The sequence below is a fragment of the Argopecten irradians genome, chromosome 11 (assembly GCF_041381155.1).
Source record: "Argopecten irradians isolate NY chromosome 11, Ai_NY, whole genome shotgun sequence".
Classification (NCBI taxonomy): domain Eukaryota; kingdom Metazoa; phylum Mollusca; class Bivalvia; order Pectinida; family Pectinidae; genus Argopecten; species Argopecten irradians.
In genome coordinates, this window is record NC_091144.1 from 19,642,101 (window position 1) to 19,756,263 (window position 114,163).

The window sequence follows — 114,163 nt, forward strand, 5'->3', positions numbered from 1 at the left end:
TTATAAGAGCGCAGCTCTCTGCGCGGCCGAAGGCCACGTAGAGCGAAGCTCTACTAACCATAACACGTGTGTGAGCATATAGATTCCAATACACTCCAGTACCCCTTGGACTTTGAAATTGTGTCCCGCGGGAAAGGTCTCGCGCCTCCATGTAGGCAGCCATGTTTTAATTCTCGTTATCAGCACGACGAGATTTGAAATTTCTGTACTAGACTAAATGTGTTATCAGTATACGCTTTAAAATTACTGTAAGTAGTTTTAATTTACACATGTACAAGAACAACGCAATAAATGTAGTTGTCCAATATGTACTGTGTATGTTCTCAAGCGCACGGCACCGTCAGCACTGACGTCACAAAACCTGACGCCAAAGATGACGGCACAGATTCGTGCGTATTTTTGATAGCATGGCATGTTGCCAAGTTTTCTCGGCATCTGATAAAAACATGATTGAAGTACGTGTATATTGAACTATTCCATTTGGATTGTTTTGAATTCTTTCTAATTATCGATAGTATTTGCATGTCAGTGAAATATTCTATTGTTAATCTCATAGAAAAATATAGACAATATAAAGTTATGATGTTATAATCTTTTACATGTAGCTGCGCTCTTCTGTGGCTTTGCCTTAAATTCATATTAGGAATATTTCTATAACTCAACATGCTTGAGCTCTAAGGTTGTATAACTATTGAACGAGAAGACATAATGGCAAATTGGCAATGTTGAGTACAATGTTAGAATGTCTATCAAACCAGTGTATTCAGTATCTCATTTGCTAAAGTTGCTAAAGGAAAATATCTAATTATTCAAATCAGAATCAAGATGATGATTAAAGTATAGAAGTTAGTAAATAATTAGTACAAGAATTACTACAGAAAGTCTTTTATTTGCTGAAGAATTCCTTGCACAATCTTAAAAGTGTTTGAAAGATACCTTTTATGTATTCAAAGTCCATAAAATTAGCATTTTCAATATCAATGCAGCAATACCAGGTGACCAATTCAAAAACTTAACAGATTACACGATGAATGCCTGGTGCGATACATTTGTGTTGTGTGTAGTTAATCAAAATCGAGTAAAAAAAAAGAAGCCTTCAACAACACCACATTTGCTTTGTGATTATAAAAGAATGACTTAGCTTTATTAAAAACATAGAAACATCAGGACACTTTGTAACTCTGCATTCAACAAAAAAATAAATTTGAAAACTTCCCATATACAAACACAACATTCATGAGAAATTGGTCAGGAATACAGATGCATGCAATACCCTCGAAATATATATATCTAGATATATATACTGAATTAAAAAACATGTAGGTGAACTGACACCAGATGATACGACTGACTAAACCACAGGCTATGGAAGGCTATATCATGATACAAATAAAGGTAAAAAAATAACAACAACCACCAGCATTTTACAGTATGCGGCAAGTTTTTTATACGATATTTGAACTAAACAAAAAATCAATTTTATGCAAATTGTTTTACCAATAATACTGAATGTCAGTTGTTATCAAGCTATAATTCACACCTTGTGTGTAAACCGAAGTATTAAAAGTAGTACAGTCATTGAAAAAGATAAAACAATTTTTGTACTGATTTAATAAATTAGTATCACTTAAATGATGTAATGATAAAAAAAATCTAAATTAAAAAATTCTGTGCTCTAAAATAACAAAAGCTGTATAAATTAAAAACAAATATATATATTTACTCTTAATAATTTCCTTTAACTACGAAACTAAGCATAAACAATGGAAAATAAGAAGGCAAGTGTACTGCTATATATAGCTCTATATAACATGGTACATATACAAAACAAATTTATAACGAAAACAAAGTGTAACTTTAGATATTGCACTTGTGGATAGCGTCCCCGCTAGTGTGAGCACTACCAGGGGACAGGAAGAGCAGATACCACACCATTCACAAGATACCCCATTCTTCTCTACGATAATGACCCCTCCCTTTCCATCACCAAACAGCATTCTAGGATACCATCCCTCCCTCAACCTTCAATCTACATCACCAGCCTTATAATGCTAGGCTCCCAACACAAAATAGACCTTCCCTACAATATTTACGCTCTATGATACCAATCTCCGACCCTCATCAACCTCCATACCAGCTCTCACTCTGATACCAATCGCCCTTACTGTTCACCTGTATAACCACCAAATGTTGACACTCTTCACACACTGTATACTGCTCTCCATGTCACAAACAATGGTGTGTCATCCGTCCTCAAACGGACATTATGTTGCTATTTTCTGATGTCGGTATAAAAAAGATAGTAGCTAGCAAAGTTCTTGAATGACAAACATGGATACAAAAATGGAAGTTTGTCCCTTTTGCAGCATGATAAAATTCTGGCAAGTAAGTCTTTGGCAAAGTTGCACATAATCCAAATTTTATAAAACATTGTACACTGTTTGGCAAATTATGATTGATTATAAAAAGATCTAAAAAAGTCTGTGATACTGAAGGACACCCGAAGTAACATACTACCCATAAAAGCTGGCATAAAGTAGTTTTAGTTTTAGATGACCAGCGTTTTGCTAATGAAGTTTATTTTTCTTTAAAATATATTCAGGTAATACTAATTGCATTGCTGGACTAAAGGCCCAAGACTAGTGAAATGCAAACATCTGTCTAGTATTGGTTTTGGTCATGTCTGGAGACAGCCCTTTAATCAATTAAGGAATTCAGTTCCATTAAATTTTGTTCTGTCCCAGACGGGTTGTGGTGTTATACATATAATTGCAAGGAGGTGATCTCTTGGAGTATAAGTTTTTTACAATATGTTTTTGTGAATTCCAAACCAATGTCCAGCTGAATTATCATTTCTAATGAACTTACTTCATCAAATTGATTAAAAAGACTTTTTTTTTTAATTTGTATTTTGTTAAAATCTATAAAAGTAGAAAGGTCTGACTGTCGGTAATCCATCCACTAATGGTCGTAGTATGTAGAAGTATCAAAACCTAACATGCAAGGCAATTGTTTTTGGGCTTTTTTTAAAAACATTTTGTGCATACATGAATATCAGTGAAAAATAACATTTGTCTAATCATTTGTTTACAAAACTTCTATCCTAGACACACCTCTAGGCTTGAATATTATTACTTACTACTGTCACATTTCACTATGCAATGCCTAAAATATTGGCAAGGTAATACACACAACACACAGGAGTCCTACAATGAGGAACTCGTCACCACTTGTAGATAACAAAAAAGAAAAAGAAAAAAAAAAAAATTGAATATGATTTCTTAAAACTTCCCACGTTGAACTTGCCCGACTGAAATGGACAGATTTTTTAATCCCTTGCTTTCATATTACACTGGAATTGTTGTAGACTATAACTACAAAGTGCGGCAAGTTTATGTTATTGTAAAATCATGTAAAAAGTATGAAAAAATAAATCTAATAAATAAACATTAATCAACTTATATCAAAACAGAAAATACACATTCATCTTACAAGTAGTGCCCTACATTTCAAGATATATATAAAACAATCTACACGTAGCAGTACCATTCTACAAATGATAATGGAAATCCTCAAAAAATTATCTTCAAATACACCTGAACAAACAAAACCCATTGATACCTTTTTTTCCCTTGATCAAAGATAAAAAAGAATAATCTAATAATAATTTTAAAATATCGGAAGACAATCAATTTAAACACCGAAAAACTAGCCTTAACTGCCCATATTACACAAACACATTTTTAAAAATGAACATGATTTTCATTTTAATTTTCTATTTTCCATTTATTTATTCTAAACTAAAACTGACTTAAACACTAAGGAAAAATACAAGCTGTATTCCTCTGTCGGAGACTTTCTTATAATAGCCTGTATTACCTATGTACCATGTTGGCTTTTAGTAGAACTCATCAGGGAAATGGGCATCACATGCTCAAATATATATAAGGTGGAAAATGTTCCCTGAAGAATCACAGATATGATTTGAGAGAACCACCCTACCAAAGGCAAAAGGTGTGAGGTATCAAAACACTTGACCAGTATTTTATTCCAACTTGAGGTAGTGTAATCCTCGTTTAAACTTTAGATATATGAAACCAAACTTTTTCTTCTGAAAATTAGATATCTAATGCGTAATTAGCTTTGTCATAGTGAATTTAAAAAAAAAATTATTATACTTGAAACATTTAATGATATTCTTTTCGTTAAGTAAAGCATTCTGATCTTGTAAGCGGGTATTGATTAGTTTATCATTTGTGTGAGATGCACAAGTGTCACAATTTTCCACACAAACTTATAATTTAACATTTAATATCTACTCCCATCTACACGATACCACGCTTCAGATACTGAAGTTCATAACAGAGTTCTATTTCTAGCAAAGATTAGCATTAATTAATTGTCATAAAATATTGGACACCATGTACTGAAAAACAACCCAAAAACATGATATAAATAAGGCAAATAAGGCTAAGAAACAAAAGTAGTATAAAAATAGACACACACTGTACAAAAACATAACTAGTTAAAACTTGTGATATCAGGAAATGTAACACCTCCTAGCCAGTTGACAACAGAAAGGCACAGAGTCCTAATAATGAATCATGTAAAATTAAGATTATTCATAACCTGCTTGTGTTACTCTGATTTGCTCTCACCGACAATTCTGGCCCAGGTTTTATTAAGATTCCTTCCTGTATGGAATTTTCCAGTCATTAAAAGCATAAGGAAAGTTCCTAACAGCAAGGATTTTCCTCTTACAGGTAAAGTCTCTAATATTACTTATAAGTGGATGTAATTTCGATCAAATGAGTCAGTTGATGTATTGGATGGTTCTCCTAAAAGCCAACTCTCCAGTTGTTAATGACTGTGTAGTTACTGGACAAACTGACCACTCGGGATCAGGAACTCACTGTCTACATCATTGATCACAGACACGCTAAACACTTTCCATATCAAGGTACTTAACATCAGCCACCCACGGCTCCCTTTGGACAACATGTAGAAAAGTAAAATAATTTATGAATGGTTACAAAATACTGAACTTACACAATACACAATCTTTTTCCAAACCCAGCAACTGTATGGAAAATTTTACTTAAAATTGAACACTGAATATCAAAAGAAGAAATAAATTTAACAAAAATAAGGTAGTTATTCTGGGAGTTAAATATACAATAAGTTAATTGTTAGTATCCTTAAATTTAACATTACGATTTTGTTTGGTATAATCAATCTGGAATGCAAGGTGGGGGAATTCTACATATCAACAATAGTTACTATATAATTTACATCTAAATATTGTTTTTATATATCTGTATATGCAACAAAATCCCATGAACAATTTACAAAAAATGTAGAATATGACTTTCTCTTTTTGTCCTTTTCATAGGTTTTAGTAGAAAAGAAACTTTCTGTTTCAACTCCCTATTATATATATTAACATGATTTTACAGAACTGAAGTAACATCTGACCAGAGTTTTCAGTTTTTTGTGTTATGAAGAGTTACTCGCTCTTGCGAACAGGAAATAATTGTTGAATCAATTATTATGAGGCTACCAGGTAAGATCACAATTTTGTCAGAAAAGTTCTCACGAAAGCTTATGAAGCAACAATAGGTACCTGCTGATAAGAACAAATAGCCCTATCAAACAAAAAGTTGAAATAATGGCAGTTGTAGAGTGATCTGTATACGAGTTTCTCTACAATGGAGAATCACAGAAATACAACAGGGCTTGTATCAACATAGATAACAGATAAGATGGTTAATTAAAGTACAAAATACAATAATATATCAACAAAGAAATTAAAAAATATAAATTAAGCTTTCCTTTTTTCATACAAAACAATAGCACCTTAAACAAAAATAAGTCTACCATGTACATTTTTTTTTAATTATTTTGCATCCACTATTTACATATTTTTATGAAGTGTTATACAAAAACTGGAATATTACAAAGTGGAAATAGAAAGATACATGCTTCATAACACATGTAACAATGAAATATGTGTACAATTTTGCTATTTCCGCTAATATACAATATTGGACAACATCAAGTTTGATTTTAAAATGATTTCTGTTATGCAATAGTAACAAAAATATGATCCACTCTTTCTTTACTGAAATCATATTTGGCAGATTGCAGATGAAATAATTATTTTGTTTACGTATAAAAAATGTTGAGAATAAAAATAAAAAGGCTTTCTTCTTTTTTATCATAATTGTTAACATCATAATTACAGACGGCTATAGTATTTCAAACTGGAAGTGTTACACCACATTATCCATACAGATAATAATTACAGGAACCCCATTCCATCAATTGGACACAATATATGAAGACACCACATCAAACTTAAGTATTGGTATTATTCTACTACAGCTGATACGGATAAGCTCTATACACAAAACTATGTATGATCACTGAAGGATAAATCTGTATGAAAGCATGCGGAAAATGTATGATATGTGAAAATATCTGGAATACACCATAATAAAACTCTGAATCTTTATAAATAGGTCTTTAATACACATGCATGTGGATCTGTCTAAGGGGGCATAACTTATAAAATGTGTAACAAACTAATCTATCTTTTTTGAGCAAATGAAAACTATGACTTGTTTTTCTCTACAAATGAAGTTGTCTCCTATTTCCACAACACTTTACATGGGACATCAACTACTCCTTTCACACATTACATATAGAGAAGAAAAAAATATTCACCTGCTGATGACGGTACAACTGTATTTAAAAATTCAATAAATTACACACTCACATTTTAATAATATATAGATCAAAATATACAAACAATCTAGCACTACATTTTAACCATAAAAAGGTCAAATGCTGGATTTTCTATTTCCTCTGTTGTTAAATATGAAACTATTTTTTTTCTTTTGTTTTAGTATAATTAGAAAACCTTTGAGCTTTTTCCCTTTCAGCAACAGTTACAAGATATTCACATGAAAAAACTTGTTTGATAAAAATCGACAAGTAAATTCAGGTTAATTGTATATGCTTGATTGAATAAATAAGATTCGGTATGTACAATGGATCAAATTCAAAACATGTTTCTAATTTAAGTTATTAACAAATTCAAAACTAAACAAAATTGTTGAATAATCAAAATCAAATTATGATATTGCATAAATTGAAGTTTCGAGGACTGCACTTGTAAATGAGAGCTTTTGGAAATCATTTTCATAAGTTATCAGCAATTTGAATATGATAAATTGTAATTTTATAAAAGTTTTTATTTGTGTAAAGTATTTAACTACATAAGTGACAGAATGAGGTATTAGTTAGGACATAATGAAAAGTCTTGATCTATCACAAATATAAAACAATTTATGAATCTAAAGATAATTTGGCAGCTCTCTCACTTTATTAAGTGTATTCACGTTTAAAACCTTCCTTCACGCATTTTTTTTATAAAAAGAACATTGAAAATGAAGTGGAGAAGAAAAATTCACTTTTAAGAAATTTCACACTCACGCACTGGCCTACTTAATTATGAACATGAACCATACAAACTGGACAAAATCACAGTAGAAATCTGTTGAACATGAAAAAAGATGTGTAAAACAGTAATTAGGAAACTAATTAACATATAACTTTGCATGCAATAACTTTTAAAATCTTAAATTTGCACAAAAGTATAAAAATGCCTATATAAACCTTCGAATACAAAATTTAAAATGCTGAAATCTATCAAGAACAATTTCTATCATAAGAAAATTCCCTGCACAACATTTCTACATAGTCACAATTTCTATGTAGGACAATCCAGTAAAAAAAACCATCAAAATGACCAGAAAATATTTGCCCACTGTCGGAAGTGACTTCATTATGACTAGATAGTACTCATTAACATTCCAATGGAAATTTCCCTATATGATAACATACAGAAACACCCTCAATCAGATGGGTTATTTCCCCTTACATCCATTTGCATACCACTTTTGTTAAGCTATTTATTTTCGCTCCAAGTTGAGGTGGATCTACACAATTTATCACTAAAATACAGCCTCTTGTAGATTGATAGAAGCATATTTCTCTTCTCACTGATGTATTAAAACTTTTCCTTGAAGAAAAAGTAAGCCTACTCTTTTGGGTATTAATTTCTATTTCGTACAAAATTCTTGAACAATCTTGAAACATTTAAGTTTTAAACTCGCATTTAGAATTTAGCAGAATCGAGTAATAAAATGTATAGATCCTGTCTACAATGGTACCAACTGGATGCCGGCTTGTTTACCCGGAGCTTCTGGCTGGTTCAGCCCTAGAACATGCTCCTCCCTTCTATGTGCAGACAGCCAAGTCCACATGTGCTGGACTGGCCGTGTGAGACAAATTGTCATCTAGTAAACTTGTATAGTGCTAGGAACACCTGTGTGGACGTCCACAAAATATTCAAAATTGTCACCACAGCATACATTTGTAATAGCATATCTGCTGAACTGACAGATATGATGGCAAAACTACCTGCAAAAGTATGTTTATAGACGTGTGTACTTAACTTCTACTGACAAATATGTGATAAAAGTGTAATTCTTAAATAAAAAATATACTATATATTATTAAGCATTAGTTGAATAAATATGAGGCAAACAAAACAGTTTGAAAATCCCATAAACCATGGTAAAAGATTGACCTTAAACCCGATGAAAAGAGCAAATTCACAACATTGTTGTGTAAGTTGTGATATTGTCATGAACACAAGCTGAACAGCTTTTGGCAATAATGCTATTCTGTACAAGAACCAGACAACACACAACATATAATAAGAGCACTAGACATCTATAACCATACCTCTGCTAGGAGTTCAGGGCAAAGTTTCTTGCCCTTCAACTACAAGTAAACACTTGTGTTTCTGTCAATTTGCCAGACACAATCACAGTTTTGCAAGGAGACTGCATAAATATCAAATAACTATATCCACATAATGTTGTGGCAGTGCAGCACTGACAAAATCACAATACAATATTTGTAATAAATATATTAACTCTAAATTCTGACTAAAATAAAAAATATGGATAACAGAATATCTACAGATAAATATATAAATGTTGTTTGTATCAAATGATCTCATAAATACTTCATATTTCAAAATCTAATAGTCGCCTTTCCTTTAAATAATATAAATTAGCTTAACCACATTTTACAACGAGGCAGTTCCTTCATCCACTATCTCCTACTGACCATACCCTAACACCATCGAAAGGGTACAGCCCTGGGCCGGTCAGCGCCTTCCTTTACCAGTGGCTTATGGAATTCTCTTCCTGGCCGAGAGTGGATCTGGGCCCAACAGTGCTCGCAATAGTACTGTAGGCAGGTGACATTCGCACAGAAGAATGGTGCAAACTTTCCCCCACATCTTGCACCTTGGCATTCGTCGCACATTTGGTCATCCAGCACGTATGGTTTAACCTCCACCTGTTAGGAGACACAACAGTTAGTTAAGAAAGACACTTGCACATCTTTGATTGTTCATCAACTTCTTTGTTATCATGTAGTCTTGATTGGTATAATTTATATCAAGTTTTCATTTCTAATTACAATATTGCTTGGTGACAAAACCATGTATATATAAAAAATTTCAGTTAACATAATTGATCTATCTATCTCTAGGACTACTGATATTGAGAAAATATATGGTATCTGCGTATCACCATTTTGTATTGATATTTAAGAGAATGTTAATTTATACCCTCTTGTCTATCTCTCCGTGCTGAAGCTGGACAAATCTTGCACTTATAGCAGCAATGTAACTTTGTTGATTGGAGAATGCCACCCGCCCTGCCCCTTTTGGATACTTCAGTTCTGGGTCCGTATCGATCCCTGCGTAGCACACACCACCATATAACCTATCCATGATCATGGCCAACTCCACTGTAACAAAACAATTATGTTAGTAAAAGATTATCATTTCAGCAATAGTCTACAGCCGTATTAAAAACATTCATATGTTTTGCAAGCTTTGTCAACAATAAATGAAATAAGTCTTTTAAGACCTCAATATGATAAAAGGATGTAATCAAACTTGGATACAGTGTATGATGTTACTTCTGTGGAATTTAAAGAACTAGGAATGTCTATTTTACAGAAATACCACTGTGTCCATATACACCAAAGCAAGTATGGACGAAGCATAACAAATTAAAAATGATCATGTAAATACCACCAAGGTATATATGTATGTATATATACTTTACCTGTAGAACAATATCGACTATGGAAAGTTTGCAAAACCTACCTGCTCTTAGTGGCCGGGGTACGCCTCCCACAAAAATAGTTTTCCTCGGGTCAAGTGGCTGAGAGCCGTCCATCACAAAGTCAGAGTCACTTAAATTCCATGGCCGGATCTGTACCTGTAATACATCATAGTTACATGTTAGAAACCTCGTCATTACATATTCCATCTTTCCATATTACATAGTTACCTCCCTTACTTTGTGAACGAAATCTAGTGTCGTTTTCTCTAAAAAGTATGATATAACGATTGCAAACAGATGACATCACAATACCAATACCTACCCACAAGGGCAGATAACTCTGTAATATACAATACTACTACAGTGGGATTCAAAACTTTTTAATTTATTTTCTCACATATTTTAACTTTTATACTTCTAAGACAGGAACAGTTTGATATAATACTTAAACCATTAATGGGAAATGAACCCTAAAATATCATATTGTCAAGGAACAGTATCACAAGGCATTAAAGTGAATAGTCGGTCAAAGAAAACCAGTCTAAATGTGTTCATTGGCCTTCCAAAAGTTCTCACATATTAATACGACGGTCAAGTTCTGCTTAGTTTCCCAGTTCTGACCATTAAAGTAAAGAAAAGTTGAAAGCATTGAAAGCGAGGCTGCGTGGAAATGTAACCACGAACATAGTGAGCCGGGAGGACGTTTTAGAATTTGCATACTTTAAATTAATTTCTTCGTAAGCAGACAGATTTTGACGAGAGATTTTATTTTTCCATTTCATAAGAAATTATACTGGACACATTCACACCATTTTACCGACTTTAGCCATCCTTGCCCGACTGTTCACTTTAACCTATTTGTGTTACTGACCTACCAGACTATTTTAAAATAAAATAAGTCAGTACAAATGTTCTTTTTAACAATTTCAATTGATCATGCTAAATATCACTGTTAAACTTAAGCTTGGTTTTGCCTTTTTCTCGTTTAATTGTACATTCATTTACCGGATTCTGGAAAGAAAAACATCTTATTAATCGACAAAAAATGGTTAATTACAGTAATCAATTCTTGCAATGATAGTTGGATTTTGACTTGATTGATTTCCATCACAACTTACAGGTTTGTCCTTCATAGTAGGACTGGAAACACACCAGTACAATTTGTCATCATCTACAATACACGATTCTATCAAGGCTTGGACAGACATCTCATCTTGGAACAGTAAGAAGCAGTAACCTGAAATACACATGAGAAAGGAAAATCATTATCACTACAACAGACTCCACAACATATGCTTTAACAGTTTGAATAAATTTATCACGATGCCGGCTAAAAAACATTTGAACAACATCTTAGTTTCACCTGCCTTGCCTATTGTTGAAGGCAAGACAGAAATAGTCAAACCTTGAGTAAAAGTTAGCTATTAGCTAAGCCCACTTTTCCAACATTCTATGATTTTAAAGGGTTTTCAAAAAGAATCTGTAGGAAGAATAACTTAAATAAATGTTATATTAACAATGAATATGATGACCTTTTTACAATTTTAATTTCAATATCATTATGAAGAATATAAGCTAAGTTTTTATAACTGTTTGCCTATCACACATTATTTCATATAATTACAGTGGTGTATATAAAATATCAAAACACTACTGAGCCTGAGTCCTTCTCATGACCTTGACCCCGCACAACAGATGTAATATGAAATGACTTCCATCACAGTATATTGATCTATCAAATTGCAGTGTTTAGCTGTATATTGTGCCCTGATCCTTGGGGTCTAGAATCAATGCCTGCTTCCTCTGTCCACACTGAAGCTTTGTTCAAATTGAAGTGAATCGTCAACACAAACACTAGTTATTGATCACATCATAACAGCTGGCCATGGAACACCTCCGTCAGCGAGAAGTATTGTGGGTAATACTGGGAGGGGCCCAGCCAGAAGTATTGTGGGTAATACTGGGAGGGGCCCAGCCAGAAGTATTGTGGGTAATACTGGAAGGGGTCCAGCCATAAGTTGTGTGGGTAATACTGGGAGGGGCCCAACCATAAGTATTGTGGGTAATACTGGGAGGGGCCTAACCATAAGTATTGTGGGTAATACTGGGAGGGGCCCAGCCATAAGTATTGTGGGTAATACTGGGAGGGGCCCAGCCATAAGTATTGTGGGTAATACTGGGAGGGGCCCAGCCATAAGTATTGTGGGTAATACTGGGAGGGGCCCAGCCATAAGTATTGTGGGTAATACTGGGAGGGGCCCAGCCTTAAGTATTGTGGGTAATACTGGGAGGGGCCCAGCCATAAGTATTGCAGGTAATACTGGGAGGGGCCCAGCCATAAGCAGTGTGGGTAATATTGGGAGTGGCCCATCGGTAAGTTGTGTGGGTAATACTGGAAGTTGTGTGGGTAATACTGGAAGGGGCCCAGCAATAAGTTGTGTGGGCAATACTGGAAGGGGCCCAGCAATAAGTTGTGTGGGCAATACTGGAAGGGGCCCAGCAATAAGTTGTGTGGGTAAAACCGGGAGAGGCCCAGTGATAATTTGTTGGTAATACTGGGAGGGGCCAGCGATATGTTGTGTGGGTAATATTGGGAGGGGCCAGTGATATGTTCCGTGGGTAATAATGTCAGGGGCCCAGCAATAAGTAGTATAGATAATACTGTAAGGGGCCCAGCAATAAGGACTGTGGGTAATATTGGGAGGGGCTAGCAATAAGCACTGTAGATAATATTGGGAGAGACTCAGCAATAAGTTGTGTGGGTAATACTGGGAGGGGCCCAGCAATAAGTTGTGATGGTAATACTGGGAGGGGCCAAGCCATAAGTATTGTGGGTAATACTGGGAGGGGACCAGCTATAAGTTGTGTGGGTAATACTGGGAGGGGCCCGGTGATAATTTGTGGATAATACTGGGAGGGGCCCAGCCATAAGCAGTGTGGGTAATATTGGAAGGGGCAAGTGATATGTTGTGTGGGTAATAATGGCAGGGTCCAGCAATAAGTAGTGTGGGTTATACTGGGAGGGGCCCACTTATAAGGACTGTGGGTAATATTTGAAGGGCTAGCAATTAATAAGCAATATAGATAATATCGGGAGAGGCCCAGCGATAAGTTGTGTGGGTAATACTGGGAGGGGCCCACCAATAAGCATTGTGCATAATATTGGGAGGGGCTCAGCAATAATCACTGTGGGTAATATTGGGAGTGGCCCAGCAAAAAGCACTGTAGGTAATATTGGGAGGGGCCCAGCAATAAGCACTCTGGGTAATATTGGGAGGGGCCCAGCAATAAGCACTCTGGGTAATATTGGGAGGGGCCCAGCAATAAGCACTGTGGGTAATATTGGGAGGGGCCCAGCAATAAGCACTGTGGGTAATATTTGGAGGGGTCCAGCAATAAGCACTGTGGGTAATATTTGGAGGGGCCCAGCAATAAGCACTATGGGTAATATTTGGAAAAGCCAAGCGATAAGTTGTGTGGGTAATACTTGGAGGGGCCCAGCAATAAGCACTATGGGTAATATTTGGAGGGGCCCAGCAATAAGCAATGTGGGTAATATTGGGAGGGGTCCAGCAATAAGCAGTGTGGGTAATAATGGGAGGGGCCCAGCAACAAGTATTATGGGTAATATTGGGAGGGCCAGGATTAAACAGTGTAGGTAATAATGATAGGGGCCCAGTCATAAGTGGTTTGGGTAATATTGCAAGGGGCCCAGCAACAAGTGTTGGGAGGGGGTTAGCATTAAACAGTGTGGTTCCTACTGGAAGGAGACTGGTGTGTAATTCTTGTATCACAATGAACAAAACAAAATTAGTGTCATGTACATTGAATACACCAGTGCAGACTGAATCAAAATCATCAAATAAACACTGTCCTGATCAATTATTGATTTTCTTTACATGTTTATTTAATGGAAAACCTCCTGCAATTCATACTCAGAGCATTACTCCTATTTTAATAATTAATGCAATGGCATACATCTATTATGACTGAGTTGTGATGGTGCACTGAACTTGGTGACATCATTTCACTGTCATATGATCAAGCAAAATATATTCAGTTTATGAATGGGAGCTCAAGTGACACCACTAAAGGAAATAAAACTACAAAATACTATAAAAGATTTCATGTTCTACCAATATAGCATAAAACAGACTCTTCCACTGTTGGCAGTTCAATGAGATATGCATGATCAATCAGGCAAAATTAAGATGCCCTGACTTATAATCACAAACTCTCCACCACTGGGTTGCTAGTTTGAATCCCATGTGGGGCTGTTCCCAGGTACTGACTGCTGGTCGGTGGTTTTTCTCTGGGTACTCCACCTTTATTATATTACTCCACTTTCTAAACATGACACATCCTTAAATGACAATGGATGATAATAGGATGTTAGTCTATGAAACCAATGATTCTTATCTGTATGTTACAGACAAATAGCACTATAAAATATACTTATATTACTGCTATCACAAGGAGACACAACACACACACACACACACACACACATACAGTATATCACTTGTCTAAACCATTTGTCACAGAGACCAGAATATTTGTCCGGTATAGCCAGGTTTCCAGATTACCGATATATATACATCAAGTTTTGTCAAGTGTAATCGATAGTGTAATTTCTTTCAGTGCATGCAAACATGCAGATACCCATTTGCGACATATATACTATATAGATGTTGCAAGTCTATACAATTTATATATAAATTGCAAACAGGGAAACAATGACTTTAGCTTTTGATTGGAAGTTTAGCAAAATAATTTAGACCACTTCAAACTAGACCAAGTACATGTACATGTACTTTTGATATTGCCAAGGACCCAATACCAGGTAGTACTGACATATATGTGTGACTCAGTACATTTCTGAATGGATTTCAGCCTGATATTCATTGACATCTTGGCACCAATATCCATTAATTTTTAATCATTGTTCTTGATATGGGTCCATCTCTCACCCATATTAACACCAATATTCATTAATAAAGTAATAATTGATTTGAAATTTCATCATATGTATGTGCTATTAGGTAGCAGTGAGCCTACGGCTACACTAAACTTGTTAATTAAGACTTGATGTCTTCCAGTCAAATATGTGATATGACAATGTACATCATAAATTGTGGCTGTCATATGAAAGTGAGGGTTGATAACTGTATGAATCACATGTATGTCAGGTGTGTGTTATCAGTAGAACAGTATTTCACCCGTTAATTGTCAGCTCCATCCCTAAACATATACACCACTACATACATAATCAAGCCTAAAACACTTCTCCCCTGCCAAAATATTACCACCAATTATATGTCTGAATATGAACCGACCCTGAAGATAAACACTACTTCTCCTATTACCACTGCTAAATACCAGTGATTAGCATGTATGAATAACACATATACTTTTTGTTTTCTTTTTCTATCCTGTTTCTAGACACAGATACAGGATCCCAGCTACACATTTATTTGCCTGAAAGTTTGACAAAGCAAATATCATGACTATAAATTAAAGGATCTGTAGTGTGACCTGGTTGTTGGGAGGAAGTGCTTCATTATGATAGTGAGAGTATGGATTAGCTGGGCTAAAAATAGAACTGAAGCAAGCACAAGAATGTTGTTGGATGCTCAAAATCTATTTTTACATCAAACACAAGATAAGTTTTACATAGGGAAACAGATGTTATCCTCCAAGGAATAAAAGGAACTATGGGGGTCTGTAATCATGTCTTGTATTGTCCATCCCACTAGGGGATTAGAAGCACATAACATGGCCATCAATAGTCACCAAAGGCAATATTCTCATCTATACACGGCCTCCTCGGACACATGTAGGACAATGGTATGAATCAATGTGGTGGAGGTACTTGATAGCACATTCCTCCCTTGATTCTCACTACCTTGCAGTCCATTACTTCATCATGGTTGGATGTTATACACCAGCGCCAGGTACATTATAATTACTGGGTTTGCATCATATCCATCCATAACACTTATCCTCCACCGAATGTCTCCCTCGGGAAATTTAAATGATACCATTATACCTGTACTAGACACGTTGCCCATAATTTGTATTGACAGTATAAACAATAAATCCACTTAGTGTCTCTGCTGTTTCACAAAATTATAAAATCAATAATGATTCAGGCATAATATCAATTGTATGTGATTTATTCACTTCAAGTTAATTTGAATTGTAGATTTTTTTGGCCTAAAATTCAGAGCTCTAGACAATTTAACAAATACAATTATAGCATTATTGAAATACACTGACTGATACACTTATTTCACAAAACATCTCATTTATTGTGTGTGTGTGTGTGTGTGTGGCTGTATACGTAGGGGGGGGGCAGATTTAACTTAGAAATGCATTCAAATCTGTGGTCGTCCACTTTCATTAAGCTACCTCCAAACACATGAATATCATCAAATGAGAACATGTGTTTTATTGCCCCATCAACAGCTATATATATGATCATGCAAGGAAAACTATCCTGTAAAGATGCAACATATGGTTCTCCTAATTCCTATATTATTCAAGGCATGTTGTTTATATAGATCTTTAATTTATTGACAGATTCAGATTTCACTAAGAAACAACAATGTGGTTTACAACTTTAGAAATATTAATGCAGATTTATTCCATATTTGTGGATAAACTAACAGTTTCAATTCAACTCACTGTCTTACAGTAAGACTTTGTGATATGCATGCATATAAATGTGATGATTGCATATATCCTCATTATTTTGGGAGACTGCTGTATATCTGTGGTTGGCAGTACAAAATTATTGTCAACTTTCCACAATATTGCATATTCCTCATTACATTAGGGCAGTAGAAACAAGAGCATCAATTAACCCCAACATGCTTTTACAAGTGTATAGATCTACAAAAGTTGAACTACTTGTTATGTACAAAGCATGAATCTCATTAATTAATGAAAAGAAGAACTAAGCATGGACACAAGGCATTGTCAGTCTGTCAATCAGAGATTCTATCTCAGTTTTGTGAAACAGGCAATTCAGTGTAGCTTGTATAGTGTACAAAGTCAGTCAGCTGACAGAGCATGCTTCTTTTGCTCAGTTGCTTTGATAGACATGTTGGCTATCGCACCAGAGACCAGAGTTCGATTCCTGGATGAAAATGTTTATTTTTCTCGTTCTGTTCTTTTAAACCTGATGAAGTCATCTGCTATCCCTGAGCCCTGTCAAATGTTGATTATATATAGGGAATCTACCACATCAACTAAAATATTGAGACTTAAAATATAAAGAAAATATCTGTATGAAGACTATCTCTTCTGTTACACTAGATGTGAAAATCAAATTTGCATTTCCTATTGCTACATATATGTATGGCAAAATTCCAAATTCTATATGCAATCACATGTATACTGTGATGCAGACCTTGTGGAGCTTATATCAGAGGAATATCGAATCAACTCCAATGATATTGAACCAGTTGTTATTACCTTGGTAATTAACAAGGTTATCACATTATGATAAGGGTACACATGTTCTTGACCAGGATTATGTACTTAGGACCGAGCAAGCTGCTTGTCTTGCAGGATTTATGGGGTGCTGAAGCCACAAGATCCCCATGTACAGATGTAGTCTCTAGATCTCGCCAGTGAATAGGAAGCAATCAATAGGACCACAATCAATATCGCTAGCACACAGAGGTAACCACCACTAGTGAAGGATCCTATTTCACCAGATGCTACCAATCATATACCATTCCATAACCGGTGTCAGCAGCCAAATAGCACACACCAATTAATACAGCAGGATTCTTTAGAGCCCATAAAACATTAGGTGACAGTAATTATCCACAATTGTTAATTGAGCAATATTTATCAAGTGAAAAAGCTTGACAGAAATACTTGATTACTCTCTAATAACGAATAAATCAATTTAGAAGTTGTTCAATCATAGGACTGTATTACAGCACTTGTTTGGTATTACTAGCTGGTACACATGATGATCCCTCACAACTGTATACTGGGTATCAATAATTCATTGTAGTTCTAACGTAGCCCGCTACAGTAGTTCAGTACTAGACAATTGTACTGAGGAAGTAAAATCCACTAATTCAACACTTTTAACATTGATTTACATCAATGAGCTCTCACTACAAAATGTTTTGCTCACAACCTTCAATATTGTAGTCAATACTTTGTTACATGCAACCTGTATTTTTCTCTTGAATCAATAGCCAATTCAATCATTTCAAATTTCTATTTAACTTGCAATACTTATATATATGTATATAATATATTCTCCTTGGGATATAAAAAATGATAAGTGAATAACTGGCAAGTGCTGTACTTTGAATCCTACTGAAGTCTTTGCTTATTATCTAATTAGTGGGTACGTAGCATCAATTATCACTTCTATAAGTACTTCAGTAACAAAACATATTGGTACTGAATAATACCCTTCCAACTCACATGGTATTTATGTATACTAAACATAACAGGATTGATGTTTTGCTCGCCAGTTTTATAATTTCAAATTTGTACTCTCTGTACATTCTTTTTATATTTACTATGTTATAACTTGTATAAACCACTGGGAATAGTCAACATGTTTCTCAAAATCTGGTAGCTACGTTTCCATACTCATAGGTTTTAACATGGTAATAATTAACTTAATATCATCAAAAAGTTGAAGGATCAATAATTTGAAAGTGTATGTGTGTCATGGGTCGAGGCCAGTGATATTCTGATAACAGCATTCAGCAATGAATGAGACAGCCAATTGTTTTCAGCATATTGTTGTAATCTTTCAAAATTGTGTTTTACTATTAATAAAAAGACCTTTGTGTTGAATTTTAAGTTAGTTAGTATGTGTAGAGATTTGAAGCATCAATAGTTTTGATCAATTCTATGTGACTGAAAGTCAAAAGAGATCCTACTTGGCATGGAGATACTTACAGGGTCAAGGATGTGTTTTTTTGTTGTTGTTTTTTTTGTCAAATATGGTGACATGTATACTTTGATATCTCAAAGTTTGTCCTACTGATTTGATGTTAACAAGAGATGTTTGGCTGTGATTCATATGTTTCTAGGAGACTGAAGTTTTAGGATTGAAATAATGATGTTATAACCTACCTTTTGGAGGAAAGTAGGACTTGCTCTCTGCCTTATGGGGCCAATCAACTACAAGGGCACCAAATCTTCTAAAAGCTGCAGTTATTTCCTCTTAAAACAGAAATGAAATACCATATTTTTTGTTATGTAAACTGCTACACAATATATTCCCTAATGTATGTTAAGTATATGCTGTTGTAACACACAAAATTTAAAACTGCAAAAAATACAATATAAAATAGTACAAAATAACGTCATGAGTTGAATATCTCCATATGATATTATAATTTATGCTAAACCATGCCTGCATATTAAAGTAATGCATTTTAATCACATTCACCTATTGTTTATAGTACAGCAGCTCTCAAGAGTATTTTGTTCAAATTATTTTCATTATTGATTTAAAAATGAGCAGGCTATCAAACTTTTTCTAGCTCATCTTTAGTTTCAAATCCATATTGTATCCGAAATCGAATAGACTTTATTGATTTGTGGCGAATCATGTACAACAAACAAACTAAATAACATAACTAAACAGTTGTGCATTAAATTCATAGCTATATATACAATCATGACTGTCTTTAGCAGCAAGACTATAAACCTATCACTTCTATGCAAGTCTATGTAAAATATAACTTGTAACATTTATAAATTCTAGGTCCACAATGTAACATTTGTTGAATTAAAATTAGATGTGTACTGAAGCATATAACAAGATAACTTTTATGAAGCAATGAAAGTGAAGTAACCTTAAGAACAAAATTTTTATGTTTCAATTGAAACATTGCTCCTACAGGAAAACTCTACCTACCTGGCATGATCAATGAAGACTACTATAAGTCAAATTTACTGAATAACATAGTTTTGCTTTGTTGCAACATATATAATGGTATCTTTCAGGAACTCCAGTTACACTAATAATCTAATGACAATAAGAATGGTTTACCTTCATCTATGTCCGGTGGCAGACCTCCAACAAAGACCTTCCTCGAGAACCTTTCTATCCGCTCCCCCTGTGATCCTGGAGACCCTTGGGAGCCCCCGTGAAATGACCCACCAGACTGATCCAAGCCATCCTCATCTAGACCCTCACCAAAGCCGAATGTAGGTTTACCTGCAACGACAAACATAGTATTATCATTATTTCTCATGTAAATTACATCATTGATATCTTACATTTTTTGGCCAAAGCTGATATCAAAGTAATATAATACATTTTAATACTTAATGGCAGGAGATATCTTAAATCATTTTTCTGAATTTCAGCTACTATCAGCACATATCATAAATGTAGAATATGGAACAAAACGTACAATATTTAACTAAGCTGAAGCTTGCACCGATCACTTAGTAGGTAATGTAAACTACCCATGATAACCAATATGTTAACGTTTCAATTACAATTTTTCTTTGAAGTAGCTCAAAGGTCAAAATTTAGGTCACAGTGACCTACTAATATTCCAGCAAGAAATTGATACCTCAATATTGGCCATGGCAATCCAATTATAATTACTTGAGTATATATGTTCTATGAATATAAGGCCATACCCTATAAAATCGGTGTCTACTCAAAAACTTTTTCTCAGTTTTGCCATCCAGCAAGCAAATAACAACCTTATTTTTGGCAGTTTTGCACAAAATTAGAATATTTTTTTAACACTTTCTGATGAATCTGTCAATTTAAAACATCAATAATACCCTGGGACTCAAATCCATGGTTAATATAAGGTTGAATAAATTTTATTTTAGTTTTTTTTACTGCAAGAAACTGGGATGAAGAGGAAAAAATATTTAAAATTAAAATAAAATAAATCCTACCTACTGACCCTTCATTTTTAAAGGTTGTTACTGGAAACATGAATATTTTTTTAATTGGCCAAATGTAAATGACAAACCTTGGACATTATAGTGTGTGAAAGGAAGGATGGAAGGACAGGCAGCATACAGTGCAAAACTATATATATGTATATATATACTGGTAGTCCAAAGTACTGATAACCTTGAGATAACAAATTCACTTTTTCATTTTTATTTATTACCGAATAAGGAGGATGTGGGTGGACATGTAACAATGATTTATGTCATTATCAAGGTACAACAAACCTTTAAGAGCTTCATTGGGATCTCCAGTAGACCTCATGATATCTAAAAGTTGGGTCTCGAATGAGGAAAATCTCATGCTATCATACGAACCACTCCGATCCTGAAAAAAAAGATACAAGCCATAAATATAAGTAAAATCAATAGCAGATGAGAGGACACTAGGGATTTCTCTGATAATACAAGTAGAACCTTGGATCATGAAGCGAAAGTCATTTCAAGGAGAATTCAAGAAGATAATAGCCGTCATTCTGCAGCGCCACCAACATGTGGATCAATAATCATCAGCATCCATCTCTATATTTTGGTATTTTTTTGACAGCGCTAAACATTTTCAGCAAAAATTCAGCTGAATAAAGACAGTTTAATTCAATATCATTCCTCTAGCCAAATCCTTATCAAATCACATCCAATATGTATTTCCTTACTGGTAAATTTTTTTCTGTTAGTGTTACATTTTATGCATTATATCATGTATATTATATTATCTATAGCTGTAGTAGGAAATATGTAGTTTTATGTACACCACATATATTGGTAACACATGTAATCATTTTTCCATGCATTTTGTAAGATGCAGTGATAGAAACTTACAAAATGCATTGTATTTTTGTTTTACATACGGTCGACAACGAAAATTATTCGATTCATCCGGAATTCGACTTAAACGTATTGTCATTAGGTTTGATCAGAATGTGGTTTCTAACGGTCCTTATCGTATGACTATTACAGCCGGGTACATGTCTATTACCGTGATCACGATATTATTGTTTTTTTCCAATTGATAAGGTTTGTAGTAAATCATTTTAAAGTGAATAGTCGGGCAAAGAAAACCAGTCTAAATGCGTTCATTGGCCGTCCAAAAGTTCTCACACATTAATACGACTGTCAAGTTCTGCTTAGTTTCCCAGTTCTGACCATTAAAGTAAAGAAAATTTGAAAGCATTGAAAGCGAGGCTGTGTGGAAATGTAACCACAGACATAGTGAGCCGGGAGGACGTTTTAGAATTCCCATACTTTAAATTAATTTCTTCGTACGCAGACAGATTTTGACGAGAGATTTTATTTTTCCATTTCATAAGAAATTATACTTGATACATTCACACCATTTTTACCGACTTTAGCCATCCTTGCCCGACTGTTCACTTTAAATATGTTTTCAGATGTTTTTGGATTTTTTTTTTAAATACATAAAATAATTTCAACTACGATAATATGAGGTTTTTTTAATTTGAAATTTTAACTGAAATTAAATTTGAGATAGTAACTATTTTTTTTAGCTGAATATCCGTTCAAGGGACCAGGAATTGACTTAGACTCAACCGGAGTTTCTAGTTATCTAAAAAATTTTCATCCGATTTTAAAATACATATACAAAGAAGGAAAAAAACGGGGCTTCAAAATTAATTTGACTCAAACGGAATTTAGGCTGTACATTAATATGCACAATTCGCTTTTTAGGTTACCATATATAACATATTATTATCTGTGTATAAATCTTAATGTTATTATCTGGATACAATACTAATATAATTCATAATTGCACTGCAAAATGATATGAATTAATTTAGAATAAAGATTTAAATTTAAAATTTGATGAATGCTTTATTAAGCAATAGATTAGACAGTATGCCGTTGTACACATCTGATCATACGTACACAATTTTTATTCATGCATACAAAGTTCATAGATATGATTTTATTTATGAATTAAAACACAACATAGTTATTATTTTTGTAAATTTTATCAGCATTTCTAGCTTCATCCTTTGCTTTGGCAACTGCAATTTGCCTTTTTGACACTTATAATATGGCATTTTTTTTTGTGTTTAGAATGTTAAGAATGAGACATAACCTTAAATATTCTAGCCTCAGCAGTCATAATCAGCAGCTGAATGATATGAAATCTAATATGGTTACATCAGCAACTGTGCATGTGTAATGCAACATTTACGTTGTGTAATTATTTACATTTTCATTGATCTATCTATCAACTGAAGAATAATGTATACACATGTTTTGGAAACAATACACTATTCATAGTGTAAAAATAGAACAGGTTTATGTTTTTCATGTTTCACTTTGACTTAGCTGACATTTATCTTTTCGATAAAAACTGATTATATTACAACTATTAGTCTTGTTATTTGTGTTTATGTTTGCATTGAGTACTATAAACAAATATCTACTACTATAAAGGAAACTTTATCTCTCCTATACATGGCATATTTCACTCGGTCATTTAAACTGAATAATAATCTCTATACGTTCCATTTAATTTCAGCAGGTATGTATACAATACACAGGTAATTTATTCCAAGTCAATACAATGGATGATTATAACACACTTTCCGATAACACAAATTGATATTGGTAGTTTAATAAGCAGCAGTATAAAGACCTTGTTATGCCTTTCACTTCCAGGCCTGTGTAGATAAGAAATCCAAGTATACAAGGAATTTCTGTTTTCTACACATTTCTAGTTCACCAATCCTTCAAAATAACATACTTGTTTCTGTGCCAACACAAAATTTCATCCCACAGTGCACAAATAAAAGGAAACACTTGAATCCTGGGCTGCTTGTAATATGCATTAAATTACATCTTCACTATACTGAATACTTCGCATCTTTTATTTTACAAGCAGCATATGTTGAAACCTGTTGCCAATTTCTGAATGTGTGCTGTATTATATCAAATTATCAACTGATGTACTGATTTGTATAGCGCTATATATATATAGCCTAATTTCACTACTTTTCCCCTGAATTAACCATGTATTGTTTGCTTTTTTTTTTAAATAAATTAAAATCTTTAAAAAAATATATGAGTAGCTTACATCTGCATATTAATTAAAATGTAAGCCATTAATAATATAATACATTGTGTAAAAGATGTGTCTGAGACACTGTTTAACACTTTACTATACAGAAATTAAAATATGTATACCGGAGTAGTACTTCTATCATGCATGCATATGTGTTTTAATTGATCAAGTTCATGGAATTAAACAGAAATTTAGTCATTCTCTAGATATTAAATATCTTACATTTATTCAACAATACATAAATAAACCAAGTCCAGTATACATATACAATCCTTCAGGTAAAAACATGTTGTCTATGTCTTGTGATTAGCAATTTTGTATCAAATTTCACCGCTAGGCTCCAATTAAAAGGGCAATCTGCTGACAATTTCATGTTAATTTAAATCCCATTAAACAATTAACTGAAGTCCATGAACTATAAAAATACTCTCTTGTCCTGCTTAACAGATATATACATATATGTATATCTAAATCAAATGTTATCTATGATATCAAGATGCCATAAAAGTTAATTTTAACACTGAAAGGTTTTGATGTCATACTTTTATTGTTCAATTTCAGACATGTTGCAAGAACATATGAAACCATAATATTTCCTAACAAAGAAGTCCAGATGATAAAGACAGGTAGGACACACATTAAATTGAGATAAATTACACTCAAAGTAAACCATACACTTGTCTATTATTCAGATCTTTAGTAAAACTTAATGCGTTCTAGAGTCTAAGTGTATCAATCATATCTTTACTTAGGCACTAATGGGGTAGCATTGTATCATTATTTCTGACATCTGGATAAAATCTAGAAGCCAATAATTAATGAACACAAGCAAGTTCCAGCTTGAGGATTGGATCCAAGGCAGAAGCATGTTCAGAAGAATGTATTGGAGAAAGTGACAAATGTATGTATGTACCAGTGCTTGGCGAAAATACTGTTGAATCAGTGTTGATGATATCAATATATATGTGTCAGTATTTATAATACTCATCAAAAATATATTTATATCAAATTTAATTCTCAATTTATATCAAATTCAAAAATATTACACTAAAACTGACAGTACGTACATTTTGTTCCCATATTTTGGAATTGTTTTTGTGCTAACATAATTACTTTTGTGGGAATAAATGATATCCTTATTAAAAATCATATAATATAATATATATATATTAATAGGCCTATATAATACAGAGGATTCCGCTTATTTGAATAAGTCATTTTCCAGAAGAAGGCGGAGATGGCATTTTGCACCTCCATGTGACCCCCCACATACATGTGAACAGGTAAATAGATATCGTATCCTTTACTTAATAAATAAGTAAATTATTTACACTTCAAACGAACAACAAGTAATTATTTTCGAAGTTGTAAATCAATTTTAATTGTTTAATAACAAAAAATATTCCAATATTAGGTTCTTGTTTACGTTAGATCGACATGAATCTTTTGAGAAACAGCTAAACGATCGATATCAAATGCAAAAACTAAACAGGATTGAATTTGTGTCTGCAATTCTGAACCTAAATGATAAACAAAGGAGAAGGTACGTTAAGACTCGAATATGGCCGCAAAAATAATTCTCCAGTAAAGAACAACATATTTTGCCATATAACAGTTGAATACATTTGCTAACACATTACATCCCGAAAATATCCCGCATGTGCCAATTATGTTCACTATGATGTCATCAACATGCAGTTTCCCGCCATTTTTCACAAAAATCCTTGAAAAATCATACTTTTTGAGTGGTTTTCTCTAAAAATGAATGAGGCCGCCTTCGTGGAGCAGAAAGAGATTTTCACATGTTGTGTATCGTGTATTTACGCATATCCATGTTAAATATAAAGTTGCTCCAAGGTGGCGGCCAAATCCATTTCAAGCCTTTTCTAACCTAAAGATGATGAATTTCTAGCAAAATTTGGCGAGAAGAGGAAAATCATCAATTTGATGACGTCATAGGTGGAGCACATTGTGTACATGGTTATAAAAAGTTATGTTTCGGTGAATGGCAAGTATGAGAGTATTTATTGATGTAAAATTGAGAGTAAGATCAGAAGCTAGTAGGTTTATTATTGTGTACTATTGCCAAAAGCAGCTGCTAACAGTGATAAATCTACGTGCGCATCCCGAGTCCTGGACTCACAGAATTATAAAAGGACCAATGAAATTTCTTGGAATGGGTATCTATAACACTGTGGGACCCATTGTTTTCACAAAAACCATTGAAAAGGACCCACGAAAAATAATCGTAGATTGAACACTGGCAGCTAATGATGATGAGGACCTGATCATGATAACATTCTGAAATCATCATTCAACATTATTTAAAACATACATGTATGTATACAAAACCAGCCAACAAACAGTCGCACCATTCTGAGACTTTACATTTTATGGATTGACACTGCTTACATCTAACCTTCCTTTAATTCCTTGGATCAAATTTTGATTACGTTTGCATCTGTCACATAATCAATTTAACCTACAACAGCTTGTGTAGGTGGCAAACACAAAACTGTATTAGAAAATCCCAGTGTCAGTTGCATCTGTGGAGTATGGACCAATATGAATTATTGATTTTGTGGCGATGAAAGAGTGGTCATTGTTGTGATGCTAGCCTCTACTGGACAATGACCTTTGTTCCACATCCAAATGAATGGAGCTTAATTTAATACTGTTATTGACTAAATAATTACCCATATCATGCATAATTGTATTGTATGGAAATTGTATTTCTATTATTGAAATCAATACAATGAAAATATCCATATGTATACCGAGGCTTGTTATACAATGCATTTAACCAAAGTCTGTGTGTATGATTGCAAGCACATGTCATAACAGCTAGCTTTCTCGAGCAGTAGGAATCTGGATACAGAAATGAACCTGAATGTTAGGGCTGGATCAATATATCGATATACCAATATGTATCCGTTTTCAGAAGTGTATCGAATATTGAAACGCAAACATGCTATATCGTTTTAACAACTCACCCTACTGTTTTCGTTTTAGAAATAGGAAATTCTAAACAAAATTTATTCTAAAACATCATTCAAGTAAGAGCATTCAATAAAATAGGAAGTGTTTAAGGCATCTGTGTCACCTATATGGATTAGAAATGCCTTTTCATAAAGAATACGAATTAACAGAAATCAATTAACACAGATGATAAACTGAATCAAATGTTTGACAGACTTTTTCCTGGTTATAGAATGTTTTATCAAAATTGTCTTTTATTGTCGCAATGTTCAAAACACAATGGTCAACTGAATTTGAAAAAGAGATTCACTGTATCGTCAATATGTATCGTGTATTGTTTCAGTGTATTGTCAATATGTATGGTATCATTTTAGACCTTCCAATACCCAGCCCTAATGAATATGACGTGATTACTCAATTTGATAGCTTTATCATCTGATTTAATTCAGAATGCATTATTTTAATATGAATTGTATACAATTGCACTGTGTACAGATTGTAACCAAACATAATTCAGTGTTTGTCAGTCACTGAAGTCAGTCTTCATATACCTGTGTAGTATGCACATATAGTGCGTACTTCACAGCTGTATTGATGCTGATGAACCTAACCGGAATGAAGGCATGCTTGGAATGTTCACGAGGTTACCAATGCTACTGAATGCATCTCTGCATATGGAACAAATTTATACAGCTACTTAATGTCAAATCCACTGGTCCATAAACATAACATCAAGTTGATAATACTTTACCTGGTATGTCAGTACTGCATCTCTTTGGGAGTCATCAAGGCTATGCAGGTCAAGATTGGGCTTAAGCAGGGCAGTCTGGTGCATCTGTCCAGGGAAAGATGTACTTCGGCGAAACTTGGACGGTGATATCAATGGTGTCGACTGACCGACACGATGGTACTGGTTGTTAATACTTGGTTTCTTTAGAACTGGATTCATACTGGGCATAGATCTTCTTTGCTGGGGTACATTTGCCCATCCTGTAGAGAACGATTGTGTTTGTTGTGACCATGATGGTGGTTGGGGGGCGTTACTCCAGTTGGGATATGATTTAGAATTGTTATTCATCATCATTCCCTGTCGTTGTGGAAAGTTATGATGTGCTGTTATCGCCCTCCGTGGGGGTGGCTGTTGCTGAGGTGGAACGTTCATCCCCATATGGGATGCCAGTGCAGCATTAAACATGTTATTTGCAGTAGGAGGAAACTGTTGGAACGCAACAGTACCATTAACAGAGGGAAACCCTTGGACGAAACTGTCATCTGTTGCTGCGTTTGACCAAAATGCCGGAGCGGCAGACGACATTGAGATGACAGCTGTTGTCGTACCGTTAGTGACCTCGCCAGCATTCATGGAACTTGTACTCACATTTCCGAGTAAATCAGGTCGTCTTTCATCCAACTGCGTATTAGAGTCAATTTTCCCGTTTTTAGAAAAGTTCTCGCCATTTTGTTCGGTTCCATTTTCAGTATTTACTTGAAGTTGCTGCGACTGTTTACTGGTCGATTTTTCGAGTAAAATGTCATCTTGCATGGTACGAGTTGGCGATGAATCTGATGTAAATAAACCTTTGCTCTGTAAAATATGTTTGTTATTTAAAGACGACAAACCTCCAATATTGGCGGATACAGCTACTCCGTAATCCCCCATCAGAGAGAAATGGTTCCAGCTGAAATATTGGGGGAGTTTCACCGTGTTCTCTTGATCGCCTGCGCCACGTCTGCTATCGATGTTACTGCACTGCACAACTGCGTTTACTTTCCCAGTGCTCCATTTCCGTTATGGCGAAGAAGTCTCGAGATCACCATATGCAAATCACCTCTTTGTAAAATACCTTTCATTCCATACTTTCAATTAAGAAATTGAATGAAAAAATGCAGTATATGGCATTTTCGATAAAGATGTCCTTTTTCTACCAACATATGACTTGTAATATTTTGTTTTAATATTATATAGTGTCTTGGTGATCTCGAAACTATCTTTACTATATACAGTTGTGGGGCCTAAAAGAGGCGGAGTCATATCATCCATGCGGTGAAACGTCAAAGTCTCATTTGTTGCTGATAGATTGATTGCACGAGATCGATTAGATACTCACGTGTGATTAATAGTCGTACAACACACACACCCGTTATGTGTTGAACACGTGAATGCTAGTTAATAACAATTTTAGTTTTGTCTAATGTATTCAGAATAGACAGTTATTAAAAGCAACATGTGTACTATTAGTGTGACAGACCGCGGGAACATTGCTCAGTTAATTTCATGCATGGAACTTGAAAAAAAGGGAAAGACACAAAAGTTGTGTTTTTCAACTTGTTAACTATGCTACACATATGTTATCAAAGTTTGACAAGTAAACAATTCATTTAAACAAAACACAACGCCGTTATATATATTTAACTCTTGCCTTACAATTTATAATTTAAAATACTTCTTACGCAATACCTAGCTTGAACATTGTACATAATTAAAAGTACACGGTAGATCTAGTCATTGAGAAAAATAAAGATAATGCATGCTTATTGATGGAATCGTTTAGATAAGAAAAAAATAAAGGAAAAATTAAGTAAAAAAAGTTTTTTTTTTATCATATCATGCATTTTACATATTTCTTTTTAATCATCAAATTTTTAACAACATCTACGTGTATTTAGATGGTTATTTTTCTTGAAGTGCTGAATTACAGGAGTATCTTGTAATATAAACATCCCATGTTTAAGTCATGACGCATTAAGCGATTTTAAAAATGCAATTTTAATGATAGAAAAAGAAACATTTTTTATATTGTCCTCAATCACACTACAGTACATTATACTGCAGGATCAATCGGACATTAATTATATATGGAGATATTCCGAATGTCTTTTTTACTACATGGGGACTCTTGGGAATATGTCTAAATAGCTTTCATTCAAAATAGTGTAAACTGTAAATATAAATTTAAAATTTGAGAAGTATGACATAACATTTTATCACGAGCTTTAGCGTTAGTTCTGCATAGTATGGCGTTGAATAGCGTGGGCGATTATACTTGTTATTTGTCAAGATTTCGTTAAAAAAAATCAGTGTAAAAATTTATGATAATGAATGAATGAAAAAAAAATGAAAAAATATTTCAATAAGAATTCAGAATATGTTGAAAAAGTAAGAATAAGATTAAAGACGCTTCACTGCCGACAGAGCATAAATGATACTAATCAAATATTTGGCACGGTATTTATAATGTAAATGTATGTCCATTAAAAAAATATTATATAAAATAACTTGTTTTGCTTTTGGTGGATGCATCTTCACATGTCAAGGCAAAATAATCCATTGAGGTATGTCGGTAGGTATCGCTTGTAAGGCGAAGATGGATGGATGGGGGTGACTTTTTCTGAATTAATTAGTTAATTATTTTTAATATTCTTTTCTTGAAGCAAAACAATCCCAAACTTTCCAATGGTGGTAATAGTGTCAAGTAAGTAACTTTTGACAGCGATATAACATCTTTAAAATCTTTGATCGAATAAATTATAAAACGTACAAGCTTGACCATCAATGCTAATTAATTCTTTGGACATCATATTGTCTTTCTCGCGTTTCCATTTCATTCCGGCCATACAGGGAGAAAATACTGTCTTGATGCTTTCAAGTATATACATCTAGAACTTTAAAAAGTACATTTTTTTTTCATTATAATTTTTTTTATCTTATTTGTATGCGTTTGATTTGTTGGTTATTTCCATTCATTTTTTCTAAAACGTACCTTGTTACATTGATATGATAACATGTCGAGTAAGTATCGGTACCTGGTAATTGGTAAAGTTTTGCAGTGGTCCTTAGAGTGTGTACATGTAGTAAATAGTTAATGAATTATTGTGTGACAACCAAGAACTAATTTCCCGGCGATATACGTTCGGCTAACCACATATGTCCACACATGTGCACAAACATCCCATCAGTTGTCCAGTATGAGGCAATGCTGTTACTTAATTATTCATACCACTCGACCATTGAATTAGTCCAGATCAATTATTCTGATCAAAATCCATATATTTTACCACGTCACCAAGTGATTAACACTCATGTCTATATATGTATATACAATATATCAGTAATTTGTACTTATACATGCAAATTGCTCACACGTCACATGTGGCACAAGTTATGTCAGAAGTATTTATGGAGTCACGTGGTACGTAAAAACGTCAAAAATTTGACCGCTTTATTAAAACTTCTCGCCACCGTTATAATCTTCGTTTTTTTCTCATACATTGTAGCTTAATATTATTATTCTCCGTGATTTTATCGCAAGCAACAAATTATACATTGACTTATTTGTCAAACTTCAAAAACATGTTTCATGTTGCTAATTTCCATTATCTTTGATTAAAATCTGACTACAAATTAAATATTCTTAATGAAATATTCCAGGCATCTTACAAATAATCAAAGTTTACATGTATTATCCTCGTGTCCATATTTTCACGTTAAGGAGTCTAGATAGAAGAATCGATAAAAACGTACCTTGCATGATATACATTTATAAAAGCATACAGCATGTAGATTATTATTTTACCGATCTATTATCCAGACACATAAAATGCGTGATTTAAAGATGCTCCACCGCCGACAGAGCATAAATGATATTCATTATTTGAACAATCTTTGGTGTTTAACCGTGTATATATATATGTCTCATTAACACAAAAAATAATTTATTTTGCTTTTGGTGCATTTCGCAATCAGTACTTTATTCCATATAGGATATAGTGCCACGGAATTTTTTCGGGATGCAATTTATTATATTTCATATTTTCAACTTGAAGTAAAATTAGAAGCTCAAACTTTTCAATGGTGGTAATGGTGTAAAGTAAGTAACTTTTGTAACTGAAGAAAAATACTAAATCGTCTGCTCCTGTTTTTGGTAGTGAAAAAAAAACCATTTGTCGGCGGTGGAACATCTTTAAATTATAATGATACATGTATATTTTGTGTATTTTTTTTATTTCATGTTAATATTTGAGATATTAGGCAAGTAATTAAATTCATTATTAAGTAGATATGAAAGTCAGACTATCTTAATACAAAACATCATGGAGGATAATTTTGGATATGTCCCATTGACGGGGACGACATTATGACAGCATTACCTTTTTGGCTTAGGTGTGGAAGACAATGCGACAATGCTCCGAGCGACAAAAAAAGCAAAAAAAAAAAAAAGGTGACAAAATTACGTAACCGTGCGACATCAAAATTTTGTCGCATTGCGGCGAGATAATTTTGTCGCATTTTCGTTTACATGCAGTGTCGCTCCTCTCATTGTCGCACCGTGCATCCAGAGTGAATGTGTAACACACAGAGCGACGATGCCGTGCGGCAAAAATATCCACCAATACGAGCAGTATTCGAGCCCGGTAAGTTGTCTCTTTTCCGACTGTGTCCTCAAATCAGCTCCGCTAGACCGCTAGTTCCATCAATATACATTGAAAAATTGAAAATTGAGGTAAAGAAGCAAAGTCGCACGAAAGCAGGAACACACTGAGCGACAATGCGACAAAACTATCCTGCCCATGCGACAGAGCGACATGATTGTCGTAATTTTGTCGCAATGACGGGGTATTTTGTTGTACTGTCGCTCCGGAGTGTCCCCGCTGCCAGATCAAAGGAGTCTAATTATAGTCTGTAGACCTATTTCATAAAGCTAGTTATATCATACAAAACTTTGATAATATGTCTTCTTTGGATAAACTTACTGTGGTTCTAGATGACTTGGTTAATTAACAGCTAAAACCTGCTCTGAGGTATAAGTAGTGATGTCTACCTATGCTACTACGTTATTTGATACCTGTAAAGTGAAACTAACATGTACATTCTGAACGTAACGAAAGTTTAGCATTTTTCTGAGATTTAACTGAGATGTATTTATTAATACACTCAGGGGCGTAGGAAGCGGGGGTGGGGGTGGGAGTGGGGTTGGTGGTACATGTCTTTTTACCAGGTTGTAAGAAAAGTAATTTTTACAGCATCATATGCTGCTTCGGTGTTAGAACTTGTATCTTCATTATAGGATAAAAATTAAACCGATAATTCCAGAGTTATTGAGTTGTATCTTGTACTTATAGTTTACCAAGTTTTATATGATTAATATTGGAAAGAAGATGTACTTGCAAGATTCTTTTTTTTATTGCGCGCATTATCGCACGATTATAATTTAAGTTGCACAATACACTTGGTATGACAATGCATTGTAAGATGTACTTACTCATTTACGATACGAAGTTGATTTTAGACAGAGAGAATAGCATAAATCTTCATCCCGTTTCCACGACTGAAACATACAGGATTCTGTTCAAAGGGCCGTAATGTAATTAAAGAATTCCATGTAAAAGTACCTAGGTTTCGGTTTAGTAAAAGTACTGTAACGAAACGAAAAAGCACAGTACAGTATACATTACATGTGTTAATACGGGAGTTTCGAGATCCCAAAACGACGTGGGTAAAGTACACTGTCGATTAGTCCCACCTTCCGGTGACGTCGTAATTTGACGTGATATTTGTGACGTCATAATCACCGGAAGGTGGGACTAATCGACGGTTAACAGTACTTTACCCACGTCGTTATTGGATTACTCAAGTGTAAATTACACGTGCACTGATTGTGACACTGCAGCTTAGTGACATCGAGAAAGTCTCATGGGTGTCTTGAAGGTTACTTTTTAACTAACGTTACACGTATATCTTTTGATAGTTATTGCTAGGAAATCGTGCATCTTTTCTCGTCAAAGTTATTCAAAACGTTGTTGATGTTTTTTTTATACGTGGAATATATTTATGATCAGATTACGAAAAAAAAGACAAAAACACGATATTGCGACATGACTATATCGTTATGATGTTTAAATGATAGAAATGTACCAACTTTGTTAACATTTCACATGTCCATCTAACTCCGATTCATTTTTTTCATTACGTAATAAACTTTTTAATTTGATTTTCATATGTCATTTAAGTTTCAGTGAATAAATTGATTTTTAGAAGTCAATACGCCATGCCTAGCATTCTAATCTATCTCATATTCTTACATTTAGTATTTAGTAGAGCTGAGTTATGGAAAAATGACTGCTCCCTGTAAAACCGATAATAATGCACACCCCTTACTTAAAACGAGGCGCACTTCCGGTTTATGTAAAAGAAACATTTATTGGATGGAAATCGTAGTTTTGCTGTGTCGATATGAACTCTTTCACTAAAGAGACTGGGTTTTGTCATCGATACATTTAGTAAATACGCATCTTCGTAAATTTGTGACAGAGTCAACGTCAGACAACGCTGAGGAGTAACAATAAATCTGGATTCTGTCTCCTGTCAGATGACACGGATATTGACATTTCCAAAATGGACTTTCCAGATGTTTTAATACGGGCTAAATAGTAATGATATATGTGCTGTTTTAAAATACGTCTTTAAGATGGACTAATTATATACAAAGACTTTTTAGGGAAAAGAAATAACGCTGTAATATTTGATATTGGACTCGATCAGTTCCGCCTACTCGATCGAAGAAGCAATCGGAATACTATGGTGGACGACGATAGGTATATTGTACTCCATATCTTTCTGTAGTGTTGGTCTGACGAATGAACGGTTTATCTCTGATAATGCGTCACATGTCTGTGGTATTGAACTATACAATATCGCTTGCTGATAAAAAAGATAATTTTGATACTGTTAGATCAAGGGTATTTGTACTTTCATTTTGATTGAACTGTCCTTCTTGTCAACAGATACATGTATTACATTAGCGACCAGAGGTAATGAGTTTGAATCTCAGTCTGGCTGCTACACACTTTCTCCTTTCCTTTTGCACAGTTTACACCCAACTAAATCCCCAAAGTAGTGGTAAGGTCTTGTGTGTCTTATTGTAGTGGAATTGGAATGGGTCGATGATCGGTAATAAGGTAGCTCAGTATTTAGAGCATCGGGTTAGTGTTTGAAGGTCCTGGGTTCAAGCCCCAGTCTAGCAACTACACCCCCCACCGTTAAACACATGACATTATGTAAGGCTATACCTTTCTGTTACCAATGTAATATAGATGTGATAATCTATTATTTAATCATAGATTTTAATATATTGAGTGATATATTATATAAGCTGCCTGGGATGTCAGAGATTGAAACATACACTAACAGTCAGTTGCCTGTAGTCTGAATCATAAAACATGAAAATCATATGTCCATGTGCTCTTTTTGAGCTAATGTCACTCAAAGATACCTAATTGACAAAATATTGGATTTTACGTGAATTTTGCCGTTTTAACCATATACAGAAGATATTTAGCCATAATTTCCTAATGAGCTGTTTGATATGTATTGATGTTTGTTGAATGTGTTTACCAGTAGTCTTCTCTAAAAAATATACCAGTTATATAATTATGATTAATAAGACTAATATTTTTCTCAAAATAACAACATATGCTCCACAACCCCTTAATTTTGAGCTACAAAATGCACCATTTTCAGCCATTTTAGCCAAACCATTTAGAGTAAAATTTCTGGTATTAAACTTTTGTCAATATTTTGGAAATGAATAGAGAAAGGGTTGCTTTTTCTAAATCAGGCAGAAAAAAGGGGTGCCTGTGTGTTTACTTTTTTGTCCCATTTAAATATTTGTTATTTTTCAATATTTTAGAGTAAAAAATTATAGTGCTCAAATTACCATTAAAGGTAGGTTTCGCCCAATGAAATATAAAGACTACAAAATTGAAATTTATCCTGTACATAGATATAATCTTCAGATCATTTTCAATGCATATACAGCGAACAATATGGGTGGTCAGTTGTCTAGCTTGACCAGGAAAATACTCCTCAAAAAATAGAGTCAAGTTAAGCTTCACATAGAACATGACATATTTTTTTCCAAAACGAGGCCGTATCAACAAACAGAAGCGTGCAACAAAAAGTCAGATAGCAGTGACAGTTTGCCATGGCATGTTTTGTGAAAACAACAACAACATCAAATCGAAGTGCGATGGACTGTTTATACATATCATATAATCTAAATTAAAACACTTCATATATATTACTTACATACGCTCGCTAGCTTAGTACGCCAAACATATATGTAGTTAGTCTGCGGCTGAATGTGTGCTGGCATATATGTTGAAATTTAACTCAACATGTGCAACACGAGTCCCAACAGATCCGGGCAAGTTCCACTAGAGATGTGGCTTTTGCTTCTTCTATTGCTACATATTATCATGCCATCTCTGAATTTCATTCCATAGAGATATCATAGGGTGCTACTGATTCCATTTTAATATCCTCCCTTTTGTTGCGGATTCAGATATATTTTAATATCTCACACACTTTCCTTCAGCCATTTTGTTTCATCTCAGCTTCATTTGCATAATATTCTGTCTGCTGACATCATAATAAATCAAGGATATTCTTCAATTTTGTATTCAAGACAAATTTGTTCAATCTTTTATGCATAAAGAAATAAAATTGAGGTATTTTTAATATGTTTTTAGGTCATCTGACCCAAAGAGTCAGGATGACCTATAGTTGTCATGTTTCGTCCGTCGTCGTCCGCCGTGCGTTAACTTTTCACATTTTGAACTTCTTCTCAAGTTCTACTGGTGCGATTGGCTGAAACTTGCATGAAATGATCCTGACATGGTCCCGACAAAGTTTTGTTATTTTTCAGGTCAATCCTAAATCCAAAATTGCCGCCACAGCCGCCATCTTGAAAACACATTTTGAACTTCTACTCAAGTTCTACCAATGCGATTTGGCTGAAACTTGCATGAAATGATTCTGACTTGATCCCAACAAAGTGTTGTTATTTTTCGGGTCTATCCTAAATCCAAGATGGCCGCCACAGTCGCCATCTTGAAAACACATTTTGAACTTCTTCTCAAGTTCTACCGGTACGATTTGGCTGAAACTTGCATGAAATGATCCTGACATGGTCCCAAATTGAAGATGGCTACCATGATACTATATCTAATTAATTTCCTATATGTTAAGGCCCTTGGGCCTCTTGTTTGAAATAAAATTTGTTGAAAAAAATTGAAATGATCCTGACATGATCCTGACAAAGTGACACCATATATAATTAATTTTACTATTGTCAAGGTAGTCAGATGACTGTTAAGGCCCTTTGGGCCTCTTGTTTCATCTTTTCTCCCGTTTATCAGATTTTACAAAAAAAATACTTATTTGGTTGGGGGAAACCTACCTTTAAATGTAAAAATAAAGTGATATAAGTGTATCATTTCACACATTAATGCTCAATTTTTGAATAACATGTACCAAGAACCTAGTAAAGATTTACAGCAATGTTGGTGCAGTGATGATTTAAATAACAACAATTTAAAAACTTTGGCTCTTTTCAAAGCGAAAAAAGACACCTTTTCAAAATGGCCGCCAAATGGGCCATTTTTAGCTCACCTGGCCCGAAGGGCCGGTGAGCTTATGTCATGGCGCGGCGTCCGTCGTCCGTCCGTCTGTCCGTCGTCCGTCCGTCCGTCCGTCCGTCAACATTTCCTTTAAATCGCTACTAGTCATAGAGTTCTGCATGGATTGTAACCAAATTTGGCCACAAACATCCTTGGGGGAGGGGGAACAGAACTTGTATAAATTTTGGCTCTGACCCCCCCGGGGGCAGGAGGGGCGGGGCCCAATAGGGGAAATAGAGGAAAATCCTATAAATTGCTACTAGTCGTAGAGTTCTGCATGGATTGTAACCAAATTTGGCCAGAAACATCCTTGGGGGAAGGGGAACAGAACTTGTATAAATTTTGGCTCTGGCCCCCCCGGGGCTGGAGGGGTGGGGCCCAATAGGGGAAATAGAGGTAAATCCTTTAAATCGCTACTAGTCATAGAGTTCTACATGGATTGTAACTAAATTTTGCCACAAACATCCTTGGGGGAAGGGGAACAGAACTTGTATAAATTTTGGCTCTGACCCCCCCGGGGGCAGGAGGGGCGGGGCCCAATAGGGGAAATAGAGGAAAATCCTATAAATTGCTACTAGTCGTAGAGTTCTGCATGGATTGTAACCAAATTTGGCCAGAAACATCCTTGGGGGAAGGGGAACAGAACTTGTATAAATTTTGGCTCTGGCCCCCCCGGGGCTGGAGGGGTGGGGCCCAATAGGGGAAATAGAGGTAAATCCTTTAATTCGCTACTAGTCATAGAGTTCTGCATGGAATGTAACCAAATTTGGCCAGAAATATCCTTGGGAGAATAAGAACTGAGTTTGTATAAATTTTGGCTCTGGTCCCTCGGGGGCAGGAGGGGCGGGGCCCAATAGGGGAATTATAGGTAAATTCTATAAATTGCTACTTAATTGTCCTAGAGTTTTGTATGGATTGTAACTAAATTTGGCCACAAACATCCTTGGGGGTAGGAGAACAGAACTTGTATAAATTTTGGCTCTGACACTCAGGGGGCAGGAGGGGCGGGGCCCAATAGGGGAAATAGAGGTAAATTCTATCAATCGCTACTTGTCCTAGAGTTCTGCATGGATTGTAACCAAATTTGGCCACAAACATCCTTGGGGAAAGAGGAACAGAACTTGTATAAATTTTGGCTCTGATCCCCTGGGGGCAGGAGGGGCGGGGCCCAATAGGGGAAATAGAGGTAAATCCTTTAAATCGCTACTTCTCATAGAGTTCTGCATGGATTGTAACCAAATTTGGCCACAAACATCCTTTGTGGAAGGGGAACAGAACTTGTATAAATTTTGGCTCTGACCCCCAGGGGGCAGGAGGGGTGGGGCCCAATAGGGGATTTAGAGGTTAATATTAAAATTCCTTTAGAAAAGAAACAATGAACCTGTATTCAGAAAATTATTTGGCATTACAAACCAGGTGAGCGATACAGGCCCTCTGGGCCTCTTGTTTAAAATCCATTGATGAAAGTTTAAAACGATCTATTAAGAATAGAAAAGTAATCTTTTGACAAAATTTGCAACAGATATTGATCTTTGTTGAAACGAGACTTAAGCGGGCGGGACTGAAACCTTATAATTAGAAGAATACATCCTTAAGTTTTGCTGAGTTATTTATTTCAGTTTTACTGGTTTGTTTATTGAAGTTTAGCTTGGTTGTTTATTATAATGTTTCTGCGTTGTTTATTTTAGTTTTTCTGGGTTATTTATTTTAAGTTTTTGTTGGATTGTTTATTTCAGAAAATCCTGTTGGGTGTGCTTTGCTACAGAGGAGGATGACCGAGATGCAACCTGGGTACAGCCATGTCGCTGTCGAGGAACAACAAAATGGGTCCATCAAAATTGTCTACAGCGATGGATAGACGAAAAACAAAAAGGCAACAGCACCGCAAAGGTGGCTTGTCCACAGTGTAACACAGAATATGTCATAATATTCCCCAAATTAGGTAAGGTGACATGGGGCTGTTCTATAAATTTGTTCTCAAATGTTTAATTAAAAGATAGAACATTTCATTGCAAAATTGAAGCCGCAGAGCAAACAACTTATTATTAAATTGATGTCAAAAAAAATATCTTAGCAATTAATAATCATTATACCTCACTTTTACTGGTTGGATGAAACATTGAATAAGTTAGATATTTCACCGAAATTTTAAGGTGGGGAGAAAATCCACAAAGGGAAAAAACCCTTAAGGGAAATATCCCCTGATGGAAATAACCCCTTGGAACCTACACATATGACCAGAAGTAAAATTCCTCTGCAACTTCAACCATGAAGACAATTCTAGATATATATTCCTCCACTGAGGGCTATAATTGAATAATGTATTACTGCAATATCCAAGATAAAATCTGGTTCAAAACATGTTATATGATAATGATGTCACAATGTCTTTTTGAGGTTGATTTAAGATTCAAACACATTGATCAGGTCGTACCCGAATTCAGGGATTTTCAGAATTCCATGTCAACATGATGTATTGTGACATCATTAGTCAGCAAGATATGATGAAAGGCAGCAGGTTGTGATTCTGTAAATTTTTGTGTGTACATTTCTGTAGTAAGTAAAATATATTATATGGTGTTTGTATATATTATATGGTGTTTGTAACTAATTTGATTAATATTCTGCAGCCTCTATTTTCCTTGTCGAATTTTTCACTTCTGTAGAACTATTGAATATATTGCCTTTACATGATATAAAGAGGAAATGGTCTCTCTGAAGGGTTTATATATTATGTAAATGCCATATATTAAAATGGTTATTGATCTGTTTTCAGGTTGATACTGTGATTTATCAACCCTCCACCTTAGTTCATATCACTTCCTCGGGTTGATAAAACATTGTTTCCACTTGAAGCAGATATATATTTGTATACCTGGTATTATCCTCAAGGCATGGGTGTTATTTTCAATAATCACTTTTACTTTATTATCCCCTGCCCAACGAAGTTGGCGGGGGATATACAAATGGGTTCCGTCCGTCCGTCCGTCCATTGGTACGAATGGGTTTCCGGAGCCGTCCGTCACATTGGTCTTATGGTCTAGTAGTGCCTTTTGCTATTTTTAGGTTTTCATTTTTTGCATTTTTTCCGTAACCATGGAAACATTGCTGAAAATATTATATTTTTGTACCAGGTTCGTTTCCGGAGCATAACTCTAAAACCAGAAGAGATATTTCCACGAAACTTCATAGACACATTGGTCTTATGGTCTTTTAGTGCCTTTTGCTATTTTAAGGTTTTCACTTTTTGTACTTTTTTCTGTAACCATGGAAACATTGCTGAAAATGGCAAATTTTTGTGTAAGAATCGTTTCCGGAGCACAACTCTAAAACCAGCAGAGATATTTCCATGAAACTTCATAGACACATTCTTTTTATGGTCTAGTAGTGCCTTTTGCTATTTTTAGGTTTTCATTTTTTGCACTTTTTCCATAACCATGGAAACATTGCTGAAAATATCATTATTTTGTACCAGGTTCGTTTCCACAGCATAACTGGAAAACCGGTTGAGATATATGCACGGAACTCCATAGGCACATTAGTCTTATGGTCTAGTAGTGCCTTTTGCTATTTTAAGGTTTTCACTTTTTGTACTTTTTTCTGTAATCATGGAAACATTGCTGAAAATGGCAGATTTTTGTGTAAGAATCGTTTCCGGAGCAAAACTCTAAAACCAGCAGAGATATTTCCATGAAACTTCATAGACACATTGTTCTTATTGTCTAGTAGTGCCTTTTGCTATTTATAGGTTTTCACTTTTTGTGTTTTTTTCTGTAACCATAGAAACATTGCTGAAAATATCATATTTTTGTAGCAGGTTCATTTCCGGAGCATAACTCTATAACCAGCAGAGATATTTCCAGGAAACTTTATAGACACATTCTTTTATGGTCTAGTAGCTATATATATATATATATATATATAGTACCTTTTGCTATTTTTAGGTTTTCATTTTTTGTGCTTTTTCCGTTACCATGGAAACATTGCTGAAAATATCATGGTAAATGTTACTTTGCAAAACTCCACCCATCTTTGTGTATATAGTCTAATATAAATGTCAAGGCTGTATACCTGATTCAACAATTGCAGCCACGCTCTACTTGAATTATACTCCATCTTTCTTTAGCTCAACTTCTTTTTCCTGGGTTTTTTTTCATACACATAAGTCTCCACAATCAAACTTACTTCAGCTTTGATATCTCCATTGGCGGGGGATCTGAATGACTATGTCCTTGTTTATATGTTGCAATAGCATCTTTACATATTATTCATGTATGAAAAGCTAAACAGTAAAAATTGTTTACCGGTAATCATGATTCCAGGTCCGATGGTTTACATCATGGACGTAGCAGACAAAGTGATATACAAAATGTGCCCGTTTGTTGCTGGTGGTATATTTATCGGGTCCGTTTACTGGACAGCCGTGACGTATGGCGCTGTGACTGTGATGCAGGTAAGCATTCTGTAGTACAATTATGTTTGTTCCTCTTCCAGTACAGTGAATCTGATCACTAAAATCCTGAGTTGAAACTGTCCAAAATGTGAATTCTTCGAACACTGCCAATCCTGCTTATTTAGTCTATGATAATCTGTTTCTGATATTTGAATCCGAATTGTGAGCTTTCCGGACTATCAGCGTCCAGATTATTGTCGGTCCATTGTGTTGCCAAAAGCAATACAGGTTTAAAGTTAAGTTAGGCATTTTCAAAATCTATGGTCCTGTCAAAAATTGTGTGCTTACAGCATTCGATTTTGATGATCAGTTATATATGAGGGGAATAATGATAATTGTGCATGTGTAAATTGTATATAAACTTTCGTTGTTTTCGTGGTTGCTTTGAAGCCACATATTTAAAACCAGCAAATTTTGTTTTTATGTCAATAAAATTATATATAAGCTCCATACCATGAAAGAAAGTACACACAAATAATTCATGTCATACAGTATGGCTCTTCCTTGGCTTCCATAACATTTACACAGAGTTTCAAGTGTATTAGACAGCTTAGGAATCTTACACGGAGGTCGAGACTTACCATGTCTTCTCTCCAATTGGTGAATGAATATTTTACATGCATGGTTCCCTTGGTCCCTAGGAGTGTCATGCTGATTTTCAGTCTGATCGAAAAAACAATATGGTCGCTAGGCTGCCATCCTTGATTTTGGCAGTTTATGTTTGTTACTGCTGTATCTCAGAAAGTACTAAAGGGATCTGTCTCAAATTTCATATGTAGGTTTCCCTAGGGCCCTAGGAGTGTCATGCCGATTTCTCAGAAAGTACTGAAGGGATCATTTTCAAATTTCATATGCAAGTTCCCATAGGGCCCTAGTTGCCCATATTGCATTTTAGGACTGATTGGTTTACAAGATAGGCACCCTGCCGCCATCTTGGATTTTGATAGATAAGGTTTGTTACCTCTACTTCTCAGAAAGTACTGAAGGGATTGTTCTCAAATTTTCATGCTGGTTCTTCTTGGGCCCTAGTCCTGCCTATTGCATTTAGGGACCAATCGGTCAACAAGATGACTGACCACCATCTTTGATTTTGATAGTTTAAAGTTTGAAAAGCAGAGAAAAGAAGTTTAAAGTTTGAAAAGCAGAAAAAAGAAGTTTAAGATTGAAAAGCAAAGAAAAGATCCCTCTTTCATTTGTCGGACAGAGATCAATCTTTGGTGGGCGCCAAGATCCCTCTGGGCTCTCTTGTTGGGTCATCTGACCTGAATGGGCATGATGACCTATAATCATTATGTTATTTCCGGCATTTTGCGCTGTGCATAAACTTTTCACATTTGAACATTTTCGCAATTCTACCGATGCGATTTAGCTGAAAATTGCATGAAATGATCCTGACATGGTCCCCAGAAAGTGTTGTTATTTTTCAGGTCTATTGGAAATCCAAGATGGCCGCTATTGTTTCCATGTTGAAAACACATTTTGAACTTCTTCTCAAGTTCTATATGTGAGTGCGCTTTGGCTGAGACTTGTCTGAAATGATTCTGTCATGGTCCCAACCAAGTATTTTTCGGGTCGATGTGAAGTCCAAGATGGCTTCCACACACTGCCATCTTGAAAACACATATCAACTTCTTCTCAAGTTCTACCTGGTAAATTTAGTCGAAACTTGCAGGAAATGATCCTTACATGGTCCCGACAAATTATAGTTAATTTTCCGGTCGATCAGAAATCCAAGATGGCCGCCAGAGCCGCCATCTTGAAAACACATTTTAAACTTTTTCTACAGCTATACCCGTGTGATTTGGCTGAAACTTGCCTGAAATGATCCTGATATGATCTTGACAAAGTGTTGTTAAATCTCTGGTTGATCCCAAATCGAAGATGGCTACCATGACACCATTACTTTCCAATGGGACTATTGGCAAGGTAGTCAGATGACCGTAGTGGCCTCTTGTGTCTTCTTGTGTTTTCTGTTATTGATTCTCCATCATATATGTGTCCATGTGATCGTGTGTGCCTTGGCATGTTTTATTTTGTGTGTGCCTTGGACTGCCTTGAAATTCGACAATATCTTTTGTCTTCACAGTTAGGATTACTCCACATATTCAATATATCCTACAGACTTTTGTAATAATCCCATGTTACCTAGAATGTACCGTTGATATAACTTCATTGACTCACCCATAATACATGGAATGTTTATCCTCAATAGCAATGTACAATTTAATGAAGAGATTATGAAAATTAAGTCATGAAAGAAAAGAAAAAGGAACAAGCTGTAGCAACTAAATTTTAATGCTATTTTACTTATGAATGGATCAAGTTGACAATTTATTATTAGTACAGCAAACTGACAATGCTAAGTCTTTGACCAGCCTCCTAATGGCCTGGCTTAGTTTCAACATAAAACCCTAATTGTTGAGGTGACAGAAAGCATATATTGTCATTTCCCCCTGGAAACTCTGAACAAACCTGACAGTCGTTTAACGACCTTTTCACTCAATATTCTCTAAGTTAATTAGCTGAATTATGTAGTTATGGACTGAAGCATCAGAGGGACACATAAGCTGAAGACAGCCATGTTTTTCTTCTACTTTCACTTTGCATTCAATTAACACTGGGTGTTTGCTGTTATCTTGTTAAGGACATAAACTGCTGACCTTTATTTGTAAGCTACTTTCTCTTTCTATTTAATTTGTATGACATGTCTGCCATTATCTTATTTGAGCTATAGGTGCCCTGACCATGGAGAACTTAGTCTAGGCATTGTGGTGGAAAGCTTTGTGTAATTGTGATGGATTTTGTCTGAAGGCTATCTGAGTGCAGTGTTTTGTTTCTGTTGTCTTCATGTTATTGTTCTGGCCATTTTATTGTTCGGTTAAGTTCTATACACTCAGTGAAATGATTGTCAACAAAAATCACATGAAAGAGTGGGGGTAAGAAGAGGGGTGTCTGTCTATATTTCATCACATCGTGTTGTGTTGCATCTCATTCCTATTTCATATTTATTTCTAGTGATTTACCGTAAACCAGTTTATTTTCATGAGATTCAAATTTTCTCATAATTTCGCAAGAAAGTTCATATTCAAATTAAGATGTTTTGCAAATTAATGTATGAAATGCTACATAATTGTCACTTGTGTGACTGTCAATAAGAGCCCTTGAATTTTTTTTGACAATGTTTGAGTAACAAAGATTTGAAATATTGTGTGCACAAAAATATAGTGGTTAATATTACATAGGTATTATAGTAGCTGATGGCTACATCTATGATTAACAGTTGAGATGCCTTTCATGTGTTCTCCACACCCATTCCCATTCATGGTTAGCACTATTGATTTGTCTGCTCTCAGAGGAATAAAATTGACTGTGTCAAGATTGTAGGAATATTATTTTACACAACTGTGAGGTGTTACTTGTGGTTTCATGGTTAAATAAAGGGCTGCTGTGGCAGAGTGGTCGAGGTGATTGACTTATTACCACTAGTCCTCTTACCTCTGGGCTATGAGTTCAAAACCCATATGGAGGCAGTATAATTTCCAGCTTCTTACAGTCAATCCATGGTTTTTCTCTAGAAACTTCCGTCTTCTCCCTCCAAGGCTTGCATGACCATAAATGACCCTGGCTTTTGATTAGATGTAAAACAAAATCATACAATCTGGCAGAAGAGGAGGAAGCAACAGATTATCACACTGCGGCTTAGAAGATTATTGTGTTTCTGTAGATAAGAAAAGACGTTAAGTCCATGCTAATGACATCATCAGAAGTATGTGGCCTTGATGTTGAGTACAATTCTCTTTTGCTCTCGGCTTAGAATTATCTTTTTAAACAATTCACCACAACCGTCAAATGGCCAATATCAAACACAAAGCATCATTAGACACAATTCTTCGCATTGCCATTGATTTCTGATGGTGAATTTCTAAATCTCTGTAAAACTATAAATTATATACATCTGTTCTGAAGATATAACTGAAATGGTCAGCATCAAAATCAGGAAACAGAAATTTAAGTCATAGGGTCTTATTTAACTAGAGCTTACAGTTTTCATTGTTACTATATTAGCTACCCACGCTGCTGTTATAAGCGCAGGATAAGACTCTTGCAGGTTATTAGATTATAGAAGGTAACAGTGTACAATTTTTCAGAATCTGTAGCTTGATGTAGTGTGAGTTGCAGCACATGTTTTGTAGGATTTTCTTTAAAATATGCATTTGTATTATGGAAATGTCTGATGAAATTTGATAATACCTTTAATTTGTTAGAATTGAATTTCTGTTAAGGTTTTGCAAAAATCCATTTGATTATTTTTTATTTTTATAGACTATAAGAATACATGGTATCAAAGTGAATCTCATAAACAAAGCAATGGGTTCATTTGTGAGTTATCAAAAAGATATTAAAACGGTAAAGTGACAAACAATGAGATAATCAAGCCTGTAGTCAGTAGGTGCGACAGTGATATGACATAATCATTCATTGTTACTGACATCATTACCTCTGTCACTATACCATAATATACCACCCCAGTTATACCATTATAGCTATCACCCTCATCACCACCCACATTTTGTCTCATGTTCCATTGACAGCCAGGGTCATGTAAGGACATGCTAACTTTAAGAGGTGGGTGCAGTCTTGTACCTGGGGAATAACCACCAACCTCATCCTTTATGGTTAGTATCTGCCAACATGTCTCTTGTAGGATTCAAACTCAAAGCAGGAGGTGGAAGGCTAGTGTTATTACGTCGGTACATCAATCACTTGGGTACAGCTGCCCCTACCACTACGATTACCATCCAGGCTTTTCTTCAAACTAAACCTATACGATCACTCACAATACCACCATTACCACTACCCCTAACAACCTTCCCTCAAAAAAACCGATACCACCATAAGTACCAAAAATTCTACCACAACCACTAGTACAAACTCCACCACAAACACTATCACCATAACTACTGCCACCACTAACACTAGCACTATTTCTTATTTGCATACTACAGAGTTATCTGCCCTTTCAGATAGGTATTGATTGTGACGTCATATGTTTGTGAGCTTATCGTCAAACTTTTCAGAGAAAGCGACGTGAATTGCGCTCACAAAATAATGACGTAACAATCGATGCCTACCCACAAGGGAGGTAACTCTGTAATATGACGGAATAACAGACTACCATTACTATTACCATAAACATTACCATGCACACCACCACCAATTCTACCACCAATTTTACCACAACCACTAATACAAACCCCACCACTAACACTACTACTACTGCCACCACTAACACTAGCACTATAACAGACTACCCTAACTATTACCATAAACATTACCATGCACACCACCACCAATTCTACCACAAATTCTACCACTACCACTAATACAAACCCCACCACTAACACTATTACTACTGCCACCACTAACACTAGCACTATAACAGACTTCCATCACTATTACCATAAACATTACCACCCACACCACCAAATGCTACCACAAATTATACCACTACCACTGAAGTACAAACACCAATAACACTACCACAGTATCATCACTTACACTGATATACCCCTACTGCCAACACTATTGTAAAAGACTACCCTCACTATTACCACAAACATTACCACGCACACCACCACCAATGCTACCACGAATTATACCACTACCACTGAAGTACAAACACCAATAACACTACCACAGTATCATCACTTACACTGATATACCCCTACTGCTAACACTATTGTAAAAGACTACCCTCACTATTACCACAAACATTACCACGCACACACCACCAATTCTACCACAAATTATACCACTACCACTGAAGTACAAACACCAATAACACTACCACAGTATCATCACTTACACTAATATACCCCTACTGCCAACACTATTGTAAAAGACTACCCTAACTATTACCATAAACATTACCACGCACACCACCAAATGCTACCACGAATTCTACCACTACCACTGAAGTACAAACACCAATAACACTACCACAGTATCATCACTTACACTAATATACCCCTACTGCCAACACTATTGTAAAAGACTACCCTAACTATTACCACAAACATTACCACGCACACCACCACCAATTCTACCACAAATTCTACCACTACCACTGAAGTACAAACACCAATAACACTACCACAGTATCATCACTTACACTAATATACCCCTACTGCCAACACTATTGTAAAAGACTACCCTCACTATTACCACAAACATTACCACCCACACCACCACCAATGCTACCACAAATTCTACCACTACCACTGAAGTACAAACACCAATAACACTACCACAGTATCATCACTTACACTAATATACCCCTACTGCCAACACTATTGTAAAAGACTACCCTAACTATTACCATAAACTTTACCACCCACACCATCCCATACTACTGTGAACAGTACCTCTACTTTTGGCTAGAGTTTGTATGTGATGACATTTATCTAACACACTAATTCCTTATTGATTTGTGTTATATGACCCTGTTCTCCCCGCGTTCCTCTGGTTAATCACCAAGGTAGCCGAATCTGTATGGTGGCTAATCATAACAGAGATGTAACCACTTTAGTTCCCCTATCTCTAATATTAATTTCTCAGAACAAGGTAGCTACAGACCCAGTCATCATTATGGAGTTTTACTTTGATTATATTTAGTTAATGTTTTTTCTGTTCCTGTAGGACAATGTTATGACAAGAACATACAAACAATTGTGATATTTATTGTTTGTATAAACATGGCTAGCTGTCGTAACTGATGTTTGAGTACAGGAGCTATAGGACCTGTTGATAAAACTGAAATATCTTGTGTACAGGACAATAGAATACCTACATAGACCAAAATGTTGTGAGACTGGATTGGCTCTTATAAACTTAAGATGTATTATAAAGTATATACCAAAACACAAATTAATATTTTGGTCAAAGATGTCATTTGATAAAGAGAAATTCAGAGTTTATGATGACAGAGTTCAGTTTGTATGGGAAAAATTCATATAAATAAGTATCAAAAGTAGGGATATGATGGACGTAGAATTATCATGTCATTACATCTGAAATCAAAGACATTGTAGCTATATGAAGGACCTGATTTTTTGGGAGAGTTCACAACAATATTTTCATTTTCGGTGAATTCTCTTTTCTGGTACAGACTGCAGGTGGTTGGGATTTCTTATGGAATTCAGTCTTCAGTTTGAGTTAACATATCTGCTTCTTCATCTAACTATAACATAAAGACTGACTGTCCATCCCTAGAATGTAAAATAATCAATTTTAAACTTAAATTAATGAAGATATTGATCTCTTTAATGTCATGTAATAAAATGAGAGATAATCTAAAATATATATAAATATATACTTGTAAATAAAGGGGAGATAATCTAGAATATCTAGACTTGTAATAAAGGGGAGATAACCTAGAATATCTATAAATGTAATCAGAGGAGGAAATAACCTTGAATATCTAAACATATAATCAATGGGGAGAAAATGTTGAATATCTATACATGTAATTAAAGGGGAAATAATATAGAATATCTATACATGTAATTAAAGGGGAAATAATATAGAATATCTATACATGTAATTAAAGGGAGATCATTTAGAATTCACCTGAAATATCCCATCAAATACTTGGGACCTTGTGAGGGAGATGAAACTATATATACTTTATTTTCTTAGAGATATTCTAATTGCACTTTGTAAAACCTATATTCTTGCAAGAGAAATTACAGAATATTGAGAACTCCAATAAGATGACAAAAGCGGGTTATTTTCTACATTTGATAGGCGCTGCCTGTGAGGTTCGGCCCAGTAACAAGAGAGTGATGTGACTTGATATACAATGTATATGGATTATAACAGCACTTAATGTATAAAGAGTGTGTTGTCTTGGCCGATAGTATTATGTCCGACTACATGAATTCTTCATGTTTAATGACAAATACTTCATGTCTAATGCTGGTATTAAATGAGAAAAACTCTATTGAAAATCAATAATTTCTGATTCAGGAAAATACAGAATTGTATTGGTAGTTAAAGGTATCAGGTTTGTCTAAGTTCCAGCTACTATAGATTTTTTACTCTGTTTAAGAAAGCTTCATGGTCTTATAAGCTGTGCCAAGATAATGCAGAGTAATGGTACAAATGCATTGTGAAGTGTGCATCATCATTGTTGCCATGTAATTTCTCTGCTGCTAAAGATGAATGAGGTACTACGCAGACATTTTTTTTTCCTTCCATTATTGAATACATGTAAATCTGAAATTAAACAGATACCACACCAAGTTAATCCATTAGTATTTGTTTTGTATTTTGATTCCTTCCAAATTTGGTATAATAATAGATTTTACTTGTCGTTTATTTTTTAGGTCACCTGAGATGAAGTCTCAAGTCTAAAATTTCAAAAATCTTCTTTTTCACAGATGTGGTAGAATCGAATACTCTTTATAGATAGAAAGGTCAAAAGGCCCTCTACAAAAATTGTGAATTATATCACCCTGGGGTCTCAGGTTTTCCCCTGGGGAGGGGGTTAAGTTTACTATAGTTTATATAGTGAAAACACATTTTGGAGCATTATTTGGTCATTTATAATAGAAAATTAGTCAAATGTATTATCCTTATGAAATGGCCATTGAATTCTATTAACAGATTTTCCATGACTGACTCCCAGGGGCTTTAGGGGCAAGGCCAAAAAGGGTCAAATAGGCTAAAACTTCAAAAATCTTCTTCTGAAATTCTGGAACTGGTAGAATTAAATACTCTTCATAGATGGAAATATCTTAAGGTCCTTTACAAAAATTGTGAATTATATGACCCTGGGGTCTCATGTTTCCCCTTGGAGAGGGGGGTCAAGTTAACTAGTTTATATAGGAAAAACACATTTATGAATGTTATTTGCTTATTTTTCATAGGAAATAAGTCAAACTGGGTTAGAATTTTTAGCATGAGATAGCATTTTATCGTCATATCCATATTGGTCCTGTCTGACCACCAGGGGCCTTAGGGGCGGGACCAAAAGGGGTCAAATAGGCTAAAACTTCAAAAGTTTTCTTCTGAATTCACAGATTTGATGGAACCAAATAGTCTTCATAGATTAAAAAGTGAAATTTATAAAATCACTGACACTGACTGACTAAATTTATTGGTTTTGTTGTTTTAAGGTTGGCAAAGCAAATTGGAATATTAAGCATAAGGTTCAGTAAAATAATCATCAGATGTTGGGCTATTCAAGTCGCTTTTCGTCTGTGGTCCGTCGTCCGTCCGTCTGTCTTTCCGTCCGTTATCATTTCTTGTTACCACTATTTCTCGGAAAGGGCAGAAGGGATCTTTCTCAAATTTCATATGTAGGTTCTTCTAGGGCCCTAGTTGTGCATATTGCATATTAGAACTGATCGGTTAACAAGATGGCCGCCAGGCCGCCATCTTAGATTTTGATAGTTAAAGTTTGTTACCGCTATTCCTCAGAAAGTACTGAAGGGATCTGTCTCAAATCTTATATGTCACAAGGTTCTCCTAGGATCTGCATATTGCATTTTGGGACCGATCGGTCAACAAGATGGCCACCAGGCCGCCATCTTGGATTTTGATAGTTAAAGTTTGTTACCGCTATTTCTCAGAAAGTACTGAAGGGATCTCTCTCAAATTTCACATGTAGGTTCCCTTAGGGCCCTAGTTGTGCATATTGCATTTTGGGACTGAACGGTCACCAAGATGACCGTCAGGCCACCATCTTGGATTTTGATACTTAAAGTTTGTTACCGCTATTTCTCAGAAAGTACTGAAGGGATATGTCTCAAATTTCATGTGCAGGTTCCCTTAGGTCCCTAGTTATGCCTGTTACATTTTGGGACCGATCAGTCAACAAAATGGCCAACAGGCCTCCATTTTGAATTTTGTTATTGAAGTTTGTTACCATTATTTCTCAGAAAGTACTGAAGCTATCTGTCTCAAATCTTATATGTAGGTTCTCCTAGGACCTGCATATTGCATTTTGGGACCGATCGGTCAACAAGATGGCCAACAAGTAGCCATCTGGATTTTGATAATTGAAGTTTGTTGTGTTATCTTTCTCAAATTTCATATTTAGTAATATGTAGTAAAAGTAGTGCAGAGAAAAGATCCCTCTTTCTATTGTCAGACATAGATCATTCTTTGGTGGGCGCCAAGATCCCTCTGGGATCTCTTGTTTATTCAGTTTCATTCATAATGTGTGTTATTTCAATCTTCAGTCCAGCTTTGTAAGGGAAGTGGGTTAGTGATCTGAATGACATATACCAGAAATCGTCAGTGTTGTAATAGTGTTTAGTTAATTCTGGTCTGGTCTGTTTAGTTTTATGTCCTATTAACAGCCAGGATCGGAGTATCAAGAGAAAAAACACCAACCAGTACCTGCCCCATATTGGATTCAAACTCACAGGACTTGTGTGGTAATATGTCAGGATATCTAAACATGCACTCATGATCAGCCACCATGGCCCCTCAAATCTAGTATCAAGGTTCTAAAATTTTGAAAATAGAGTCATGTAAACATTCATTCCTTTGCATGTAACGGTACTGGTACTTGTATGGTAGTGATGGGTAGCAGATATTGTCGGTAGAAGGTGTAAAGGAATGGTGTAGCTGTACATAAGGCGCATCATCCAAATGTATACATGCGAAGAAATTTTAATGACATTTGTTTTAGAGTATTAAGGAGATCCAATTTTATATAGAAGCAGGATGGAGAATTTGCCCTAACCTTTCCTTTGGTTGTAAATTGGATTTGATCATTGTAGTGATTATTGATTTCAGACCTCAAAGAATTCTTCGTAAAAAAAGATCCGAAAGAAATATCTCTGCTTTGTGCGCAATATACACTGCAGTATAAACACATTAGAGTCACCGTAGCCTGTTGCAAGAGTTAATTAAAACCCAATGAAAATCAGCTGTCCGACATTAAGTCAGCACTGAAGTGGTATTTCATGATAATAGCATTGTAATCCCCCTATCATGGTTTGATGGATATTTCTGCTGGCCGTTTGGAAATACTCATTAATACATTGGATAGCACTGTCTTGAATACCACTTTAATTTTGAGAACAGTTAAAGCCAGTTTTTCTCCTGGAAATGATAGAATAATCTGTGGAATGTTTGAAGGACATTTCTGTGCTAGCCTGCAGAACATTGGCTCGACTTGTGTCAACATTAAATAGAGCCCTGTATCATGATGTGCCTATCTTATAATGTCCAGGTTGCCTATATCTGTTCATCTGTCCATCGGTCCTATCCATTTTATGGCTATGCCATGCAAGTATTTTTCATCATAGGACTAGCCTTGCATGAATGTTCCTGACTTTTTTTTGGTTACGTAACAAAAATAGCGAATTTGATTAGGTCGTTATTCTATGAAATGCATGTGACAGTGAAAACTTGGGATATGAAGTTGAGTAGATGTGATGGAGTAATGGAAGTGTAGGTTAGGGGATGAAGCTGTCAAGCCTCATAATCAGCTGCAGCAGTCGTAGCAGACACAAAGATAAGGCTACATTATGTAACTGACAACAATAGGGAATAAACAAACGCACACAGAGATTTCCGTGTGATAAGAATGGTAAGAGTCAATATCACGATAGATTATAGTCGGAGTATAGTTGTCACGTCATGGAGAATTAATACAATCTTACAGGTGTCTGGTTTGGACAGGTATATCTCAACCCAACTGAAGGGGTTAGGTCGGTCAGCATGTGGCTTGCCGAGTGCTTATCAGCCAAGCTTGTACAGTAGAGTTGAAAATTCTTGATCTGTCTACTCCTGTATAAACTCAAACCTTGTTAGCTAGAAGGCAGGGATTGAATCCCCGATGGCTCATAAAAACATGAAGAGTTATTAGAGTCTGACTTGTACATAGGTCTGGTACCTACCTAAGTGTTCATTTCATAAAATCACATATGAAATTAGCATAAATCTAAGATACTTTTTTATACAGAACTACAACAACCTTCATTTTGAAGAATTTCAACATTGTAATGTGTTGCAAAATTCCAGCAGGGAACGCCATTTTGTCATAATGTCCTCAAATTGTTTACTGACGTTAAGTCATGACCTCATAATGAATTCCCAGCCAACGACAAATGCTCCAGATTATATGTGTAACACACAAGTGACATGCCAAAATATGACAGACAAAACCTCTGGATATCAGGCGGTTATTATTGGAAACATAACCTCTAAGTCAAGCTATTTAGATATCATTTAGATATCCAAGTCGTTGAATACAGATAAAAAAAATTGCTGGATTCTAATATTCAGAAGTGAAAGACATTGTGATTAAGTGAAACCTGAAGTTATGCAGCTGCCTCGTAAATCATCCATTCCCGGGAAGGATGTGTCATTTCTGTCAGATTAGTGAAGTTTGGAATTTCTTAAAAATCAATTAACTGTTGCTTTGGCAATAAGCAGACAACTAATTAAACAATCCTGATATTTCATTTGTCAGATTTAATTTCATATTTTTGTGAGGACTGCCCAAGGTATTGGATTAGCTTGTGAAAGATTACAGAGATTTTTTTTTTTATTCTTTAATATTTTTTTTTTTAGAAAACTGAGATAAGCTAAAGTATTTGCAGATATTAAAACTCCAAAACGTTTTGATGACATATCATATTAAGGTAAAAGTCAGAGCTTAAATTGAATTCTTTGCTTTAGAAGATGAAAGGTTGGCTAGATTAAACAATCAAACCTGTTTTTAAAGACTTCCAAGGCACAAGAGAAAGTGGTCTATATATATATAACCAAGCAATCTTTTTGTCCAATTTTGTAATAAATGGACAATTGGTACCTTCAGAAAGTGGTCTTATTAAGTAGGTGGTCTTTATACAGAGGTGGTCACTATGGCAGGTTTAACTGTACACAGTATTTGTTTGGAGTTTGAGGACTTTTATCAGATCTTCCGAAAAATCTATTTTGAAACACTGGTATGAGAAATATTTACATTTAATTCACCAGGAATACTAGAGGTAATTAAAAATAAATGAATAAGTGAATAAATAAGTAAATAAATGAGAAACCTGTTATACCTGCATGATCATTACAATAGAAAATGGTTCTTTTGTACATTTTATAGCATTTTGTATATCTGATATTCCCATGCCTTTTATTTCTCTATTTGTCTTGTAGCTATATTATATGAAGTGGAGAAAGTGAGACTAAGGTGTTGATTTTCCAACAACATTGATGTGAAATCCTAATATTTAGTACTCACATTTATCCTTGGAATACTCAACTCAGGGAAAGATGCAATTTTCTGTTATAATAGGAAGGTCTTGAGAGACATGACAATCACTGCTTCTCAACTGTTGTCTTGGTTACGTGAATATTCATCAAAGGCTTAAGGAAAATGTTTATATTACATTTTGGCTGAATTTAAAAAAAAAATTAAGAATAACACGAAAACATTGATATAATCGATTTGTATCAGATTTGTATTGGTTAAGATGGATCAGGTTCTGTTAAAATACAACCTTCAACAGGTTGTCGTACATTGGAATCAAGAAAAATTGATTTTAAAGCCATTAATGGGATAGAAAAGATTGAATTGGAACAGTATTGAAGTTTATGTATATGAGTTGTCAGGTTTCCCAAGATTGGTGGAAGTAAATGAGACTCGAGGGTGCAATATGACCATAGAATATTCAGTCCTATACAAAATATTAGTCTTCACTGGCGAGCGGATCCGTTTGTTTTACCCTTAATTGCACGTTACCTTCAAATTTCTTTGCATGATTTTGATTAATTCTGTGATAAAATTACACCTAATTACATTCGTTGTCATTAATTTTTGTGAATTGATGATGTTGTGAAATGAAAAATCATACATATGAGAATTCATAGCTTTTACTGCATGAAAGCAATTTTTTTTTATAATACTGTTGAATTGTTGTGGATGGATCTTCAAATATAACTACAGGTATAAATATTTTCATGAATACATGTAAAATTTTTATTATACATGTACATATTCTTTCAAGTTATTGTCTATGATTTGTCCAATGAATATCTTCTGAAAATATCTAGATATTTCAACTTAGTTAATGATGTATCATCTACATCTACTGAATACAATATATCAATTTAAGGCCTGTGTAGGGGGAAAAAACTAAAAAAAAAAAAACCCATATTATTTGTGTGAACAAGTGCAGGTCTATAACAACCCTTGCTGCTACCGTATTCAACCCAATGAGCACCCAGGGCGTTTAAAAATGGAAAAAGTACTGCTTAATTGGATGAAAATATTGCAAACCTATACAGTTTCATGTAGTATTGGTCTTTATTTAAATTGAAATTGAAGACCTCAAAAAGGGGGAGGGGTGCTATTAGGGACATGGACACTTATTGGGTTGAATATGGTAGCTATATATAGAACACTAAGAAGTAAAACCAATTCCTTAGCAGAGGTGCAGTGATTCTTAGTGGTTCACCAAAAACCATGATTATTGATTTTCAGTTGGTTCTCAATTCCAAATTGGGTCCTTGTGGTTCCATATGGTCCGGTATTAATGTAACCCTCACAATGGCTTAGTAAGAAAGTGTGTAAAGCTTCATCTGATTGAATGATTCTACCAGCAACATCCAATCATTGACGCTGTATTATATTCTAGGATTTAAAGCATGTGCAACATGGGTACTCTCCTTGATAATCTTGTTTGAGTGAAATAAGATCACTCATCTTTGTAAAGTGTGGACACTGGTAAAAGTATTGAACCGAAAATAATTGAATTGAAAGGCAATCATCAAAAACCGCATCAAAACGATAAGATGTTGAACTAATATTGCAGCCCTATTCCTGAGCAGGATGTCATGATCTTATCTAATTAAATGTTCAAACAATATCAGAAAATTAAGAAATAGTAAAGAGCAAACAGGAAGTAGAATTTGAATCAAAGATTTGTGTGTTTTAATTAAAGCAAGTAAAAATTCACTGAAATTGATAATGTTAAAAAAATTCACGGATCTGAGATATATACAACCTAACAGGAACAAACTTAAAATGTGATGTGGGAACTCATCAGGTCGTAAAATGTGATACAGGAAATCTACAGGCCTCACAGCTTAACACTGGCAGGGGACATTGATTTTTGTAGGAGGACTAGTTAAACAATTAATTGTTGCTGTATTTCACAAATTAAAACATTGCAGATCGGTAAAAAGTAGTAATTTGAAGCCTGAGCCCGGCCTGATGAGATACAGATCAACTCTGCATTGAGATTGCTTGTGATGTGTCTTATTGACCTGTAGAGCGGAGGCAAGAAGCCATCATTTTCTGATGTATAGAAAGAGTTCACAATACTTGCTGATAGCTCAATTGACGTTCAAATCAATAATGGTTATCACTAAAATTTACTATATAGAAAGTACAAGATGGCCTCTGTGAGGACGAATCTGGGTTGTTCCTGGCTGAGACATACCATATTGCACATAAAGTATTAGATTCTGCGTCCAGTATCACTGGAATGGGAGGACTGGTTTGCCCGTTGTCAAAATAATGTGACAAGGTGCATGTGGGGTGTGATGTTTGGTGGCTCTCAAATATGCAGCAGTCTCCCAAAACATACAGTCTTTCACATTTAACGCATATTGTACACAGGGGAGATCACCCTGAATTGCCCCAGCTGTTAAAAGGCTGCTTAGCCTATATATGAACCAACCAAGTTATCTTTATTCTCAACCACTTGTTTGGTGCTGGGGTTGTATTGCTATGATATGATTAATAGCTACATTTGTCCTATGAAGCACCATGTAATTTAAGGATAAATTAGCTTTAAGAGATAGAAAAAAGTTGGATCACCCTGAGAAAAAACACCAAACTGCAGTCAGTAATAGCAAATACCAAACATGAGATTCAAACTCCTAACTCCAATGCAGTGTATTGGTGACTCGTGCAGCTCCTAGTGAACTCTAGCTATTAGATTAATACAAATTACCCACACATACAACATATAAACAAAACATAAAATCAGAAAAAAAATGAAGCACATAGATAATAAAAGAAAGTAGAACATCAAAAAAAGCTTTTACAATAACTGTTTAAAAAAAAAATCATAAAAATCTATCTTTGTATGTTACTAGAATCCTTAAAATAGGCAGTTAAGGTTTGCATGAGAAAACAACATGCCTGGTGTAGAATTAAATGCAGGACTAATCAGAGTAGTGAGGCCGATTATTAGTGATAATTGTTGTGTAATGTCTGCTAGGTGTCCACTTAACCTATACACTAGCTGTAATGGTACCGTAGAAATCTACACTCAAGTAGTTGCTCTCCTCTCCTAACAAATTCAACCTTTCACAAATGGCACTCTAGACAACCTTTTTGCCTTCTGAAAAGTTATAAAATGTAAAACGATTACCTATCCATGACCTTGACATGGTAGATTGTACCTTTGATGATCAATGGAATGGACTTGAAGAGAATTTTTATTATATAGATGTATGAATTAAGCTAGACTGGATGAAGATGTCGAATGACCTTTAATGAAAGATGTACATAAAAATGCAGTGACATAATTATTTTCTCATTTGTATGCCTAGCAGCTTAGATATTTCAAACAGGCCTTTGTTACACAATACAAGTTATAAACACAGTTCGGTTATGGAGATACAGCGATAAAAAATCAGTATTGTCGTACATATGTCACTGAGGTATTGTTCAAAATAACAAAATGTTTTTAGACAGCATTCCGCAGAAAAATGCTGGAAATGTCAATATTAACCATTTTGAAAATATGCTCTTTAGAATACTGTAAATATACATTATAGCTATCATATTTTAGCACCTTTTGTACTAGTCTTATTTCTTCATAACATTAAGTATATCTATTATTACAAATGTGCACATAATGATTGTTCACTGTGCTAACTTGTACAAAATCAATGTTGTATTAAAATTTGAGAGTGTCATGATTTTTTTTTACCAGTATCGCATAAAATTGTTGTTATGCCTATGTGGGTTACATTTTTCTGCACCGTGTGTCACCTGTGACAATATTAGATATGATGTGTAATTGTCATGTATAGAAGTCAGACTAACTCAAACTTTAAACAAAAACACTTTATATAGTTCTTATAGCATCCAAATATAAAGGGCCACTACAAATCAAATGAATGACATTGCTCTTCATTCAAGGTCAAAATCAAAGGGTTCAAATTACCTAAATTATTTAAGCAATTTCTTTTCAAAACATGAGACCCAGAGCAAGATGGTGTTTCAACTAGCCAAGTTTGTTCAAATAAATGACCTTTAACCTCCATTCAAGGTCACAGGTATCAATCATACTCATACCTTTGGTCAAGGTCAGATTTGACTACAGACCTGATGTTTGGTCTGCAGCATACAGGAATTATGAATAAAGATGTTCTACAATTATTGTATATATGGTTGTCATGCTCATTCTTTAGGTGGCAGATGTGAAATATGTCAGAATGAATTCTTTACAATAACCAAGAGACCCAGAGAGCTATTATCAGATGTGCAGCATGTAAACTTGTACATATCAACACCTATCAACCAGGCTGTTTCAGCAAGAAATTGAAAATCGGGACAAAAGGGATGTTCTGTCTTCAATATTTTAGAACTCAAGGGACCGTTTAGACTCACGGGACAGCATTTTATCTGGAATTTAGAAGAGATAACGAATATTCTCTATATACCAGTAGCTTTAAAACATATATTGCTGTGTGGAGGAGTGGTGATAGTGCTGATCCATTGTACCTTTAGCCAAACACAGACTAAATGAACTTGGTGCTTTCAGCCCACTCCGGCGTGGGTGTGTCGATTGAAAAACAAAAGAGCTATGCTAATTAAGTTTTTATGTGCGTTAAGTGTGTGTGTTATTGACTGGGTATAGGTAGTAACAAGGTTGGCGTGACAGTATAGTTACATTACACACCTTTGCTCTACCACTGTTACTGCCCATATTGATTGCTCTTCTCGCATTGGTCTCCGACAAGGCCCCTTGTGACATCTGCAGGGCCCCATGTGTCATTAACAATATTGTTTCAAACCACAGCCCAACACAGAGTCCCACTTAATCAATCATCAGCTGACCTAATTATGCTATCTCATTATGCAGTCAACATGTCTCTATAACATTTGCAAATTAATGATATATCTATCGACCTGTTTATGTGACTATGCTACGACTGCTTGTAACATATGCCAGGTTCGGGGCCTCAATGTTTTCCTGTGTTTAATGTAGATATGCAAATGTTATGATATGTTAAATAAACTGTTGATTTAAATAAAAAGGGGGAAATCAACCGTTTGGAAATGTTATAAAGGAATACAAAAGAATACAAAATTCTTTGTGAGAATGATCAGCTTGGGATCTCTTGTATAAAAATGATAAAATTTAGACATATTGAAACACTACTAAAAAATTGAAGTTGATGTATGATATATGGTATATAAAAACCTTTTAAATGTTTCAAAGAAAAAATGTTGATATTGAAAAAATCTTAATAACTCATGTTTGTGAAAATTCGCTACAGTCTCCTATAGGTTTTCTAAGGTTTTGGACATCTACTGTAGCTGTAATATTATTGATGAATAAAAAGTTGGGCTGGCCATTATATTCAAATGACTTGAGTGGATTATGCAAATGAGTTGTATTTTTTACCGTCAGTACTAGTGATAGAAGCGCCGTGTTTTATAGGTATCGATCTCAAACATTCCCCTTGTTTCATTGATTAGGCTTGTTTCATGTAAAATTCATACTCAACATTTCCTTGCATGCTCAGCGAAAAACAAACGAAGGAAAATGATTCTGGAATTGACGTTAAAATAACAGTCAGTGCTTTAGAGTATTACACGGTATGTCTTCTTCTTGTTAGAAGGCATTTTGATATCTGCCTGTTGTCATACTAACACGATTACGTACAAGCACACATGTCGACTACCAATATTTAAAGAGATGCATTATTCCTGCTATTGATTTAAAGCTCAGTTTTTAGCCAAAGTGGCATGTTTTGTTGTTTCTACGATGTTTAGTGGTAATCTCAAAATTCCATTATTGATTTGATCCAGTATTTTTTATCCAGCGTAATATATCTTGACTGCAAGTCATGGAGTGTTATCTGGGAGTGGAAAGGAAACGACTTTATGCATTGGAAGCAGGCTTTATGTTTTTGCTGTGTGTTAAGCTAGTATCAGCAAGAGAGAAGCTCTTTGACCAGACATGTTATAGATTTGTCACAATTCAGCTCTCTTTCTGTTGCCTTCACATTTAAACTAAAGCCTGGCAGCTGAATTGCTTTTCCTCGTAGACACTCGATGATTAAATGTGAACTTTCATCTTATGTTTTAATTTAAGTTCAACTAGTGTTTGTGTACATTTTATCTTTTCGCCACAGCAATGAGGGAGAAAAAAAAAACAATTAAAAGGATATTTGTTGTGATAATGAACCTAAACGTAAAAGTGTTGTTTGAATGAAAATCTAAAACCTTGTTTCAAAACTTTCTTTCCTTTCCATTCCCACTGAGGACCTGTTAAACAAGGTTAATACCAACACAAAAACAAGCCATTATATAAAAGTATCACTCTATAACAGATAAAGGGCAAATATAAACAAGACAAAAATCGGTACGGAGACAATTAAAACCAATGGGTGCAGAACCAGGTGTTTCAGCAGAGTTACTAACATTAATCTGATCAAATCTTTTGAAATCTAGATAAAATAAGTAAAACAGGGTTAGTCTCCAAATCAAAATGGGGCAGTGGACATGTTCTTAACCCTAGTAGTGCTGAACGGGTAAACTATATGGATGAGGGACCAAGGTTCATAAATTGCTGACCAGGACACGATTTCTCGAAACAAACTTGCGTCAGAATATACTGAAGTCAATTACTTTTACTGATATTCAGTTCATTTTCAACAAAATACTTATGTTATAAGCATTACCCAGTTGCATTTATCAACTCCATTGAACTGTAGGCTTCTTTGACTTCAAGAATATAGTCTGTTTCATAAAACAAAGACTTTATAAGGGCACCCCCTTGGTCAATTACCCATGCCCTTCACTCTTATTAGGTGAAATACGGTATATTGTTATGTTAACATCATTGATCACTTTATTGGTAATGCTCGGCAGCCGTTTATATGATATCTATCCTATCAATCTGGCGAATGTTTTTTTAGGAAGTCGTGATAAGAGTATTTACCAATTCAGATGAGGAAATGTCGTGTGAAATTCATATATCTTTATCGGAAAACAAGAGATATTTGTCAAAATACAACAAGAGATATAGTGTGTTTGAAGTTAAGGTGCCTGAATAATTGAAGTAGAATCCATATTGTTTTACAGGCATTTGTTGAAAAATGTTGTTTTGACTATAGAAATCCCTCACGGGCGATGAAACAGGCTATTAAAATATCAGGCGTTCATGGCTTTAAAGAAGAAAACAATAAAATGCTTGGCATTTTCCAAGAAAATTGTGAAAGATGGACAAGAAGTGACAACAACTTCTTTTAAGAGTACACCATGACAGGGGTGCTGAGTCAGGGCTGTGTCAGGCCTCGTGCTGTTAGGATGGGGCAACAGCTGTATATAGGCTATCACAAATAGTCAATACTTACCTTCCAGGGAAATCTGTAAGGCTGAAAACATAAGGATTACCAACAGGGTTGGGCTATGGCAGAGTGGTTAGGGTGTCTCACATTTATCAAAAGGGCATTCAAAGTAATATACCGGTATAGGATCTTACATTTATCACAGGGGCTTGGAAAGTGGTTTAGGTGTATCATATTTATCACAGGACTTGGGAAGTAGTTTAGGTGTCTAATATATTTCACAGGGGATTGGGAAGTTGTTCAGATGTTTCACAATTATCACAGGGGCATGGGAAGTGGTTTAGGTGTCCCACAGTCAGTACGGCTTTTGTCAAGAGGGCAGCTATGGCAGAGTGGTTAGGATGTCCTTACATTTATTAAAAGTGCTTATCCATTAGAACAGAAGGTATTTCACAGGATACAATAAATATATGCCCAAGACAGTGCTTGGGATGGCCTGTGATTGGCTGAAATCCTATCTAGTAATTTCCTTTGTCCTATTCATCCAGTGGAACAAAGGTTATTAGAAAGGATACAAATTTTGCCATTTACATGTAACAATATCAGCAGCCATAGCTACTACATGTCTTTGATGATAAAACTTGCAGAAATAATTTAACATATCGGCTGGAAAATGTCAATTATGTTGAAAATATTAAAGACATGCAGAGAGTTATTACAGACATGTAAAGTAAATTAACATGAGAATGTTGTTAGCAAATCTGACAAGGTAAAAATTCTCTTCATAATCTGTTGGTCATGTATCAGATAGATTGCTAGGAAAATCCCCACATTTTGCAATATAATTAAGCAAAGGCAAAAAAAAAAATAAAAAAAAAAAACATTGTTATTAAACCTACATGAAATGCTTTATTTAATGTAAAAATTCTTTTCATAATGTGTTGGTCATGTATCAGATAGATTGCTAGGAAAATCACCATGTTTTTCAATAAAATTAAGCAAAAGCAAAAAAAAAATGTTATTAAACCTACAATTAAGTCTTGAAAAAAAAATTCAATTTAAAACTTTAATTTTGAAATCAATTTAGGAAAGAAGTGGCTTGAGTTGTCACTGGTGTATTTTGAAGCAGCTGTGAAGAGAAACAATAAGTCTCTGATATAACTGTTGTACAGCTGCTGATCACCGGTGTCGTGTCGAGGACATTCGAGGATAAGACTGGATTAGATTCAGTAGTGGTATTAGTGTAAGGTCATGACTTTAAAATCACTTGTTTACAAAGGATCAGTTTTGTTCACTTGTTATATTTCATGGCCTTCAATTTTTTGTATAATTCAGAGTTATCTATCCTTGTCAGTATATGTTGGTTGTCTTCAAATTTTTTTATATTACAGAGTTATCTGCCCTTGTCAGTATATATTGGTTGTCTTCAAATTTTTATATATTACAGAGTTATCTGCCCTTGTTGGTATATATTGGTTGTCTTCAAATTTTTATATATTACAGTTATCTGCCCTTGTCAGTATATATTCGTTGTCTTCAAATTTTATCTATTACAGAGTTATCTGCTCTTGTGGGTAGAGATATTAATTTTTATATCATGTTTTTTGGGGTATAACTTCATATTTTCCAGGAAAAAAACCTTTCTCATTTTCATACAAAACATTATGATGTAGCAATCCATGGATATCCATGCTGCCTTGTTCCCATTTTAGCTAAGATCTATACAATAAAAATTCTGTAATGAAAAAAAATTTAAAATCTTACAAGACCGATAACTCGATATGCAAAGATGGAAAAAACACAATGGACATTGAAATTTATCTAAAACAATTTGGGTAAAATGTCGCAGTACAGCAAGAGACAAATGCACAACACTGGCATAAGTCTATATTAGCTTGATCTACTATAAACAAACTACCTTGGTTAGAGAGTGAATGGGATCCAAGTCTTATCCACGATCCATACCTTGGTTAGATAATGACTGGGATCCCAGTCTTATCCATGATCCATACCTTGGTTAGAGAGTGACTGGGATCCAAGTCTTATCCACGATCCATACCTTGGTTAGATAATGACTGAGATCCAAGTCTTATCCACGATCCATACCTTGGTTAGATAATGACTGGGATCCCAGTCTTATCCATGATCCATACCTTGGTTAGATAATGACTGGGATCCAAGTCTTATCCACGATCCATACCTTGGTTAGATAATGACTGGGATCCAAGTCTTATCCATGATCCATACCTTGGTTAGAGAGTGACTGGGATCCCAGTCTTATCCACGATCCATACCTTGGTTAGAGAGTGACTGGGATCCAAGTCTTATCCACTATAATCCATACCTTGGTTAGATAATGACTGGGATCCAAGTCTTATCCATGATCCATACCTTGGTTAGATAATGACTGGGATCCCAGTCTTATCCATGATCCATACCTTGGTTAGAGAGTGACTGGGATCCCAGTCTTATCCATGATCCATACCTTGGTTAGATAATGACTGGGATCCAAGTCTTATCCATGATCCATACCTTGGTTAGATAATGACTGGGATCCAAGTCTTATCCATGATCCATACCTTGGTTAGATAATGACTGGGATCCAAGTCTTATCCATGATCCATACCTTGGTTAGATAATGACTGGGATCCCAGTCTTATCCATGATCCATACCTTGGTTAGATAATGACTGGGATCCAAGTCTTATCCATGATCCATACCTTGGTTAGATAATGACTGGGATCCCAGTCTTATCCACGATCCATACCTTGGTTAGATAATGACTGGGATCCCAGTCTTATCCACGATCCATACCTTGGTTAGATAATGACTGGGATCCAAGTCTTATCCACGATCCATACCTTGGTTAGATAATGACTGGGATCCCAGTCTTATCCATGATCCATACCTTGGTTAGATAATGACTGGGATCCCAGTCTTATCCATGATCCATACCTTGGTTAGATAATGACTGGGATCCAAGTCTTATCCATGATCCATACCTTGGTTAGATAATGACTGGGATCCCAGTCTTATCCATGATCCATACCTTGGTTAGATAATGACTGGGATCCAAGTCTTATCCACGATCCATACCTTGGTTAGATAATGACTGGGATCCAAGTCTTATCCACGATCCATACCTTGGTTAGATAATGACTGGGATCCAAGTCTTATCCATGATCCATACCTTGGTTAGATAATGACTGGGATCCAAGTCTTATCCATGATCCATACCTTGGTTAGATAATGACTGGGATCCAAGTCTTATCCACGATCCATACCTTGGTTAGATAATGACTGGGATCCCAGTCTTATCCATGATCCATACCTTGGTTAGAGAGTGACTGGGATCCAAGTCTTATCCATGATCCATACCTTGGTAAGATAATGATAATGACTGGGATCCAAGTCTTATCCATGATCCATACCTTGGTTAGATAATGACTGGGATCCAAGTCTTATCCATGATCCATACCTTGGTTAGATAATGACTGGGATCCCAGTCTTATCCATGATCCATACCTTGGTTAGATAATGACTGGGATCCCAGTCTTATCCATGATCCATACCTTGGTTAGATAATGACTGGGATCCCAGTCTTATCCATGATCCATACCTTGGTTAGAGAGTGAATGGGATCCCAGTCTTATCCATGATCCATACCTTGGTTAGATAATGACTGGGATCCCAGTCTTATCCACGATCCATACCTTGGTTAGAGAGTGACTGGGATCCAAGTCTTATCCATGATCCATACCTTGGTTAGATAATGACTGGGATCCAAGTCTTATCCACGATCCATACCTTGGTTAGATAATGACTGGGATCCAAGTCTTATCCACGATCCATACCTTGGTTAGAGAGTGAATGGGATCCCAGTCTTACCCATGATCCATACCTTGGTTAGATAATGACTGGGATCCAAGTCTTATCCACGATCCATACCTTGGTTAGATAATGACTGGGATCCTAGTCTTATCCACGATCCATACCTTGGTTAGAGAGTGAATGGGATCCCAGTCTTACCCATGATCCATACCTTGGTTAGATAATGACTGGGATCCAAGTCTTATCCACGATCCATACCTTGGTTAGATAATGACTGGGATCCAAGTCTTATCCACGATCCATACCTTGGTTAGAGAGTGACTGGGATCCAAGTCTTATCCACGATCCATACCTTGGTTAGATAATGACTGGGATCCAAGTCTTATCCACGATCCATACCTTGGTTAGAGAGTGAATGGGATCCAAGTCTTATCCACAATCCATATCTTGGTTAGAGAGTGACTGGGATCCAAGTCTTATCCATGATCCATACCTTGGTTAGATAATGACCGGGATCCAAGTCTTATCCATGACCCATACCTTGGTTAGATAATGACTGGGATCCAAGTCTTATCCACAATCCATACCTTGGTTAGAGAGTGACTGGGATCCCAGTCTTATCCACGATCCATACCTTGGTTAGATAATGACTGGGATCCCAGTCTTATCCACGATCCATACCTTGGTTAGATAATGACTGGGATCCAAGTCTTATCCACGATCCATACCTTGGTTAGATAATGACTGGGATCCAAGTCTTATCCACGATCCATACCTTGGTTAGAGAGTGAATGGGATCAAAGTCTTATCCACGATCCATACCTTGGTTAGAGAGTGAATGGGATCAAAGTCTTATCCACGATCCATACCTTGGTTAGATAATGACTGAGATCCAAGTCTTACCCACGATCTATACCTTGGTTAGAGAGTGAATGGGATCCAAGTCTTATCCACGATCCATACCTTGGTTAGAGACCATAGAACCATTAACACGACAGATCTTCAATATGAGATGATCTAACAGAAGGAGCTACCATACCTCCTTGAGAAAAAGGAATTGGTTCCTTAACCTAATCTGAAGAAATCACATTGCATAGATCCAATTTGGCATTTAGGTTCTTCCTTTGAGGTCATGTGACAGTCAATTGAAAGAAAAAGCTATCATACATCCTTAAGTAGAAGACATTGTTTTATTGTATTCATAATTGTACAACACTTTAGTAATTATGTATGGATTTGCCAAGTTTTTGTGCTGTAGGATAGTCAAAGTTGCTACTGGAAATTGTGCAGCCCAGAACTAATGCATACTTAGCAAATAACCCTCACTGTGTTTCGTTTTGCAATTAACAGATGGATGGCTCATCAGTCAAACACTTTGACTGTTTTGTCATCACAAACGAAGGAATTAGTTTAGTATGAATATCAACATTGATAGTACATATTGAGAAGAAACTTCTTAAGTATATTAATATTCATGTGAAATCCCAGTATATTAAAGAAAGTGTATGTTGGTATATTCCAGGTTTTAGGACACAAAGAAGGTTTAAATGTGATGGAGCGAGCGGACCCCCTGTTCCTGCTGATTGGCCTGCCGACCATTCCTGTGATGTTGATCCTGGGTAAGATGGTTCACTGGGAGGACTATATACTGAGGCTGTGGAGGAAACACTCTGCCAAACTGCCATTCTTCAACTACCTGTTTTCTGACGGTAAGTAACATATAAACTTTGTACTGTTTCTCCTCAAATAGATAATGAAAAAGATGGCTAGGTGTTGTAGTGGTTAAGCCGCTCTTCTTTCACCTAGTGGACATGAAAAGGTTAGGGGTCACCTGCCTGATCACGTGGGTTTTCTCCGGGCTCTCTGTTTTCCTCCCAAACTAAGATACCTCACACTTACATCAAGGCCATCGAGAGTGATTTGCAATCAATATAAATTAAATAAAGTTAATTTTTATACTGCAAACTACCTTAAAGTTCCCCAAAAAATGATTGTATAGTTTCAGGTATATCACTGTCCAATCAGAGTACTACCTCAGAATTCCACGCATTTTCAAATACAGAGGATTCCGCTTATTTGCATAGGTCATTTTCCAGAAGAAAATATGCAAATAACCGGAGTATTCGAATAGGCGGAGATGACATTTTGCACCTCCGTTTGACCCCACACATATGTATGTGAATAGGCAAATAAATATCGTTTCGTTTACTTGATAAATACGTAAATTATTTACACTTAAAACGAACCACAAGTAATTATTTTCGAAGTTGTAAATCGATTTTAATTGTTTAATAACAAAAAATATTCCAATATTAGATTCTTGTTTACGTTAGATCGACACGTGAATATTTGAGAAACAGCTAAACGATCGATATCAAATGCAATTAGATTCTACTAAACAGGATTGGATTTGTGTCTACAATTCTGAACCTAAATAATAAACACATTTACGTACATTTGCCTGGCAAAATGAACTTACGATCGTGATTAAACTTCAAAGTGCCGATCAACTAGTAGTGTTGCTTTTACACATGTGCATATGAATTCGAAAATGGCGGCAGGTATGAAGCCATGCGTTCACTCGACCTAAATGTCTTTCGTGAATTCTCCCTGTATTGTTGATCTATACGGCGAATAGCTTGATAACATTTCAGAAATTAATTCATATTCAAGTAGCAATGAAACAATTAACGTAGCAAGTATCTTTTGTATCCTAAGCTTACATACTGTATGAAACTTGCGGTAGTCATTGTACGCCGACTTTGCATGCTTTTTTGTCTCGTTCAACGAGACGCTTGATACGTACATGTCTGTCGTAGTCAACAAGACTCTGGTTGAACGAGACTACTCATGAATGGCGATTGTTGTAAGGAAGCATGGTTTCTCCAACCGATCGCGAACTAAGGTACGTTACGTTAATAAATAAACATATTTGAAAGTGCAGATGCTTTAATTAGATGTTTGAGTCAGTGATTATACTAAAGTTATGATCAACCGCTGCTGATGTAAATCGTAACAGCGTCGAATACCTTTGCAGACTCATGCATAAAATAACAAGCCATACTATAACGTTAATCTGTTACCAGGATGATTTCTAGTAAAAGCGAAGTATCTTGAAACATATATCGGCGAATTTCGCTAAAAATATATTGCAAAATTGAAAAATATTCAATTTCATTTTCAGAATTTCCCAAATATTTTATTCAAATAACCGGAGGTCATGTAAAAGTCTATGCAAATACACGGAGTTGAAAAACAAAGATAAAGAAGGAAAAAATCGGGACCGCACAATTTTATGCAAATAACCGAAATATTCGAATAACCGCTATTCGATTATGTGGAGTCCTCTGTATTATTGCCTAATGACATTTCAATAACAGAAATACTTGAGTGAAGATTGAAGGAACTATATAGCTGGTTTTGATCGCTAAAATTTTATCCATGAAATATTGAAAAATGGTTGGGTCGTATATACCCTGAAAGCAAGGTCGAGAAAACTCACATCCATTAAAATTGAATTTTCTTATTTTTTAGTAAAAATCATGAAAATATTGACCAAGGTATATAACCAGCTATTTGGTAGGTTTCTTTCATATAACCAAGCTATTTGGTAGGTTTCTTTCAATGATGACGAATTGTGGTAGGTTTCTTTCATGATGACGAATGTGATTTCTAAAACATTTGTCCTTGATCTTAATCAGGTCATAGATATCAAATTTGTGTTGTAATATTACTGGATGTTGCCTGTACTGTACTTATGCTAGCTGTTTCTGTGTCACAAAGAAATGTATTTACCAATAATGTCTTTTATCCTATGTATCATATAAAAATAGAATTGGTTCATGTCACTCCTACTTCGATAAATGATTCCATTATATCCAAAATAATTGGAGAGGACGTTGGATAAGGTCGTAATCCAGAGGTCATTGAGGATCATGACCCCGATTCTGTAGCGTGGCGTTGGCTCTGTACTCCGATGTATCCTCCGAGCCACGTGGCCCCACACAGATCGGTTATCGTGATATTATTGCCAAATGTCATGTAAAATAAATGTACTGGATCAAAGGGCAAGTATAAAAACATATCAAATGGACAAAAAATGACATTATACAGTCTGATGTTATTGGGAATTAAGTGAACACAATGGCAGAAATAAAAACCAATAGTTGTACACACGACATTAGTCTTCTGACAAGCATGATCTACCATTGATAATACCACATAGCATAGTGTATAGCTCTAATTTAGTGGCCATAGAAGGGGACTTCTAGTGACCATAGTGGCCTGATGGGAATAGAAGGGGACTTATAGTGACCATAGTGGCCCAATGGGAATAGAAGGGGACTTAAAGTGACCATATAGTGACTCGATTGGAACATAAAGGTTACAGTAAGGTATGGATGGTGTCTAAAAGAGGACTGATGGTCATCAGGGTGCATCTATGTGTATTCATCTTGTAGTCTTTAACTCTGCACTCTGCAAATACTCGTAAAATGCTTATCAAGGCTCTACCTGGAATACCTGGAGAAAAAGCATCAAACCTTCAGTCAGAACGTGACATCTGCCTCAAGCTCACAACCCAGAAGTATATAGGGCTATTGGTAATATGTTGGTAATCATTTGTCCACCTGAGGCCCCCCAGACTACAAACTCACATTGTCATGTTGAGGATTTGAGTGGTTGGAGGAGTGGTGTACGTGGTTATAAAGTTTATATTTTGAATGTAGGCCGTTTTATGGGTTTGAGGATTGGTCGTTGTACTGCAGCTGAGCTTATACCCCAGTGGAAACCAATCCTGACTTTAGTCTGCGTTAAACATTCATAACCTGACTGGTAGAATAAGCTGTGAGAATTTACCCGATGCTATGTAGAACAATAATCGTTACTTCAAATTTTATGTACAAGATTCTATACTGGCCCACACAACTATAACTTTGATTTCTTTTTTTTTTTTTTCGGGGGGGGGGGGGGGGGGGGATGTAGCTTTTCCATCCAATTCATCTTGATTATTCAATAAATTGACATCCATAGTATTCCCAGCAGTAATTAGATTGATTTGATTGGTTAATGATTTGATCCCAGTGATCATAGAACATATCTGACAGGTAACCATGGTAACATATTACTTCCTAGAACCTGTTAATAAAACCTGTTCTCTGTGGATTAACTGTAAGTAAACAGCAGCAAAGTCAGTTCATCTCTGTGAACAGGTAAAATTTGTTGAATCCATCTTAATTCTGACATCTTCCAGCATTTGCTATTCTATGAATGGTGTGGTAATTAAAATCATTCAGATTTCTTTTTATAAGAATCTCTGTATATTGAAATACCATATTCAATCCATTTAGAATGCAAGGGTCTTATATAATGAGAAAATTTAAGAGCATTTAATAAAACAAAATTTAGACTAAATTTTTACGAAATTTCTGTGAAGAATATGCTATCAATCAATTTCCAGAAGATGTTAAATAAAAAGCTTACATATTTTTCAGTCAGAATTTAATTTGAGTTAAATGGAATTCGACCTTAAAAAATGGAATGGGCAGTTATAGGGATAGAGGTGTTTATTTGGTTAATACGGCACATATGATTTTATTGGAATATCAGCCATGAGGAAAGTATATTATTTACTGATTAAAGATATAATGGTATATGTTTCTAATGCTTGATTTTCCTCTCCCGATTACGGCATGCCCTTAAATGACCAAAACAGTTTATTAAATGTATACACATGTATTGGAATTACAGAGACAATTATGTTTACATATATGGGGCCAAAGCATTGGTAGAAATTAGCAAGAGTATTCTAGTTTGCCATATTAGCACTCACTTATGATTCAAATACATGTCATGTATGTGAAAAACAAATACTTTGTTATTATTAGGCAAAATGGATTTATATGTTCAATTAGTCTTTGATATTGACCAAGTATGTAAGTAAAGAATTTCTACTTAAACCAAGTAATTTCAGGTAAAATTGCAAGTATAAGCCATACAGGGTTTGTTTTAAATGGACCAATAACTATCTTTAGAACTGTTAGGTGCTTCTATTGAAAGTGGCCAACACAATTTTAACGCCAAAGAAAATGATTTACTCAAGGCTCTATGCAAGATATTATACTCGAAGTTAATGTCTTAAAATATAGAGAACTTGGCAGTTTCCAAAAATCTGAGTAGGAACCTAAAATGTCTATAGATATTGATAGTGGTGAAGTGGAGAAGAATTCAGATCTACTTCTACTTGATTAACGACAATGGTGCCATCAATATGCCGCCTGAATATCAACATGAAAAAGAATGAAAATATTTAAGGAAATTTTATATTTTATATCACAATACAGCTACTGCGCAATATCTATCATCTACACTTGTGACGATTCTTGAATATTTTGCGTACGAAGCAAAGATAATTAATTGTGTTTATGTCCCCCAAGAGACCCCATTTTTATTGGTTTTGGTACCAATGTGAGTAGAAGTATTAGTTTGCTAGGGCTGATCGAGGGTCCAGAGGGGAGCTGTTAACATGTTTTATGTAATTGTTATTGACCAGAGATGGAAGGCTGTAAGACTGATGGGATAATTATGTAACACTGAAATCCATTTTCTCAAGCCAGTGCACAGCAGTTATTGGGCTGAGTTACTGCCATGTACGGTTAGAGTCTTAGGGAATATAGTCCTTTCATAGCAAGGCAGTATATGTTTTAGGGAATAAAGTCCTTTCGTAGCAAGACAGAATATGTCTTAGTGAATACAGTCCCTCATTGAGGAAGACAGTATATGTCTTAGTGAATACATGCTCTTCATAGCAAGACAGTATATGTCTTATAGTGGATACAGTCTTTTTATAGCAAGACAGTTAATGTCTTAATGAATACTGTCTCTTCATAGTAAGACAGTATATGTCTTTGTGAATACATCTTTTCATAGCAAGGCAGTATCTGTCTTAGTGAATACTGTCCCTTTATTTAGGAAGACAGTATATGTCTTAGTGAATATGTCTTAGTGAATACAGTCTTTTCATAGCAAGACAGTATATGTCTTAGTGAATACAGTCCCTTCATAGCAAGACAGTATATGTCTTAGTGAATACAGTCTTTTCATAGCAAGGCAGTATATGTCTTAGTGAATACATCTTTTCATAGTAAGACAGTATATGCCTTAATGAGTACAGTCTTTTCATAGCAAGGTAAGACAGTATGGGTTTTAAAAATACAGGACATTTTATAACAAGGCCAGATATTCATACCAAGAACAGACATATAAGACTTTGTATTTAAAGTCTTTGTTATAGCAAGACAAGACATTGAAGTCTTATTGGTGAATACAGTCCCTACATCAATGTGAACAAAAGACATATTTTGTCTCATTGAATATTGTCAGGCGCTCATTAGAAAGCCAGCCATATTGAAAATACGGAATACCGTTCATTAATTTATAAGTTGAACTGAATTCTGTTCATTGATAGGGAGAACCTGTGATCTAGTGAATACAATTCATTCACAATTACAGGTCAAGCCAGCGAAAGGTTTCATGAATGCAATTCATTTGTATTGAGATTTGATTTTTCCAAGTGTATTGTCTATTAATATACTCTGAAAAGAATCGGTCTGTTAAAGGTATGCAGTGGTTTCCCAAGATCCCAAAACGTTACGGGTAAAATATGATTTACCATCAATTAGAACCATCTTTTGGACAGGTGAATATGATGTCACATTTAAGATCACATCAAAGGATGACGTAATCACTGGATGGTGGGACTCGTCGACAGTAAATTGTACTTTACTCAAATCATTTTGGGATCTTGAAACCCCTGTCTTGGCATATCCCAAGAAAAGTCAGTCATTCTAATGGGAAATGACTATAGCTATACGCTCTCAATTCAAGTAAAAAAGATTGATTGAATTTTGTACCTAGCTTTGTTTATAATAATGACATAGATTGAATTTAATTCCTCATAAAGTCTTAACTGAATTTTGTAACTAGCTGTATTAGTTTATATTAAAAACATAGATAGAATTTACTTCCTCAGAAAGTCTTAACTAAAATTTAACCAGATGCACTAGGTAGTGACTTCTAGGTTTATGAAATAGTTTGATTGTCTGAAACATCCCAAAACATTTTCCAGCTAGATAACTAACTGTACATTAGGTTTGAATACTTAAGAAAGCTTAAATTTCTGAACTTTTTTAATTTTTCAATGAGCCAAAGCCAGGCACATAATGAGGTGTGACTGCACTTAAATCATTGATTTTTTCTTGTTAGTTCACTACATGATGTGTAGTTGCTCTATGTGTCAACTTAATTGGTTGTGTAATTCAGACCCGACTCATCAATATCAATTATTCATTGACGAGAGTATGGTTACCTGTAACCTGGCAATGTGTTGTCATTATTCAACAAAAAGCATGACTGGTCAGCATAATCTTTTATCCTTAAGTTTCAGTTTTGAAAGATATGAAACATGGATTACTTTATCAAAATATTTCGATAGGTTCCCTTTTCCTTAATTTTAATTAAGATTTTGTGTGATTTTTTTCATGACTTTGTGTATGTACATGAAATATTTGATTGAAGAAAGATTGCCATAATTCATTTCCTAAGTACCAAAGACTTCACAGTCGTTTGTTCGAATGCTGTTTGCTATATTTTTGTTAGCTTGATTTGTTGACATTATTGGATGTGGACAGATGTCTGTGATTTGATTACTTTCTTGATTATTTTAAAGTTATCATAAATCTGACAACAGAATGACCTTCCCTTTGGTATGTTTATAACTTTGGACTATGGCATTCAGAACCAAACATGCATTAAAGTTATATGTGCCGTAATTTACATACTCACAAGTCATGAGGAGCTTTTAATACTTTATTCACCACCAAAAATTACCAGCATTTTTGAAAATTATTATACTTAAAAAGGTTTTGATGTTACAAGCACAAATAATCAATATCTGGGCTGAATATGATATTTCAAATATGAAATAATTCAGTTTGGTGGTTATTTCTAGGAAATTGAATACACCATTACAATTTCTAGGAAAAATTACATCATGGACAATGAGGTTCTGGTATTTCTTATATAAAAGGCCAATACATTGGAAATTGAAGCCAACATATCAGGCTGTCGGTAGATACCACGGGCTTCGATTGCCATGGTTATGCAGTTATGTTACCTGGGTTGTGAATGGGGCCATGGATTGGAGGGAGTATAGCAGCTTTTGTGATGAAAAATTCATTGTGCCCAAATGACTTGGTTTTTCTATTAGTTATTGATATCCTATAGGCACATTCTATTACTAGCAGGATTGTTCAGTCCACTGTTAGCCATAGTAGGGCCACCTGTTCTGATACAGTTTAACCCCCTACATACACATATACTCCCATTACATATGTCTACCCCCTACAAACATGTGTACCCCCTACACACATGTGTAACCCCTACACACATGTGTACCCCCTACACACATGTGTAAGTTGGAAACAGACAAAATGCATAATGAGGTAAAACGGTATAAAGCTAGTATATTAATAATCCAAAATAAATGGCCAAAATAAATTCAAAGTAAAATCAAAATCATCTGATACAATGCAAGTCAAATAAATGTGTTTCAAAATCTAAACAAATATTAAACTATGAAAAATGTTGTGTTATTGATTAAGGGAAATTCGAGCAAACAAAATGTTGATCATTCTTCTTCTGGTTTAAAAGTGAAGAACTACTTTGGCCAAATTGCCAAATCCTGATGAATGTAACAGATTGACATTTGAACTTTGACCTTTATGTCAATGAAGGTTGAAAATAACTTTTTACAATGAATTGCTACATGTGAACTGAACATTGGCTCAAGGTATTGGAATTGAATTTACTTTAGGTTTCATTACGATACAGGTATATTTTTTAATAGTCTGGACAAGGAATTTTAATCAGTAGCAGAAGAAGAATCATGCAGGTGCTGACATCCCAAGAACAAAAAGGATAAAAAAAATTATCTGTTGTACTTTTATTCTCAAACATTTTGAGGTTTTCAGGTGCTTCTTATGTTTTTATCAATAATCTTGTGAAAACCAATTACATGTAAGTACAATAGAACGCTTATGACTTGCTGAAGTCTTATGTCACGTTTATGCAGAGTATAATTGCCCTTTGTTTGTTTTGCTGACGTATCACATTACCCTTTTTTGTATGTTGGGGAATAGTTTTAAGGATAACGAAACTGTTAAATGAGAAAGTCTCGGCAGAAGTGGTTTGCTAGGAAACTATATGTTTCCTCTGTGTAGTATAACATTATCAAATTTGATTAACAGATTTGAAGGTGTGTTCTACCACTGAGTGAGAATGCTCCCTAATCATTCAGGATGTTCTAGGATTTTCTATATAGCATCTCCACTTAGCCAATCCTTCTATTGTAACAGTTAAGTTGCACAAAGTGTTGCGAGTAGAATTTTTTAATGGCTAATTATTCTCAGTTACATTTTAAGAAAAGATTTGTTCAATTTGTAATTTAGATTTTTCAAAATAGGACAAATAAAATAAAATTAGTAATATAAAAAATATTCTTGTTATCCTCAGTACAACAAAAAGTTGGTCACTCGAATGATATTCTAAGCAATACCTAAGGGTAGTTTATATTGGCAGTAGGACAACTTTTACTCTTGGAACACTGGCTTTCCTGCCTTCAACGAAAAGGTTCTTGGACAAAAAAATTAGATAAAAAACATTTCTTATCACAACTGATCACAACATTGGTCACCGAGTCATGAAGGGCAATGGGAGTAGGATAGTTGTTTTGTTTTTAGAACTCTGGCTTTTCTCTCTACATGAAGACAATTGATCACCATTTCTATATACACAGTACCACGGGGAATTAGAATTGTGAAAAGCTCATTGTTATTTGTATCAATATTTAGTGTTTCTGTATTGTGAATTGCCCTAGAGAAATCTCTATAGAACATGTGGGTGTTGACTGATCAACACACTGTAATCCTACGGAGCCTATCCTAACAATATAATTGATGAGATTGTTATTATTGATTTTAACATATTATCACATTTATCAATTATCTGTTTTTACCCCCTCCCTTAATCATCAGCCCCTATTTTACTCCTAACCCATCCTCATTTAGCATGACCTCTGTCCCTCATTACCTCTATCCTTAAATAGTCAAACAAATAAATTCATCAAACTTTGAGTTCTATTGACCCGTTCTTTTCCTCCTTTTCCTATCCTGCTTGTTCTCCTCAATGACATTGGCTTGTGCCAGTGTGTTTCCGTTCATCCATTTGTCCTTGGCTTACCGTATTTGACCCATTAAGGGCCCCTGTGAACTATGAAATTGGGATGTCAATCATTTTTAGTTTCCTTATCAGCCCTTTTAGTGAATTGAAACAGTATATTATCCTCATGAATCTAATTAGGTCACTGTGACCTATACTATAACATTGAACTTCCATCAAGGAAAAAAAGGACATCCAGACTCCAGAGTCAATATCCTTCACTTCACCAAGGCAGCATTTCAGTCATATTCCAATATTTTGACAAATTGGTGATAGCTAGCAATCATGGCCTTTAATATATACCTTTCCTGTTTTTCTCTCTACCTCATAGCTAAACTGGGTTTTATTTTTTGACATTTGTCTTATGTCAATTCTCCTATTTTTTCATTTTCTCTCGTAATTATTTTATTTCTGTTTTTTTACACATGTATTGTATTAATTCCCTTAGAACTTCTTCATTTCTCCCTTAAATTTTCTATTCCTCAATTTACACTAGCCTAAATATGTGATGCTGCTGCAGGTAATTGATTTCCATCGCCAGTACCAAAGTGAGTCTTGGATCCTGTGCCGTTTCTGATGTGGAACAGTACCAACAGTTTTTACTTGTAATCAATAGACAGTGTTTTAACCATTGTCCGCCACACAAGTCCTGGGAGGATTGAGAAGTGGAGAATCTTGATGTAATTACACTTTGTTCACCATAACACTTGTCATGTATCAAATTCAAACGACGCTGGATCAAAGGCGCTCGCCGGCTAATTCTCATCCAGATCTCCACACAATTGGTTCATAGACAAAAATTAGCATTAGTTTGATAAAATAGATTCTACTTTTATCTGGTGTGCCTGTTGTATCAATTTTTCATGATAAGTATGTTATACTGTCCTGGCTTGGTAGCAGGAATCAGGAGAACAGGTATCTGTGCTTGAAGAATCAGCTATTTCTTCCTCATGTGTATCGATATGTGCTACTGTTAAATAATCTATTTTCATGTATGATTAAATTTTGCATGTTTTCCTAGAAATTAGATTTCGCTATAATAAATCATTGTGAAAGTATTTTAACTACAAATACAGTTATAGAGCTTTTAAAATGTAAATCGTGAAATGAAATTGCAGTGAAAAATTTATTAAGAATAAAAGTTGAAATTTAGTCGGTGCAAGAATAACTTGATTTAAAGCAATTCATTACTAGTATTTTTCATATTCATTACAAAATATTCTTTAATTAGCTCTTCATGTAACAAAAACCCACAAAAAGTATTGAAATGATTTTAGTATATACATCATGTATATACAGAGGATTCTGCTTATTTGAATAAGTCATTTTCCGAAAGAAAATATTCAAATAACCGGAGTATTCGAATAGGCGGAGATGGCATTTTGCACCTCTGTTTGACCCCTCACATACATGTGAACAGGTAAATAGATATCGTTTTGTTTACTTGATAAATAGGTGAATTATTTACACATAAAACGAACAACAAGTAATTATTTTTGAAAGTTGTAAATTGATTTTAATTGTTTAATAACAAAAAATAGTCCAATATTAGATTCTTGTTTACGTTAGATCGACACGCGAATCTTTGAGAAACAGCTAAAAGGTCGATATCAAATGCAATAACTAAACAGGATTGAATTTGTGTCTGCAATTCTGTACCTAAATAATAAACAAATTTACGTACATTTGCCTGGCAAAATGAGCTTACGGTGCCGATTAACTAGCAGTGTTGTTTTGACCCATGTGTATGAATTCGAAAATGGCGGTGGGTGATGAAGCCATGCGTTCACTGGACCTAAATGTGGTTTGAGAATTCTTCCTGTATTGTTGATCGATACGGCAGATAGCTTGATAACATTTCAGAAATTAATGCATATTCAAGCAGCAATGAAACAACGTAGCAAGTATCTTTTGTTTCCATAATATTACATATGAAACTTGCGGTAGTCATTCCACGCTGACTTTGCATGCTTTTATGTCTCATTCAATTAGACGCTTGATACGCACACGTCTGGCGTAGTCAACAAGACTCTGGTTGAACGAGACTACTCATGAAATGCGATTGTTGTAAGGAAGCATGGTTTCTCTAACCCATTGCGAACTAAGGTACGTTACGTTAATAAGTAAACCTATTTGAAAGTGCAAATGCTCTAATTAGATGTTTGAGTCAGTGATTATACTAAAGCAATGAACTACCGCTGCTGATGTAAATCGTAACAACGTCGAATACCTTTGCAGATTCATGCATAAAATAACAAGCCATACTATAACGTTAATCTGTCACCATGATGATTTCTAGTAAAAGTGAAGTATCTTGAAACATATATTGGCGAATTTCGTTAAATATATATTGCAAAATTGAAAAATATTTGATTTTATTTTTAGAATTTCCCAAATATTTTATTCGAATAACCGGAGGTCATGTAAAAGTCTATTCAAATGCACAGAGTTGAAAAACAAAGATAAAGAAGGAAAAAATCGGGAACGCAGAATTTTATGCAAATAACCGAAATATTCAAATATTCGATTATGTGGAGTCCTCTGTATAGTACATGTATTATAAATTTTTAAAAGTTGTGCTGTGGAGAGGTGCACCTGTTTGAAGCAGAGTTAGTTTGTTGAGTAGTTCAAGTATCATTGCCCACCTTTTGAGATACAATTAAAATGTCAAAATAAGGTAGTTCACAGGCTCTGACTATAAGTTGATATTTTTTTCTCAGAGTACTTCGAGTTTGTGCTATGAGTAGTATATTATTTAAATATATATCACAATGTTAGCCCTACATCATAGCTATTTTTTATTTCCTATCACTAAACATGTTGATAATAGATATAGGTATGGTTATCAAAGAATTTTATCCTCCAAACTAGGAGTTAATACAGGCTTTAATGGCACATCTGTGATACCGCTGGCTAAGTCTGGACACAGGTGGTACTATAGAGGATTAACTCACCATGACAACCAGTGTTGATGTAACAACCACTTTCATTGGCTAAGTCTGGACACAGGTGGTACTATAGAGGATTAACTCACCATGACAACCAGTGTTGATGTAACAACCACTTTCATTGGCTAAGTCTGGACACAGATGGTACTAAGGAGGATTAACTCTCCATGACAACCAGTGTTAATGTAACAACCATTTTCATTGGCTAAGTCTGGACACAGATGGTCAGGGCTAGAATTTAAATTTTTAATCCACTATCCGTACGTTTTTGGCAAGTTGGTAAAATTTCAAATCGCCAAATCAGAAACTTGCTTGCCACTTTGAAATTTGTATTAAAATCAACAAATTCATTTATAACTATTGTATTTATTTATTGTCAATAACAATATATGTTTTACGTTTTAGAGTCACTATACAAGTGAAGCAAATAAAAAAAAAAATATAAAAAAAACTTTACATATATATATTTAAAGTGTTTTTGTCTAAACTTAACTGCAAATAACAGCAGGTTTAGTTGTCCTTTTTCATCTTGTGCATGCTTTTATAATTTTGCTAGCTGAAAGAACTTTGTTAAGTCAGCCATATTAGCAAACTACGTTAAACATTCGGAAGAAAGATTTTTTCATGGAACACCTCGAAACTTTTCCATACCAAATCATTGTCACTGTTTTTGAGACACTTGAAAGTATACATTATTTCAAAGTGTCGACAAGACGCTGCATTTGGAACGTTGTGCGTTCGATTCACGATTCATTTAGTTTGGAAACAAATTAGGACAGGTGTATTAATTTGAAAATTTAGTAACTATATATGTATTTGAAATGACGAACGATGCATCCACTCGCCAAAAAATGCAAGTACAATATTTTTCCACTCGCCATTTCAAAAACCAACTCGCATTTGGCGAGTGTACGAGTGTTAATTTCGAACCCTGAGATGGTACTAAGGAGGATTAACTCTCCATGACAACCAGTGTTGATGTAACGACCATTTTCATTGGCTAAGTCTGGACACAGATGGTACTAAGGAGGATTAACTCTCCATGACAACCAGTGTTGATGTAATGACCATTTTCATTGGCTAGGATTAACTCTCCATGACAACCAGTGTTGATGTAACGACCATTTTCATTGGCTAAGTCTGGACACAGATGGTACTAAGGAGGATTAACTCTCCATGACAACCAGTGTTGATGTAACAACCATTTTCATTGGCATTTTTACAGAATATTCTCTAAATTTGAATAGGTGTCACTTAAATACCAGAGAGTGTGAAAAGAAGTTTTATATGATGTACATTACCTAGATACAGGGTAAAGTTTTATATGATGTACAGTACCTAGATACAGGATGATGTTCAGTACCTAGATACAGGGTAAAGTTTTATATGATGTACAGTACCTAGATACAGGGTAAAGTTTTATATGATATACAGTACCTAGATACAGGGTAAAGTTTTATATGATGTACAGTACCTAGATACAGGGTAAAGTTTTATATGATGTACAGTACCTAGATACAGGGTAAAGTTTTATATGATGTACAGTACCTAGATACAGGGTAAAGTTTTATATGATGTACAGTACTTAGATACAGGGTAAAGTTTTATATGATGTACAGTACTTAGATACAGGGTAAAGTTTTATATGATGTACAGTACCTAGATACAGGGTAAAGTTTTATATGATGTACAGTACCTAGATACAGGGTAAAGTTTTATATGATGTACAGTACCTAGATACAGGGTATACTCAGAACTGTACGGTTATATAACGAACCTGTAGGGACCAACAAAGTCACTTCATTATAATCATAATTTGTTATACACATATTACAAATGAGAAATCAAATATAAAGAAAAGAACCAATGCATATCTTGTATCCAATAGCAGTACACTAGCTCCATGGATAGATACCTTGGGGTATTCAGTAGAGCTTCTTTCTATGTGGAAATCATTAAATAAAGAAATAAAGGCTTCTCAATCAACATCCAAGAAGTGTTCTTTGTCCTTTATTGTTGTCAGGATATTGATGTCGTCCACATATTTCGACCGCCAGGCAGCCGTCATCAGGATGACATCTACAAATTTTATTTTTTCCCTGAAGTACACATTTGCAATTAAAATTGTTTATTGTTATAAAGTAAAACATATTATGGTATAATAACATAGGAAATGGAATGGATATTACTATGTTGTAACCATGAATTTGTTGTAAGTGTGTTTGTTGTATACCGTATTTTCCGGACAATAAACCGCACCTGTGTATAAGCCGCAGAGGCCTTTTTTACGATTTTTTCAGGTTTTGTACACGTATAAGACGCATCGTTATATTAGCCGCACCCAAAAGTTAGGCCCATGTACCAACGTAACCATCTGTGTACATACGATTGATCTCTATTGAAGTAGGGGTAATGCTTATCGATCGTTTATAATCACGAAAATTGTCTGTAAACTTGTACTGTAAATATATAACAAATAAAACTCATTATGATGTAAATATCTTTAGCAAAATGGAGTTGGCCATGTTTCTGTTCCTTGTTTATTCTGCTATTACATAAGCCTACTTTGTGTAAACAAACATGGCGACCGTACAATTTCACGCTTACTCTCTCTCATATTTCAGCATGCCGGTTAAAACTTTTTTTCAGTATGCATATGATTTTATTTTATCTCTATTTTGATATATTTCGTGTATTTATTATATTGATGTGTAAAGGATTTACTGTATTATCAAGGCTTGCATCATTAACCTAAATCTGACTTCGATTAGAGTGTTCTCTGTCAATTTGCCATCCCATGATGCAATTCACCGAAGCCTTATTTTTGTAAACTTCCGGATATTATTTTCGCTACAGAGACCGATTAAATGATTTTAATATGACTGTGCAATGTTTTAACTCGGTATAATGTTCTAAATTACATGTGATTTACGTTTATAAAATTGATTGCTGATTATTTCATTATATCACGGCGACAGGATTTCGGGAAATTCCCCTGTTGACCGACATATGTGTAACACGCGTTACGTGTGCAAGTTTGAGTTCATGCTTACTCTCGTTCATATTTCAGTACGCCGATAAAATACTTTCTTCAGTAACGTTATGCATTGGAATGGATTATATTTCTTTTTTGATATATTTTGTGTAATAAATATATCTTGGTGTAAAGAGTTACTGTATCAATCGACTTCGTTTAGAGTGTTCTTCCACTGTTTGTTAACTAGGTATCCCATGATGCAATTCACCGAAGCCTTATTTTTGTAAACTTCCGGATTAAGACCTCGTGGTGTTTGCCGCTGCAGAGATCGATAAAATGATGTTTTATAGACTGTTCGATGCTTATAACATCGCTAGAATGTTCTAAATAACATGTAAAACACGCGAATAAACTTGATTACTGATTATTTCATTGAAATCACAGCGACAGGATTCCGAGAAATACACATGTTGACAGAGTGTAACACGTGTGCAAGTTAGCAGTCATTCATGATCAGAAGATCGTTTTCTTGCTGTTTGCGGACATTTCTTGCACACACATAATATTTAAATAATATATTTAACTTATTGTTTGATATTTGATGATTTTTGACGTTTTAGTTATTATTTTCTTGGTAACAATCCTGCAGCAAATCGATAGCGAAATCAGTCCGCCATTGTGTTGTGACTGTAAACAACCACGCTTCAGTCGGCCGATTTTCCGTGAATTAAACAATTTTACGATTGAACATGTATCTGGTACGTTATTATATTTTCATCACATATTATATCGTTTAAACACTTTTAAAGTGATTTTTTTCGGTGTATAACTTTACTAAACTGCCATTTTACGAGTGAACATGCATCTGCATTTTACGAGTGAACATGCATCTGATACGTAATTATTTTCATCTTTAATATATTTTCATTGCATATTTGATCTTTTAAACACTTTTACAGTGATTTGTTCGATGCATAACTTTACAAAATTGGCGAGTAAAACTTACGATTTTCACATGTGAATCACGACGTAATAATGCAAAAACATGGTCAGATTTTGGTTTTCGTCCACGGATAAGCCGCACTGGTGTATTAGCCGCACTCCCGATTTTCAGGGAAAAAAGTCACAGCTTATACTCCGGAAAATACGGTATGTGTTTACTGTAGTAATCTTTGTTATAGACCTATGATTAAATAGTCTCTCAGCAATCCAGTCAAAGCAGATTGATTCAATGTTTGAGATCAAATCATTTGTCTTAATTGTTTTGGGTAGAATTCATAAAAGATTGGCTCAGTGTTAAGGCTCAGTGTTAAGGTAGAATTTTTAAAAGATTAGCTCTGTATTAAGGTAGAATTCTTAAAAGATTGGCTCTGTGTTATAAGGTAGAATTCATAAAAGATTGGCTCAGTGTTAAGGTAGAATTCATAAAAAATTGCTCAGTGTTGAGGTAGAATTCATAAAAGATTGGCTCAGTATTAAGGTAGAATTCATAAAAGATGGGCTCAGTATTAAGGTAGAATTCTTAAAAAATTTGCTCTGTGTTATAAGGTAAAATTCATAAAAGATTAGCTCTGTATTAAGGTAGAATTCATAAAAGATTGGCTCTGTGTTATAAGGTAGAATTCATAAAAGATTGGCTCAGTGTTAAGGTAGAATTCTTAAAAAATGGCTCTGTGTTATAAGGTAGAATTCATAAAAGATTAGCTCAGTGTTAAGGTAGAATTCTTAAAAGATAAGCTCATGCAGTGTTAAGGTAGAATTCTTAAAAAATGGCTCTGTGTTATAAGGTAAAATTCATGAAAGATTAGCTCTGTGTTAAGGTAGAATTCATAAAAGATTAGCTCTGTGTTAAGGTAGAATTCATAAAAGATTGGCTCAGTGTTAAGGTAGAATTCTTAAAAGATAAGCTCATGCAGTGTTAAGGTAGAATTCTTAAAAAATGGCTCTGTGTTATAAGGTAAAATTCATGAAAGATTAGCTCTGTGTTAAGGTAGAATTCATAAAAGATTGGCTCAGTGTTAAGGTAGAATTCATAAAAGATTGGCTCAGCCATTAGAGCTCACTGGTTGGCAGAAATTGAACTCAGCTTTGGTTAAATTTGTGGAAAAGCACATCAAAGTTTTATGTGTACGGTAACTTAAAATTTGTGATAAGTTTTTAAAAATGTTACTCTGATTGTGAATGAAATCCACACAATAGAATCAGAAATCAAAGTTTTAAAGCTTTAGAATCTGATGTTATTTCCTCTTGTATTGATTTTACATTGAAGCATTTCGAGCTTTTCTCTTTGCAAAATGTATTCTTCATTGACTCTGACATGTTTTATTGATATTACACTTTGTTGGTCCATGGAAACCATTTACCTTAAAATCTAGCTCTCACAAACAAGCCGTGGCCAGGCCTATAAGTTTATCTCCACTGAGGATTCAGGAGGTTTGTGATCAAAATAATCTCATTTGTGTAAGATGTATAAAATATTGACTAGATTTGTATCAATATCCAGATAATCTCATTTCATAAAGTCATAGGAAACAGGGATGAAAATGTTCAGGCAATTGGCTGATTTCCGCCTTTTTGACTTTTAGAAAATAGGTTCCTGGTACCTGTAATTCCATATAATTTCCCCCCAAAACATAAATTTCAGCCTTTTTCAAAATTTTCCTTTTTTATCTCTGTTGGAAAGGGCTCGGTTGAATATAAAACAATAAATATAGAGTTTAATGCATGGAATGAAATTATATGTTTTTATTTTTTTCTCGACTTATGTGCCTCTCTTGCATCAGGATAGTAATATAAAGTAAATCATGCTAAATATGGTATCTGTGTAATTATTTTTCATCTTTATAATAAAAGATTCTATTACAAAAATGTAAACCCATAATTTACATCAGGCAACGAGAGGGATATATGATATATAATATATTCATTCCATATTGATAATGAATTGTAAACATTTTTATTTTGCAGCTACTAAATTTCAAAATTTCCATTTCAAAACAAGTTTGCAAAAAATAACATTCACTGATTAATTATTTAAATGGAAATTGCAATCAATGTATTTGGTGTAGATATTAATTTCGCGAATTTACACCGATTGTGAAATTGACGAAAGTAAATCGTACGCAAAAGAAATTTGGTTTGCAGTATTGCCACTAGTATTTTCACATTGATTAGACTGTACCGTAGATTGAATTGTTTTGAAGCTGCAACAATATTATATTATAAAGTTCACCTATACCCGGTAGTTGCATGTATTATTCTTAAAGGTGTACGATATAACCTGTCAAAATTGGTCCTTATCTAATCTGGAAACTGGAGTCCTGTCTATTCCGACTTTCATTGTATGGCATTTTCCATCTGAATTATAGTAATAAAAGCCTGTGTAATCTGGAAACCTTTTTATACTGATCTAATATGCTGGCCCTTATGCCATTCGGTTTAGACCAATTATTCTGTATTTGGCAGTTTTTTTTCTCAACCCTGAAGAATTCCTGGTATCATAAAGTTATGAAGATAATTTTAATGATCAGTTTAACTCGTTTTGTAAGCCCTGAAGACACATTTGAACTATTCTAATTCAAGGACTGAAAGTTTCGAGGGTGAATAAGTCAAATTATTAACGCACCAAAATTAAATATATCCTTTAAAAATGTTTTCAGTATTTGTTTTAAATTGATGGTTTTCCACCTACAAGCACTCCTTGGTTTAGTGATATATACATATCTTGAAGAAACAAAGAATATACATTGAAGAATGATTTGTTTTATAGTACCACAGAGACCGTCTTTAACTCTTAGGTAAAATCCGTTAGTTTTGACACTTTCTATGTGTTTAATGTCGCAACGTTGTACTCCAATTTACTGCTTCATGGTGCGTCCAATTCTGTGGAGACATTCTCAACGAAGGTTCTACAAGCTAAACTTCCATACAGACATTGATTTTGGTGATGTAAAAGTTAGCATTATCGTGGGCGGTTTGGGATATATTTTACACCGATTACTTGGAATTCAAAAGCACTTTGCATGGTGTTAATGCTGTCATTGTATCATAAAGTCCTCGTCATGCCATAATGATGTGACTCTACAGTTCCTTCCTTTTGTCGCAGCAGCGTTTACTTTCAGTGATCAAGTTTTACATGTAACATGTTATAAAAATCTATCTGTATTGTAATTGTATTTCAGGTGTAAGATCATTGAAAATATCAATAACATACAAAATAGCAATACCGTCATCCAGATTCAAAATCAATATATAAGGATATTTATTTGAGAACAACGAAGAATCCTGAGTTGGTATAAGGAAATTAGAACCAGGTGTTTCTGTAGTGTCAGTGTTCTCATATATCTATATACATTGAGAATACATGGTAAGTATCTTACAATACAATTTTGGCGCGAGACTTAGGAAAGCTGAGATGACGAGACCTTGCTGAGTCATCTCGGCTTTCCCTGTCGAGCACCAAAATAGAATTTGTATTGTAAGATACTAACTGTGTATTCTGTTTATCCTGCAACCATTATGACATTTAAAACGAAAGCAAATTGCCAGTATTATACAGTGTAACTTCCCGAAAACTGATCCTTCTCAAAACCGATCACCTCTAGAAACCGAACATGGATGTCATGTACGGAATGAATTCTTCTTTATTAATACTAAATAAAACTTCCCAAAACCGATCTCTCCCAATTCCGAATACTGGACTGATACCAAAACCAATCCCTCCCAATTCCTAATACTGGACTGATACCAAAACCAATCTCTCCCAATTCCGAATACTGGACTGATACCAAAACCAATCCCTCCCAATTCCTAATACTGGACTGATACCAAAACCAATCCCTCCCAATTCCTAATACTGGACTGATACCAAAACCAATCCCTCCCAATTCCTAATACTGGACTGATACCAAAACCAATCCCTCCCAATTCCTAATACTGGACTGATACCAAAACCAATCCCTCCCAATTCCTAATACTGGACTGATACCAAAACCAATCCCTCCCAATTCCTAATACTGGACTGATACCAAAACCAATCCCTCCCAATTCCTAATACTGGACTGATACCAAAACCAATCCCTCCCAATTCCTAATACTGGACTGATACCAAAACCAATCCCTCCCAATTCCTAATACTGGACTGATACCAAAACCAATCCCTCCCAATTCCTAATACTGGACTGATACCAAAACCAATCCCTCCCAATTCCTAATACTGGACTGATACCAAAACCAATCCCTCCCAATTCCTAATACTGGACTGATACCAAAACCAATCCTCCCAATTCCTAATACTGGACTGATACCAAACCAATCCCTCCAATTCCTAATACTGGACTGATACCAAAACCAATCCCTCCCAATTCCTAATACTGGACTGATACCAAAACCAATCCCTCCCAATTCCTAATACTGGACTGATACCAAAACCAATCCCTCCCAATTCCTAATACTGGACTGATTTTGAGATCGGAATAGTCAAATGTAACTAGAATACACTTCTGAAAACCGGCCTTACCTGAGCGAAATCGATAGTTTGCATTGAGGTCTTATCAACCGACCGTCGAATACATGTACACACGTACCTGTATCCATAGTTGTCGCATGCCATGTCCTGGGGCATATAGAAGGCTATAGGTATATGTACATGGTAATTTTACCAGAGATGATGGTGTAATTATTTAATCATGTCTATTGTTTAGATATTTAACAAAAGTCTACCATGTGCACTGGCGGTTTGTTTACTTTAAGAAAACAAGCAGAGCTAGTAATAAACAGAAAGTGTCGAATTCGATTTTGAGAGTCTCACATGGGTTATTTATTTACTTATGTAGTTGTCAGATAACGTAAATTATCTGTATTATCAAGACGAAGCCATGTATTGTTTTGTCATATAATGCCTGGCATCGACTGATCATCGTGTAACTAGTCCATATTTAATTTCATTCTTGACGCAATTGGCTGTATGTAGGTTAGTTCAGACGAGAACGTCCCCAAGAACATTCACGCAACTAACTACGTTTATAAACGATAACAAAGTCAAGGTTGTTGTTATCCATTCCTTTTAATCGTATGATTTTCTCATTTGTGATAAGATTTACATTAACAATTTATTTTGGTCGGTTATAACAAACACAGTGTAGTGTAGAAAACGACTTCGGATCAATAAAATCCGGATCGTAATGATAGATATTCGGTTCACTTCTCCAAACCAAACCCTCTCTAAACCGGCCGAAATTCTATGCACCGACCATGATCGGTTTAGGGAAGTTCCACTGTACATGATTTCGTTTGAAGCGAGAGGCTTATTTGATGCAATGGTAAAGATTTGTGCACTAAACCGAATGAGAGTGTGCTTCTTTTTACTACCATGGGAAATATGTAAGTGCATTCACAGACAGTACCAGTAATTCTATTCAATGTGTAATATTACTGAAACGATGTAAAAATACTGAAAATACTAAAAATCAAATAGTTACTCCACAATACATACCTTTCCCATGAGCCAAGAAAAAGACGGCACCGCCATACGAGATTTTCAATATCGTAAAAATGACGTCATTCCGATGAATGTGACGTCACTTTTTAGCGGGATCGATTGACGTTTCATTCACCAGAAGGTTAAAGTTCCAGGTCAAGTTAGAAAATGTTCCGTCAAATGTGAAACAAATTCACATGATCGTAATAACAGACCTGACCTGTAGATAGGGCGTTAGAATTGTATCTGCTGCCCCTATTGCATAATCGTAAAAGGCGACTAAATTTAGGATATTTTCTTTTCTCTTCTTCCTAACTATCTTTATTCTTCCTAACGTCTCCCTTGACACCGCCTCACATTTGGCCTTTTGTTGAGTGCTCGCCCTTGTGAGGTAGGCTTTGGGTTCTGTCCCCTGGCCGAGACACACCAGACTACCAAATTGGTAGTTTCTGCCCTGCTTAGCACTCAGCATACAGGGAGTAGGGTGACTGGTTCTCGCACGCTGTCAGTATAATGTCGGGTGTGTTGCTTTGTGTCTTCAGCAGCATGCTTCAGTGATATAGCACTATAAAAAGGGCAACAGTTCCACTATACAAGAAGACACAACATGAATATACCACAGTCTGCCAAAAAACACACCTCGCACTACCAGACACGCTACACACCACATACATGGGAGGCCGTCTTTACATGACTCTGGCTGTTAATAGGACGTTAATTAAATCAAACAAACAAATATTGATGGATAAAGCATTTTGCCTTGACGAATAAAACACAAGTTTATCTGGCAGTAGTTATCCATCAGTATGTGCGGCAGTCGCAGGATACAAATCTATGTCAGGTCTCAATCGCTAATGAAAATCAGTCTAGTTAAAAAAAAAAAATATTACAAGACATTAACAATTACTGATCTAATTGATATAGGAGGGGAGGGGGCTGATTTTACTAAACTGTACAATATATGTTTGAATTCTGTGTCTCCAGTTTTCTTCTTCATCATACCATTATATGTTGCAGTAGTAAACCTGGATGTGCCTTTTAGATTATATATGCCCACTCGATTTGATTTCTATACCATCAGCTTCACAAAATCGATAAAATGTTATTAAAATTTTTATAAGAGCCCAAACTGACATATGACTTTCAAGCATTTCTGCAGCTCTATTACATTGTTATGTCATTGTATTTGGTTTTAGTAGAGTATTTTTCGAGTATGGTAGTCATTCCTACAAAATTCTTGATTTAAACATTCTGGCACATGGTATGATAAAAAACTACTAAAACCTTTACATTGATAGTAATTCGCGAAAAAAAACAACTCTTGTTTCTTCTCTTTTTCTAGAAAAAAAGAAAGGTTATTTGCAGTATTATCTGAGAATAAAATGAAGTTTCTAACAAATTATATTTCTACCAAAGTCATTTAGGGAACAAAATAAAGTATAACTAAATAAACTAAATAAAAATCATAGACTATTTCAATTAGGTTTATCTATACCAAGAACTACTTTTATAAGGAATTGAACTCCCAGGTCCGATGCAATTCGTTATAAACAAGTTTTACTGTATTCAATGGAAGGATGTGAGATTTAGTATGACAACAAAATTTCCTGAATGTCATAATTGAAGTTGCCATACATTTTTACCAAAGTGTTGTCCAGCTGGGAGTGAATGGTGCAAATTGATTCAGGGGTCAGAGGTCAATTTCATCTGAAAAAATGATTAACAATAAATAGTAAATTAGGGAATGACGGTGTTTCTTTGGCCATTAGACAGACTTCACACCATGTGTGTACTACTGCTGAGGAGTCTCACATTGGAATTACTTCCCAAGTCTGTATGGCAAAGTTCAAAATCACTATTTCTGTAATAACAGGAAAATTGGTTTCCACAGGATCATTTAAATTGGCTAGTGTCATGCAAGCTCAAACTTTGTACATTGCTACCTCCATGAACGTGCTAGCTAAGGAAACCAAGGTCACGATTACTAATAACGGATTCCTCATGGTAATTATAGACTCCCCATTTGCAGCTAAAGTCAAATATATGTGAAGACTGTATAGAGGGTAAATTTTGCGCTAGGATTTATTTTCGCTTTTTCACTGTTTTCCTGAAATTTACGTATTCAAACCACCGCTAAAAATATTTTGAATTTCACCACTGTCATGCAAAAGTGCTAATATTGCATTTAAAGGAATTCTGGTGTACCGAAAAAAATTAAGACCCCACACCCACAAATATGTTCCGTTGACGAAACCGTGAAAAATGCCTTATTTCATAATTATGCAATACATGTACTAACATCAGGCTCAGAACTAAGCTTTTTTGTTCTGTGAATAAAATGTGAAAATGATGCACCTAAGTATTGTGATGGTACTGAAATACAAGATCATAGCTGTAAAAAAAAATATCAGAACAAATATAGAATACGTGGGTCAAACTCCTAGCTAAAGCTTGATTCATCAACATTTCTTCGCCCTAGGGACATTCTTTGACTTTTCAAAATGAAATACTAATAGATTTTATGAAAACTGAATAAAGTGATTGATGACCCCATGGCCATATAACATCCCACATCCCTCTAATTGACATATCACTTCTTATATAAACTTTACGATTAAAAGAACCTCAGTGTATTGAATCTGAATTTGATTTCATGATAGAACAACAGAAAAATCTAAAAATGATTTTACCCTGGAGAAAAAATTACATTTATAAAGAAAACAAGGACTAGTAATGCCTGATGGACACACCTGCTGTGAGTGATCAATGTTTGTCATAATCCTGCATAATTGACACCCGACATGTTTCTACCATTCTCATAGAAGCAATTGAATCATTGTTATTGGTTAATCAAAATTGCAAACTTTTCAAAAATTCAGAAAAGATTAAAAAGCAATATTTACATTTACTTGTCACTTCTACTGTATATGACTGTATAACTGACACCCAAAACGTGACCGTTATGATGTCATTAATGTTGACGTGGTGACGTCAACTGATCACTGTCAAAATGGCTGTTCCATCTTGTGGATTAAATCGTCGTTGATAAACGATTTTTCTGTCTAGCTTAAACAATGTTAATGCGGAGACCCTAAAATGAGTTGATAATGTAAATATAGACATTAAACTATCTTTCTATGGCATCTATACAGACCACAGATGCCATAGGTATTTGGATGTATTGGGATATGTTATTGATTATCCCTTTACCACATGAAAGCGCCTTTTGACGCCTTTACCCCTTGCCCCATGTAAGCGACTTTGGACGCCCCCGCACCATCTCAATGTAAGCGCCTCTGGACGCCCGTACATGATCTCAATGCAAGCGACTCTGGACGCCATTTTGACAATCAATGTTTTGCTAGCTTTGTATCACGTGATAAAAGCGACACCTGTGTTCAGACTTTACAATCTAATTATAGACGTGACCAAATTTCTAACCAATCAAAAATCGGCACAGTTTTACCAAAAAAAACTCTGAATAAATTAACCGAGAAAATCACACGTGTTCACTGCTTCACTCATGTTACCGGGGACGCCATCATGGCTTCTGTTGTTGATATTACGGCGGATATTTGTAATTATAGGTACAATGTCATGATATTTAAATATCACAGACCTAAAAGTATGTAATCTGACAATGATTAAGACGATGTTTTATTCAATTTGACCGATCGAAAATCTGACGGTCATGAAGATCGGCAAGGTCCCGTACTCTCGCCATTACCTGACGCTGTGTTGGAATGGACTGGTGAGTTTACAGCCGTGAGGGTTGATAATTTTGTTAGAAAATTGTTGTCAAAACTTCAATAAACCTTTAATATACTTCATTTAAAGTTGATAGATTATTTTCGAGCATTTTTCAACGGCAAATAATGTACAAACATCCCACAACAAACGCACTACTCGGAACAATAGAAAGTGAAATTAGCGGTGAACAGGTCATGAACCGGCACGGACAAAGCAGAAATAACAGTGTTTTTCAGAGCAAATATATTGACTGAGCCATGATTCAGATATATATTAGTTTGTTTACAATATTTCAAGTAATTTGTGCAAATTTTTTTCATTCAGTTATAAAAAATTGGCAATATTTTGAGTATTTCTGACAGAGAAAATCAACCATTTTCTGACCTGTAAATGTTTTTAAAATTTTTTGAAGCCCTCATATCGAATAATATTTGCAAATGATAGCATCACTGTGTAGTTTGATTCATTTTGAAGCAACTTTATTACTAAAACATTTCTCAAAAATAAACATGAAAGTAAATAAATCCAACTTTAAAAACGTATTATCAATCCAGACTGAAAACTTAAAAAGTGTCATTGAGATGGTGCATACACTTGACAGATGTTGCAACAATGTTCATGTTGAACATTGTATACTTTCCTCATGGAAGCCTGGTGATGCAGTCTACTAGTTTGCATGTGGTAAAGGGTTATTAATTGTACTGTCTAACCTGTCTATATAGACCACCCAAGGCACAAGTGGTCACTATACACAGTTCAAGTTGTGTTATAAATGGACATTTGGGACCCTAAGAAAGACATAATATAACTTTCTGCATTTCAAAAACAAAAACCCAAATAAATTAGAAATTCATCATATGAAATGCGTAGAAACTGGATTGCCAATTATTTGCGACAAAATGACTGCCATACCATGTGTGTACATTTTTCAATTTAATGTTTGGGAAAAAATATTTACAAAACCATCATTATACAAATGTTTAAATACAAACTGTACTTGGTTATCAGAAGTAAAAGGCTATTGTATTATTTCGGGATTGTCAATGCCTGAATGGTGACCTGAACAGGACCTGAATTTTTTTAACAGCAAATATATATTAAGATCAAATTAAAGATTGTAACTACACCATGTGGTTTGAGCAGTAATAACCTTATCGGTGGGTATGTAATTGGCCTTTGTATAATGTGTATGGGTTTCCAATACTGTATTGTAGGCCTATCAGTGATAGTGTGGTTATATCTCACACTTCACACTACACACTATACCCAGATAAGGTCTAATGGTGATAGATTAGTTGGCCAAACCTGCCACCTAGGTCTATACTAGTTCTCACTTTTATGGTTCAAACATTTATCTTCAATTTTATAAAAATTCTTATTTCATTTGTAGGCTTTCCTGAAATGATGAAACCATTAAATTTCATGATGTTCTGTCATATCAATATTTTAAAGCAAATAAAATTCTGAAACCTTCCACATGATTTGGTAATTGTGATAGGCTTTTGACCTTGACATTGAAACCTGACCTTAATTGGAGAAGTGTGATAAAAACTGATGGAGCCTGAATATTAAAGGACCTAATTTTCTAGTTAAATGATGTCAATATCATTGTGAAGTATCATTAAGGAGAGAATGTTCCTTTCCTGTTCTCGAGGGAATGTGTTATTGGTAAGGTTTGACTATTACAGATCAGAACAGTTCGTCCATATACAGATGCATGCTGCAGCTGTATACTGCTTTTACTCTAATTGGTAGTCATTCTACTAAAAGCTCCCTACTAGAATCACCTTCCCTAGAATTTCTCCCTTAAAGTTCCCCTCAGAAGCCTCACTTCTGCTACATTTTCCCTAGAATTTTCCCCTAAAAGTTCCCATTAGAAGCCTCACTTCTGCTACATTTTCCCTAGAATTTTCCCCTAAAAGTTCCCATTAGAAGCCTCTCTTCTCTTAAATTTTCCCTAGAATTTCCCCCTAAAAGTTCTCTTTAGAAGCCTCACTTAGTCTTCATTTCTTCTAGAAGATTCCTCTTAAAGAGTTACACCTTAAAGCTTCTCTTCCCGTAGAAGCTTCTTCTTAAACCCTGAAGCTGTCTTATATATCATCCAGCTGCTCAAAACTTAATTCCCTCCTTTCTAGGATCTTCACATCTTTTAGGTTCCTTTCCGGTTCCTTCTCCAAGAAGGTACTCTCACCTAAAATCTTCTTCCCCTAGACGCTTCCATCCTCTAACCCTCCCCTGAAAATGTACTATCCCCTTAAATATCCTTTCCTTTAGAAACTCCCCCCCCCACCCCCCCACCCCCCCCCCCCCCTGAAGGTCACCATCCCCTAAATGCTACTCACTTTGAACATCTTTTGCCTCTTTAAGCTCCCTTCTACCTTGAAGCTTCCCTCCCCTTTAAATGCTCCCCGGCACTGTCATATTCCCTCCCCATAGAAGCTTACCTTCACTTCAAGCTCCATCTGAAACCTCCTTTCTCTAGAAAGCTTCTTTTCCTTTAAAGATCTCCCTTAAAGCTCCCCTTCCTGATAGAAGCTCCTTTTCCCTAGAAGCTCCCTAGAAGCTTCCCTTCCCCTTGACTCTCCCACCCTGTAGAAGTTAATAAGCTCTCCTCCCCCTAGACCCTCCCTCCCGATAGAAGGTCCCTTTTCCTATTCGAAGCTCTCCTTCCCCCTAGACCCTCCCTCCCCATAGAAATTCCCTTTTCCTATTAGAAGCTCTCCTCCCCCTAGACCCTCCCTCCCGATAGAAATTCCCTTTTACTATTTAGAAGCTATCCTCCCCCTAGACCCTCCCTCCCGATAGAAATTCCCTTTTCCTATTAGAAGCTATCCTCCCCCTAGACCCTCCCTCCGGATAGAAGCTCCCTTTTCCTATTAGAAGCTATCCTCCCCCTAGACCCTCCCTCCCCATAGAAATTCCCTTTTCCTATTTAGAAGCTATCCTCCCCCTAGACCCTCCCTCCCGATAGAAGGTCCCTTTTCCTATTAGAAGCTCCCATCTCCATAAATGTCACTAGCAGCTCTATTGCTACAGAATTCCTAACCTTGCACTTCATTGAATTACTTGGAGCTTTCCCTCAGAAATTCGCAAAAGCATCTTAGGCATTTAAACAATAATTGTTTTTATGTGGAACATAATCAAAGTTTTGGCAAAGAAACAATCCCTCAGTTATAACCAAAGTAATAGTGAGTAAATTTTGATAAGTTAACGAAATCTACATGAAAATTACTTGCTTGAAAAAAACCCTTGATAATCTTTAAAAAAAAATAACAACAAAAAAACAAGAAAAATTAGTTTTTTGAAGACAAAAGTAAAATGTAGTGTCTTATTTGATTTTGAATACAGACTGAAATTGACCATGGGGAATACTGAAGTATTGTTTGTCAACACAAGGTGAGCTGTAGCGATGAAGAAGGTGTTGACTTGTTTGATAGACCTGGAAGCATTAGGGGAGGAAAACATTACTTTTAAATTCCACCATTTGCCCTAGAACTGGCAGACATTCAAAGTGAGAGGAATGAAATTCAGTTAGTTGATATGAATGTCAAGAATGTTCTTCCTGAAATATAGAGCTGTAGATAATGTGCACTGTGTTAGTGAAGCCATCACTAGATTATCTGTACTAATAGATGTGCTCCCCTTCCATGAAACTATGATTATAATCTCACTTTCAAACACAGGGGTAAGGGAATTAGCCAAACCATCAATCAACACCCGCACTTACAGTGTGGACTGGTCCTGATTTCAAATTTGGAACATCCTATTACATTTACAGGGGTGATATGTTATTAAATCTCAATCTTCAGGAAATATCTGTAGGGATATTGATTGAAACAGAGCTTCTACACATCATCAACCTAAAGATTTTAGAAATTCGACATGTTTTAGATGTATTTTTTTGCTTATTAGTATAAAATTATGACAATTATGATCTTTTTATACAATAACTGTTACTGGGTCATGTGCTTAATATCAAACTTTGCCCATATATTTTCAAATTATAGTCAAGGATGCAATTCAATTAGTGCAATCATATTAGCACGATATTTAATGCTTTAAAAGTGCTGAAGTAAATGTTGCCAGTAAAAATGCATGTTTATGAGTCGCTGTTCAGAGCGAAAACAATTCCTATATGAAATAGATCTAGTTAGTTCCCATTTTAACTTGAAACTGAAGTAAATATCATCAAGAGCTTTTGGGGAATTTTGAGAAAATTACATTGAAAATGAATGATTTATTGGGTTTGAAGCTAAGCGTTGGACGGAAATCAATATAACGCGACAACACAGGGTAGCCTCAACGTAATTCTCCCTCAACTCAGTGTTTACTGATTACGCTCGAGTCATTTGCACACTGGGAACGATAAATCGTAGGAAAGCTGACAATCTGCTGTGTTGACTAAATTCAACGCTTCTCGAAATGAAACGGAAGTTGATTTGTTGAGTAGCTATTCAATACGGATAACAAATAGGATTTCTAGCCATCAAGTACAAAGTAGAGGTTACATAATGCCGCATTAAGCATTTTTACATGAAGTTAATTTTCATTTCTTAAGAATGATTTATAGCTGCCAAATTAAATGCCGCAATGTTTTTAGGGAATATAATGGAAGAGGCAGAGACTTGGGAGAATCAGAATATAGAGGCTTAAAACATTGGGAGTAGATTTATACCCAATACTACAGTCACTTTATCATATAATTTCTTATTGTTTATTGGCTAACATGCAATAATACTAGTGTGAGGTAAATTGTGGGATAACATTCAGATTATTTCTTTAAATGCTCTCATTTCCTCCGATATTTGACATGTTAACAATTTGTTTAGAAAGTCCTGCTGTGATGGAATTTCTGTTGCATCCTTTTGAGGAACAATAGAAAATGAGTGTATACAGTAGGTGATAGGCAGTTGCCCTTAACCAATATGGCTACTGTATAATTGACACTTCACCAGCTGTCAATCAAACTATCCAGTAATGCACACACGACATTTGCATTTTGCCGTGCGTATATGCTCCAATATTTGTTCTGACTTCAAATACACACACATCATGTGCAAGCATGGCAGCCCTAGGGTGTTGGCTAAAACTGTCTAGTTATTGGACAATTCTGTTTGGCCAAGTTTAAGATATTTTCCAGTGGCCAATGACATCAAAAGATATTTTTGTGAGTGTTGAGGTGAAAGAATATACTCCACTTCTTTCTTAAAATTACTCTGTATAGAAATTAATGATAGAAGTTCTTGATATTTGATGATTTTGCCTGTAGATAAATAACAGTGTAGCTCTTCTACACTCCTGGTATCTAAGTTACTAATGAACACCAATGCCATGTTCACTGTAAGGTAGTCATTAGCCCTATATACATTATATACATTTGGATTCTGCTGGCTTAAATAATTTCAAATTCGTGATGTTAAACCCGATTTATTCATGGGAGCAGGTTGGTAGGAATACAATATCTGATCATTGCCACACACAAAATTTGAATGCAATAATTTAAAACTCATTTTACAAAAAAGAATAAGTCGGTAGAGATGAAATGGCTCCATTAGGGCGATTCTTCAATGGATTTAACTGCTGTTCATTAGTGTTTAAGGAACACTGTCTAATGAAGGCGAGTTACAGGTGCCAAATTTCTCTACAACATCAACTGAGTACTGCCAATACTTACCGTATTTTACCAATAATCATTTGTGTTCCTCAAAGTAGGACTGCCAATAGTTATCGTATTATACCTATACGTAATCGTCTGTGTTCCTCAAAGTAGTACTGTCAATAGTTAACATATTATACCTATAATCGTCTGTGTTCCTCAAAGTAGGACTGCCAATAGTTATCGTATTATACCTATATAATCGTCTGTGTTCCTCAAAGTAGGACTGCCAATAGTTAACATATTATACCTATAATCGTCTGTGTTCCTCAAAGTAGGTACTGCCAATAGTTATACATAATCGTCTGTGTTATACCTATAATCGTCTGTGTTCCTCAAAGTAGGACTGCCAATAGTTATCGTATTATACCTATAATCGTCTGTGTTCCTCAAAGTAGGACTGCCAATAGTTAACATATTATACCTATAATCGTCTGTGTTCCTCAAAGTAGGACTGCCAATAGTTATCGTATTATACCTATAATCGTCTGTGTTCCTCAAAGTAGGACTGCCAATAGTTAACATATTATACCTATAATCGTCTGTGTTCCTCAAAGTAGGACTGCCAATAGTTATCATATTATACCTATAATTGTCTGTGTTCCTCAAAGTAGGACTGCCAAAAGTTAATGTATTATACCAATGATTGCTTGTTGTTTATTGTTTATTCCAATATGAGTAGTTTCATTACCACCATAGGACTGTACTTATTGCGTTTAACATGGTATGTTCTATCTATTGCAAAAGTTAGCAGAAATTTCAACCAAATATTTGTAATGATAGATCTTCTACTTCGTTTTCATTACAAAAAGAAAAGGTGACAAAATACTGTATGAATATATGAAATAAATGATGGCAAAGCAACATGTTTACCTCTAAGAAGGAGACTAATATCTATCATGGAATCAATATCTAGAACTTTCAAATTTCTTTTCCTATTAGAGATGGCTATATTTCATTCTCAAGAGGATTTTGGCACATGTTGTATACTGTTCCATTGGTTTTATTTGTGGCAGGTAATTTTTCTGATTTTGATAGGTATAGCTTATTCTTGTGGTTTATGTATGTAGTTAGAACATGCAATGCTGAGTGACACAGCACATAAAACAGTTACCAGGTAGTTTTTGTAACCTACCACATAATCACATTAGTATATTCATGTAAGCACTGTAAACCAACTTTCTTTTGCGGCTATTAAATTTCGCGATTTCAATTTCAAAACAAGTTTTCAAAGATTTACTTTCGCGAATTTGAAAATTGAATGCAAATATATATCAATATAAGCGATGTTCATATGCATTCGTTGAGATAAACACTCGCGAATTTACTGTGACCTCGAAATTTGTGAGAGAAAAAAGTTTACAGTATCTATACCATCAATAATAAAATCTTTTACTGGAGTTACATATTTTGATTGTTACTCTAGATCTACATATTAATTGACATTATTTACATTTTATGTTTGAATACCTGTAATTTTGTGTATAGCACAACCAAAATGCATCTTGAATGAGAGCAGTTGTTTACATTATATGGATATCCTGTGCACTTTTATTGATAAGAGTTATTGCCCTTTTTTTCTTGTGTCTAATTAGGAGTTATTGCGTGGGATAGAAAGTAGTGCCCCATGTTGTTGGTATCTAAGTTAATATATGTGTTATACAGTACACAACCCTGACAAGGTTTATGGCGTTTCCCTGTGGTCAGTTTGGCAGCCAACCCTGTCTGGTCTCTAGTTAGGGCTACATGATGGGCACCATGTGTTGTCCAACTTCACACAGCACACAGACCCACAGAGACTAATAACACACACTACATACATGTAATGTATAGCAAACATCACAGGTTAAAATGAGTTGTGAACCAGCATCACGGGTGATGCAATCTATCATGTAATATAGATCAAAATACATTGGTAATAGAATGTACTAGGGGTAGCATATTGTCTCAGTAGCACAGTTGTCTGACGTTCTGCTACTGATTGCCCCCACCCACCTCCTCTCCTCTTATTAGTTTTACTTATCTGAGGCAAGTTGCTGGTTGCTGGATTTTTTTCCTGGAACTCTGGCTTTCCTCCAAAACTGGTATGTCTTCAATAACCAATACCTGCCAAAAAAAACCCAACTGATCTTTGACTCTAAAATTTCCCTGTATGAAAGCAATATCTGAGTTGAGACTAATGATTGGTGGTGATGGTTTGAGTGTATGGTTTAGTCCGATGATTGTTTCCATGTTTGTTGACCTGGCTCCAGACATTGATGAATGTTTCCTTTTAGTTTGTGAATTGATATTTGTGATGGGAGTGGTCAGGATGATCAATTATTGTTGGTAACTGCTCAGGTTACAAATGTCTTCTTCATGTTACACTCTGCTTCTTCCAGTGAATCAACAAAAATGATAAACAGCTCCAAACAGTGTAACAATATAAATTATAAAATTAGAAAAAAATAAAAGTAAATTTTGATAAATTGTATTGATTCTAGATTTACTTTTGAACCAAAAATTAAATATTGATGAATTACATTGATTCTTTAGATGACTGCTGATTGTTTCTTTTTTTAGTGTCGGTAAAAATCAATGGTATTGAAATCTAAAGGTTTGAGAGTTCTATATTATAGACCCATGTTACTTTAGGGTCCGTTTTATTAACCTTTCATACTGAGTACACTTTTATCGACAAGTAAATATTGATGTTTTGAACATTATGACATAGGCAGAACATGACTGATGAAATCCTATGAGAATGTTGTTTGATCAGATAATTTCAACATAATTAAATGATTAATCGATACCATGTTCAGAAGCTGAAAATATCAGCTACATAATTGCTATGTTTTGTTTCTTCTCATTCAATTATGCTTCGACGATAATCCTATATGAATTAGTATTGATAATTAAATCAATTTCTAGGACATTATGAAATAGTTATTTGATCTTTTTCTGATTATGTGAGTTTCACCTCAGGGTTGCCGTAATCCAAAAGGAACATCTAGATTAATTAGGATGAACACTTCAAATTGCTTTATCAAGAAATTACTGTTAAATTTTTTTTCCATAATTTTGTTTAATTCAGGTTTTGATGGATAACAGTACATGTGTTTCATTTATTTTTTACAATTTACCTCTTACTACTACCCTCAGGAGTACCTACCAGCTATCACACATTATTTCTTCTGAACTATGTTGATAAAATTATCAAAGTTAAACAAAATCCATGATCTTTAAGCTGTTACTAGCTAGATCACCTCAATATTGATTTCATTTCAATATTATAATGTATTACTGATCATTTAATTAAAATGTAGTGCTATTACACTGAACTGTCTGTCAGAATGTACAACATGATTGTGTAAGTTTTCACCCGTGGATAAAAGTTGTCATAGTTCCCAGTGGGCACACAACATCCGGAGGACGTTTTTATTAGGTCCGATCGCAACGTTGCATTTAGGTTGCAAAAAGGTTGCAAATGAAAGTTTGGGGAACGTTTTTTGACAACGTCTGCCGAATGTTTTCATATAATGTTTTCACAACGTTTGTATGTTACGTTGTTTATTTTCATTATTCTAGTATTTTGAAGTACAATAACAACAAAATATAGTGTTTATATAATATTTTAATGTCTTCTGCTCATCCTGCATGAAATAGGTGCAACAACTTCCACCTAGACTGTTTGTGTAGGAGCCATTTCACGTACTTCCGTGTGTACTTATATAAGCATTCTCATCTGTAAAAGAAAACAGAATAAAACATTAAACATCTATATAATGATTTAGATGATATATTTTTCATGTGCCGGTACGTTATTGCATAAATAAAAACACAAATAGGATACAGGCACATCAGGGAATTTGTATAAGTTAATGTATATGTGTATACATACTCAAAATACTGACTACACATATAGATAAAATAACTTACCCGCGATATAATATAATAAACACATTCTTTTTAAAAACAAGTTTGTATACGAATCAACAAAGACTTACCTTGAAATATCTGTCGATATCTGGAAGTTATATATCCTGTTTGGATGCTGTCAAGGCTAAGAAATGTTATCGGTGTGAAGCACGTGTGTACACAAAGTTTGAATGAACAAAGAACCGGAAGTGAAAATAACCGCGCAAACACCAAACAAATCTTTACGAGTTTCCACTCCTAGTTTCTGTAGTGTGCGGGGAAAATATGTAAAATGTCATATAAATAAAATCACAATTTATTGGTATAAAAAGACGCTTTATTCTAATGATTTTAATTTTTTGTTTTAAATAGTTAATACCGACCCCTAGCGGATAAACTTTAAAATGAAAGGGAGGTAACACAACTCTTTTATCATAACTCGGTAGTTTACATATTTGACGTAATAATCGGTATGTAAACTTGGTATTTATAATTATACTTTTTGTTTTGTTTTCATCTATTCAATTAATACCTATAGTATCTGTAATTAAAAAAATAAAACTATTTAAAAGTACAAAAAATGATTAATTATTTTTTTTATTAGTTAATAATTATTGAAAAAAATATAAGGCCTACTTGTATGTATCATTATTTGAATAGATTCATTCGCTTCCTTTAAAAGTTGTTTCCAACAATAATACTTTTTGAAATATATTAAATTATTGTCAAAGTTTTTTTCCTAACCATATTAAAACATTCTCAGGACGTCAAGTGCTAATGCCGTGAGGACGTTTGGAGAAAAACGTTCTCACAACATTGTCAGAATGTCCCCGACGTCGCAACCTAAATAAAACGTTGCCAAAATGTTGTCCGGACGTTATGTGCCCACTGGGTTTGATACTACTGAATTAATTTGTCTAAAGACTAATTATTGAATGAAATTGTAGCATTAGGGGGTTTCATTACCAGGCATTTTTTGTCCGTTAAACCTAGCTGTGGTACCGCCTGATTTGGACTAAATTACATTAGATAGCATGCAGATAATAAAGAAAAGTACCTCCTGAAATTACAACTGTACTGCCTATCTGCTAAGATAATGACACCCCTGCGGAGTACCCCAACTTTGCATTAAGTGATAATATATGTATATATTGAGACAAATCCATCTATAATGGCTATGTATATATTTAACAGAATGCTCGAAGAACACGAGGATCCCGGCTGAGACCGCCCCTCTGTCTGACCCATTGTGTGCCACCCGTGTCCTGTGTGGGGCTCTCATTCTGCCAACCATTGCCACGATCGTAGGAAAACTCATGTTTGGTTCGGTCCAATCAAACTTCCAAAGAACATTGCTGGTTTGTCTTCATTATATTGTACTATGTTAAAGAATTGTTTTGTCAATGATTCATGGAAGGATATTTCTACCAATTTTACTAGAGATCTATATATGATATCAGGTCATTATTTTACAGAAATCAGTTGTAAGGGAGGCAACTCCAAAATCTTGATAGTATACTGAGTTGATTACAATATCTTTGCTTTCTGTATGCCGATTAAAGTAATCTTCTCTGGACTCTGCAGGTTAGCAGTCATGGTAATACTAAAGCTGGTGTCCCTTCCCTTACTTTAGGTGAAGAAATCTAAATTATAGAGTTAATCAAAGCAAATTAGATAAAACTATTACAGTACCATAGATGGTTATTAAGAAGGTGTTTTTATGGTTATTCATTTGAAACTTTCTTTGTATAATGCTATGCATCAGTTTTTATATTTGAATATATAAACATATATATGTTTATTTCGAAAATGTGATTTCTAGAAAGATTAATGAAGAACTTACAGTTTACCACAGACATCTATAGTCTGATGACAGTTTACCACAGACATCTATAGTCTGATGACAGTTTACCACAGACATCTATAGTCTGATGACAGTTTACCACAGACATCTATAGTCTGATGACAGTTTACCACAGACATCTATAGTCTGATGACAGTTTACCACAGACATCTATAGTCTGATGACAGTTTACCACAAACATCTATAGTCTGATGACAGTTTACCACAGACATCTATAGTCTGATGACAGTTTACCACAAACATCTATAGTCTGATGACAGTTTACCACAGACATCTATAGTCTGATGACAGTTTACCACAGACATCTATAGTCTAATCACGACTCCTCAATACACTTTTGCAAGAATCTTTTGCCAAATAGCTCACTCTATCACCAGACACACAGAAGACATCTTTTGTGTTATTGAAAGATAGCTATCAGCTGCTACATAAATAGTCTTATTCATCATCACATGACAATAAACCCATACAATAATTTCTTTGTTTCCCTAAATAGTGATTCTAACCAGGATAGGTGATGCAGTGATGGAAGTGAATGTCCATGTCAAATAACTTGTGACCAATCTAATGTACAAATGTATAATGTTTTCCAGGGAGGAATTGCATTCATTACCATCAAAGGTGCTCTTAAGATATATTACAAACAACAACAGTACCAGCGACAGGCCAACCGGGTCATCATGGACTTCCCAAACGAAACACAGATGTAAGGTCGTGGGCATCACAGATAAAGGTCAAGGTCACCAATGATGAAGGTCATGGTCACCATTGATAAATGTCAAGGCTGCCGTATGCTCTCTGCCATGGACTTGTATTAATCAGCGCAATTTACAAGTTTTCAGATTGCATTAATTCATGTTAACTTAAAACTATTTTTATGGTGTTTTATATAAATATGCTCCAAATTCTTAGTGCTAGATTTCGGCTGTTGAGAATCTGTACCTGGCAAATTATCACAGCAATAGATGAAGATAAACAGAGTGTTTCCTTCCATTAGGGGTCAGATAGGGAAATCTCAACCAATAATAGGATTAAGACTTTTTTTAAAGTTGTCAAACATTCCACCAGTCTTATGTTTGACAACTTAGATATCTTGTCTCTAAGGTAGAGATTTATCTTGTGTCACTCCAGAGGGAGTAGGTAAATTTTTATCTTATCCTGTTCACTTTCCTATGTATACCATATATGACCTAACAAGGTGTCTGCTCAGAATAAGGTACTTATGCCTTTGTTGAATTTTGTTTTTTAGTGGTTTTTGTTGGGGTAAACAAAACAAAACCACTAAAAGAATTTGCAGGAAAATTTCTCAATCTGTTTTAGATTCTAGAGATTACTCTACCATGCCCCACTTTCTCTAAAGTGAAGTATGTTTCATAAATCTACAGATTATTATATTGATAAGGGATCCTCAATTAACCCATGCTTTGTGTCCTTGTTAGGTTATATACGGTACATGTATAATCTATTGTTGTGAGATAAATGAAGGGCAATGTTGACGTCGTGTTGAGGAATATTGGAAGATGTCAGGATGTCATGGTATCGTGTCACTGCTGTGATGATGTCAAACAATGTGTGCAGCCTCTATGTTGTGTATTACCCAAAGCTGAAGTGAGAATGCTACATGCGAGGGGATCAGAGAAATTGTTTGAGTATAGGCATAAAACTTTGACAAGAAAATGATGTGAGTTTAATTGAGTGAAATGAGCATGTAAATATTCTGTCCATGCATGTTACAGAGTTATCACCCTTGTGGGTTGGTATCAATGGTGGCATCGTTACTATAGGAGCAGAAATTATGTCGTCGTTTTCTTTGAAAGGTATGATGATACACTTATATAATCTTGATGCAACAATCGATACCTACCCACAAGGGCAGGTAAGTAAGCAATATGCAAATACAGAAAGCTGTTAATTCATATACCTATGCAGGGGGTCAACATTATTGTTACAATGCAAGTGAGAGCACAAAATGTACAGTTTAGAAATCAAAAGTGTTCCTGCCTGTGCTATGAAATATGGGGGCTTGATTAGTTACCTGTGTATTATGACATGTACAAGCTGTAAATGTATTCAAATCTTGTGTACATCCATGAATGGAAGTAGATCATTTAGAGCAATGCTGAAAAGTGCTGATATAATGCGTATACTGTAACCCAACTTTCTTTCCTGTGCAATTTATTTGACGAATTTCATTATCAAAGCAAATTTGTGAACATCATTCTCCATGAGTCAGTATGGAACTATTTAAGATTGAGAGGAATTTTGATTTAATGAATTTTTTGTCACAATATCAGGTCAAACTTGTTTTAAAACCAAAATCGAATATTTAAAAGTTTTTAAAAAAGTTTGTTTAGAGTACCCAGAAGAGTGCATGGAAACTATTTCTGCCACACAAACCCTGCTTAAATATGGTCACAGGAAATATGTACTACAGAGCTATTGTTTTACTGTTGCTTTGAGAGAATATATTTTTGCCAAAAAGAGGAATGTTAAGGAATATGCAATATTGTATCATGTGCTAGCTACAAACACTAGTAATTTTGGTAGCAAGCATATACTTTTATTCATGGTTTAAGCTTTTCAATTATTTAGAAATAATTTTGTTTTAAAGTTATTGTAATTAAAAAAAAAAGTAAAATATCATCTATATATATGGCCACTTGTTTTAAAGTTGAAAGTGAGAAAATGGGACCTGGAAAATACACTGTTCTACTTGAATAGGGGAAATATTGTTATTCAGCTAGTTGGCTTGACTTAGAGCCTCTAAAATTATTAGTGCAATTTATTATGATATGAATTTCTAGTCTGTGAAGATGGACAAAGTCGACCATAATATATCCTGTAAAGAATCAGGATTATTTTAGGATAACAAGAACATGCAAGAATTATTTTAGGAGAACAAGAACGTGCAAGAATTATTTTAGGAGAACAAGAATGTGCAAGAATTATTTTAGGAGAGCTAGAACGTGCAAGAATTATTTTAGGAGAGCTAAATTGTGCGATGAATTATTTTAGGATAGCTAAATTGTGCGAGGATTATTTCAGGATAGATAAAGGATGCTTGAAATATTTTAGGCAAGCTAAACTGAGCGAAGATTATTATAGGATAGGTAATTTATGCGAGGGTTATTTTAGGCGAGCTAAATTGTGTGAGGACTGTTTTAGGATAGCTAAGTTGTGTGAGGATTATATATTATTAGGATAGATAAAGCATGTGAGGATTATTTTGGAGAAATATAGCTTAAATGGGCAAGACATTGCCTTACTTCTGATTATACTGTGTAGCCAGCTATTTTTGCAGAGATTATATTTTTTTGTTTTCGTTGGTTATTGCATATTTGTAAAAATTTGATCCGCAAAATATTGAGAAATAATTGAATGATTTATATCCTGAAAGCCAGCTCATAGATTTTCGAGATTGTGGAGATTTGATTTTCACTTATTTAACTGCAATCGGGACAATTTTGAGCAGCGTATATAATCTTACTAAAATTGAAATGACTATATGGTATACAGAAGAGCATGTTTGTTACAATATGCATAAACAAAAGTTATATTTTGGTTAAGTATAATGAGTGTGTGAATAAAAGACTGTGAATAAATTACATGTACTTGTACGTGGATGTATAGCCACTACTGTTGTAATTCATATGTTTTAAGTTCAAGTGTTATACTATGATCCTTGGGAGAAAGCTACTTTTATATTGCTGATATTTTATTCTGGAAAATGTCTGTTCTAAAATAGAAATGATATGCCAGAAATGTAAAGAGAGAGTGTTATTTCTATGTCTCCTCATATCAAAGTCTTCATCTTTTCCTAAAATATTTTTGCAACACTATACATGTACTTAATTTACCATATTATATTTCACCCCCATGCTCTACTACAAGAGCACACATAGCTTTAATTAACATCCATTTCTCTTTTTAATCTGATCTAAAAAAAATTGTAATGTTAAGTAGGAATCGTCAGTCTTAGAAAACAGATGAATAAACATGGATGCTTGAGAGTCCAGAACTAGTAGCTGAAGGTTTTAGTTAACTGATGAAGTATTTGATACAAAGATTTAACAGGTATCAGTATATATTCCATTCATTAAAAGAGCTATATAGGGAAAACATTTATCAGCTAATTTATTCCTCATATTTCACTCTCATCTCTCATTATACTTTTGATATTTAGCTAATTTTCCACTGTAATCTGAAATGATTTCTTTGTCTTCAATAACTTTGCTGGTCATGTGCATTCTGTGTTATGTTTTTTTTTATTTATAAAGAGAGAATCATAAAGAATATATGTATTGTACTTGTATTGTACTCAAAATGTATCCTTTTCATCAAAATTGATGTGTTTGTTACATGGCTACTGTAATATGTATTTTCCTGGAATTAGCATTCTCCTTCAAAAAAAAAAAAAAAAAAAAAATGAAAAGCAGAACATAGATTTATTCTGTAATGTTTTCATTCATAAATGGAGATTGCATGTACTGGCATATTCTTTGATTACCGTAGCTACTGTTGTAATGGAAAAGATATCATACTTTTGATAAAGTTGGCATCAGAAGTCTTATTCCGTCTTTGCATATTACAGAGTTAGCTCCCTTGGGGGTAGGTATCAATTGTTACGTCATTATTTTGTGAGCACAATTCACGTATTTTTCTCCAAAAATATGACGTTACACTCTTAAACTTATGAGGTAACAATCGATACCTACCCACAAGGGCAGATAACTCTGTAATATGCAAATACAGAATAATATCTTTTCCACTACAATAGTAGCTATCATTTCTGCATAATTGTTCATTTTTTACGAGGGGTTTCATTTCCAAATATCTAATTTTTTGTGTGTGCAAAAATCATGATTTACCCTGTTACATGAATGAGGTTTTAACTGACTACAAAAGTGATTCACAGAAATAACCCATGTGAATCAGTTCCAATTAAGTTGCACAGATTTTACATGGGATAAAAAATCACGAAAATAAATCTCTGCGAAACTGTTAAATACAGGTGAAGTAGAAATTCAGAAGTATCAGATGTATCATGAAATAAAATTGTTTGCAATTTAAAAAATCGTGTTAAATTATGCTTTATGTTAGAGTAGCAACTATCTACTAAAAAGATTTTGACTCGGGCCGTTTCGAAAATAGCTTAGTCCGGAATGGTAATTATAAAAACTTACCCGCTGTGTTTTCGTCTCTTCTCTATTGGTTGTCAATGATTTACTTGTGTGACGTCATAATAAAAACGGGATCACTATGACGTCATAGTGGTATACTGACATCCATATGCAATTTATACGCCGTTTATTTTTTGTTTTGTGAAGTATCAATCATCAGATAGCGTTTTTATTTTGAAATTATATTCCAGAGGAAGTTGTTATGGTAAATAAATTATGACAAATTCCTGGCAGGGTGCACTTAGACATCATCAGCGTGTACCATCAACCCGAGTCCTTGGAAATTATACTTTTAAGATTTATTTTGCGATAAATATTTTTTTGTTCGCGCTTCTTAATTCGTCCATGCCTTGTCTTGGTTTTGAAACTGAAGTTTACATTTGCTTACCTAGATCATCATCATATCATCATCATCATATCATCATCATCATCATCATCATCATCATCATCATCATCATCATCATCATCATCATCACATCATCAATATCATCATCATCATCATCATCATCAATCATATCATCATCATCATCAGCAGCAGCAGCATCATCTTTATACATAGGCAATTGAATAATAGTAAATATATTAAAATGGCCTTATTTACGTAGATATTTGTTTATCAAAGTTCATTCACTGTAACTTGTCAGTACTTTATAATAGAATTCATACAAAAGTCCATTGGTGTCAAAGCGTATACAAATAAACACAATCCTTTTACGAATAAATGCCATTCTTTTTCGAATAAACGCCATTCTTTTGCGAATAAACGCAATATAGTCTTGATAAATGTCGCGAATAGTTCCGTGGTTTCGCGCGATTTACATCTCAGCACGTGAATATAAGCGTTCGCAAAAGTATAAAGTATTGCGGAGCGCAGGTTTCCTTACCACAGCACAGGTTTTTGTCTCTGTACTTTGTCCATCCAAACATACAGGAGGGGTTACTGTGATTTGTTCCCCATCTACATATCAGACTTTTTCATTATAAAGAGGAAAAAAAACTATTTTGTTATGTCTTAAAAGCGGTCAGACTTTTTATAATCAAGAGGAAAACTATCTCGTAATGTTTTCATGGCACATTGTTGTATATTATCATATCTCAATCCAATGTCACGTGTTCTTGTTTTGTGTTTCATTTCTCTTGTCTTGTAAGAACTCACATTGTATTGACGGAAGTGTATATATATCCGATCCAACTCAGTTGTTATCTGTGTAGCCATGCATCACTTTAGAGTATCGAAGTGACGTGGGACACAACTTCACATAGGTAATATATCAATTGTTTACGGTATTGGTAACACCATTTGTATGCAATAATTATCAATTATAGACCTTGGTTGGTGTTGATATGGTGTTATACTACCCTGGTAGAATTCAATGATTACCGAAGGCGTAGTACACGGTCATTACTTTATACATGTTATCGACTCACAAGGGCGGTGTAACATCCATAATTAACTGATTAAAAGGTCTAGTGGTGCTATCACTATCATTATGTGCATGTTGACTTTGTCGTCGTCCAGTTGGCATTCATAATCCTAAAATTGCCAACTGAATGCAGTTCATTGCAGGTATTTACATTTGGTAACATTTTAAAAAACATCTCTAGAGATTTTGTTTCCATGGAAGTAAACTATTCATTATCGTCAAGGACGGAACAATGATTTGGGATCGATAATTATGACGTCACAGTGGTAATGAAGTCAAAATAAACGGACGGCAGTTCATGCGTTGTACAACGCCAACTGCCTTTGGTAAGGTTACACAGTAAGGGTTGCAGTGGAAATATAAATTGATATGGCATGCATGTGGCCATCCATTAGCCGATGAGAATAGTAGAAATTCAGAGTTTATCTAATGCTTTACATGTATCTGAGACTTAGTCACAATTTATATATATTTATAATATGACTGGTGCTTTTACTGTATTTTGATTGGCCAATACGTTTCTCAGACGTATTCATCAACAGCGATATCAACCCTCGGACTGGACTCGGTCCAGATACCTCTCGCGAGTCGAGTAGCCAGTGTCAAAAAAAAAAAAGATCAAAAAAAAAAAAGATCAAGGAAAAACTCGGTCATAATCACTTTTGACGTCGAGTCGTACCCAAATATAGCGTAACGGGAGTTTCCCTAATTCAATGACGTCGGGATATTCTATTGTGACGTCAATATTATAGTCGGCAACATATATGGCGGAAGGCAGCAAGTTTACTGCTATCAACGGTGATCAACTGCAAACTTCAATTTATGGAAAATATTCAAGAATGCCAGACGGGCTGCAGCTGATACAATAATGAATATTCCGGTTCTACCAGTCTACGTCGTTAGCAAGAAGGATTTGGATATTTACTATATACACCATGCCTCAGACGTGACTATGCATCTTTCACTGACTTCTTTGCAGACCATTTTCGCCCAGATTTGAAGATATTCTCAATCTTCCTTAGATTCCGTATCTGGCTTCAACATTCGACAACCGTCTTTGTGCTTACTGTCATGTCGTCCATGAAAGCTCTGACTGGAGGTTGGTGTATACATGTATACCTGCCTTCACCCATGGCCCTCTACTCATCTCTTCATATATTTTACCATCAGAGTCCACGGTGACAGCAGAAAATAAGATCACTGACACAAAGTTTTGTTTTGCATCAGTGTGACTATTCCAGTCCTGTACTGTAAACCTCATTGAAATTTGTCAAGCAGATGGCGTATCTTTTTCTATTATTGTTTATTTCGCATGAAAAATCTCAAAAAGTAAAAAGTAAGAAAGAATATGGAACTGAATGAAAGAAAAAAAGACGAATACACTGTACTTTAGATAAAATATCAATGTTCCATTCATAAATAAAACAAAATCTCTGATATTGAAGTACACAATTTTACCCGCACTTTGTTTATTAATTTGTATATATTTATTTTATTTTCATAATGTTTTAATTGTCTAATCTCACATCAAATTTCAAACACCGTGGTACCTGTACACTACTATGCACATAATTTGTTTTTCATCGTAGAGATCTGACTGTAAAATCATGATATAAGAAAAGTACTGCGGTACACTTCTCAGCATTTGAAATGTACAAAAGATGTACATTTGTACATATATTTATTAAATTTTTCAAATTGTAAAAATATAAGTTTTATTGTAAAAATATATTTGGTATTTGACCGAGTATAAATCACTTCATATTTTCACTCAATATACTGACCAATGGTTTTGGCGGGAATACCGTTTTTTGTTACAATCAAGAAACAAGGAATATTATTTATTACATTTAAAATTACCTCTCTATGGGCTAACTGATACCTGTACCGGTACATGTACAATGTATGTATTTCGTGTACAATGTATGTATTTCGTGTACAATGTACACGTAGTTCCACACATGATGATTACATTTCGAGGAAGGCATACAACTAAGATAATCTGATGTATTACATTTATGCCATAGCAATTAAAAATGAAACATGAATAGGAAAGATGTATTATTGTATTTTGGTTTGATATGTTGTATTTCAAAAACGATATTCCCGCCAAAACCATTTGTCAGTATCTAGAGTGAAAATATGAAGTGGTTTTTACTCGGTCAAATACCAAATATATTTTTACATTTCGC

At 34.9% G+C, this 114,163-nt stretch overlaps 2 protein-coding genes across 2 annotated transcripts; one reads left to right on the forward strand and one right to left on the reverse strand.

Annotated features, from left to right (window-relative positions):
• Positions 1 to 869: 869 nt before the first annotated feature.
• LOC138334928 (cytoplasmic polyadenylation element-binding protein 2-like) lies at positions 870 to 29,609 on the reverse strand. Its single transcript, XM_069283790.1, has 8 exons — positions 27,974 to 29,609; positions 21,420 to 21,519; positions 20,263 to 20,430; positions 19,338 to 19,427; positions 11,336 to 11,454; positions 10,259 to 10,373; positions 9,713 to 9,894; positions 870 to 9,438 (listed from the first exon to the last, which is right to left on the reverse strand). The coding sequence occupies exons 1-8, from the start codon at positions 28,880 to 28,882 to the stop codon at positions 9,211 to 9,213; spliced, it is 1,911 nt and encodes a 636-aa protein (XP_069139891.1). The 5' UTR covers positions 28,883 to 29,609; the 3' UTR covers positions 870 to 9,210.
• A 4,774-nt stretch (positions 29,610 to 34,383) lies between these two features.
• LOC138334930 (E3 ubiquitin-protein ligase MARCHF5-like) lies at positions 34,384 to 109,799 on the forward strand. Its single transcript, XM_069283791.1, has 6 exons — positions 34,384 to 34,815; positions 39,417 to 39,622; positions 42,003 to 42,133; positions 68,046 to 68,232; positions 104,698 to 104,861; positions 105,961 to 109,799. The coding sequence occupies exons 1-6, from the start codon at positions 34,799 to 34,801 to the stop codon at positions 106,075 to 106,077; spliced, it is 822 nt and encodes a 273-aa protein (XP_069139892.1). The 5' UTR covers positions 34,384 to 34,798; the 3' UTR covers positions 106,078 to 109,799.
• The last annotated feature ends 4,364 nt before the right edge of the window (positions 109,800 to 114,163 follow it).

Coding starts and splice junctions, on each gene's coding strand:
- LOC138334928 (XM_069283790.1), bottom strand. CDS start 28,882: ATGGGGGATTACGGAGTAGCTGTATCCGCCAATATTGGAGGTTTGTCG. Junction 19,428..20,262: donor GCCACCGGACATAGATGAAG/GTAAACCATTCT, acceptor TTCTGTTTTAAG/AGGAAATAACTGCAGCTTTT. Junction 11,455..19,337: donor GTCCTACTTTCCTCCAAAAG/GTAGGTTATAAC, acceptor TGTGTATTTCAG/GTTACTGCTTCTTACTGTTC.
- LOC138334930 (XM_069283791.1), top strand. Junction 68,233..104,697: donor CAACTACCTGTTTTCTGACG/GTAAGTAACATA, acceptor TATATTTAACAG/AATGCTCGAAGAACACGAGG. Junction 104,862..105,960: donor ACTTCCAAAGAACATTGCTG/GTTTGTCTTCAT, acceptor AATGTTTTCCAG/GGAGGAATTGCATTCATTAC.